Genomic DNA, 144,179 nt, shown 5'->3' on the forward strand with positions numbered 1-144,179 from the left:
GTCTGTTGAATAAAATTTTGATATCTTATCAAGTTATATGCATATAAGTTAAGCAGTTTTCATTGTTCAACTTAGAAATAAACTACATTAACATCTTTAATTATAAACTAGTTTATGGTACTAGAATATCTTGTTAGAAGCTTTAGTAATTATTTTTGTTGTATTTGTTTTTTACTTGTTCTTAGCAGGGTTTAAAAAAAAAAGTATTCAGAATAGTTAATAAAAATTTGTTTTTTTAAACTCGTGTGTCATCTCGCGTGCTTTTCTTTATATTTATATTTAATGTTAAATTAAATGGCTGTTAATTTCTTTTAATTTATAGAATTAAAATACAATGTACACTTAAAAAATACATCATTTTTTGAAAAACTTTGGGAGTTAAATTCAATGTTTAATAATTAAGATACTAATACATGTGATCAAATAGAATTTATCATTGTTTTTGAAATGTTTATTGTGGTAGCAAAACGAAACCAAATGGTAGTTAACGAACAGTTGATAATTTATTAGCAATGCTAATTATCAAAAAAATAATGAAGTACAATGGTTGCTTAGAAATTGTAACTTTGAACTTATGATGTGTTAATGAAGTCATCAAGTATAAAAAAAAAACTTGTATATGAAATTTGCACGCTAAAAAAGCTAAAAATTTTAATGGTACTAAAGCTTTTTGAAAGTGCATAGAAATTTTCTTAGCTATTGAGTAATAAATAATAAAGAAAAAATTATAAAGAAATTTGCACACTAAATAGCTAAAATTTTTTATGGAACTGTAGCTTTTTGAAAGGGTATAAAATCAAAGCCAATTAAGTGTAAGTACGAGTATCTGGCACAATCAAACGAAATAAATAAGCAGCTTGCCAGTTTCCGCGATTTTCAGTGGAAATCACTTCAGACATCTTAGATTGACGGCTTTCAACTGGTCGAGGACTTCAGTTTTAGTGGCAAGTTTGGTTAGTTGGTCGGCATCGAGGACTTTACCTTCGCATTTTGCCTTTTCCAGCTGCCTCAACTGAAACGAAAATTCGTTTTCACATAAATAAAACTATATCTGTTTTATACTAAGAAAAAAAAATTGATTAAATTAGTAACTTTATGCTGGTTTGTATAAAAGGTATGTGTAAACCTCTCTCAGTTTTTTTTCCAACTTCTTTCTGAGCTTCCAAGGATCTTCCGCTACACTTTCTTCTTTTTCTTCTTCAGCATCAGAGAATTTGAAATCTTCAAGCTTTTGCACGGCTTGAATAACGTATTTATTTAATTAAAACATCTAGCTGAATTAGTTACAGGGTTGCCAAATATTTGTTAGTCAATTTCTTACAGCTTTTTAAAAAACAAGTTCTTTGGTCAATTTTTGGTATAAAATTTAACTTAGGTGAAAAAAATCCTAAAATCGATAACAACATTAAAAAGATATTGTAACGCATCTTTAAATGTGTTTTTTAATGATTTTTTTTAATGCCCTTGAAAAATGTACAAAAAAATATATTTTTATGATAAATTTTTCATATATAATCAATTTTTTACTTCACATGTAAAAACAGTTTTAAAATTTCAAGTTTTTCCAGGATTTTATTTGATTTTTGTCCGAAATTTCATGTTTTTTTTTTCTAAAATTTTTTAAACGATTTTTATGCATCAATTGTCAAACTCCAAGTTTTTTAGCAACCCTATAACTACTTAATAATCGAGTTCAATATCAAACAAAATTTACGACTTCTAAGCTAAATTTTTTCAATTAAATCTAATCAAAATAGCAAATCTTTATCTAATTTTCATATTTAAAGACTAACTTTTGCTAAGAAGTAAGTTTGAAGATTGATTATCAAAAGGTTCTCCTCTACCATACGAACTGTAAAACAAATTTGTGAAGTTTATCAAATATCTAAACTTGTAAAGACAATAATTAACAAAAGCTTTTTTTTGTCACCTCACTGTGATAGTAAATATAAAAATTAAAATATATATGCTATAATGACAGACTAAAGCTAAAAATATATTTAGATTAGAACAATTGCACACTAAAGAACAAAAATTTACTTTTAGTTACAATACAATATGAGACACTAAAAACTGCAAATAAACCATTTAAAATAAACTAACATTTTGCGAACGTTGGTGTCAGGCTGCACAACTCTGTTTATTCCACGTCCTCTCATAGCTGATCTTGGTTTATTAATAGGCCTTCGTTGCGTTGTGATGCCAGGTTTTATGCTAGAGATTTATTCTTATAAACAAAATTACACATATATATTGACAAACACAGTAATACTTAAAGCATTTTAAAAACTACTAACGAATTCAACATTTGTCTTTTGAAGTTTTCAGGAGCATCTTCCGGTCTGAAGCCTGATACTATTTCAGATCTTGGCATCTGCTGTACAGGGAATGAACTTGCCTGAAATAAATTAAATATATACTTCAATAAATTAAATTAAACTTAATATTTAAATATATCAATACCAAAACAATAAAACATACAAACTAAAATTATGAGTTAAAGACCATTTTAAATAACCAATCCATGTTAAATTTTAAAATAATGATATAACTAAAACAAACTATAAGTAAAAAGTGCTAAAAATATATAAAAATAGAAACAAACGGGCTTGTCCCAATCTTCACCGTCGCTCATAGTGAAGGCAGCATTGTCAGTGACAGGCATTGAAACATCACCGGTGATAACTGGGTTGCTGGGTGCTTGCATTTGGCATTCCAGCCAGGCTTTGTCAGGGCAGTTTTCCAAGTGAGCGGTGTACATCTCGTCAGGAATTATGTGAGTGGCGTTGAACGGACATTTTTGCTATGAGTGTTAAAGTGCATTTTAAAATAAATTGTTGTTTAGCAACACAGTTGTAGAATAAATCGTCTACAAAAGGCTTGACAAATTACCTTTTTTCTGTCAAAGTTAGTTTTTTTTTTCAAACAAATAAAAAAAATACTTGAAAATGACAACTAATTTAGATTTCGTAAGCCGCAAAAAGTACTTGAAGTAAATAGACAAAAGGGTTGATCATGCCAATTCGATCATCAGACCACAAGTTTCGGTAGACTGAGACCGGTTTCGTCCTTATTAGGACTCATCAGTCAGTCACAACCGAAAAACTTGTAGTCGTCAATCTACAAGTTTTTCGGTTGTGACTGACTGATGAGTCCTAATAAGGACGAAACCAGTCTCAGTCTACCGAAACTTGTGGTCTGATGATCGAATTGGCATGATCAACCCTTTTGTTAAATTTGAGCTTGTCTCACGGCAAACGAAAGTCCGGACTTGTTCTGCAGACTTTCGCCGATTTTGTTGATTGAAGTAAATAGAATAAAACAAACCATTTTAGCATTGGGGTAGTTTTTCTGACACTTCATTAAGTGTCTGAGAAATCTTTTGGCATGTACACGATGACTGGGGTCATACGGGCATGTCTTTATCTCTTGGTAGTCATCTGACATTGTTTCAGGCGCAACATATATTTGTCTTGGCATTTTTTGAAATTTAGCTGGCAGCAAACTTAAAAAATATATACTAACTAATTGATCTAATGAAAGAAATCAATAAGAAAAGTCAGTTATGTTATTAAACGAAATGATAGCCTTATTTGTTACACTTATCAAGTTTTAAATTTTAGATGTAGCTGCTACTAAAAACAATGTTTCAAGTTTTTATCTAAAATTGATTTAAATCTTTCATTTAGTCATTTTTATTTAAAATCCTAGGATCTTTCTATTTTGTTTAAAAATTTTTTTTTAATTCAATGCTTTTCCAGGTTTTTTGCCTAAATTGTCAAATGCCAAGTTTTTTTTGCATGTGCAGGACTATTCAAACTCAAACTATTAAAAAAAAAGTTTTTAATTAGGGCCACAACTTACAAAATATTAAATATTTCTTTTTAAAGTTTAATGAATATGTATAACGTATATCTAATTTATACCTAAAAGTAATTTTTTGTCTATGAAAGTTTCTAAATGTTCTTAGATATATGGCCTAAAAGACTTCTAAAATAGTTTTTTTTTGTTCTTTTTAATTTTTTTTTGTTTGTAGGTATGAATTAGATCTACATATTCTTCTTTCAAATATACAATACTTTTTAAATTTTGGACCTTTCTAATGTTTAAAGAATTTGAATTGTCGGAATTTGAATTGCCATGTATCCTTTTCTGACAACATTTTTATTTAAAACTGCAGTTATAAAAATAATATTTAAAAAAATTACTACAAAAAATTATTTAAATATGATTTATTTTTATACATGGTTACTCTATTAAATAAAATAGAACTTTTTTTGAGTTTCAAAATTTTTTCAACTAAAAAACAAAGTTTTTGTAAGTGTCTACTACTACAGGGTCTATTCATCATCAATACTAACAGCATTACTATTTGAACAATTTTAATATACTTTTACAGGCTTGCCATTGATACAAAATAAACTGCCCTGAGTGACCAAAAACTGGCCTAAATGACCTTAAACTACACAGAGTCATTCTGTTTTTTTTTTTTTCCTTAAAAAAAATGTTTCTCTGAGGGAAACTACTTTTACTGCATGTTCATTTTTCGTTTTAATAATTAAAAAGAAAGTCGTTTATGTATGCGTTAAATATTTGCTAAACTTATGAGACATACTGTTTTCGAATATTCAACATTAAAAGTTTAAATCAATGGAGATTAAAAAGCAAATTTGTGGATAGTTTTATGTAACCATGTTAGAGAACTTTATATATTATAGAAAAAAGTGATAGTATAGAAAATATGTTTTTTTTAATTGATTAACTTTAAATTTAACCTCATTAAGTACTCACATGAATAAACTCAAATCAAAGTTAAATAATAAATTCAGATTTAAAACAAAACTACAATGTTATTTCCAAGAATAGTGAAGACCTAGCCTTTAAATAAGCATTTTAAAATCAATAAGAATCATGGTCTTGCATAAAATTTGGTATAAAAAACAACAAAATAGTGAAACTTGATCAACTAAATGTCATTATAGATCTAGAGAAAAATATGCCTTGGGATTTAAGTCTTAACTCCTTCAAAATCTACCCTGGTCAAAATCCACTTGCGTCCAACATACACCCACATTCAAAATCCATCCAGTCAAATCTGAGAACCGCTTGCCAATAGAGGGTAAGGGTTAGGGGTAACAGTGATAGTGAAAAATAAATAAAAATTAATTAAAAATTGCAAAAAATGTATAAAATAAATTGATAAACAAAAAAAATATTTAAAAATTGCAAATTTTGAACACGGTGGATTTTGATAGTATACCTTTAAAACTACCCTTAGATTTTTTTATCAAAACTGCCCTGAGTCATCCTAAGTTTTAAAAAGGTCAAAACATCCTGAGTTACCTGAGGTTTTCTAATTTTTTAAATATCCTAAATATGTTTCCCTGAGTATCATGAGTGTGTGGCAAACCTGCATTTATTAATCAAAGACTAGCAATTATTTATCTAAAACAATATGTCACTTAAATTGACTATACAAAATCAATAAATTCTTTTACACTAATAGTACTAACAACTAATTTTTTTATTAATTTTTTATCTATAGTAAATTTTGAGAAATAAGCTATCATGATTTGAGAGTTCAATTGTTGCTTTCAAGGTGAAAACTAACTGGAAAAAAAATATCATTAAAAATCTATCTTTTTTAAGTTTTTGAGCAATAGGTTTCCATACTTTTATAGCCTATTCTTTATAAAATTACAAACAACTTGATTTAAATTTTTAAGTGATGTAATCTCTATTTTTGAATAATTTTGGTTAGCTTTTTTTTCAAAATCTACTATCTACAGGTTATTCTAAATATTGCAAAAAGTATTTCCTGAAAATTGAGGTTAACTCCTTTAAAAACATAGGAACTTTTGAATTCTCAGAAAAATGTCTATAAAAAGTTCTCCCTCTAAAACTTTGTATTGAAAACTCTTTACAAAACTTTATAAAACTGGTTGACTTAACTTTAATTATTTATCTTATAGTATATTTACTTGAATAGTTAAAATTTTCAAATTTTAAGTTTAAAACTGTTTAAAAACTTAATTATAAAATTTATTCTTGAATATAATTGTAAAAAGATACCTAGGCAAAAATATTAAATGTAATATTTTGAAAAGTTTTAAAAACTACACAAGTAATTTTTTGTTAAAAGTTTTGTTTATTTTTAGGACCATATAAAAAACTTAAGTTACTATTTTCACTTAAATTCTAAAAAACAAACTATGTTTTTACTTTAAGCTTACAAATGTAAATTCAAGAATAACTGAAAAAAAAACAAGAAAAACAGTTTAAAAATTAAGGATAACAAAATATTATCTATCCCTTGTTGTACAAATTGAGAACTATAGACTTCAACATATAAGTTCAGCATAATATTTTATATGTAGTAGATAGAATTATAGCATATTTTATTTAGAATGGATATTTTTTGTTTCAAGATTAACTGATTTTAACTTTTTAAACAATAGATTTAGGTGGAGGTTGGTAAAGATTCTAACGTCCAGAATGTGGAGAAATTTAGTGGTGGGCTGGAGAATTCCATTTTTGTTTGATTCACAACAAATATTTAATTATCTAATTCATTTTGACAAAATAATCATATTTTTCTTTACCTATATAAATAACAATGAATGTTTTTCAATAAAAGTTTTAATATATTTTCACTGCAACTCATCAGAAACTTACTGCAGACATTTGAAGTAAAACAATAGTTTTTTAACTAAAACCAATAAACTTTAGAAAACTACTCAAATGATTAATCAGATTGCTGTAAAAAACCAATCAACAAAAATCAATTTTTAAATTATTTTAGATTAACGTAAAATAGTAATTAATGCAAAATAAACATTTTAAATTACAAAACAAAATGTTTTGAACAAAAAAGACACTTTTAAGTAAACAAAATAACCATAGAATTTTTTTAATAAATTAACCAAAGACACCTCTAAACAAATAACCTTATAGTCAAACTCTTTCTGCTTGTATAGTTCAGGTTTATTTAAAATACTCTCGCTAATATCTTTATGGGATACCTAGAATCTAAATTGGTTGATGAGTTATCATCCCAAGTTCTTTACATAAGGCACATGGACGATTGTCTAGTTATTTCACAAACAAAGAAAGTTAATGAGACTTTGTTTTGTAACTTAAACATGTTAAATGAAAAAATTTCATTCATTAAGGAAATAGAAATCAATAACCAAATTCACTTTTTGGATATTTTAATTACAAACAGTAAAGCGAAATTCTTTACCAGTGTGTATAGAAAGCCTTCTTTTACAAGGCAATAATTGCATTTTCAATCTTTTTGTATTAAAAAAAGGAAAATTAAACCTGATACAAGCCTTATACCAACGGGTTTGTATGATTTGTTCTCCTGAACTGCTTCATACAGAAACAGAGAAGATTAAGGAAATTCTAGTTGGAAATGGTTATCCATCAGAGCTGATAAAAATAGTCATAAAATCACACAATGACAACCGTAGGAATCCTAAATTGTTTGGACCTAAGAAATTTTCTGCAGTTTTAAACTACCATATTTGTATAACGTATTAAGTTTACTTGAGAAGAAGATGCAAGAACTAACACAGTCGACTTGTAACCAAGTCAAGCCTAGCGTAAAATTTGTTTCTAAACCAGTTCTTAGACTGGAACTGAAAGACCCAATATCCTACCTTGATAAAAATTGTACTATTTACAAATTTAATTGCTTCTTCAAAAGAAGTTTTTTTGGACAAACATCTAGGCATCTAAAAAAGAGAGTGAATGAACATATACATAAATATGTATTAAACTTTATAAAAGAAAAGACAAATAATAAGACAAAAGCTGTTATAAATGCAACAAAAAGATCTTTGATAGCAGAATATCTGATTAACAAATTTGATTGTGCAAATCAAATCGGTTAACTAAAACATTTTTAAAAGAAACTTATGACTCTATTTTTTCTTTTTCAATTTAATTAATTTAATTTAAAAACTGAACAATAAAAAAATTATTTGATCTTTGAAATAGGACTTCAAAATTTTGGAAACATTACTTAATAGATAGTTCAAAAAAAATAGTGCTGTTATTTTTAAAACAATATATAATGATAACTTTATATTTAAACAGTTAAAAAATAACTGCTTTTTAATTTATAAAATACTTTTTGACTAAACTTTAGAAAATTTCTTCAATAGAATCATATAGGCTTATTGCAAAACTTGAAAAGACTGATTGAATTAAAAGATGATAAAATTTTAGGAAAAAAGCTTTTTATTGTTAGTTAAACATTGAATTCACAAAACTTATATTCATTATATCTCAAAAGTTACTTTGAGTTAAGTTAATTGGTAGCAATAGGCTACTAGCTAAAATAAAATTGTACAACTTGAGATTAATTGTAAAAACAAGGTGATCCCTCTATTTTAAAAGAACCTTAAGTATTTTTTTTTTAAATTAAATTTATTTAATTCTATGAAAGTATAGTTTTTGAACAAAATTAGTTATAAAATGTTAAATATTTTATTTCAATATTAAAACTGGAACAACTAAACATTTAGTTTTGTATATGTGTCAGCCATGTGTTTAAACCTTGCAACTTTCAACTCAAAATTTTAAAGATGTTATTACAACCCCTTAGCCATCAGGCCACAAGATCTAGAAAAAACTAGACTGTGATTTTCAAACAATCTTAAAACTATTAGAGTTTTTTCTAAAAAAAATATGAGATTTTCAAAAATTTGAAACTGTCTTGTGGTATTTTGAGTGTGGAAATCCTTGAGTTTTAATAGTTATATATATGTGCAGTAGATTTGCCAAAATTAAGATTATTAGCTGAAAACTTTTTTTCTGATGTCATAATTACTAAATGGATTAATATAAAAATAAGAATTACTTTTGAAAAAGGTCTTCAATAGTACTTATACAAAATTTAAAAACTTTATATGCAGGAAATTTGTCAAATGAAAGTTCTTTTTCAGAACTGCACTCTAAGTATTATTAGAAAAAGGTTTAAAATATAGTAGTCATTGATTTTTTAGAAATTTCTTCAAGATTTGTCGATTTTCTTCCAGGTTTTAGAAGTACAAACTTTACTGTCTCTTTTTAGTATAAAATAAAATTTAATATTTATAACAATTTAAATATAATATAATTACTGAATGCTACCTCAAATGTGTCTTATAATACATAAAACTCTAAATAAAATGCTTTAAAATTCTGATCTTAACTTTTACAACTATAGTATTTTAATATTTTCTTATACTGTTTATTGAATGACAAAAAAAGCACTCTAAATAATTGATCCTTGGACCTAGTTTACAAAAACTTTTTTGGTTATAAAGTTATACACCACTTAGATACAATTTAACGTCTTATCCAGGACACACAAGTATCAAACTCCAGGTTTTTCCAGTTTTTTACTTTAGCCTAATTTTTTTTAACTCCTGGTTAAACAACCGCCCTGATCAACAAAAACCGTATTAATTCTTACTTTAGTAAGAGTAGCAATAAAGATGAAATAACATAAATTTTAACTTAGAGTGAGTAGTTTTAATAAGAAGTTGAAATTTACAAATATTAAAACATTAACAAAGGGTTGTCAAAATTTTTAGAAAATTTTTTGAGGTTTTCTAAAATTCTACCATGTTTTTGAAAGTACAACTTTCAAGTCCATTTTTAGTATAAAATCAAATTTAAGGTCTAAAATGGTATATAGATACTTAAAAGATACTGTTCTGCTAATTAAATTGTGATTATAATAAAAAAATCTAAATAATACTAAAAAACTTTGTGTGTGATAACATGATAGATTTTTCATATTTAGTCTTAAGAATTCTTATTCTACATGTAAAAACTGTATTAAGGCCATAGGGGGGGGGGGGGTAGGCCATGTTTTTTACAAGTTGATCTTATTTTATAGAGTTTTTACTAAGCTTCAAGTTGCTTTTTACCGTTTTTAAAAATTCGAATTAGTTTTTGAGATAGGACCGGCCAAAGTTGGGCCGCATAACAGGTTCCTTATGGGGAAGGAAAAACTAAAACCGCGAAAAAAGACTAATGCATTCAAAATCTATCTCCTCCTTCATTTTTTAAGCAATCTTCTTCAAACTTTCACAGTCTATTCTTTATACAATAACAAAAAAACGTTATTTGTGACTTTAAAAAATTTCAAGTAAAAATACCTTTTTTATGAAAAAAAAAAAAAAATTTGATAAAAAATCACTTTTTTTCTTTTTTTTTGTCATAAAATTTTTATTTTTTAAAATTATTAAAATTCACAAATAACGTTTTTTTCTCATAATGTAAGGAACATTTCCTGAAAAATTGCAGAAGATTGCTTGAAAAATGAGGGAGAAGATAGATTTTAAAGCCCGTTTTTAAAAACTCAAGAAAAACGGTTTAAAGTTACCCTTTATAAAGACAACCCTTTATATAACCGGTCATAAAAAAAAAGTTACTTAATATTTTTAAAATCTAAAAAAAGCATCTGAAAGATTATGAAATTTACTATAATATAAGTCTATATGTTATTTTTGGTCAAAAAATGGCTTCTACCCCCCCCCCCCCCCTGTGGCTTTAATTCCAGGTTTTTTAGTGTTTTTTGTTCAAACTTTCTGGTTTTTTACAAATTTTTTTTCAAAATTTCTCAAATTTTAGGTCTTTTGAGGTTATTTTTTCCTAAATTTTCAAATTCAGTATATTTCCAGGTTTTATGGCAACACTGCTAACAGTCAAGTAAACATGATTAGTTTCTAACAAACAAGAAAGAAAAAATGTTCAAATTTAAATACTAAAATACTCGTATACAGGGTTGTCAAAGGTTTTTAAGAACTTTCTTCCAGGTTTTTTGATAGAAGTTTTTGGGTCTATTTAGTATAAAATAATTTTAAGGTAAATAAGTGTTTTAAAAAGTGTAACATCATTGAAAAGATATTGTATAACTACTTTAAATGTGTTTATAATTTCAAGTAATCCTCCTTATAAGAGGGTTGCCAAATGTTTTAGGCAAATTTTTTCCAGGTTTTCAAAATTTCTTCCAAGTTTTTAAAATTACACGTTTTAAGGTCTATTTTTGTTAAAAAATTAAGTTCAAGGTAGAAACTGAGTTAAGTAGTATAACAACATTGAAAAAATACTGTAAAGCTACTTTAAATGTGTTTTTAATGAAAAAAAATTAACTGATACAATATAGTTTTCATTGCTATGATAGGATTTTAGTATACAATCAAAATTTCATCTCTTTACATGTAAATATAGCTTAAATAGCAAATATGTGTATTTGCAGTTTTTTTTTAGGGTTGCCACTCATTTTTTCAAAAAAATTTTCAGGTTTTCCAAATTTTTTCCAGGTTTTTAAAAGTACACACTTTTAGGTCTATTTATAGTTAAGTTAAAGGTAAGAAACTGTGTTAAATAGTATAAAAACATTGAAAAGATACTGGAAAACTACTTTAAATATGTTTTTTAACAAAAAAAAATTTGATGATGAAAATTGTTAAAATTTCAGATTTTTCTAGTTTTTTTCAAAATTTCTCAAATTCCTGGTTTTTTTTTTTGCCTAAATTGTCAAATTCCAGGTTTTCAAGGTTTTTCCAGGTTTCCAGGTAAAGTGGCAACCCTGTTTTTTATTATATATGCTTTAAATCTAAGGTTTTTTTCTAAATTTAAATTCAAGGTTTCTTTTTCCTAAATTGTCAAATTCCAGATTTCTCCAGGACACAGGGGTTTCAGGCAACCCTAAATTAGACATTAAGATGTGTGTTTAAAACCAAATGGGTTTAAAGATGTAGGAAAATATGTGGTCTTATGCTGTATGTGTGCTTGACAGTACTGAAAACACTCTAAAATTAACATTGAAAGATCAAAACTCAATGGTCAACACATATACACAAGAAAACAATTTTTATACTTAATATACAATACATACATAGATTTTTTGTGTCAAATCAAAACTTTACTACATACAGGGTTGCCACTCCTTTTTTCAAAATATTTTCCAGGTATTCCAAATGTCTTCCAGGTTTTTAAAAGTACACATTTTTAGGTCTAATCTTAGTTTTAAGTTATTTTCAAGGTAAGAAACTGCATTAGATAGTATAAAAACATTGAAATGATACAGTAAAGCTACTTAAAATATGGTAAAAAAAATTTTTGATTATGACAAAAAATTTTTATTTATATGATAGACTTTTTGAGTCAAATCAAAATTTTACTACTGAACATGTGAAGATTGTTAAAATTCCAGGTTTTCTATGTTTTTGTAGTGATATTTGGTCAAAATTCCAGGTTTTTTCAGATTTTTTTGCCTAAATTGAAAAGTTCCAGGTTTTTCCAGGATTCCAGGTAAAGTGGCAACCCTGTACATGTAAAAGTTGTTTAAAATTCCAGGTTTTTAAGTGATTTTTGTTTTTTTTCAAATTTTCTCAAATTCAAGGTTTTTTAGCCTAAATTGTCAAAATTCATGTTTTACCAGGACTCCAGGTTTTTTGGCAACCCTGAAAATATCAAAACATTCAGAAAATGTTAGAGTTTACAAGAAATGTTTGGGACTAACAGACAAGCTTTAACAATTCACATATTTAGAAAAAAAAAAATTCTAATTTTATTAGTTGTAGTTATAAACAATATAACATATACTTTACTTAGTACTTGAAAATAAATCAGTGACTTAAATATACAGCTGCTGAAATGTTAATGTATTAATTATTTTTAAGTCTAAAATTATTTTTGATGTGGTAGACATACCATTAACTTGAATTTAACTCATAATCTTTTGGAATCAATATTTCAAAGTGATGTGGTATCATAGATATAGTGAATTTTAATTCGAGTGACTTACCTTTGTTTGCCTATCTTGACTTGTATACAACTAATGCAGAAGTTTTAGCTTATGTTACCAAATATTTAAATTAACTTTTATTAAGACTTTCGATGTTCACCTTTGTCTTTGTGTTTTGTAATTTTGTAGCACGTTTTTATCTAAATATTGAACTTTATTTCAAGAAAGGTTTACAACGCATAAATAATTTAATATTTTTTTAGTTTTTCTACTAAACTCTTCGTTCAACTCTAGTATTCAAAAACTATAAAAACAAAGCTTAGAGTAACATTATTGTTCATTGAACGACAAAAAAAACGCTCAAAAATATTTGGTCCTAGGACCTGGTGCACGAAAAAACCTTTCGGCTAACGAGTCGCACAACACTCGGATACCTTTTAATGTTTTCTCAAGTACAGTATAAGTTTTTGTTGTTTAATTTGCGTAACAGAGTGGGACTTTTACAAGAGTAGCAAAAAAAAGTTGAAACTTTTTTAAATTGATCTGAATTAAAAACTATGGTTGCTAATAGTCAAACTGGTTGTTACAAGTTAGTCTTGCTTAATTAAGTACAATAAACTTTTTTTTAGAGCAGTCATAGATTTAGAGAAGCTTCATTTAGTTTTACGACTATGTTTATAAACTTATATCCAAAATTATTAGGATTTAACGACTAATTTTTGTGATTCAAAATAAAACAAAAACTTTGAGTGCTTAGCACAAATGAAAATTTAATACACTTAACACTATTGATTATATACTTTTCTTAGAACTAAAAGAACTTTCTATTTAGTTAACTTGTTTTTTTAATATACTAAAAACAGTAAAAACTTTTGACGAAGCTATTTAGTTTATAAAAGTTTATATGAAAGAATAATTTACACAGTTAAACTTTGGTGTACGGTTAAAATGCATATGTCTAACTTTATTACGCTGAACTAAACTCTGAACTAAAGTTAAGCATAACTTATATTAAGTATGATAAAAATTACTATATTTATGTGATCAGTTCGCAAAAATCACTAGAACATGACATTAGCAGTTCAACGTTGTTTAGAATTCAAAAAACTTTGTTCTAGAATTCTAGCAACCTTAAGCATAATAAACAAAAATAATAAAAACTAGCATTCCTTTATCACAATAACTAGAATGTATAGTTAAACAGTTAAATTAAAAAAAACAGTTCTTATATACTGTTTTTTAATTCAGGTTAAAGAAATTTATGATGCATCTCAGTTTTCATTAGTTTTTGTAATTGGTTGGTAAAATCAAAACAAAAAACTTATTTGGTAAAAATTACTTATTTAATCTTATCAATTTAGTAAAACGTTACGTAAACTAATATTTACAAATAAGTCAGGTCAGGTACTTATTTGTTAATGCTTAAATCAAAGAATAAAGATAACTTTTCATGGATTTCTAATATTTCTTATTTTAACTGAGAATTATTAAGCTTCAAAAGTTTGAAGTGAAACGTATTATTAAAAAATACTTTAAATATATAAATTCTCGTAGTTTTTTTAGATGAAGTCTACTGGTATAATAACAAAAACATATAAATCTAATTTAAAAAGTATAACTGCTGTGATAGCTTTTTTTTTGTTCTCGTATGCTTTTTACTTTGTTCATCTTTTTTAGAGTGTGTTTGGTTATATAATCAATGATCATAAAGTAATTAAGTTATTTATAAAAAATTTTAACACACTCAGATTAGTTTGAAGTTTTATGAGTTTTACGACACAGCTAGTTTTATGTACAATGGCATATTTGAAAATTTTAGACTATTTTATGTAGAAGTGAACGAGATTGAACTTATGAAACTTAAAAGATCTTATTATGTTTAAGTCCACTTTTGTTTTAGTACTTGTTTGTATTAAATTATTTGTGTTGATTTCTATTTTGATATAATGTTAACAATATATTTCTATATTATTAGTCTTCACTATGATACAACTCTTTATGTATGCTGAGGCTAAAATTTTTTAGTTATTGTATAAATAGTTAGATTTTAAAAACAAATTTTCTATTTTTGATTTTTCCTATGAATATGTATAAAAGGTTCCAAATATACTAGACTTCACTGGATAATTGCATTTTAAAAAATTCTGATAAAATTGATTAGATTATAGAAAACATTGGTTTTTAGTTTGTTGCATAGTGTTTGACCAACTGTTAAGTACAAGAAAAAATATTTATTTTATTCAATACTAATCTAAATTTATAATAAAAACAAATAGGATTCTTGACTTGTATAATATTGAAGCGATAGTTAACAAAAGTTCTTTGAGTTTAAAATAGAATCAAGTTAGTTTTATTGAAAAGGCTCAACAACTATTAGAGTTCAAATTTGAACATAACATGATTTACCATATTGTTGAGATGGATGAAAAACTCAGTAAATCAATACATAAAGATCTAAAACTTGATAGTGTAACAAATTAAGCACTCCGAAATTAATAGTTGTTAAATAAGTAAAACTTTATTAAACAACTTATTTAAACTTTATTATCGTTTATAAGTAGATAAACAAGTTACTAAATATTTTTAAAGTTTGCAGCCACTTAAGTTTTTAAAAATGCCAAAACAAATATATGTTGCGCCTGAAACAATGACAGATGACTACCAAGAGATTAAGACATGCCCCTTTGACCCCAGTCATCGTGTCTTTGCCAAAAAGTATATTTTTCACATAACGAGGTGTGAGAAAAACCATCCCAATGCTAAAATGGTTAGTTTCTGCTATTTCTTCATTAAGTTTTAATAGCTTATACTGTATGTGATTAAATTTAAACAAAGCTTTTATAATTTTTTTTTTGATAGTAAGTTTTTTGTTAACTAGTTAAACAGTTTTTTGCAGCTTAATTACTTTTATATAGACTTATAATTACTTTAATTTATTTATATATTACTCAAAATTTGCTATGCAGAGATCATGTGAGTACAACGCGTATCACATTATTCCCAAAGATAAGTACGAAGAGCACTTGGAAATATGCCCAGACAAAGTCTCGTGGGATCGTAAAATGCAAGCACAGATGAACACCGTTATAACTGATGATAGTTCAACTGACAACACTGCCTTCCCTATGAGCGATGAAGAAGACTGGGGAGAACAGGTTTATTCTTACTACTATAACGTTTTTATTTAAAGTATAATATTACAATGTTTAATATTATACTTTATTGAATATTATGTTTGTATGAAAATGCTTATACTTTGACAAACGATTATTAATATTCATTTAAAACTAATTAAGCAATTTGTAGTTTTAGTGTTTTCGTATAGTTGGGGTTTAATGTCAGTTTAATATTTATGTTCTAAGGCGAACTCGTTCCCTGAACAACGGCAGCCAAGATCTGAAACAGTATCAAGTTTTAGACCGGAGGATGCTACTGAAAACTTCAAAAGACTAACGTTGAACCCGTTAGTTTTTTCAATGTATTAGTAAATATATATATATATATATAGTATTTATTGTTTATAATAAATCTTTAGCTCTAAACCTGACATCCCAACGCAGCGAAGACCCAACGTTAAACCGAAACCTGTGATGAGGGGACGTGGAAAAAACAGGGTTGTTCAGTCTGATGCCAACGTTGGCAAAATGTTAGTTTATTTCAAAATGTCTTATTTTCACCTTTTTACTTGTTGACTGTGCATTATTTATATGTCTTATTCTATTATACAATGAAACTAAATGATAAATTTGTATTTATGTGGGCTTCTGTTGTGGATTAAACATATTTTTAAATCAATAATTTATCAAGTTCCGTCTTGAATGAGATACAGATTGTAAATTATGTATATGTTACTTCAAGGTTATAATATCAATATTTTACCTACAAGTTTGTTTTACAGTTCTTATGGTAGAGGAAAGGCTGTTGATAATCAATCTTCAAACTTAGTTCATAGCAAAAGTTAGTCCTGAATATGAGAAAACTAAATAAAGTTTTTTATTTATTACGTCTCCAGAGATTTATTTGAAATTAGTTATCTGCGAAAAAATCCTTTTGGTTTTAAAATACGACTTCAGCGATAAAACTTGTTAAATAAACAAAATAAATTTATCTTTCTAGCTGCAAAAAAACTTGAAACTTTCAAATTTTCTGACGCTGAAGAGGAAAAGAATAAAAAGCAGCTGGAGTTCCAAGGAAGCTTGCAAGGAAAATGGAGAAACAAATTGACCGAGGTTTTCATCATGCCTTTTTGTTAACACAGTTACTAGTCTAACATTTTTTCTAAATAAAGAAAGATTCAGTTATACATCATTAAAATTTATTGTTTTTAGGTAGAAAAAGGCAAAAGACAAAAGTAACGCCCTCTATGTAGACCCACAAACCACGCCTGCCACTAAAAATCCACGATCAGTTGAAAGCAGTCAACCTCAGATGTCTGAAGTAGTTTCTATAGAAAATTTCGTTCGATTGTGCTAGAATATCGTACCTAATCTGGAATAACTTTAATTCCATTCACTTACAATAATCTACAAAATTTAGCTATCTTTATTTAAGTGTACAAATTTGATTATAAGTTTTTTTCCTACTACATGACATCATTTTACTAAATTATAAGTTATTGTTTCTCGAATTTCGCATACAATATCAAGAGTTCTTTTTTTTCAAATTAGCGTAAGAAGTGAAAATTTTATCAATATGTTTTACTTTACCATTGTTTTTATAATTGTGTATTTTTTAATGTAAAGTTATTAACATTGCTTGAAAAATTAAAAACTATTTTTCAATTCTACTTTGTCTTTGTTTTGCTTGTCCAATAAAAAAAAATGTAAATTGATGAAAATAGTTATATATATATCAATTGCCTTGGATTTTCTAAAAGCATTTTAAAGATTCTAATAAGTTTCGTTTTAAAAAACTAAACTTCACAACGATTTCAGACAAGTTAATTTTTGGTAAGATAACTCCTATTTCAGAAAAATAGATTTTAGATAAAAATCTAGTACAAGGTAGGTTCAAGAAATATTCGACTCTTTAACCGATTATAACCTGCTGATTAGTTAATTTCTAATCGTTATTAACAAAAAGGTTAAATCGAAATGTAATTTTTGCCTAAAAAAGTAAAAAATAAATGACTTTTACCAATTCATAAAAAAAAAAGAATGAAAATTGTATGATATAACTTAAAAGTATTTCATTGATCAACTTAGTGTTTTAAACCATCATTAAACCTTTCTTGCATAAACTTGGAACAATACAGTAGTTTGTTTTATGACTAAAATATTTAATGATTTTTATTAGGGTTGGGCAATGTACAAGCTCGATCCGGCCCGTGAAAGGTAAAACTGCGACTCGCGAGTAATCTGGCCTGCTAAACTATGTTTAAATTTCTATATATTCTGGGATTTAAATTAACTAGCCAAAAAAAAGTAAATTTTAATTAAGCTAGACATAGATAAAAAATAGTATGTTTACAAAATTATTTGAATTAGATTAATATTTGTGAGTTGATCGAAACGCTCTGGCCCACCTTTAGTATATGGTATAATAAAATTATGTCTGTAGTTTTTCTTCGATGAAAACTTTAGTTTTTCTTCAATGTTTATACCTAATGTATTTTTAACTTCGGCAAATAGCAAAATAGATATTCTTTTTGTTCATTAGAAGGTTTGATAAGTAGTGACTCTAACTGAGCTTGTAATTGCTTAGTTTTTAATGTTTAATTTTAATAAATAATTATTGATTAAAATGTTCTAATGATTTGTTTATTGTTTGTGGTTAAGTATTCTTAGTGACTAGTTTTGACACTACTGATACAAAAAATATTAGTCAAAAAAAAAATTAAATAAAAGATGATTTGTTTCCGTACTAATATGTTTTAAATTTAAGTTAGTTCATATGCAGTTTAACTAAGTTGATTTATTTTTTAATCAAAAACAAAGATTACTGCTACTTCGAAAAAAAAACTTGGTTTAATTCTTAATTTAACAAAAGAAAGTTTTCTTCAATTTATTCTTTTACTTATTAACAAAAGGATAAGTTCAATGAGGATTTTCTGAAAAGAACAATAAGATAATCTCATTTTTATTAGCGTTTAAACAAAAAGTGAGTTAGATTTAGATTGAATAACAATATTAAGTACAATCTCTGCTAAATAGTAACATAAAAAGAGACTTTTAATAGAAGTTATTTTGCTCTTCTTTAATTAAAAGTGAATTCGTTTTGTATAATTTGAAAAATGTTTTGAACATATACCGCTGAGTAAATAGTGTTGTTGACCCTTGTACCTATTTGCTTTACGTCTATTTCTTTTTTTTTTATCTATTGAGCTTTTTCTCAAAAGAATTTTTTTGTCTAATAAATTATCACAATAGCAAAAACGTACAGTTTTTCAAAAGTATTTGTATTTTTTACAAGTAATCAAAAAATTATTCAAAAGTACTTTTTAAGAACTGGAGGAAACAAACAAATTAACTATTTTAAACAAGGATTTCTTAAAAAAAGTTTTTTTTTCAAAAGTTAAATACTTTGCTTAATTAAATAACATAACTGATATATTTTAAAAGAAGTACAAAAAATAGTTAAGGTTGTTTGATTATTTTAAAATATTAAATTAAAGTTCTTGTACTAAAAACTATTAACAAAAATTATTATTTATTTAATATAGATTTATCAAAAGTATTTATTTTGAGTAGTAAAAACGTGCATAGATAAAAAAAACAACAAAAAAAACTAATGGCGTAATTATTTTATAAGATATTTCAAGCTGATTTAGATGTTTAAGTAAAACAATTAAAAGTAAAAGCTACCATAGATCTTGGCTTAAGAGTATCTTAAAATTATTAACGAACAATCTTTCAATTTGCAAACAAAGTCTGGTCTAACTTTGCGTATCGATAAAAAGCTGCGACAAATATTTGCTGTAAGGTACATAATAATTAAATTTTCTTTTATGCTTCTGCCTCGTCTGAACTGTGTTCTGATGCGAGTGGTAAATTCATTAACGTCGGAATTCCTACTGCTTGAGGATACCCAGTATTGTACCTTTTAAGAATTACTTAAGTAAATTTATGATACATTTCATAAAAAAGGTGTCTGAAGCTTAGAAATAATGTAGTTTTTATAATAAAAAAAAAGCGTTTACTGTTGGTTTTGGGTAACATATTTCTTGGCAGTACAAAATTTTATAGCCTTTTATAAAATTGACTAAATAAATATTAATAGAAAACTTATATTTAAAACTAATTTTATATATAGAATACAAAACAAGTGTTTTCAGTACTTTTCGGCTTTGTTTTTGTGGTTAATGAAAGTTAAAAATTTTTGAGACTCTTGCTTTTTCATTTCTTTAGGTTTCAAAATATTATCATTTATTTCTAGTACATAATTTATGTAATAAGTAGGATTTATGTAATTTATTGTTGAGTGATATATAAAAATATTTTTTGTAATATCCGTAATAAATTATAAAATTTAAAAATTTTATTTTTCGGATTTAAAAAAAGCTTAATTAACTACAAGACAGGTAAAACATTATGTAAAAGTGTTAGCTAAAATAAGTTATAAATTTGATAGATTTCTCAAAAAGAATGCTCATACTGATCTTTTATGTGCTACTTAAGCTTATTTTTGCTACTGATTGAAATCAAACAGATCAGGTTAAACAAAAACGGGTACCCACAAGAGTTAGTTAACATAACAAATCATTTACATTTGAAAAATTTGGTTAGAATAAAGACATTAGGACCTAAAAAATGTGTAGTGATTATAAAAAATCCATTGATTAATAAAGGCACAGAAATATTAGAAAATAAAATTAGATAATTAATAAGAAATACTTATTATGCAGCAAACCCTAGAATCGTCTTCACTTCTAAACCACTATTAATACCAGGTGGTAAGGATCCAATATCAAAATTAAACAAAAATATGGTAATTTACCAACACAGCTGCTGTTGTAAAGCAAGCTATATTGGATTAAAAACTAAACATTTAAGGAAAAGGATAAAAGAGCATGTACCAAAGAGTGTAGAGAATTTTTGCTTTTCGTTAAAGAAAAATGATATACCGGTCAAGATTTTAAATGCATCTAAACGTTTATCTATTGCAGAACATTTGGTTAATAATTCAACATGTGCAAACAGTTATAATCTAAATAGAATTAAATTATTAAAACTTACAGTAATGTTTTCGATTTAATTAAATTAGAAGCTATTTTCATTTTGTTAAGGAATCCAGTTTTATGTACGCGAAAAGATTTTAACTGTACTGTTTCTTTATTTTCGTTATACTTTATAAGTATTGTTTTCATTTTATTTATGTTTAGTTTTACTGTAGATTAATTATAACGTAAAAAGCTTAAATGGTTTTAATTGTTAATATTTACTTTAGTCTTTAATTAATCTCTTGATTACTTGGTTATTATATAAGTTTGTAAAATCTTATCTCTTGTTAGCTTTTTATTCTACTGATGAGAATTGCTCGAAATATGTCTAGTTTTATTGAAATTATGTGTCTTGTAATTTTATTGAATAATTAATGGTGACTTATGTTCCAACATTACTTTTAATATTCATAAAAGTATTTTATTTTCAATTCAAAAAATAGTATTTTCTCTTAAAAAGGTTGACTTTGTGTTAAATTAAGTATGTAAAAAAAGTTTATTTGACTAAAATCAAGTTAACTGTGTATTAACTATTGAAGTGCATTACTTTTCATAAATTTGCTGAAGGTCAATTAAAGCAGTTATATTCAAATATTTAGTTTACATATATTAAAAAAGTGTTTTATTAATGTATTGTATTAAAGATTACTGTACTATCTTCAAAACTTAAAAACTTACAAAACTTTAATAACATTTAAGAAAATATCAGAAATTAACAACGATTAACTAAAACGTAAAACCTATCAAACCTGTTAGTTCTAAATGTTGGGTCGCTGTTACTGCCGACCTTATAAACTTTTGTAATGTCATAATGCCTTGTGGACCATGCTCTCCAAATCTTCTTTATTCCGATATGATAAAGCTCAACAAGATTGAGTATAATCATCAAAATCCCAGTGCCTTTAAAAGTTTTTGGCAATCACAAAACAGTGTGAAACTAAGTATTGCAATTAATTCTTTAACTTTAAAGAATATACAAAATACTTTAAACTAAAACCGTTTTAGTAATTTTGTTTTAACAAAACAATATTCTTATAAATCACAATTAGTTTACTAAATATATTTGAAGTGTAATTATACCCTTTGTTAGAAAAAATTGATAAATTTTATCAAAAAGTTTTGCAGATAATAAAATTATTTTAACAAAGAACTTGTTATAGATACAGTAGATATCTTTATTTGCCTAATGCCAATGGATTTATTAATCATCAGTAGTTTTACAGCATAACTTTGCGAGGATGGAGAATAGCAAATATTTATCTTTCTTATAACTTATGATGTTTTTTAAAGGCGGGCATTAAAAAATATCTGTGTATGCTTATTGAAGTCAACAAATTTTATTAATTACAATGACATAAATTAAAAACAAACTTTTTGTTATTTAATTATCCATTAGTTTGTTTATTTTGAATTCGTTTTTAGTACTCTGGTTGTGTTTTTAAAAATTTATAAATTGGTAAGTAGAAATAATTTTTCAATCTTTATTATAAGATAAATTATTCTTTCTTTTTTACTTTAAGTTCACTTGAAAAATTAAATTTTTTGACTATTGTATGAGTGAAAATAAAACTATTAGAATGGTAATTCAAGCTTTTTTTATAACTACTTATTACATATCAGGGTTATAAGTTCAATCAAAGTGTAAAATATATAATTTTATTATTTTTTTAAAGTACTCACTAGAAAAAAAATCAATATCAACAATTCGAAAAAAATTGTTCTAGCTATTTCATTAAAACTGAAATTGATAACTATTAATGAAATATAATTGAAATAGCTAATAAAAGTATTTCTACCTTAACATTGCAATAAAATTAAATTTAAAAGTTTTACGTGTTTTTAAAACAATTTAGACTTAGCTAAAATGCTTTTACTTAACGACATTTATAAAGTAAATATTAACATAACAATTTTATGCTCTTAATAAAAAATATTTCTGTAACATGATATTGGGAAAACAAAATTGCTCAAAAAACATTTCTTTTTAAAAGCAATTTTTTTGCTAGCTTTTAATTATTTTCTTTTTATGATAAAAAATTTGAAGAAAATTATTTCTGAGTAAAAAACATACTTTAGATTCCAAAACTTATTTTTTTAAACTTATTACCCTATAAATTTACAAACTATTTAAAATTATTAAATCTAACTATTTTTAACTCTTGTTTTAGTTTTTGGTGAAACAAAACATTCCATTGCTTTTAAAATGTTTATAACGTCTAATTGAAAATAAGGTGCTTTAGAAGTGCTTCTGAAATGGGGTTCCGCGGAACCCTAGGGTTCCGCGAAGCCTTTCTAAATTTAAAAAAGATCATTTATTTAATTAAACATTTTATGTAAAATTAAAATTAGGGGTTCCGCGAAAAAGTTGAACTTTTGAAAAGGGTTCCGCCACTAGAAAAAGGTTCAGAAGCACTGCTTTATACTATGACGAATTATCAAAATTATTTTATTATGTTTAATTTTATAATAAGCTATTTCGTATTTAAAATAAATATAAGTTTGCTTAACATATAAAAAACATTAAAAAAAAGCTTGTTGATTGATTTGTCAGTGAGTTAAATACAAAATTATACATGTCTTACTTGTTCAGAATCTTATGACAAAATTTTTGTTTAATATTAGATTAATTAAACTTACAGAACATAATCCAAATTATAATTGTTTTTTCCTTTGGTCTTGACACGAAACAATCTACGACATTTTTGCAAGGATACCTGGCACATTTGTAGATCTCAGGCACCCAAAATTTATATACGTACGTATTGTACTGGAGCCACATAAAGAAAATTTCAGATGCACATCTGAATAATACCTGAAAGTTTATTTTTAAAGTTTGATTACTTTTAGCTTAAAGTGACATAGCTTTGTTGTATCTAACTAAACTATTATAGCTGACTTATTGTAATAAATTTCTAAAGTCTTTTAGATTTATCAAATAAGCATGTTTTATAACGTATCAGTATATATCTTAAATGTACAATGCTTATTGATAAGCGAAAACTTACCTATACACTAAATAATTGTGTTTTTTTCATTTAATTAATCAAAAGATAAGGCATTTAGGAAGTGATGATTTACTTTTTTTTTTTTCAAACTCGTAATCATATCAAACATTAACTTTTCTAGCTTGCAGGTTACAAACATTATACTTTTATAACTTTATCATTTCTAAATATTTTACTATATTTTACTTAGTATATTATTAACTTGAACAGTTTAAACTCGACTTGTTTATAACTTTTATTATTTTAGCTTAGTATACTTCTAACTTTTTTATTTCAAACGTGTTAATTCAAAGCAAAATTTCATTTCAAGTATAACTTAGCTTTAGTTTAACTTTGTGTTCATTTTCATTTAATTTTTATTTTTAACAAATGCTAACTTTTAACTAATTCGTTTTTATCTTATTTAGTTTTTCTTTTCTAGTCTCATTCAAGGTTTATTGTTTAATTAAAAATTAAACAATTATTTAAATTAAATAAATTTCGCGTTTAAGTGTAAAAGATTTTACCATACTAATCTAAGAAAATTCAAGTTAAAACCCGCTAATTTAGAATTGGAAAAATCAGAAACTTAAAATTTTAGAACAAAAAATTAAGAAAATTGATAAGTTAACAAAGATCAATTAGAAGCAAATTGAATTATAAAAACTATAAAATGTATCGAGTAAGAAAAGTAAAACTTATAAAACGTGACGAGTTGAAATATATAAAGTAAAAACGTATTGTGTTAGATAAATAAATTTAAAATAACGCGAGTTTGAAATAAAAAAGTTTAGACGTAAATGTTAAAAACGACTATAAACTTTTTTTATTATACTACGTTTTGTAAAAATAACCGGTTAACTAAATTTTACAATGCATTCGCTCATGATTTTATGTAGACTGAAAGTTTTGTTAATTCAGTTTAATGAAAAAATTAGTTTCTAACAATCTGTTTCAACCAAGTTCAAACCTGTCCAACATATGCCAGCAACAAAACACCAGGCTGGTCCTCATCTGGTTTTGTGACCCTAGTTTTTCCGTCTTCATCCTAACATAAGTTATTGAACATTAGAATTCTGAAACAAACTATATATATATTTATTAAAACTAACTTTCTTTTCTTCCTCCTCCTCCTTGTAAGCTGAATAAAAAATATATTTTTAAACTTTTGTGCAGCAATTTTATTTAAAAGCTTTAAATAAAAATCTAACACCTTGATTTGTTTTAAAACACGAAAAATTTATTTAAATAACTCCACTCGAAATATCTTAAAAACTGATCTTGTATTTTTTTTACGTTTTTGTTTACGAATTTGTTACCTGGCAACGGAGGGGAATCCGCGGAGATGATTCCCTCCTCTATCTGCCTCTTCCTGATCTTCTCCTTCAGCTTCCTTCTCTCCTCCCTCTTCTTCTTCTTCTCCTTCAGAAACTCCGCCTTCTTCTTCTTGGCCTGAGCGATCTTGTCGAGCTTGTGAACGGTGAAGACGATGAAGATTATCGCGGGCACCGCCACTGACAAGAGCTTTAAAAAAAATTAAGAAGAATTTTTTGTTTAATAATAGCTAAATTTAAACTGGTAAAAATCGTGTTTGACTCTAGATTACTTATAACTAAAAGCAGAAAAAGTTTTATTACTCATCAATTTTTTAAATATTTTTTTTTTACTTCGGATTATAAGTTTTTTTTTAATGTTACAGTGTTGTAAAACAATAAAAAGCTATTTTACCTCTTAAGGCGATACTAAACTTTTTTGATTTTATGTTTTTTTAAGAATTTTATACCATCATATAAAAAGTGTTTGCTAAGTAGTTTTCTTATTAAGTGTAATGTCACAGTGACTTTATTTTAATTATGTGTTTAATTTTAATTTTTAATCAGATTGTTATTTTAAGTTTTATTTTTCTATTAATACAATTAAATTAGGCTATTCATCTTAATGATTTTTATAAAAAGAAGAAACATTAAGTAATTGTCCTAACTCAATTTTTATAAAAACATTTAGACTTATATAATATTTCAACAAGTATAAAGTCAACTAACATTTAAACATTTGTGTAAAGTATTTTTAAGGAGCAAATTACTGAAAAGAACTTGGAAATTAGAAAGTGGCTTACTTTTTAGAAATAAAAACTGTTTCAAAATTATAGATAGAGCTTTAATAATGTTTTTTTACCTTTTTTTCAACAAATTTTTCTGAAATTATAAACTAAATTATTAAGTTACCGAAAAAATGATTCAAAATCTTTCACAAAGAGCAACATAACATAGTATATTTAGTATTTCAAAAAACACAAAATTTTTTTTAATCTTAACTCATATAAAAAAAAATATTTTAGTCTAAAATTCCTAAACCTAAATAATTACCTACAAATTGTTATCATTAGAATTTTTTTGGACTTACTCAATTAAAGTTTTACAATAATTTTTTTATTTTTCAAGTTATAAATTTTGTTTTTATTACAAAAACTCACCGGTCACGTTTACTAAAGTTAGCATTTAACATGGTTTAAGTAAACAAGTATGGTTATAAAATTGTGATAACGCCTAAAACTAAGGTAGTAAAACTTGTTCAAACGTTTTAGAATATTTTATTTTAAACATACTTCAATGTTTTTTTAAACTTATGAACTCATTTTAGAAAAAAATCTTATGTAAAGTGCTTTTTTAAACTTTTTTTTTTAACACAGATTAAACTTGCTTCTATATAATACTTCGTCATGTAAAACAAGTTTTAACTAACTATGTGCGACTTTGTGGCGATCTTTTATTAAATACTATTTATTCATACAATAAAATGATCTCTGAAAAATATTATAAAACAATAAGTTCCAGATACATGTCGTTCTTATTCTTTAAATAAAATTAATTAAACTTAAAAAAGAAAATACTTTAAAAACTACCAAAGAACAATTTATTAGATTAGTTGTGATTTTATCAAAAGATTTTATAGTTGAAACCAAAAGTCGTCAAATTTTGCATATAATAAGTTTATTTATGCATATAAAGTTTACATTAATTAGACAATTTCAGATTGAGAGTTTTATTCAACACGGTGATTCATGCAAACGCATTGATCACGATTAAAAACTCTATAAAGTAAGATAGACAAAGCTATATATACTTAATTGGCCATTAAGCATTTTGGAATCTTGTTGTTAATTAAGCAAGCTCATTTAATGTAATCAGTTGTAATAAGAATATAATTAGTGTTGCTTAGTAGCATCTAATAGTAGTATATATAGCTTTGTCTATCTTACTTTATAGAGTTTTTAATCGTGATCAATGCGTTTGCATGAATCATCGTGTTGAATAAAACTCTCAATCTGAAATTGTCTAATTAATGTTTATTTGCTCTTTTCTAGTTGAGTTCTTTATTGGAACTATAACTCACCATAAAGTTAATATAATTATAAAGTTTACTGCAGTTTGATACAATAAAAAAATTTTAAAGCTTAAAAAAAAACGAATTTTAAGTATATAAAATAGTTGTAAAAAGTACCGTAAGTAACCATTCAAATTCTTTAGAAGAATTTAATAAATTTTACGATATCAGTAGGCACTTCTAGTACGTATTCAAAAAGTCAAATTTGAATTATGTAACAAATTAGAGTCTTCAGATATATTTTAAGCTAACTCACCTGAAATGACCATAGTCTTATCATTGAGATTGGACTGAAATCGTTGAAACATATATTAGGACATCCCGGAGTCAGTGTGTTGCATTTAAAATTTCCAAACTCATCACCAAAAGTTTGACTGGCAATTGAAATAACAATCAAGAAACGCAGAACGTAAAAAAATGTCGTCCAAAATTTTCCTGCTAGAGACGAATGAGCAGCAGCTTGCTCCAAGAGTTTCTCAACATTGTGCCAACCCATAAGTTTTTGTCGAAAATATACAAATGCTATAAAATCTAGTTTATTTTTATGTTTAACTAGAATTGTTTTAGTATAAACTAATGCGCTACTAATAAATTTCATAAAACATCGGAGATTAGTACCAATAATTGAATAAAAAAGTATAAAACAAAATAGTAAAAAAAACCGTTACCGTTTAATATAAGGTAAAATAAAGTGTTCTGTGTTTAAAAAAGTTATAGTATGCATATAATAAATTTTATCGAAGCTGTAGTGAGTTTAAACATTCTAACATTTTTACTAAAAAGACGTTTTTTTACATGCTTGATTTTTTAATATAAGGTGCTGCGGCCTAACTCTAACATGGAGTATTGATCAAATTTCAAAGATATAATTTTTAATGAAAAAGTGTTTTAAAATTCAAAATTAAAGGTTTCCAAACCTATTTCATAATTGTCACCTTGGCAGAAATTCAAAATAAATCAACCAACTTTGTTAGTACTATATATATATATATATATATATACAGTATACTGAACGACAAAAAATGCTCAAAATAAATTTGGTTCAGGGATCTAGTAAACAACAAAAAAAAAAACATTGGTTACCGAGTCTTACATCTTACTAGTTTACCAACTTAATTAGTTAGAACTTAAGCCCCTGCTATTGCCCACTTTGAAAAGCCTGAATTAAGTTTACCTCAGGGAAAGATTAATATGTACCTAATTATCATAAACAAACTAAAAAGTACAAAACTTATGACTACCTAAAATTTCAAATTTGTACCTTTTAAAAGTTTTTTCCCACTGACTTACAAAAATTGTCTTGAAAGAGGGGCGATATCGCTCCCATAGAAAACCCTGTTCTAAGCTACAAAATAAGACTTGATAGAGTTAGTCAGGCAATGTATTTGACTAAAATGTAGGTATAACTTAAGTTTAATTTGAGACGTAAGTAATATAAAAAGATTTAAAAAAAATATTTTTTTACAAAGTTATGTCTTCAATAAACAAATAGCAATTATTTTAAATAAGCTGCTAAAAAATATATATTTCTAATTTTCAATATTCTAAACAAGGTCCAAAACACTTTAGTTTATTTATCATCAATATGATTTTAAAAAATCTTTTACAGTAAGTTCTAATTAACACATTTTTGTTTAAAAAACAATTACATAAAACAGTTTATAAATTACTTTTTTTAACATTATCGATATCTATTATTTTCGCTATTTGTTTGTTTCAGAACGTTTATCAAAACTGATTTTCAACTATAAAAAGTTTTAAGTTTTATGAAAGCATTTACCGAGAAGATAAAGATTAAAACCAGGCAGTGTTAAAACCAGTACCAAATACTTGTCTTTTTAGTTTGAATTTATTTAGATTACTAAAAATCTTTAAATATGTAGTAAACCTAGCTATAAACATGATTGGTATTTTACTGAATTTCTAAAAGGGTGCTTCGCACATCTTTATTTAAAGAAGTGCTTACAAAAAATTTTAAATTAAAAACTTAGCTTAACTTTTAGTACTTAAACATAAAACTTACTATTAAATCAAGTATTCATCACATGCATAAAATTCACTATTTTATTTAAATAAAAGTTTATATAAATAAAACTTATAACGTATAAAATTTACAAACTGAAATTTAATTTAAATGTTGTGTTACATAAAAAACTTTTGGCTTAGTTTCTCATAAAACTTTTTTTTACTTAAATTTTAAGTATCTTTTTGATTTAATAACTTTAGAAATCCATAGTTTTTAAAACATAAAAATAATCTTATAGAATTTGAAATAACTTACAAAAAACAAGGAACACTTGCGTCTCATAAAAACAACATCTAAAATATTTACTTTAGATAATATACTTTCATTAAGATAACAGTAAAACTTGCTAACTTTTTGATGTAGACATAAAAAGGCTTTACACTATGCTGAAGTTTTAATTGTGTTTAAATGTTTATTAAAATGTTTCAAAATAGATTGTAAAATTAAAAACTGTCATTATAAATAAGCTCCTTAATTCAACACATATTTTCTACTTATTACCACGTTAAATACTTTATTCTTGATTATACATAAATTTAAAAAATTCATTGCAATATACTTTAATGTTTTTTTTATTTATCTGTCTGTTAAACCATGAATTAAAAAACAACAGTCGAGAATAAAGACAGAGTGCAGTTTTTTAATTTAACTTCTAAACAAATGAAAGTCAAGCACTGTTTTTGTGTCAACGAATTTCTAACCTCAACAAACTTTGAACAAATTTTGCTCACGTAGCACTAAGTTTCTGGTAAATTATTGCCGAAAAGTAGCTGGAAAACTTGTCATCTAAACATTTGTTTGCACAACTTCTACTAGCTTTTTTCGTTTACCCATAGCTAAGTCTGTTTGCTTTTAGATTTTTTAAATGGCGTATAAAAGCTAGATAAGTCTTAACTAAAGCACTTATGGTAAAAATTATAAAATACCAGTAAACCTGGTATATGCAGTTTAATATTAATATTAGTTCTTGTATTTTAAAAATATAATGCAATCAATTTATGTATAGCTAGTGTTCATTGAAAATCGTATACTATAAAAGAAGCCTGACTATGAAAAGATAAAAAAGTTTTCAACTTTTACAGAGTGTTATAATTTATAAACTTTAATTTTGATGCAATTTTTTAGTAATATAAATTTAAAATTAACGATAAGATTATTTCGCTGTTTTTTGTGGGATTTTATAATTTAAATTAAACGCAGCTTGTTTAAATGAAGATTAATGTAAAGTTGTTGCACTTGAAATCGTTTTGTATAAAAGGTATGAGGAAAAACATTTACTGGAAATGATTTAACCAAGCTGTTTCTCTTTTATTAGTTGTGTTTGAATTTCTCAAATGAAAATTTAGTAGTTTTAAACACATAAAGGGACAAATATGCAAATAGTAGTCGCCTTTAAAAGAGTTTAAAATTGTTTGACATAACTAGTGAAATGTTTAAAATTATTAACTTTTAAATTAAAGAAGTTATTTGGATAAAACCAGTTATTAGACTTTTATTAAATATTATAAACTTGAAAACTTTTAAAGATCTGTTACTTGTTAGAACTAAGATGTAGATCAAGGTCAACAAATCAAACAACTCAAGTATTTTATTTTGAAAAAACATAAATCGAAGTCAAAATAAAAATTTGAAATTAACTTGTAGTCTTGAAACAATTTAAGTTAACATTATTGAAAAGAACCTTAAAGTAGGTTTATATGAAACTTAATTAACAATCAGCAGTTAAAAAACTCGTTGCTTAGTAAATAAATATATTGTTTGCTGCTTTAAGTAGTGTAAACATTTTAGAAAAAAAGTTTTTGTTTGTTTACAAGGTTTTACAATCAGTAAACTTAAAAATTTAAATCCACTATGTTGTAAAAACTTTGATTTTTTACAACTATATTTAGTATTTTTCTAATATATTTTAGATCATTACTTTTTAGAAAATATTTTAATCGAAGTTTAATAATTTATCATTTGAGTTTGCTTTTAGAAACGCGAACTTAACAGCTTCGTAATTTTCCTAAAAACCTAATTTTATAGAAATATTAATAAATTACAGCAAAAAGAATTTAATCAGTTTTTATCGTATTTAATGTGAAATAGCAATTAAACGATGGTTCATTGTTTTTTTTTTTTAATTGAAATTTATCTTACTATAAATATACAAGTTCGTAACAATTCAGTATTTTCTTGGTACGAAAAATAAGGTTCTAAACTTTACAGATGACACATTACTATACACGTACTTTCTACAAGACAGTGTCAACCTTAATTCGGAACTAAACAAAATTTCAGACCGGCTTACTGTAAACAAATTTGAGTTAAATGTCCATAAAACAAGATGCATGCTTTTTAATTCGGAAAGAAAAATAATTTAAAACACATTATTAATACAAAATAACAAAAATTATTATAAAAATAGTTATCACTTACAAATACTTGGGTGTTTTAATGGAAGTTATCAAAGTTATCAAACTTATCAAAAACAGTCGGTGTTCTGTATAAAACGAGATACTTCTTGAATGAAAAATCTATGTTTTTAATATTTAACCCACTCTTGTTTAGTCAAATAAGATACGGTCTGTTATGATGGGGCAGAGCAAAAAAAAAAGATTCAACGACGTCAATGTACTTATGAATAATACTTTAGGTGTATTCATTACAAAAAGTATGATGAAAGTGTAAAAGAATTAAAAACAACTGAAAGAACATTTAATGCTGAATACTTATATAGATATGAACTAGGTGTTTTTATGTATAAATTTATACCTGACTTTTTACCATTTAACTTCAAGTGTTATTTTTTAACTGTAGATAAAGTACATAACCATTTGACAAAAGTTTCACAAAAAAAACTTCTTCTTACCAAACAGTAATAGACATTTAATAAATCTCTAGCATATCGTAATAAACTGTGGACTATTATGCCAAATGACTCAAAAGATCAAGTTAATTTTATAAGATGTTATAGTTAATTGAACATTCAAAAAATACGCTCAAAATATTTGGTCTTAGGACCTGATGCACGAAGAACCTTTCACAGTTATCCGCACACCACGGATATTATTTAACGTTTTTTTGAGGATACCAACTCGTTCTAAAAGACTTTTTACTAAAAGGACAAAAGAATGGTTAAAATATAAATAGCTTATCATGCAATAATACGATTATAACTCTTAAGATTGTACCGATAATCACTACACCTAGACATAGTCTTTGCTAAGCATACTAATTGGGTTCAGATGACAATGATCCAGTCTAAACAGTAGCAAGTATTGCTGCATTTTACTAAAAATTCAATTTAGTAAAATGTTATTTCTTTTTTATATAAGTAGATTTACAAATTCATTGATATAATGTCTTGGAAATTATTTAATTTATTAATTAAGTTAGTGTAAAAAAAAAATATTAGCTAGTTTTGTATCTATCTTCTCCTTAAAAAATTTTATTTTAGAATTTTTTTTAGTGTATTAATTTATAATACACTATAAGTTATAAGCAAATTACAAAAAGTCAATAAGCCAAAGCTGTTGTTCAAAGAAAGATTTATTTTACAACTAAAATACCATTTATTGTTTACTTTTTCATAACAAGCTATTCTGAGTAAAGTTTTATATCGTGTCTAGTTTCTTTTAAGATTGTCTATATGTTTATTTTTGTTTTGTAAAATTACAAACATTTAATGCTCAAAATTGTAGCTTTTTGTTTGTTTTATAACAAAAAAAGATTCTGTTCTAGACAAGACGTTAAAAGGTATCCGTTGTGTGCGACTCGATAACCGAAAAATCTTTGTGCACCAGGTCCTAGAACAAAATATTTTGAGCGTTTGTTTTTCGTTCAATAACCTTGTAGTTAGTATTAAAAAAGAAAACTTTTCAATTTAAAACATAAATTTGATGTTTTAGAACATGTCGAAGCACTCAATGCTTGTAGTAATAAATTGTCTAACTTAGAGGTTTGGTTTGAAACTAAAAGAAACAAGCATACCAATGTCTGAAATAAAAGCCCTTCGTTTTATAAAGCCTTTTTCAATTAGCTTAGTGTAGTACTTGTTATGTATCATGTTTATTTGCTTGTCTTTAAATAAATCACAAGTTCCTATAGAAACGAAATGTTTTCCATCTGAATGCAGAGTTAGGAAAATAACAAAAGAATACTTAATAACATTTTGTTTACTAAAAGAAAAATACGAACGACCTTTAATAAATTAAGACATAAAATTATTTCTATACCTTGTTAATCATAATTTATAAACACGTTACATGCCATTAAAATCATATTTTAAGTTTAGACACATTCAAAATTAAAATGTCAATGAAGCTTTTGGTTGTTATCACTTAAAAATTATAGTGTAATATTTTATTTTTTCATAACTTATTATTTCTTCTGACAATTTAGAATCAACTACCTATATAAACGGACCAAATGCTTTTTGTGGACTAAGAACCGATTTTAATTTTATTTGAAGCTTTGAAGTAAGTCGTATCTGAGAAAACTCCTATGGATTTATAAAATAAATTTTTTATGAAAACTATTTATTTATTTTTTGAATTTTTTTCAGCTTAGTCTTCAAAATTTTATGTAATTCTCCCATGACAGTTTTCTGTAATCAGTACTTCTTTTTTAACTTTTTCAATGCCTTTGTTCGGTCTTTATAGTACTTTTGTTTTCATGATACTTATTAAAACAATAAAATAAACTAAAAGTTATTAAAGAAGTATAAAAACTGTTAGGTAATAGCAAAGTTAAGCAAAAATTGTTTCTTAAACTATAACTATATAAAAGCTGTTTGATATTTTTTGTATTACATTTTATAAATATTGCTCGATCTATATAACATTTTTACATTTACAAGTACTTTATTTATAATCGTAATTAGCTCATACTAATGATCATCACATTTTCTGTATTTTTTCTCTTAACATTTCATAAAACATTTTTAAAAATAAATCTATTACAAACAACTTGCAAAAGTCTAACTATTATTTTTATTATTGAAAAGAAAGCAGATTTATTAACTTTAAATTAATAGAGTTTAAAACTGCTTTCTTTCTTTTATCAGATCAAAGTAAAAATAATACTTTATGCTGATTAATATACTTAACGTCAAAATATTTTTTTCACTACTTCCTTGAGCTAGATAAGTGTAAAAAAAAAACTAATTGAGATTAAAATATTTTACAACTAAACTTATAGCTAACAATCATTATAAATGTTCTCGATTTATAAAACTAAAAATATATGACTAAACTAAAATAGTTTTAGTTTGTTGATAAGTAGTTTACATAACAAGACCTTCAACTTTTTAACAGCATATTTCAAGCTAAAACAGACTGCGAAGTGTATTTATAACCTTTTTACTATGAATCAAGATATAAACTTGTAATGTCCTGGACAAGACGTTTAAAGTTATCCTTAGTGTGCGACTCAATAACCAAAGGTTCTTTGTGCACCAGGTTTACGACCAAATATTTTGAGCATGTATTTTGTATGTGATCTAAAAGTGCTAATTTCAATTAAACCATTACATATATAAAGACTTACTATATTTTGTTTAAGTTTCTTAAACACTAAACTTTACTTATTTAAAAGTTTAATATTTTAAGATTATTTTGAATTTTTACAGGAGTTATTTAAGTATTTTTATCTAAATTATTGGATCTATCTCATTTGTTAATAAATAATTTACTCAAACCTATTTCATAAATTTCTGCATTTTTTTATTAGTCATATAAAAGTACGAATGGATAACTTGCATATAACTAAAGAGTATAAAAAATTTTTGAAGTAAAAAGATAAGACAAAATAAATTATTGAACACTAATGGACATTTATAAAATCTGAAAAGACTTTTAAAGATAACAGTTAAACGATAACAAAACTTTAAAGTAAAAGTATTAGAGTGCTTGGTATTTATAAATGATTTTGTGTAATATTTTTAATACAGATCATTATACTTAAAAATTGTAGGTTAAAAAACCTTACATACGAACTATAATCTCTCGACGTTTTTTATTTTAGTTTTTATGTTATAATTTTTGTACCAATTAGCTTTATATGATACATCATTCAATTATTACATTTCTTGTTTCTCAGTAGGATTTCTACGACAAAGAGCCGCTGTACCCTAAACTATGAAGAAAGAGTAAGATGTTTTTTGATTTTTTTTAATTATTTGATTAGACTAGTTGTTTGATTCGTTTAAACTATAATTGTACATAAGGAGTCCTAAATAAACTAAAAATTTTAAAAGAAAACTTGTGATACTATTTTAGTAATTTAAGACTCTTTTTAATAACTTTAATTGCAAGCTTGGTAATTGTCAGCTGTTTATTTAATATTCTTGCTCAACATTAGTATTTGAGCAATATAATATTTTTCCTAGTCACCTTTATAGTCTTATCTCTAAATATATGTATATTTGTTTTGTAGGTGAATTTTTTTAGCAATATCTCAAATTTTTTCTTTTTATTCAATTATGTGACATTTGTACTACGTAAAATAATTATATTCTGGTTAGGTATTTTTATTTTGGTAACCACTGCACTAAATACAAATCCAGATATTAAAACTGAATATAGCTTTAAAAATTTTGTTTTGTGGTAAAATAAAAGACCAGTTCACAATTTATAAAACTGCTTCGTTATAAAATGTAATTTTGAATTGACTTAAAAATTTTGACTACCATAGTCTTACTTTATGCTTTAAATACTCATGGATTTTATCAAAAATAAAACTAACATTGCAAATGATAGGATTCCCACTCATAATTCCCCCTTATTTCGCCACAATAGTTATTTGAAAATATAGCCTAACAGTCAAAAAATATTTCTTAGGAACAACACTGTTTCTTCGGAAAAATTCAATATAAATTGAGGAATGCCTTGCTAGTTAAGAAAATGTTACGCTCATTCCCTGAATATACCTGCCTAATATTATATTTGAAGAACTAAAAATTTCATTACACCAGATTTCCTTAAATTCTAGTTAAGTTGAAAAACACCTTAATTACTGTACAGTATAACCAATTAAAAACTAGAAGAAATCTTTAATATAAGACTTAAATTGGTATCATACAATTTAAGACACTACTTAGTTATTATATAATTCTTACCAATACGAACCACATTGTAATAATGCTGGACTAATCAATGAGTTATGTTTTTAAATAATTCGTTTTTTTAATAGATTAAACGATTCTGAAATGAAATGTTAATTAACGAAACTTAACTTTTAGTCGAAGTTTACCAAAAGTAAATAAGTAAAACTGAGATTAAAAATGTTTTAATGTTTATTATATTAAAACTGTTCCGCAAGTTACTAAAAATTAAAATCGTAGATTTTTTATTTATTTTTTGTCATGCATTTAAATAAACACACATTCACGTAAATAAATTGTCTAAATTTTATTTGTTAAAAACGATCTCATTTTAAAATTTTTGAAATTGTTTCTTGGCAGATGCACCTTGTGCTTTGGTGATCTTGAGCATGTTGAATCTGACAGTCTTGCTAAGAGGTCTGCACTCACCGATGGTGGCGGTATCTCCAACCTTGGCATCACTGTAACATTATATATATTAGTTAACAACTTTAAATGAGTAGGAAAATAAAAACTTTAAAGTATGACTTGTGATACAGACTTAAAATAAGTTCAAGTTTGTCCAATGGTCTTACTAACTATATATGAATGACATTAAAAAAGCAAAACATTACAAGTTAAAAAACTGACTTTTCATATTAGACAGTTTATAATTGAAGAGTTCGTGTTGAGGAAAAATGTTATTATTTTTTTTACGTCCAGGGTTGCCACTCGTTTTTTCAAAAAAATTTCCAGGTTTTTTAAATTTCATCCAGGCTTTTAAAAGTATACATTTTTGCGTCTATTTATAGTTTAGAGCCAAGTTAAAGGTAAGAGATTATGTTAATTAGTATAAAAACATTAAAAAGATACTGTAAAGCTACTTAAAATATGTTTTTTGTTAAATATTTTTGATGATGGTAAAAATTTTTTATTTCTATGAAAGACTTTTTGAGTCAATTCAAAATTTTACTACTGAAAATGTGAAAACTATTAAAATTCCAGGTTTTAATTTTTTTTTTTGTTTGAAATTCCAGGAATTTTTTTAATTTCTTAAACTCCAGGTTTTTTTTTTTTGCCTAAATTGTCAAATTCCAGGTTTTTCAAGGTTTCCAGGTAAAGTGGCAACCCTGTTACATAAATTTTAGAATTTAAAAGGGATTTATGCTATATTGACGAATATTTTATTTTATCTGAGAAAAATCACGTGAATTTACATGCTGAATTACAAAAAAAAAGTTAAAACATTAATGATTTAGTTTTAATGGGAAGAATTGTGTGTTTAAAAAAATTATATACTCTCATGAATTAATACTTAGATAAGCTTTATAAGTAATACAAATTTTGGCAGTAAAATAGTTTAGAAACTTAGAATTTTGCAAAAACCACTAAAAAGTGTTGGAAAACATGTTTGATGATAGTTTTTCCATACATATATAATTTTATCAAATATCACAGCACATAAATTAACATCAAATTATATTCGATTAAACTTATAGTTTATTATTTAAACGAAAACAAGACTTGAAAAATAACAATAACTGATTTTGTGCTAAAAATTAGGTTCACTCATTTACTAGTCAGAAACTTGAAAATTTATTTGAAGAATATTTTGATGAGTAGTTCTTTTATTGTTTATTTTAGGGATGTATCAATTTATACAATTTGTGAAGGTCAGGGATAAAAATGTAAATACAAATATAACGTATAATATAAGTTATGTAAAATCTTATACAAAGCATAGTAATTAATTATGTTATAGGAAAATTAGTATATAACTTTTGGTACTACTGAACAGTTTAATTCTATGGCAAGTTTGTATAACATCATGATGAATATATGGTATTCATTTATTTGTTTAGAAAGTTATCAATTATGTATTCATAAATTGAAGAAATTAACAAATATAAAAAACTATTTACTTTGATAATTTGAATATACATATACATATTTACTTGTACTAATATTAAAAGACTCATCTTATTTATATTATATTAATGAAAAACATATTAATGTTTCATTAACTGAAAACTTAAAATTAAATTGTTAGTGGAAACCAACCATTATAAGTTCATATTTTTAGAATAGAGCAGGGTCTCCTAAACTTTATTTCATAATCCCCCTTTAAAAAAATAAAACACCCCTTTAATAAGATCTCTCAATTGATTAAGTTCTTTTTTTGCTCTAATCATCAACTCCAGAATATTTAGTGTTTGATTCAAATTATCACCCTTACTAGTCATCCCCTCCCCCTTGCAGCTTCTGACCTCCTAGTTTTTTTAAATGACCCATTTTGGGAAACCCTAGTATAACATAAGACTTTTTTAATGAAATAATGTTAATAGGTTAATAAAATCTTTAAAAAAAACATTTTCTCAAATACATAATTCCGTTTTGACCTCATGAAATTCAACTCAACTTGCATGTAGAAAATATACTAATCATGAATACTATCAATTTTGATCTGATACAAACTACAATAAAAAAGGTCACTTTTAATAACTTTTTACTCAATTCAATTTTTTGATTTTTAGAAAACATGAATGAAATTTCAAGATATGATTAAAAAATAAAATATATTATAATTAATTATTTTTGACTGTTCTAGGTTAGAAAACTATTATTTGGTAAAAGTTACCTTTAAGATAAATCTGCTTAACAGATCCAACAATAGCTTTATTATTCTATACTAAGGAATATATATCTAAATATTTTTACATAACTGAACTCATTAAACAATTAAATAGTTGATTACTTAAATTTGTTTATAAATTTTAAATAAATTTAGATTTCTATTAAATGAAACTAACCGGAAAGCAGGGCTGATGTGGACAGAGATGGTCTTGTGGCGCTTCTCGTATCTGTTATACTTGCGGATGTAGTGAAGGTAATCCCTACGTACAACACAAGTTCTCTGCATTTTCATCTTGGTGATTACTCCAGTCAAGATACGACCTCTAATTGAGACGTTTCCAGTGAATGGGCATTTTTTGTCAATGTAGTTACCAACAATTGCCTGAAAAGTGTATTTTATACTAAATACTGTTTTAATAAAGTTTTATTGTATTTTTTATTCTTGTTTCATTTGTGTTTGACTAGGTTATATTATGTAAAACAGGCAAAAAATTTATTTGAACTAGTATCTAAAAAAGATTCGTTTATGAAATGTTACATCAACTAATTTGTAAAAAACTTGAAACATCAAGTATTAAGATTCTGGCATACAAATGAGGAATGTACATTTTGGGAATAAAAACTTATACTTTGTTCTAAAAACATGCCTTTTTTGAGGTGAGTAATAATTGAAATACAAATTTAAAATGCTATCTTTAAGGAAAACTAAAACAAAACAGTATATTAATTATCATTAAAATGTTTAAAAAGAATCCTCAGCTTATTGTAGAAAACTTTTACTAATAGGTTTAATAAATATGTGCATCTATTAGCATAAAGTTAAAGATATAGGTTTTATAATTTAATTATTACTTTTTATCATCAGAGGCATGACAATAAATTCAAGTTATAAGCTATCTTTAATTAATCAATTACTACTTGTATGCTATCTTTCATTCTGTATGATTACTTACTTCTCTTGGTGTTTTGAATCCAAGACCAACTGTTTTGGTGTGTCTCAGTTCCTTCTTTTTGGATCCAAGAGCCCTCTTGGAGTTAAGGAAGACAGTTGGTTGCTTTTGAAAAGCTCTTTCAGTCTAAAATGAAATATTTAAAACTGTTATTACAACATAAAGCCAAAAAATATTAAATTTAGGTATTTGCTGCCATTGGTTGCAGTTACTTAGTCAGAAAAACATTTCCTAGTCACTAAAAAATATTTTAACACTCATGTTCAAGTAGTAAACATATTTTACATTTTTATGTTGCAATATCAATTTGTCACATTTGAAAGAAAAAATTTTCCTTTCTCAAAAATGATCAGGAAAAATTCTACTAGTAAGCAACAAAATACTACAACACTGTATGATTTAAATTAGTTAGTATTCTTAACTTTTACATTTATCATTTTTAAGTTCAACAAAAATTGTTTTTTAATTAAAATATTATTAACTTGAGTTAAGCTTATTCAATTGTGAAACATATAAAATGTTAAACCACCAAATTTGTCTAATCTAACCCGACAACACTAAAAACCCTTTGAAATATCACACATTCACCAAAACCTTTTTTTTAAGATATCTTAGCACTTTTTATTAATTATTTCTTTATTCTCAAATGTTGTTTGTTAAATGAATTTAATAAATGTTAAAAAACCTTGATTATATTTAAATGGTTTGTAGCAATAATAAATAAAAAATTAAGAAATCTTGGTAATAGGTTTGTCAAAAAAATTACTAAGTAATACCAACTACTGGTTCTAAAAACTACTACTTCAAAAACAATTTATAAAATTATAAATTGGTGCAAATCACTAAAAATTATTAGAAGAGATACCTGTTGCATCTGAAAATAATATAGATGATTATTTGGCATATTTCAAAATACTTTATTTAATATACATTATTATCACATCACACTTAATATGTTGGTATAATTAACCCCAATTGTGTAATTATTAAAGTCTTTTTTTCAGTATAAATTTAAACAATACAATCATTAATTTATATAGATTTGGTAAAATTATATTTTAAAATATTAAAAAGAATAAGTTATTAAACTATGAGAACTTATTGAAATATTAATGGTTAAAACTAGACAAATTAAACATTATAAAAAAAAAATTTTTAATACATTAAATTTTGTTCCAAAAACTTTCTGGGTTGTCACTCTTAGCTATAAAACCAACCTGAGTTATATCACAGCAAGCCTGAGTCTTTTAGATAATTTAAAACATAATAATCAAGGTTTACACCTATAAATGTAAAAGACACAAAACTTTTTTTTTACAAATTTAAAGCTAAAACATATATCCAGAGATTATGAAAGTATTCAAGCCTCAGTTTATTTAAGTCGTATAGAGAAAAATTAATATGTTTAAGGCTAAAACTGGTATCCTAGTAAAATTGTAAAGTTTAAAATAGAACAAAGAGATGCTATATGCATATTCATCAGATTTGCCACTCTTTTACAAAACTTTACAATAAGTCATCCAAATTTCTTCCAGGTTTTAAAAAGTACACATTTTTGGGTCTACTTTTAGTTTTAAGTTAAGTTTAAGGTAAAAACTGTGTTAAATAGTATAAAAACATTGAAAAGATACTGTAAAGCTACTATAATTAGTTTTTTTTTTGATGATGATGATGACAAAATTTTTTTATTTATATCATAGAATTTAAGAATCAATTCAAAATTTTACTACTGAAAATGTGAAAATTGTTAAAATTCTAGGTTTATCCTGGTTTTATTAGTGGTTTGTAATAAAAATTTTAAGTTTTTTCAAAATTACTTAAATTCTAGACTTTTCCAGGTTTTTTGGCCTAGATTGTCAATTTCCAGGTAAAGTGTAAACCCTATCAACTGAAAAGATTGATTGCATTCAATTTTCCTGTGGCTAAGTTAAACTTAGTTTAACTTTTCTTGTGGATACTTTATTAATGTTGCTATTATATGAAGTTTTTCCTGTCGCTCAAAAATAAAGTTTAATAACATATTAACTTTTAGAGATCATTATTATCCTCAAATAAAATAGGTTAGTAATATACCATTGTTAGTATATTCCCAACAAAGTCTTTTTAAAATTAAAGCAAAATTGTATGTTATTATGTGTTGGGGTGAACTAAAAATAGGTTAAAGCTATACAAAAAATTTAATTTGAAAATTGCAGGCCTGCTCAAATTCTAACAACCTTGTTTAACATACATAAAATAAGGAAAACTAAAGTCTTAACTAATATAAAAATACATTCTACAAGCTTACCAACCTGGTCAGCCATATTTCACTGCTTTAAGAATAGGAAAAACCAGTAAGGATGTAAATATAATATTTTGACTAAATGAATTCTAAAACAATTTGGCTTTTTATTCAAAATTCACAAAAGTAAAATTTTATTCAGCGTACAGTAACTTATGCATATGAAACAATAAATTGAAAAACATTTTTCTGTATAGTAATAGAAAGTCTAAATAAAAAAAGAGGAAAATTCTTCATGAAATTAAAACAAAATACAGTAAAAAAATTCTTATAAAATTTTCAAAATAAAGCTTGGTAGTGTTTGAACAGTTTACAAAACCAAGTTTCATTTTATTGAAATAAAAATGCTAAAACATTAAAAACGAACAAGATTGAATTATAAAAATTTATAGCTCATAAAAAATAAAAAATAAAAATTTTAATTTTAAGTTTATTAAATAGATTGGGTTAAAAAACATTCTAATAAAAATGATTTAGTATACTTATATATGTATATACAATTTTAAGTAATCTTAACATTTTATAAAACAGATTTTTTAACGTTGATTATTAAAATTCCAAAGTTTTTTACAAAAAAAAAATATCATTGTCATCTAAACCGATAATCATTAAATGTGTGCATTGTACATAGGATTCTAGAAATAAAGAGTTCTGAATGCTGAAAAAACTTTTGTTTGTTTTAACTTTGTTAGCCATGCTCTAGTAATTTGTGTCAATTTACCAGACATTTATAAATATTGTTTTAAACAAAACAATTTTTAATTAATGTTTACAACCTTTTTTAAGTTCTAATAATTATTTACTTTTAAAGTATAGTACTTAAATATAAGTAAACCAAAAAATAACTTTAACTTTAATAAAAGTACTTTAGATAGAAAAGTGTATTCAAAGATCAGTTCGAGCTAGAAAAAGCTGAAAAAAGCTGAGTTATAATTTTTTTCAACTTTTTTTTAAAATTATTATTCATGCCCTTATCTCTAACCCACCTTACCATAACATACTTAAAAATAATTAAAAAGCTAGGGTTTGATAATTAAAATTAAAAAATGATGTAAAACAGCTTTTTTTGCTGACTCATCATTTTTCAACGTAGACTGACCTTTTTGTATAGCAGCCCTTTATAAACTAAAATTTAGCCGAAAAACAGGTGACAAACTTAGTTTTAGTACAATAGCTAGTTTCAACTTTTGGCAAATCTTTGCAACAAAAACTTAAGAAATCTCTAAAAACCAAGACAAAAGTTTACATTGTTTTATAAATTTAGTTATTCGTTTAATTTTATCTCAAATATTTAACAAGTTAGTAATTTTATATTTATTAGGTTGTTTAATATACTTTAAGATACTTTTTATACCGTAAGGATTTTCGTTATGTATTATACATTTAAACTAACTACTGAATAATTAACTAAGATACTACATATTTATAGTATGTATGAGTATGTTGTTATTATTTTCTTATTTTTAGAAACCTTCACCGAGCTTTATCTCTGTTAACAAGCAGCAATAGAATAAAGAGAAACTGTGTTTATCGAGAACATTTATTATTTTGCTTGTTACAACAAAAAAACTTTAAAAATTTGTAACGATAAATATAGCCTAAACTAAAAAAAAGTTGTATAAATCTTCTTTAAATTACTGTCATAAGAAGCGCTAAGCTTAAATTTGTTCCGCAGTGCTATAATATTTGCTAGTAAGTATGCTCAAAGGGCAAGGAAATTTCGAATAACTACTAAGTAAAGTAATTTTGGCAGACTGCAATAAGAGCTTTAAACTGTCAGCACAGTTAAACACTTGAAAAAAAAAAAATAAAAGATGCGTCTGCTAAGCAGTAGTCAAAATAGAATTTATTCACGATTAAGTATATGTTTCACTTTATCAACTGATAAAACTACCTTTTTTAGATATAAAATTTTCCCTTAACATTATTTAATTTAAAGCTAAAATACCTTATCAAAAAATCTAAATTGTTTTGATTCCAAACATTAGCTGCATAGAAAACATTTTTTAAAACTTTAGCTAGGTACCGTTATGTCACACGAAAAAATACTACCTTTTAAAATTAATTGCACTGTCTGAAGAGTTATCTAGTAGTTACGGTGAAATAGATATATCAAAAAGTGTATTAGACCTCTTATAAAACTTTATAGAAGTAGACAATTATAAGCTTCAGAAACTGCATGAAACAATCATTCCTTATATTTTTATAAAATGTTACATCGAGCAAACAGGAATTTATTCCTTCTAACTTCACAACAACGTTCCAAGTAGTTTGATAATTTTTTGTAAGAAAAAAAAAATGAAGCAATATTGCCAGAAAATGTACTTTATCTCAATTAGTATCTCATTAAAAATTTCTATTTAATTACTTTTTATATTTTAAACTATCAGGTGCAGTTTATTGGCTGTATTTATTTTTCAATACAAATAGTGTACTTGCTACTGTTGGTACAAAAATTATTTTACTTCAAAAATAAAAAAGTACAAGTTGCTATTTTTCTTTTGTTATGCAATTATTTTAAAACCTTTAGTTTGGAAAATTTTTTGTTTTTGAGATTTTTTTCCTTTAAAAATTCTAAAATTAAGCGAAAAAAAAACTCGTATAGATAAGCAAAAATGTAGGTTTAGCTTTTGTAGAAAACAGTTATTTGTTTTCACAATTTAAACAGTATTCTTTCTTTATTACACTAACACATGTTTATAAACACATTTATATATCTACTTTAGCTTCTATTCTTTCCTTACAGTATCTAATTTATACAGAGCTCCGTTGAAGTGTGTTAATCCATAACACACAGAAACGTGTGTTAGTGTAATAAAAAAAGGAATATCGTTTAATTTGTTGTTATTAAATATTCCCGTGAACTTGAATCGCTCGGATCTTTGTTAACAAACGCTTAGACTTATATCGAATAGTTGTTTGTTTTCATAATTTTTACTCGATTGCAGTATGCTTTTTTTTTCTATGATATCTTGGTTATTCTTGTAAATTCTTGTAATCTCAATAAATTAAGACATTTTTAATATTACTATACTTCGCATGCATTAAAATATAAATTGTTTTTAAAATAAGCCCTCTTAAAAAAAAAAACTTAACGTAAAATCCTTTTTCAAGAGCAGATATATATATATATGTTGCTTTCAAATGATGCTCTGATCGATTCATGGCTTCTTTTAAAGAGTGAACTATGCACTTTGTCTGGAATATTTTTTTAAAACTAAAAATTATTAAGTGAAATTTTTAGACACACAGGAATAAAGTAGTCAAGTACTTAGTCTACATACAATTTAGTTCAATTGACATTTTTTTGAGATGCTTTCTAAATTTACAGCCACATAAATTTTCTGACTTAGTTTGATTTCAAATAAATTTAATTTAATATATTTAATAAGTGACTTTATTTTAATAAACATCTAATAAATTTTATTTTCTGTTTATAGTGTTTTTTTTTCATACTTGTTGGTGGAAAGTGTTTTAAATCAATCATCATAATTGGATTTAGGCGCTAGTTTTTTATTAGTTTTAAATTATCATACTTAATATAAACAATGTATTTTAAAACATTACAACGGTAAATTTAGGCTCCTTGAAAGCTTTAAACAAAGTTGTAGGACTGCTCCATATATTCAGTTTTATACCGATACCGTATAATTTATGTATATACGTAAATAACTAAGTAAATATTTGTAAAGATGTATTATTGAATCTGCTTCCTTTTAGTAATCTTTTTTTGAGATAGTCTTTTTGTTTGTTTGCTGAATGAAATTTTGATAAAATAAAATGCAAATTGTTTGTAATACTTCTGTAAAGTCAATCACCACTATTGTATTTAAGCACCAGTTTTGTTATAGGATTATAGGATTATGTTTAACAAAAAGATGAAGAGACAGTTTTTTAAACTACTAAAATAAACATGCTCATAATTACTATTAAGCCTTGACTGATAGCATACATATGAAAGTTTATTGAATAATTTTTTTTTTGAAAACACTTTATCAAATTATTTTTTGCAGAAAAAAAGACATTTTTTAAGCCTGGAGACGTTTGATAATCCAAGTTTTAAACTAAAAACCAATAAAAGTTGTAATAGTGTTAATCTATCATTGTTTTATTAAGCCACTAAACAAAAAAAAAGTTGTTTAATACAAATAGGTTTTATTATTACATTAAACAATTTTTATTTAAAACATGATAAAATTATAGTCTGCGTAGGAAAAACTATAAGGCAGCTTGTTTACAAAACTGAATTCAGAAACTTAAGAGCTGATCTTGTATAGTAAAAAAATTGTTATTTTAGAATTCACATACTTTAAACTTTGATATTCTTATAAACACTATTGTAAACAGATTTTTCAAAGTCAATTGTTTATACTTGATTGATACCATAGTTCACCTGCTTTAAAAGTTTTTTGTATAACCGGTATTAAAAATAAATAAATTCAAAAACGATTCCTTTTTGTATAGCTTAATACATTTTTTCGTAGCAAAAAATAAAACGTTGCAGAATCTTAGATACAACGTTAAAGATAACCTTGCTTATACATTTAGTTTTCAAATTAAATTAATTAAATAATATTAGTTAACAATGAATTTGTTCATACTTTGTTAAAGATATTTAATTAATAAATTTTGAAAACCCTGTGTCAATTTCACATTTTTTTTTAGTTTACTTAAAATGTATACCTTAAACTGGGAGTTTTTAGATAGATTAAAGATGCAAAACATCAGTTTTAATTAAAGATAAAAAGAAAAAAAACTAAACTAAACACAAACAATAAAATAAAAATAAACCATTTAATTTGTTATGTACTAACTTTTATTGCTATACTTTTTAACTTTCAAAACTTTTAATAATTTTTGAAATTTAAAACAATATTTCATTTCTAAAACAAACTTTATAAAAATTATATTAGTAAAAAATTTAATAAGTTTAAAAAAAAGTATTTCCGATGGGCTGAAATTAAACAGAAACTTTAAATATTTTATTATAGCTTTCAGTCTATAAAATATTTAACACTCAAAAAAAGAGTATTAACAACTTTTTTTAGTAACGCATTATTTATTTAAACTGTTTTTTATATCTTTTAATAAAAATTAAATGATAAAGTATATGCTACATAAATATATCATAACAATCATTTCAAAATTCCAAATAAAATGTGTACTAAGTTATTAGTGTAGTGTTTGTATGTTGTAAAACTTAATTCAATTTTTATGATCTTTTTTAAGTTATAAATTTGTTCAAAAACTTTTTTTCATTTGTGAGTTTTTTACAACACGTAAACAACAGGACTTCTCTAACACACGTTGTTATAAGTTTGTTATGAAGTGAGATTACTGTAGCTAATCTCTTCTTTAGAAAAGTACTTTTGATGTGAAGCTAATACACACACACACCACCAAATATGAAGTTTGGGAGTGAGCTTAGTTATGAGTTTAAACGATTATATTTAGCAAACGATGAATAGAACATCTTATAAAGACCTACAACATTTAAACTTGTTTTTTCTATTAGCTAGCCAAGACTTTCAGGAAAAGCAATAGAGATCTTAAATGTAATCTTTAGTACAATGTTTACTCAATTATTATTTTGCATAAAAGATCTTTTTTTTTGCTCGTGCATAGGTGTTTAACAAAAAAAAAATATATATATTATACATAATAACTTTGGAACTTTTATATCAAGCAAAAAGACAATCAAAAATAGTAACATATATATATATTTTCGTTATGACGACGAAATTAAAGTTTTTTTATTATACTAATCGATGAAAACCAATCAATAAACAAAATCAAATCTATTTCTTTAAGTTTGTAAAAAATTTGTTAAAAAAATTTTTTTGTCACGTATTTACAGGAATAAAATTAAAAAAATAGTCCAGGACAAAGAAAACCATTGATACTCCGCTCCATAAAAGTTTAAACAAGTTTAGTTCGAAGCTGCTTGCTCACTACTTATGAAAACTAGTATACGTTTCAAAAACGACTACAAGGCCTGTAGGAGGAAAATTCAAGTTGATCCTTTGAGTTAGCATGACGTCAGACCCACAAAACGAAATACTACAACTCAGCTTTTTTTTTAAACTGCTTGCTTTATAGCAGGGGTTGGCAATCTTTCACAAATCGCTAGTAAATTTTCATTATAAAAAAGTTTTCAGGCCGTACTTTATTGAAAAGTACATTTGCAGGCCGTAGTTGTTTTGAAATAACTGTAGTTATAATTTTTATATTAATATTTTAAACTAAAGTTTTCAAAAAAAAGTAGTAATAGATCACTAGTAATGAGTATACATTAAATTTAAAGCCTAACTGCAAGTTTTTCCAAAAACCTTTTTTTTTGTTGTTCTAAGCAAGTAATTTTTGGCTAAAAGGTACGTCGTGTGCCTTGAGATTTTGGTTTTACGGGCCAGGGGTTGCCGACCCATGTTATATAAATATAATTCACAGTAATGCGATTAATAATTTAACGAGTTTAAATCAATGGCATCGCGTAGAAATCTTGTTACGGGGTGCGGAGAATATTAAAGTATCCTAAAACTGAAAATTTCTCTTTTAAACTAATACAAGAACTTTTTATATTAAAACTAAAACTTCTTATAAATGTATCAAAATATGATTTTTTTTAAAATCTTAAGTTACTGTAAAAATATATTCAATGAAAAAGTTTAAAATTTGTTAAAAATTTTAAGTATTTTTTTACAAAATAAAAACTATTCTGGTCCTGTTCAAGTTGCACCTGTTTGAGCTACTTATGCTTGAGCTGCTCCTTCTTGAATTGTCTTTGCTCGAGTTACTCAAGATCGATGAGGCCTTGCTCGAGTTGCCTTTGCTTGAGCTCAATGAACTTTCAATAATCATGATTTTTGATTCACATAGTGCAGAAATTGATGCAGCTTTAGCATTAAGCTATTCAACAACTCTCTTGTATTGTAAATTTGCATACGTTTTAGATGCAGCTGACACAGATTGAGCTTGCAGCTACAATATTACGAAAATTTTGAATATGAAGTATAAACTTAGCTGGAAAACTTACGGCGGTTCTGTATACATTTGTATTTGGCTATTTTTTGTAAAATTTCATGACTACATAACTTCCTTTTTTAAAGGTAACATAATAAATGTTATACCGTTTTAAAACTCAATTCTTTAGCTTTAAAATAAAGCTATTTAAATTTAGTTTTGGGTGGCACAGATGAAGCAGGGCCCCATTTAAAGCAGCGTTTTTAAAAGCTTAAATTATAAAACTAACACTTTTGTAAATTTTCTTTAGATTTTTTTTTCTAGGTGGAACAACAGCTCCATCATTCTATCCCACGCGACGCCCCTTGAATTATATATACTTTAAGTGACATTTTTTTAATTAAGAAAATGTTAAATATGTTTTTAAAAAAGATGTTAAATTATAAAACTCTTTGTTTCGCGCTGTATGTTTTCTTAGGTAAAACTTGGTGTTAAATATACTTATTTGGTTTATATAATATAACTTAATAAGTTATAAGGACTTCTTATTTCTTGTCAAATTCAAAGTTCCATTCGTTACAATTAGTTAAGACTGGTAATTTTAATAACCTAAGTACTTAATTTATCTATATTCTGTAGAGCCTTATAATAATTTAATTTATATTGTAAATAAATTTTTATGTTGTAATGTGCTCTTCAAGAAACATTGGTTTACAAAAACAAAAAGGAAGTATATATCCTAAAAAAAATTTCAAATTTTAATTGTAAGACAACATTAGCTATAAACTTTACAAATTTCAACTGTAAAAATTTATTTTTGTACATATGGTTTGTGATCAGAAAATTCGAAGTGTTATAACGTGGTTTGAATAGATGATAATAAACAAAAACAAAAGAAATATCAAAATATTAATATTAATACATAATTAAAAAAAGATAACTTAAAAGTTGAAACTTGGCTTTTCAGTTTAGATTTAATTGTAAAAACGAGTTATAAAAAAATATTTTTTAGATAAATGTATTAAAATTTAAAATTTATATTTAAATAAAATTAAAAATTAATTTTATTTTCTACTTTTATTTGTTTAACAATATACCTTATAATAAAAATTTTTCAAATTAAATTTTTATCTAATTAGTGATCAAGTTTTGATGATGTTTTTTAAACTTGAAATTATCAAAACAAATTTATTGAAAGTAAAGTTTTATAAGAATTATAATACTTAATTGTTTCATTACAGTTTTTGTTTTGTTGCAACTCTTATTTTTGATTTCTAGAAAAATGTTGCTAATGTTGAACTATAAATCAATCTTTTTCATTTATGTCACGCTATGATTGCTCAATTAAGTACAAATAATGAAATTTTAACTACCATTCAATTTCGGTTTAATTTAGTTACATATAAACTAAAAGCTTGTTATAACTTTTATGCTAATAATTTGATTATACATACTATTTCAATTAAAACAACACTAAAAAATGGTCAATAAAAATATTAGCTAAAAAAATAGGAATATTAAGTTTTTATATTTAAAAATAACAGTTTTAAACATATGCTTTTTTTAAAAGATTAAAATGTATTGCAAGTTGTTACTTAACATTTTCTTTCAAAGTAAAAATCAAATTTATAGTTAAATTCATCAGTAAGGTTTTAACAAAATATCTATACTTATGAAGATTTGATTAAGAAAACAAACAGGTTTTCAGTTAACTAAATAAACAGTTATTGTTTCAACTAGGTTCTGTTTGTTAAAAGCTCATCATTATGTCAGTTGAAAAGCAGCAAGTTTATCAAAACTTGTTTAATAGCATACTGCAACAAGAGCGTGGCCCTGAAGGTTTTCTCAATGCCGTGTTTTCATTCCTCAACGTGAATACTGATTTCTTCATAGAAAGAAGCGAAAATGTTGAGTTTGGGCTTCCTACCGGCGAGGCGAAAACCATGGTTGAAAGAATTTTCAAAAAACACCAGAAAAACTGGTCCAAGGGAGCAGCTATCCATCTTCTTAAAAAGAAAAAGCCCAGCTCTGAAGAAAAATCGCAGAAGAAGATTGAAAAGAAGGCACCAGCCAAAGAAGAAAAGAAGCTGACGACCCAAGAGGAGTTTCAAGCGAATTCCGAGAGCTACAACGGAGCGATGAGGGAGAAGTACACTTGGTCGCAGAGCTACGATGAAGTCGACGTGAAGATCAATTTACCCGGCCACATAAAAAAGCCCCACCAAGTCAACGTCGTGATCAAGGCGAAGCACCTGCTCGTGGAAATCGACCAGGAAGATCTGAGCCTGCCGAGATCGAAAGTGATCGATTGCGATCTGAAGCACGAAGTCAATCCGTTCGAAGACTCCGTCACTTCTTGGTACATTGAAGCTGGAAAGTCTTTGAATGTGAGTTAAATAAAATGTAACAAAGTTGAACTAATGAAAAATAATAAAATATTAACAACATAGTTTAATTATTTATACTGTTTTAGCTAAGCTTTATTTTTAAAAAACTAAGTCTTTTAAATGTTAACACAACTCAAGTTTAACAAGTTAAGAAGGTAGAAATAAGGTGCTAGTTTTTTTTTGTAAATTTGGAGCAGGTTTAAAATAACTTTTTTATTTTTACGTTTAATTTTTATTTTAAGCTTTTATAAACTGCAATCAAACAGATAAGCTTGGAGAAGCGAAAGATCGAAGACTGCAACTTGTGGTGGGAGGCGCTAATAACCGACGAGGAGGAAATTGACACCGACAAGATTTGGAGGGAGAGGAGCATGGAGGGATTGCGCGAGGAGGAGCAGGACCTGATTAGGAGAGAGCAGCAGGACCAGCACCTGAAGAAGATCGGGCGACCGACTAGCAAGGATTTCCAGAACGGCAAGTGCCTGGAAATGCTCAAGCAGGGATGGAACGCCGAGTCGAGTCCGTTCAGAGGCCAGGAATTCGATCCGACTATGTTCAAATGCAGTTGATTTTCGTCGCGGACTTTTTCGAAATTGTTTGGCTACACATATTTTTGTTGAAATTACTTGCTCTGTTTTTAATTTAGTTTTTGGTTTGAATTAGTTTTTTTATGTGAACTACGTTAGTATAAAATAAATTTTGTTAAGAAATATTATAAGTGTATATTTACATAAAAGTAGTGACAAATCTACATCAGTTAGTTAAAACCAGTCAAAAAAGTAGCAAAGAAAAGAAATAAAAAAACTTGATTGTATAAATATGAAGTACATTTCATCCAATAAAAGGTTAATAAATCAATAACAATAAAACATAAACACTTCGAAATCAAAAGATAAATACTTCTTCTATATATTTAATTAACTTTTACTTAAATTTTTCAAGGTATCGAGTATATCTCTGATCTGAGACTTAAAGACATTAAAATACGCAACAATTATAACTTCAACTCTAAAACGGAGGTCGGCAGGCAGTTCGATTAATGATTCAAGCCGTTCAAGATTTTGAGGCTGCGTTAGCTATTCTTTTTTACATTTTAATATATTTTGTTGTTAAATAAAATTTTATCACCATAGTTTTCGATACTTAACAGATTACAGTGATATTTTTCTTCTAATTTTTAATTAGCGGCAAAGATAGTTTTTTACCTGACGAAATGTTTTCAAAAACTGTGTCTGAAAAACAGATACTAGTTTTTTAGCTGTTAAAAATTTAAGAAATAATTATTATGGTCTTTAATCATTTATTAGTCAGGAAGACTTACATTTCATCGTCATTAAGATGATGTATATAAACTAAGTTTTGGTAACTACAATTTCTACAAAATTAATTTTGTTTGTTTGTCTTAAAATTATTATGAAACATTTCCGAGTAACATAACTACATTAAAAGAAAAGTTTTACATCGCTAAAGATCTTTGACTAGAAAAAACAATTAAATAATTATTGTACTAAAGGTTAAAACAGGGTTTCCCAAAGTGGGCGATATCGCCCCCCTGGGGGCGATTTTAGTAAGTCGGAGGGCGATAATTAGTAAGGGGGCGAAAGGGTGGGCGATAACTAGTAAGGGGGCGAAAAGGGGGCGATTTTAAAATTTTGGGCTGTCATAAAATTTTTACTTTTTATCTTGCTATGTTACTAATTTTAGCTGGCTATCAAATATTTGACCTGAGATAAAACTTAAACAAAAAAGTTTTTATTTTTTTATGCAAAATATAGAGAAAAAAGTCAAGTACTTATGACTCCTACTTTCAAGTAAATTACATATTTTCGTTTATATGTTTTCTTATTTGACAATTACATAGATCATAGACGATCGGAATCCCTTTCACCACTTTATAAGCTGAAATATATGTTATTTGGGATCATAAATGGTTTGTAAAAATCTATGTTATCTATTATATCACATCGTGACATTTTCAATTGTTTTTTGAAAAGTCTTTAAGTTAGACTAAAAAATAAAACTATACAGGGCTACCAATTTACCTAAAAACCTGAAATTTGACAATTTAAGCAAAAAAAAAAACCTAAAAAATCTGGAATTTTTAACAATTTCAACATATTATATAGTAAAATTTTGATTTGACACAAAAAAGATATCATATAGATAAAAATATGGATCCCTTCGAGGCAGATCTTTTTGAAGTAAACAACTTACAGGAAACCTCCTCAGACTTACAAACTAACCTTGAACTTAAAGAAATTTTTTCCAAAGAACGATATGAAAGCTTTTGGACTCAACAAAAAATAAGGCAAAAGTATTTAATAATTTGAGAGGAATTTAGATTGTTGTTTTTAGTTTTTCCTTCTAGCTATGTTGTTGAAAAAACTTTCAGTTCATTATCAACATCATGAGCAAAAGATCTAATCTAGATATTTGTAAAGGAGGCTTTATTTTACTGATTAAGATTCAGATTAAAACAAAACTTGCAAGCAGTCATGAACCTCATCCTTCACATTGTATTAGACTTCAGTAGCAGACATTATTTTATGAAAGTTATTTTATTTTATTTGATCTTTTAAAATACTTCTTGTTTGAACTGGTTTGAAATGTATTTAAAAAGTCTTTTCATAATAAAAAAATTATTAAGTTATTTATTCTACAACAGGTTTGAATAATACCTAATAAATATTAATTACGGTAGACTTCCTCTTGATTTCGCAATTTTTACCCAAAAAAACTGCAAATTTATATTTTCTTAAATTTAACTTAAATAAAGTTTATTACTAACTAAGTATTAAAAAAACAAAAAATACATAATATTATTACTTATATAGATTTATATTTTTTTAATGAATGTTCGTTTTATGTTTTAGTTGATTTCATGTTTATTCAAACGTTATTGCATATAACATATTTATATTTATCATTTTGTAAAAAAAATGGTAATAATTTTTGAATTTGCACTTTTTTATTTTGTCCAAAGTGCGATTTCAAGCGGAAGTCTACTGTATTTATTAAATGGTTTATGTTTTAAATCTGTTAATAGTTTTATTTTGACCTGGTTAATTTTGTAGTTTATTTTTGTCGTTTTATATTAAACTAAATGTTTTTATAGCGTACTGATAAAAGTATTTGTTTGAAATAAATTTATTTGACATATTTTTGTTATTACTTGTTTAATCTGTATAAATAAAATCTTGATAACCATTAAAATTTTTATTTCAATTTTTTTTTGGTTTTAAATGAGTATAGATTTGAAGTCTCTATTTGAAATGACTTCAAATTTTTCATTTAAAAGATTCTTAAACTCAATTTTATTTTCCAACTTTATTTATTATTGTTGAAAATCTATATATTAAGGAATTTTAGACTATTAATACAACTGTTTTTTGTTTTATCTTAATTTTTAATATATTAACAATTAGATTGTGTTGTTTATTTTAATAGTTCAACACTAGCTTTTAGTTTTTCACTACTTCTGGTAAATTATTATAGGCTAAAACTAACGGCTTAATTAAGTTACTTAGTAATAACTTCTAAATGTCCGAAATTCGTTATATGAGAGATTATTAAAATGTCAGGTTTCAGTTAATATTTCAGATCGGTAGCGTACGGTTAAGATCCAGTCAAATTTCGATCCGCTAAACAACTTGAAAACTACTTGTGCACAAAAAAAAAAAAAATTGATACTTAATATTTTAAAATACACTTTCAATTTGGTTTTCAGTTCACAATAGTAGTTCCTAGATCACAATAATACTAAATCATTTTATTACTATTTTGATCGAGTTGTTTGATTTTCATATATGTTATTTTATTAAATTATGCAGCCCGCAGTTACATTTTTTTAATGAGTTGAAACTAGAAAAAAATTTTTAGTAAATATTATTTGCTCGTTACAAAAGTTGTCCACCACTATCCTAAAAGTTTCATTAGTTTCAAAACAATTCATATTTAAACAGGATCGATTACAGATTACACAAGGCTTTTTAATAATAAAGTATTTTAATACACATTACTGGGAGTATAAGAAAACAACTGTAACTTATTTTCTCAAGCCCTGTAAACTACTTTGAAAATAGCAACAAAAATGCTTGCATAAGAAATACCAGACTAAATTACATTTCAAACACAACTTTTTTGGCTCAAAAGTTTGTACTCAACTACTTTGTAAAATCGTTGGGGCGATTATTTTTCAAATTTTTGAAAAGGGGGCGATTTAGTAAATGAGTTTGGGAAACCCTGGGTTAAAATAATGAATTACTAATGATGAAAATAATAATTGAATAAGCATTGTATAAAAAATTACATTTTAAATCTCTGTTGCTTATCTTGTAAGTCTTAGCTAGCTAAAAAAAAAGTTTAAACGTTGTTTAGATCTTAATAAGATATTCTGTTTATCATTTACTTAATATAATCTTTTAAACTCATAAAAAAGTTATTACCAAACTTCATATATGTATACATATGTATATATGTATATGTGGTGTGTGTATGTACTAGCTTCACATCAAAAGTACTTTTCTAAAGAAGAGATTAGCTACAGTAATCTCATTTCACAACGAACTTATAACAACGTGTATTAGAGAAGACCTGTTGTTTACTTGTTGTAAAGACTCACAAATGAGATAAACTTATAAAAAACATTTATTTAAATAGACTTATGAACTAACAAAAAACAATTTTTTGAATTACGCTTATTAAAATATAAACCACACTACTTTATATACAATAGATTAGAAATTGTAAAATAATTGTTTTGAAAAATTTATATAGTAAATATTCTATCATTTAAGTTGTATTATAAAAAAAAAAACTTAAATAAACAATTGTAAATATTTAATATATTAGTTTTACAACATTATAAACTCGAAGCTATAATATGATATTAAAAGTTTCATTTTATTTTAAATTTATTGAAGATAAATTTTAGAATCTTTTAAAATTTTTAAATTATATAAATTTTATGAATCCTTTTTTAGATATGAATGTATTAAATTTCAAAGAATAATTAAAAAAAGTACTCGAAACTTAATACTGAATATTCAAATCTTAATTATTAAATATCTTAAAGAAAGTATGAACAAATTTACTATTAATATATTCTATATTGTTATTACATGTTATAAATACTTTTATAAGGAAGCTGATCTTTTAACTTTATATCACAGATTCTGCAACTGTTTTTTTGCTAAAAAGCAATGTAGTAAGCTATATAGAAAAGGAACCTTTTAAATTTATTTAAATTGACCACTAAATATATAATTTTTTTTTCAAGTAGGTGAAATATGTATTGATCAATTATATATACTTTACTTTCATAAATCTGTTAATAGTAATGTTGTCACAAATAACAATATAATAATAGGTTTGAAGTAATCAAATTTCAAGAAAAAAAAACTACAAAAGCTCGACAACTAAGTTTTTTAATCCAGTTTTGTAAACAACTTGAAGTTTTTCCTAAGCAGACCAAAGTTTCGTCATGTTTATATTTAAAGCTCCTTAATCCAACACTAAGACTTATTTTTTTTGAAAACATTATTAAATTTTTCTGTGTCATTGTTTAACAAAACATTGGTAAATAACACTATTAAAACTTTTACCGTTTTCGAGTCAAAAACTTAGATTATTAAACGCCTTAATCTGCGCAGGTCACGGTCAAGTTGCCGCGATGGGCAAATTGTCGGTGGTGGACGGTTTATCGTCATTCTGCGACCACTGCGAGCGGTACGACACGATCAGCGGCGAGATCAAAGAAGTAAGGGTGATGAACACGGCGAGGAGCTGCGCCGGCTGCTTCGTTTTCGGCGGGAAAATCGTCGTTTCGGGGGGGGTTTATGCCGGGGTGAGTATGACGTCACCAGAACAGTCGAAGCGTACGATCACGTCGCCGGTGATTGGTCGATGATGCCGAGCACGGTGCTTCCCCGCGCCGGTCACGGTCAAGTTGTGACGTCACTAAAGGAGAAAATTTGATGAGGTTTCCGCATGGCAAGATCAAGGCGATTTCGATTGGAAGCAAAATAGTCGTGTTTGGAAGAAGTTCGTCAAGGATCGTGTTTTACGATGCGGGCATTAACAAGTGAAGAATCGCGCGAGTTTTTAAACAGACATTGTTTCAAAACACCCCAAAAATAGTGTTTGTTGTTTCAAATTGAATTACAAAAAAAAATATACTATGAGGTTCTTATTGTTATGTGGAAGCAATAAGTTGAACGAGAAGTCAATATTTATAAAATACCTTTTTCTTAGTTAATAATTTATATTTTCTTAAACATTTTTTAGATATTTTTTTGGGGAACGGGCAAAAGAGATAGTAAAAAAAAAGAAAGAGTTTATAAAAAATCAAATATAAATTATTATAAAAAATAAAAAAAAAGAAAAAATAGATTAACAAAAAACTAAAACAGAAGAAAAAAAAGTTACCGACTGAGGTTATGGGTTAGGGGTGATCGTAAAATAAAAAACTAAATAGAAAAAAAAAAATAGTAAAAAATTAAAAAAGAAGAACATTAAAAGTTATTGAGCGAGGGTAGAGTTAGAGGTAACAGTGATAGTAAAAAAAAAAACATTTATAAAAAAAAAATAACCCATGCAAAAACATCTCAGTGCAAAAGTGACTCTTCGTACAAAAATGTCTTCGTGCAAAAGTGACTCCTCGTGAAAATTTGATGCCCTGAAAAATGCCTTTGTGCAAAAATATCTCTACGTGCAAAAGTGACCTCTCCTGCAAAAAAGTACCTTTGTGCATATTAGACACCAACCCATTTTTTTGATGACTATCAGCGCGTATATAAAGTTTATATTTTACCTCTGAGTTTCAAACTATTGTGCAGATACTTTGTATCCTAAAAATTTTTACAAAAATTTTGAAAAAAAGTTGGGTTTCAAAATTTTAATATCATTTGTTAACAGGGCGGCACGTGACGTTTTTGGGGGCAGAAAAATTTAAGTACCTTGAGTTTTGTTGTGTTTTATATTGAAGTTGCTTGTGGTTATGTTAAAACATTAAAAATATACATAAAATGGAAAATTTATGTGTGAAAAGTTCAATGCATTTTAGCTATTTTATGTTGCTCAGCACCCCTATGACGTAATCACGTGTCACCAACGGTGCTCAATAAAGTAACCTGTGAAATTGACTAATACATAACTAAACATGTTATAAAATAAGCACATCATTTACTCTGTATTTCAAAATCACGCTTTACAAAGTTTTAGCTATTAATTTGCAATTTAAATATATAGTAAAGCTATAACAAGGATTTATATATTTGAAAACTTTATATATTTAAAATCTATAAAACAATGATTGAGATTGATAAAAGTAGAAACAAGTTGTCAGTTAAGTATAAAATTAAGTTTTAACGTCATTTGCATCTTATGTAACTCTACTAGTTGTTTCATAATTTTTAGATAAAATAATACTATCCTAAAAACTTACGAATATGCAAGTTTGTTTTTGTTTGAATAAAAGTTTAAACTCTAAGTTGTAACATAAGTTGAAATAATTATAAAAATATACATTTTTATGGTTAATAAACAATTTTTAATACTTTAATGTAAAACAAAGCGTTTTTATTGTTATTGCTATTTCACGCTAGTAAGTGTTAGTTGTTTGTTTTAAAATACATAGAACACCATAATATTATTTTAAAAAAACGTTATACTTAGAAAGATAAGTAAAGTTGTTAATTTTAGATGAAGTAAGATTTGTTGTAATAAACAAATTTTTTTTAAAATATGAAAATTTATTTTGATATAAGTCATAAAAAATATTTATAGTATCTGCGTAGTTTAAACACTAACTAGCTTATGTACAATCCTATTATAATGCTCTTAGTAAATTGTTAACAGACAAAAAAAACGTTTTGTTTTAAAAGAAAGTTAACTAAATAAAACAAACTAAAAAACAATCCACCAAAATTTGTCACCAGTTGTGTTTTTGGTGCTGCAGATTAGTAAATGACAAAAAATTCCTTTAGTTTGAAACTTATGTCTTAAGCTAAACATATTTTTACGATAGTGGTCAAAACTTTGTACTGCTAAAATATTTTGTAGCAAATACCAAAAGTATATAACTCATTTAATAGTTTAAAATTTTGAAGAACAAAATAACAAATCTTCACAGCTCTTAGGTTTCTTGCGCAGTTGCAATAACTTTTACGCCTTTATATTTGTTATATTAAACAAAAATATTATATCTTTAACAAACAAGTTGTTGCAATTTACACTTTATATTGTTAATCTGAGAAACATTTTTGAGATATTGATAAAACTGAAAATACAAAAACAATTTAATATTACGGTATTAAGTATACCTTAGGCCTTATAGTAGTCTAAAAAACGATAACTATTTTTTAAGATTATAAAGCAGAAGTTAGTGCGGCCCTTAAGCATGTAATTGTGGCCCGCTGAACTAAACTATGTTGGAGTTGTTTTTTTACGCTGTAATTTTATTAATTTAGTTTAAGTTTTGAATAAAATATAAAAAATTTTTAAATATTTAACTGCTTCAGCTTAAACAATTGAATAAGCATTCTTGCAGTGTTAAAAAAAAAAAACTTAGTCAGGTTTACCCAAAGTGGATCAAATGTCCACCTAGATGGGCCGTGACTAGAAAAGAGGCCAAAGGCCATAATTTGAAATTTACAAGTGTTCATGAAGAAGAGCAATTCGGGTAGTAGCCGTATTTAAGCGTATTCTTTAAATTTACAACAGATATTGCGGCCCGCAAAGATTTATAAATTTAAATTTGGCCCGTAAGCACCAACTGCCTGCCGACCCTAGAGTTATATTTGTTGCGTATTTGAAAATATAAGTTCTATCACTTAAATAGTTTAAAATAAATTGTAGCTAGTTTGTCAAAAGTATACACGGTTGCTTTTGTTTTTACTTTAAAACTTTTGGAATTAGAGTTAATTTTGAGTTTTAAAATAGTTAAAACCCAGATTTAAATGATATGTACTTCTTATTGATACAATAAAGTTTGTCTATTTCATTTTTATGTCATTTTTAATACTGGTTATAGCTTAATTATGTAGAATTGTCACTACTTTTATGTAAATATACACTTTTAATATTTTTTAACTAAATTTATTTCAAACTAACGTAATTGACACACAAAAACTAATTCAAACCCAAAGCTTCAAAATTAAAAACATAGCAAGTAATTTCAACAAAAAAATTGAGTAGCCATACAATTTCGAAAACAGCACATCAAAAACCCGCGACGAAAATCAGTTGCACTTGAACATGGTCGGATCAAACTCCTGGCCTCTGAACGGACTCGACTCGGCGTTCCATCCCTGCCTGAGCATTTCCAGGCACTTGCCGTTCTGAAAATCCTTGCTGGTCGGCCGCCCGATCTTCTTAAGGTGCTGGTCCTGCTGCTCTCTCCTAATCAGGTCCTGCTCTTCCTCGCGCAATCCCTCCATGCTCCTCTCCCTCCAAATCTTGTCGGTGTCAATTTCCTCCTCGTCGGTTATCAGCGCCTCCCACCACAAGTTGCAGTCTTCGATCTTTCGCTTCTCCAAGCTTATCTGTTTGGATGTAGTTTAGATTGATTGCAGCTTATAAAAGCTTAAATATGATAAAAAAAATAAAATAAAAACTTTAAACCTGCTACAAGTAAGTTTTAAAATACTAGCATCTAATTTTCACCTTTTTTACTTAATAAACTAAAAATATTTTTAGAGCTAAAAAACTTAGTTTTTCGTACATAAAGCTTTGTATTATATAAGTATAAATAACTAGAACTGTGCTATTAATATTTAATTATTTTTACTAAGCGCAACTTTGTTACAGTTTATTTAACTCACATTCAAAGACTTTCCAGCTTCAATGTACCACGAAGTGACGGAGTCTTCGAACGGATTGACTTCGTGCTTCAGATCGCAATCGATCACTTTCGATCTCGGCAGGCTCAGATCTTCCTGGTCGATTTCCACGAGCAGGTGCTTCGCCTTGATCACGACGTTGACTTGGTGGGGCTTTTTTATGTGGCCGGGTAAATTGATCTTCACGTCGACTTCATCGTAGCTCTGCGACCAAGTGTACTTCTCCCTCATCGCTCCGTTGTAGCTCTCGGAATTCGCTTGAAACTCCTCCTGGGTCGTCAGCTTCTTTTCTTCTTTGGGTGGTGCCTTCTTTTCAATCTTCTTATGCGATTTTTCTTCAGAGCTGGGCTTTTTCTTTTTAAGAAGATGGATAGCTGCTCCCTTGGACCAGTTTTTCTGGTGCTTTTTGAAAATTCTTTCAACCATGCTTTTCGCCTCGCCGGTAGGAAGCCCAAACTCAACATTTTCGCTTCTTTCTATGAAGAAATCAGTGTTCACGTTGAGGAATGAAAACACGGCATTGAGAAAACCTTCAGGGCCACGCTCTTGTTGCAGTATGCTATTAAACAAGTTTTGATAAACTTGCTGCTTTTCAACTGACATAATTGATGAGCTATTGATTAACAGAACCTAGTTGAAACAATAGCTGTTTATTTAGTTAACTGAAAACCTGATTGTTTTCTTAACCAAATTTTCATAAACATAGACATTTTCTTAAAAACCTTAATAATGAATTTAACTATAAATTTTATTTTTTCTTTAAAAGAAAATGTTTAGTAACAACTAATAATACAGATTAATCTTTTTTAAAATGCATATATACAATTACTAAATATGTAAACTTAATTTTTTTTAATCCTTATCTGTTTGATTGCAGTTTATTAAAGCTTAAAATAAAAATTAAACGTAAAAATAAAAAAGTTTATTTAAACCTGCTCCAAATTTACAAAAAAAAACTAGCACCTTATTTCTACCTTCTTAACTTGTTAAACTTGAGTTGTGTTAACATTTAAAAGACTTAGTTTTTTAAAAATAAAGCTTAGCTAAAACAGTATAAATAATTAAACTATGTTGTTAATATTTTATTATTTTTCATTAGTCCAACTTTATTACATCTTATTTAACTCACATTCAAAGACTTTCCAGCTTCAATGTACCACGAAGTGACGGAGTCTTCGAACGGATTGACCTCGTGTTTCAAATCGCAATCGATCACTTTCGATCTCGGCAGGCTCAGATCTTCCTGGTCGATTTCCACGAGCAGGTGCTTCGCCTTGATCACGACGTTGACTTGGTGGGGCTTTTTTATGTGGGTGGGTAAATTGATCTTCACGTCGACTTCATCGTAGCTCTGCGACCAAGTGTACTTCTCCCTCATCGCTCCGTTGTAGCTCTCGGAATTAGCTTGAAACTCCTCTTGGGTCGTCAGCATCTTTTCTTCTTTGGCTGATGCCTTCTTTTCAATCTTCTTATGCGATTTTTCTTCAGAGCTGGGCTTTTTCTTTTTAAGAAGATGGATAGCTGCTCCCATAGACCAGTTTTTCTGGTGCTTTTTGAAAATTCTTTCAACCATACTTTTCGCCTCACCGGTAGGAAGCCCAAACTCAACATTTTCGCTTCTTTCTATGAAGAAATCAGTGTTCACGTTGAGGAATGAAAACACGGCATTGAGAAAACCTTCAGGGCCACGCTCTTGTTGCAGTATGCTATTAAACAAGTTTTGATAAACTTGCTGCTTTTCAACTGACATAACTGATGAGCTATTGATAAACAGAACCTAGTTGAAACAATAGCTGTTTATTTAATTAACTAAAAACCTGATTGTTTTCTTAACCAAATCTTCATAAAAATAGACATTTTCTTAAAAACCTTAATAATGAATTTAACTATAAATTTTATATTTTAATTAAAAGAAAATGTTTAGTAACACCTAATAATACAAATTAATCTTTTAAAAAATGCATATTTACAATTACTAAATATGTAAACTAAATTTATTTTAATCCTTATCTGTTTGATTGCAGTTTATTAAAGCTTAAAATAAAAATTAAACGTAAAAATAAAAAAGTTTATTTAAACCTGCTCCAAATTTACAAAAAAAAACTAGCACCTTATTTCTACCTTCTAAACTTGTTAAACTTGAGTTGTGTTAACATTTAAAAGACTTAGTTTTTTAAAAATAAAGCTTAGCTAAAACAGTATAAATAATTAAACTATGTTGTTAATATTTTATTATTTTTACTAAGTGCATCTTTGTCACATTTTATTAAACTCACATTCAAAGACTTTCCAGCTTCAATGTACCAAGAAGTGACGGAATCTTCGAACGGATTGACTTTGTGCTTCAGATCGCAATCGGTAGGAAGCCCAAACATCATATTTACAGATTCTCTGACAAACTCAGTGGGAAGTATACTCTTTAAAAATTTTTGAGATGAAGGAGTTGGGAGCACGTTCTGCTTCGCGCACAAGCTCTTGCTTGAGCACGTAGCAGACGAGCTTCCCGTTCTCATCCACCCCTTGAAGAAATATACTTCCACCAGTTCTGAGCTCAGCATTGAATCTGTAAATTAAATCGGCTTCCTCAGATTTGTTAACGTTCGTTATAAATTTATTTTTTGATAATTTTTTCATTAAGCTGAAAAAAAAATATACAAAGAAATGCTAACACTTTAATTTCTTATAAAATGCATATATACAATCCAAACTGTTTTTTTAAATATGTATATATACAATTACTAAATATGTAAACTTAGTTCTATTTTAATTCTACAGTTAAATTTTTATAACTACCGAGTTTTGCTTTTGTTTTATTTGGGATTAATAAGTATTACAGATAACTCTAACATTTTAACTATAACTGTTAGCTTCATTAATGGAAAGTATTGACCAAAATATTTAAACTGTTTTTATGAGCTTTAGTATGTATGTCACTGAACTAGACATAAATTTATTGGTAGCTATTAAAATTCTATTATTTTTACTCAACTGATCAATCATAGAATAACATAAATTGAAAAATTGATTTATAATTCAACATTAGCAAAATTTTTCTAGAAAACAAAAATAAGAGTTGCTACAAAACATAAATTGTAAATGGAAAAATTTAGTATTATAAATCTTAATAAAGTTATAACAAATTTGTTTCGATAAATTTAAATTCAAAAATTATCTTGTAAACTTGAGCACTATTTATAGAAAGAATAAAAACGCAAAAAAATATGTTTTATAAGGTTTAATGTTTAATAAATAAACATATAAAATAAGAACATTTCTGTACTTAACTCAGTTTTATTTAAAACAATTTTTCTATTTATTTAAATGTAACTGTGACTTTCGTAGTTTATTCAAATATATATTTTTATAGCTCTTTTTTGCAGTTAAATATTAACTGATAATCTAAATTTTATCTATTTAGTTATCTTTTTAAAACTGTATTATTACTGTATGTATAGTAAGTTGATATTTCTTTAGTTTTTTGTTTGTTATCAGGTATTCAAAGCACGTTATAACACTTAAAATTTTCTTATCACAAACCATATGTACTTATTTTAATTTTTACAGTTCAAATTCAAAAAGTTATAGCTAATGTTGTCTTAAAAGTAAAGTGTGGAAATTTTCTTAAAGTATTTATTTACCTTTTTTTCTATAAACCAATCTTTTTAACTTACAATTTATAACGTAAATAAGTTTTATTTACAATAGAAATTTTAATTAATATAAGGCTCTATTAAGTATAGATAAACTAAGTAAGTAGCTTAATAATGTTACCAGTCTTAGCAAATTGTAAAAATGGCTTTTTTATTTTTTTATTGTTTTAAGCTTGTCACAGTAGCATCAATTTCTTGTCATTTTTATAAAATAAATTATCTTGATATGAAGAACAAAAGGTTCTGACAAACTTAAATTTCAAAGGAAAATTAAGCTTTTCAAAGTGATAATTGAAAAAATTATAATTGCGTTAAATAAAAAAACAACTTTCCTAAGTCGAGGTACCTTCAAAAATCTTTTACAGCCAAATGTCTAATTTTGAATTAAACAGGACATAAAAAATCCTTATAATTTGATAATAAAACTGATTTTTAGAGGATTTTCAAAACCTTAGAAATATAAAACGCAAAACAAAGCATTTTATATAATACTCTTTTTTTTAATATCTGTTTAACTTAATAAAGTTAAATTTTTTTTTAGGTCGAAAAATAATATGACTAAATAAGCTCGACATTTAAGTTTTGTAAACAAATTTCCTTACAATTTTTCTTAAGCAGACTGAAATTTCGTCACGTTTTTATTCAAAGTCATTATATCTATTATTAAATCTATTATTTTTTCTAAACTAGTTAATTTGTTTTTGTTTTCTCTTTTAATAACACAATGATAAAATAACATTATAAAAGCTTTTATCGGTTTTCAGTCAAAATTTCGGATTATTAAACGTCTACAGGCTTTAAATATCTGTTTTTTTCTGCGAGAGATAATCAAACAACAGTGATTTAAAAAAAAACTTGTTCAATAAACTTTTTTATGTATGCTATCATTCAAGGCTTAATAGTAATTATGAGTATGTTTATTGTAGTAGTTTAAAAAAAACTGTCTCTTGGTCTTTTTTTAACATAATCTTATAATCTTATAACAAAACTGGTGCTTAAATAAAATAGTGGTGCTTGACTTAACAGATTTATTACAAACAATTTGCATTTTGTTTTATCAAAAGTTCATTCAGCAAACAAAAATAAATATCTTAAAAAGATATTACTAAAAGGAAACAGACATAAAAACATATCTTAACAAATTTTTACTCAGTTATTTGCGTATACAGATAAATTATACGGTATCGGTATAAAACTGCATGTATATGGAGCAGTCCTACAAGTTTGTCCAACACAAAAAGCCGCTTAACTTTACCAGAATTTTAGTGTTTTAAAAATGTACTGTTTGTATTTAGGTTAATTATAATAATTGAAAAGTAATAAAGATTTGCGCCTTAATCCTATTATGATGATTGATTTAAAATACTTACCCATACAAAGTGCTTTATGTAAAGAAAATACAAGTCTATTAATATTTTTTTAAATCAAATCATTTATCTAATATCTTACATTAAGTTTATTTGAACCTCTAACCCTTACCCTCGGTCGGTAGATTTTTTTAAAAATTAATTAATTTTTTTTTTAATTTTTCTTGTTTTTTAATAATAGTTTTTTTTGTGCAGAATAACTAAAAGTTAGTGTTAAAACAACTAAATATACAAGATAAATTAAGTAATAATATATATATATATATAAAGAAGGAGAAGAAATATTTTATATTTCAATGCTCCATTCTGCAAAAGTGTGGCAACACGGGTTGGGAAGCGCTTCCTAGAGATTGTGGACAAAAACTTTACTGAAGACCATCGATATTGTAAAGTTTTTAACAGGAAGACACTAAAAGTGTCCTATTCCTGCATGCCAAACATGAAACAACTTATAATGGCACACAATCGAAAGATGTTAGACACGCAGGACAACGAGAGGCGAATGTGTGACTGCAAAAAACAAGAATGCCCGGTAAATGGAACTTGCCTAATGGAAAATATTATATATAAAGCGACAGTCATAACTAAAAATCAGACTAAGTTTTATGTCGGCTCGACTGGACTATCGTTCAAGAATCGCTACACAAAGCACAAGTACAGCTTCAAACACGAAAAACATAAAAATACGACAACATTATCGCAGTATATTTGGAAACTAAAAAATTACAGGGTCAATTTTAAAATTCACTGGGAAATATTAACAAGAACGAAAAATAAGTATAATTTAAAAAACGGATGTAAATTGTGCAATGCGGAAAAAATCGAAATTTTAAAAGTTAAAAAATATGAATCTCTAAACAAAAGAAACGAATTACAAACTGGCTTCATACATTATAGAAAACAATTTATCTAAAAACTCTGTTAATAATTTTGTCAAAAATTAACTATCTATTCTATTATTACGTAATACCTAATTTTGTATAATTTTATTGCTGTACTTACAAGTTTGTTTTTCATTGAATAAAACTTGGCTGAAGACGCGTATTAAACGCAGAAACAGCTGTCCCAAGCAAAAGTTTATTTTGTGTATTTTAGTTCTATATGTATATATATATATAATCAGTTGTATATTAAAATTACAAATTAGAATAAACTATAAACAATTTATAAACATTAATGTAAATTGTAATTTTACTGTAGTTTATAATTTTAGTATATATATTATTGTTTAAATTATCTTGTATACTTAGTTGGTTTAACTTTAATTTTAATTCGTTATTTTTAAAAAAATTTTTACTATCACTGTTACCCCTAACCCTTACCCTCGGTCAGTATTCATGAAACTTAGTACACTCAGGAAAACTTGGGACATAATAAAATTTAGAAAATCCCTAGAAAAAATTCAAAGACACCAGCGGCTAGTTTAAAGCTTATACTTATTATACAAGCTTGGTTATTTTATTTAAAACTGAGGTTAGTTTTAAGATTTCTTGAAAGTCTAAAAATTATTTCTCTCTAAATCTTGTATGAGACTTAGTTGTTCTACTTTCAATACTTTGTTATTTTATAACCTAATTTGTTCAAAAACTTGATTTATGTTGTTTTAAAAAGTTTGTTTATTAATTTATTTATTTATTCATTTTAGATTTAAAAAGGTTAAAAAAAAAGTAAATGACTGAGGACAATTTTTGGCCACTAAAAGTAGTTTTTTTTTTCAATTTAAGATTGGCAACCCTGTAACATTTTTAAATAACAAAATAAAGCAACGAAGGGTAAGACCAGTGTCTGAAAAACAATACTAAACACTAATAAAACCAATTTCTTGTTGTCATACTTAAAAATAAAAAATAAATAATAAATTATAGTAATAGATTTAGTTCAAAGATAAATCAACAAACATGAAAGTAAAGTTAATAGTTTATTGTGAATTTTACACTACAGTATTAGTTTTACATCTTTAGTAATTATATGAAAATTAAAATAAAAACAGGTTGCAATTTTTTTAATCAATTACTTCCAGATTTTTAAAAGTACATGTGTTGAAGTCTGTTTAAAGTTGAAAGTTAAACTTAAACTTAAAAATTGTACTAAATAATATAACAACATTCAAAAGATACTTTAAAGCTAATTTAAACGTAATTTTGAATAAAAAACTTTTGAAAATAACAAAAAACTTTTATGTATATCATAGATTTTTCGTGTCAAATCAAAATTTCACTACTTAACATGTTAGATTTATTTAAGTTTAAAAATTGTTATTTTTCAAAATTTCTCAAATTCCAGTTTTTTTTAGCCTAAATTGTCAAATTCTAGCTTTTGTGGCAACCCTGTAAAAAACAATAAATTTATAAAACTTTAAGCATTTTTTTATAGGTACTTTATTTAACAGGTAAGCTACTATTTTATAATGCATTGCTTTCCAACACAACATTAAAAGAAATTATTACAAATAATGCATAAAAATATCTAAAATACTATTGTGAAATTTAAGACATTTATCAACACTAGTCTATGTTTTATAAAAAAAATTAAACAAGCCAATGTCAGCCTTATTTTTTTAAAAATATTCAAACTAGCCTTAATCATTCTGATAGTGTGACAAACCTATTTGGTAAATAAAATAAATGTCTTTACCAACTTCAAACATAATTTAATTAGTATTTGAAAGTTCTTAAATTAATACTCAGCAGTAGAAAAGTTGTGCTTAAGTTTAGTTAGAGTTATCTTTCTAGCTATACTTTTTATTAAATAACTTTATTTAATATTAGCATATTTTATTTACAGTAGACTACCGCTTAAGTACGCAAATTGAACCCGACCAAAAAGTGCGTACTTAGCACGGGTAGTGCGTACTTTTTGACGATATATATAATATATAATATGAAATTTACTTATTTGTTTTCTTTCTTACAACTAGCCACATATTTTGTTTTGTTAGAGGAAAAGTACCAAACTACATTGTGTTTACCAAACATTTTCAAAACATCAATGTGTGTACATTTAGATTAAATTATGACTTAACTATGTTGTTTTTGTAAGTTTTTTTTTAACTTTGTCATCTAGATTTATTTATTTTATAGCATTACAGCCCAAATATCATTATTCTTTTCACTTTTCTGCAACCACTACATAAGTATTTAGTCTATTAACATTCAATAACAGAACTGTCACAATCTCAGGCCACTTAGACTACTCAGGATTACTCACCCTAGTTTAAAAGTTGTGAAAGTCTGAGGCTAATTCAGCAGGTTAGTCATTCTACCTGGAAACATAAAATAATCTGGAAAAACTTGATGATTGAAAATTAGGCAAAAAAACTGGAATTTTTTAGAAGTTCTAATGTAACATCCTTTATTTTAATAAATAAATTGTACATATAACGGCACAGTTAAAAATGTAGATTGAACTGTATTTTAAAAACTTTTATTTTTCTTGTTTCGGTAACATAGTTATTAAAATTTGCTCTACAATGTTAATTAGTTCAACATCAAGCAACTCACAGTGACACTAAATCTTTTAAATGCTGTAATGTCCAGAAGGTAGATTTTTCAAAATTAGTTCTTTAATTTTAATTTTACGTAAAAAAAAAGTAAATTATTTTTTGTTTTTCTGGATAAGTGCGTACTTAAGGCGGGGTGCGTACCAAAAATAGTGCGTACTTAAGCGGTAGTCTACTGTATCTAACTTTTACTAGGGCAAGGTTGTTTAATTTTTAAATATCATTTAAACCAGAAATAGTATAAAATGTAATTATTATTTGGAAAAATACTTTTTAAGTAAGTGATTAAAATATTTTCAACTAATGTTTGATATCTTATATCTGCATCAGAATGATTTGTAAAGAAATTTAAGTAACGTTTTAGACATCCCTCAGGTTTCTCTCGTGTTTATAGCTGATTATCGAAAACTCCTCATCAATGCGTACAACATAGTTAAGATATTTCTGTTTTTTTGTTTAATTTTCATTGTAGCTGCTTTGCTTATTCAAGAGAAGAATGTTTATAATAATTTAGTTTCAGCCTTGAGAAGAATACTAAATTATATATAGTTTGTTGACCGACAAAAAAAAAAGAAGGAGAACGGGCCACAATTACATGGGAATACTAAATTGCACAAGGGGACTAAATTTTTGTTGTTTAGTATTTAGGAACTTTGAAAAATAAAATGTAAACATATTCTTAACAACAGTCAGTGGTAAGGTCCAATTTTTCACAGAGCAATGAAAAAGTGGAACAAGTTATCATAGGATGTGGTATCGTATAGGAGGGTGAAACATTTTTGTCTAAACATAATATATTTAATATAAATACAATGAATTTCAGTAAACTTCAATAACTTTCCATTAGAAACAAATATAGATAAATAAAATTTTTATAATATTTCACCTAAATTAACTACTGACCCTTGTATTTTTCTATTAATAACTTTAATTACTTTTGTTTCTTACGCCTTCCCCCTAACAGACTATTAATTTACTTTAATTAATTTTGTTCAAATGTGTTATGTCTTATAAACAAGGCCTCTGAAAGGTCATCTATTTGGTTGTACTTTCTTAATGTTGATTTACTACTTTTTTTTATGTACTAAATTATCGCTTTTGAATTAAACAAATAAATGTAAACTTATTAATTAGTTCTTTATAGATTTAACTTCGTTTATATTTTGTTTATGTTTTTTTTATATTGTACTGTTTAAAATAAGTTTATTTTGTTTTTCTTCTTGTGTGTCCTCTTTAATTGGCTTAGGTTTTGATGCCCGAGTTGAACATTGTTCAATAAACAATATAATACTAAATAAATAAATGAGACTACATTTTTCAATAATAAAACAAATGTCAAAATAAATTTTATTATAACTTTATCAAAAATTAAAAGCGAGGCACTTTGGCAAAGAGAAAACTATCAAAACCATCTGTGAGTTCACAATTTTCTTTAGACCACTCATTTCGTTCTGCGTCGTACCAGAACGCAGCCTTTTTATCGCAGCTGATCGCAACCAGCTTGCTTCCTAGCGATAAAGCATCATTGATTTCAAAAGACAGCGGTTTTAAAACTGCAAAATTTTTACTTGTTTTGTCGTACACTTGAAGTGCAGCATGCCTTGGGACGTCTGCTAACACGTACAATTTGTTTTTGATGGCAACTGATTCGTGGTCGTACACCGGCATGACCATGTCAGGCATCATAAACCACTTATCAGCAACATGATCGTACATCTCAACTGTTTTTAAATACTCACGATCAGCGTCAAAACCACCTGTGACTGTTACTCTTCCGTCAAAGGCAGTGCAGGCCGAATTGGTCCTTTTAAAGTTCATGTCGGCTGCCTCCTCACATTTGTTTTCTTTCGGATCGAACATCACGCAAGAGTCGGTCACGTTCGGAGGATCATCGTCTACATAATATTTATCGTAGCCTCCGATTATGTACACCTTGCCCATGAACGCACAGCAGCAGTGCCATGTGCGAACATCGATCAGTCCATCCACTTTCTCAAACTTATTTGCCAGTATTGAGTATTTGAAAACCGAACCTAACCCATTACCTTTTTCGTCGCAGCAATAAAAGTAGTAAACCTCGCCATTGACATAAACTGCAATGTTACAATGACGCTTCTCTGGCAGCATGGTAATAAGGTTTATATTGTTAAAATTTGCACCGTCAATTCTTTTCAAACTAGTGTCGAGTTTGGGGTCGGAACCTTCAACCCACAAATAGCCGTAAGTAAACAAAAGGTCAAACTCGCGCTGGTCGCAATACCTGTTGGTGTGGTAGGATTGCGTTTTGGTTTGAAAAAAGCTGTTTTTCTTGTTTAAAATTTCGTCTATTGCAATGAGACAGAGGTCGTTTTCGCGGAAAGATGAGTCCTTGCTCAGAACAAATTGCAAAGCATAATCAGACAATAAAGGAAGACGTACTGTAAACAGTAGATCTTTTGCGTGGATGCTCCTTTCTTCTTGGTTGTGTCTTATCCATTCGTCTGCTGCGTCAAACACTTCAAGCTCCGATGTGATCTCCAAACAGCCACTTGAAAGTATCCTTCTCACTAAATCATAGTCCATTTCCAAAAACGTTTTTGATTTTACCACCATTGTAAAACATCGCTCTATGTATGATAGTAACGCTTTAGCAATTCTAGGCAGATGAAAAATAGAAGCCAGTTTAAAATAAATCGTCACGTTTTGAAAATTTATCATTTTCATAAAGTGTTTGCAAGGTTTGGTTTTCAGATCTTCATTTATCGAAATCATGTTTGATTTTAGATCTCGTAGAGTTTTGCCTAAATTAAATAATTTTATTCAAAAAAGAATCTCACTGAAAGTGCTTCTTTAATAAGAAAGTATACTAGTTTATCATGCAAACGTATTTTAAAAAATATTTAAACCATTGCTAGCTTTATAACAAGTTTTATAATAAAAAGTAGCGATATTGTAATCATTTTGATGATTTAATATTCAAAGTAATACTAGTTCTACATATCAAAGTTTTTAAAACTTACTAATAAAATCAGTTTTTAAAAATAGATACCTTGTTTTAACAACTAACTAGGTGATATAAAACTACTTTAGCTTAAAAACAACCGGCAAAACATTAGTCATTAAAATTTTTTTATCAACAATATACCTGTACGGCCAAGAATTTGCAGACCATTCTTTCTAATTCGTTTTAAAGCATTTTCCTGAAACACTTTTACAGAACTTTTGTCTTTGGAAGTTTTAGTGTAAGCTTTTAGCGAATGTTGAACATTCTCGCAGTCAGTGTTACTACTTGAATTACATCTAGCTGATACCAAGTTGCTGTTTTCTAAATCTTTTTCATTCATTATTAATTAGTTTTTTATAGTTTCAATTTTACCTGGAAATATAAAGTTGTATTAATTATTTATATTTTAAAATTTAAGGTGGTATTTAGATAATATTATAATAATATTAAGTATATAAAAACTAAATATAAAGTTTCACATTGCTTATTTCAATTAGTTTTTCTTATGAAAATTAAAGTTTTATATATAATAATCTTAGTGTTAACTATGCAGTTTAAACTAAGGAAAGAAATAAAAATATTACTTTGCACTTGTAACAAAAAAGTTACAAAAAAAAAAAAAACAGGTGGGGATACTGGAGTTTTTAAATACCAATTCAGTAAGAAACACATTCTACGTTTAAAATTTATTCGCATGACGACGTTTCGACTTTCAATAAGTCATTATCAACAAATTACTGTGCAAAAATAAATAAAATTAGTGATAAACAACTAAGTATACAAAAAAAAATTCTAAGTGATACATTATATAAAAATTTTATAAATTAAGATTATAAACTCTAATACAAAAAAACATTTTACATAAGTACTAACAAATTGTTACACTAATATATATCAAACTAATCAAAAATTCTTAATGTATGGGTAATACCCGGTTTAATTAATTGTTTATTTAAAATTGGATTATAGCGTTTAATTAGTAGAGCTTCACTTATTAGGGTCTCAAATTTATTTCTACATTCTTTCAAAATTCCAAAATTATTAGCAGTTATTTTTTCATTTTTACAAACATTACAATTGCTAATATGGTCCGATACCGATGTTTTGCCCTTTAAATGTTCTTTAATTCTTTCTACTAATGGTCGTGAAGTGAATCCAATATATTGGATACTCTTATCATAAGAGCATTTGTACTCATAGACCACGTTTGATTTTAATTCATGGGGTGTCTTTTCTTTATTACTAAAGTAATTGCTTACTTTTGTTGTGGTAAAAATTACTTTGAATTCTTCGATGTAGTTGTTTAGAAGCTTTTCTAGTTTCTTTTTATACTCGATACTAGGTTTTCCAATATAAGGTACCTTTACAACATTTTTGAAGTCTGAGTTACTTAGTTTTTGTTTAGTGCAGTCTTTATTAATATCAAGAGATCTTTCAATTATGTCATCAACAAATTTCTTTGGATATCCATTCTTAAAGAACTTTTCTTTTAAGTTTGTGATTTCTTGTTTGTAAATGTTATGCGTAGAAGCTATAACTCTCGCTCTGTTTACAAACCACAGTATTAGAGCTCTTTTCCATTTAATTGGTGCCACTGCACTAAAATTTAAAATGACATCTGTATCAATTTCTTTTTTATGTACCTTTGTTGTTATTTCCTCTCTCTTTAGTTTGATATTAATGTCCAAAAATGGGAGTTCGTTTCCACCTAATTCATATGTGAAGCTGATAGACTTGTGTAGTTTATTTAACTTTTTGTGGAATTTTTCGAATGAGACATCTTTTCGGAAGATACAGAATATGTCGTCGACATATCGAAGGTATAAAACTGGATTATTTTCATCTTCGGTGTTAAAGAGACTTTTTTCCAATGTTCCCATAAAATAATTTGCTATAGTAGGCGCTAATGGGTTTCCCATGCTTACGCCATCTATTTGTGTATATAATTGCTTATTATATTGGAACAAACCTCCAGTAACAGACTTTAAAAGATTTAACATATTTGATTGTGGTATGGTACTATCACGTACTCCATTTGCAATCATCTGTAGAGTTTCATTTAGTGGTACATTAGTAAATAGTGAGACTACGTCAAAGCTTATGCAGTAATCACCGTCTTTTCGTTCATATTTAGAAAGTTTTTCTAGAAACTCTTTGTTGTTTTCCACACAATATTGTTTTGGGATATGATGTTTGATTGTTACATCCAGATATTTAGCTAATTTATATGACGGTGTGTTTAGCATTGATACGATAGGTCTCAATGGGTAATCTGTTTTATGGACTTTACACGTGCCATATAACTTGCCCGTCGAGTTGCCACCTGTAATTAGGTTGTTGTATGTCTTTTTATTTATAAAAGGTTTAAGGTTTTGTTTTATCATTTCTCTTATATGTTCTATTCTTCTTACTAGGGGGTGTCTGGAGTTTTTCCTTTTGTCCTTTTCTACTAATTTGAATTTAGTTTTATCTTCAACAATAGAATTGAGTTTATTCAGATAATCATCTTTAGACATTAAGCAAATTCCGTTACCTTTGTCATATTTTACGATTTTAATATTTGTTTTATTTTTTAGATTTAAAAGAGTTTTGTGAAACGCTTGATTTTTCCTTGTTTGACAGATTTGTTTACTTTTATTGAGAAATGTTCTTGTTAGTCCGTTAATTTCATATTTTAGGTTATGTGGTAAATTTTCTTTTTCATTAAAGCATTTTTTAATTAGCCGTTCAATTTCTATTTTTATTTTATCTGCATCTATCTTTTTTGGTAAAATGTGATGCTTTAATCCTCTATACAGACAATTCTTTTCCTCAATTGTTAGATTATGACTAGTCAAATTTAGTAGACAGTTTGGGCTTCTTGGTCTTTGTCTAAACCACATTTTTTCTAATTTAGAGTTATGTTTCATTCTTATTCCATTTTCTTTTTTGTTAACCACTTTACTAATAATCATATTTAATTTACAATATTCAAAAACTGATAACTTTTTACCCAATATACTTTTTATTTCAGAAGCTTCTGACTTAATTCCAATTAGTTCATTTTCTGTTGTCTTCAGTGCTTTATTTACGACAAAACTATGGAGGTCACTACTATACTCAAAAAATTTATTTTTAGGTGGTTTCAATTTTAAAAAATCAGGGCAGAGTCCAATATTCAAACATTTTTTCCAAAAAATTATGTCAAGTTTCCTTTTATTTGATTTGATCATTAGATTCTCATATCTTCTGATCAGGTTTTTTGAATTTTTTTTTGTATACTTAGTTGTTTATCACTAATTTTATTTATTTTTGCACAGTAATTTGTTGATAATGACTTATTGAAAGTCGAAACGTCGTCATGCGAATAAATTTTAAACGTAGAATGTGTTTCTTACTGAATTGGTATTTAAAAGTGTTACAATTTTTTTTACAGAAAAATATGAAGTGAACACAAAACTCTTCAAATATTTTTAACAAAAGATATAGTAAACTAAACAATGCACATTTTGTATGTTGTCATTCTTCTATTTTAGCGAAAGATGAGTTTAATATACTTCAGACAAATAATTTTTCTCTTAAAATTAAAAAAATTTTTTTATAAAACTTTAAAAGTACTATTATTTATTATTTATTTATTTTATTGTTATTATTTTATTTTTATGTTATCTTTAACTACAACTTAGGTTTTGTTGTAACCCTATGGCCTGTATAAGTGATTAAACACATTTAATTATATAATTTATATTATTAAACACAAGTGTTTCAGAATGACAAATAGTTTATTCTCTTTTATTTTAAATTAATAAGAGCAATGATCGAACAGTTAATAAGAATATGTACAAAATTAATCCAAGTTACATCAACAAGTACAACTTTATAAACAATAAAAACATTAACAGCCAACACCAGTACTTTTGTTGACGTGACCAAAATCTTCCATTACTTGCTGAGTCAGCAGAAAAAATTATAAAATTTATGTTTTAATTAGTTTTTAATATGTTTAGGTAAGATGGGTTAGAGTTAAGAGTACAAATGTTTGATAAAAAATATAATTGATGATTTAGGAAATATAAGGGGAAACACCTTTGCTTTAAAATCAATTCCCCACCAACACACAAATAAAATGTCCGAAACCTAAAATTTAATTTAATAGCAGGGCAAACACTGTTGATAACTTTTTCATAAGTTTTATTAGTAATATCTAGACAGTATAAATTATTAAAAAAAAAGTTTTTAAATTCATACATAAAGTAAATTATAACAAGTTTTAGTTCTGCATACTTCTTAAATTTTATTTCAGTTCTAGCACTTACTTCTAGGATATAGTTCTTGTTTATAAATGAATAACATTTTTACTAATTATTGCAACTTTTAAAATATGAAACAATCATTTAACAAAATAGTTTAAAATGAATTAATAAAATATAACACGTTCAAACTAAGAAAAAAATAATTAGACTTTTAGCTATTTGTATTAAACCAACATAATGGCTTTTATACCACCATCTTAGATTAATTTAGTACAGGTTCCACAACATATAGAAAATTTTTGAACAGCAGTTTTTTAACTAAAAGATAACTTACTACTAAAAATAATCAAAAAGATTGTGCTTTTAAAAACCTTGAAGAAAATTTGAAAAACCTAGAATAAATTTAGAAAACCTGGAAAAAATTTTTGAAACAAGTGGCAACACTGACTAAGCCAAGAAAAGCGTACACAGTAGGAAATTGGTACCTAATAATATATTTAAGTTTTTTTTGTTGTTGCATTGTTCTTTGTATATTACTATAATAAAAACAAAAAAAGATGATGTATGAACTTAAATTTTATTATTAGAATTAGATTAAACATTTGACAAAAGGAATTGTTTATACAACAAAAACTTGAAAATTAAATGAATCTTAAAACAGAATTGTTTTGTTTTTTACAAAATTTTATATAGTTTCCAATAACTATACACTTCACTTTTTTTTTGTATTATATGATATAGTTTATACACTCTTTATCAGGTTTTTTTTTAGAATTTTAAGGGGCTAAAAGGAGGACCGTGAGTAGTAAAGGGACTATAGGTGGGCCATGGAACCATAGTTTGAAACTTACACCAGATATTCTTAAGTTGAAGATGAAGAGCAAAGAAAAGTTCTTAGAAAGTGTAGTTTTTTTGAGAAATAGTGTCAGAGGGGGTGATAGTTTTTTCTTCAAAAGGGACCTTATGAAAAAACATTTTGGGAACTCTGCTCTACATAACTGTTGTAGGGTTGTAATGTAGTTAACAACCACACTAAAAACCTTTTATACTCAATTTATATATTTTATACTTAAGTTATACTAAATGCTGGTATTAAATAAGGCTACTCTATATAAGCTAGGCATGACAAGAACAATTGCAAACACTAACAAATATATAAATAATATCATACTTTAGAAAATACTTGAAATGTGGTCAAAACTTTCACACAAGATTTAATCTAGCAGTTGTATACTCTAAGAATGAAAAGAATAAAATAAGACTTAACTACTTAGAATTTAAATAGAAAATGCTTATAAAAAGTAAGTTAACTAAAAAAATAATCTATATAAAACAAGAAAACAATATAAATGTCTATTTTGGAATATCATGTTTACTACAGCAGGCTGTGGCTAGAATGTCTCCTGCTCCAACTGTTGAGAGCTTATATGTGGCTGTAATATAATAATGCAAACTTGCATCAGTAAACTGTGACTGGTTTTTATTTTCTCCTTATCTTAACTTGTATAAGCATAACACTTGACCTTAAGAGCTTTCTCTTAAACGCTTGGATGAACAAGAACTTTAGCTCAAAACTTTCCATTAAATTTAAACAGTTATCAAGCGCAATTTGATATCCTGTTACACTTCTTCTTTTCTATTTTTGAAAAAGAATCGTTGCTATATTTCTCCTCTGTCTTTGTTTTTGAAAATAAAAACTACCCTTTCTTCATAAACAAAAAGAAAACTATCATATAAAAACTTAAATTGATTTTAGAAAAACTATTATTGTTTTTCAAAAAAAGATTAAGGTAAAAAATAAAATAGAATAACTAAAAAATTTATAACAAATGTTTTCTATAAAATAGAAAATAATGTGTTTACCAAGCTTCAACAATTTCAGGGTTGCCACACACTCAGGGAACTCAGGGAATCTCAGGGAATTTTCAAACTGTAGAAAATCTCAGGGAAACTCAGGGAAACTCAGGGAATTTTGGCATTTTTCTTTTAACTCAGGGAAACTCAGGGAAGTTTTGATTTTTTCTCTAAATTTCAGGGAAGTTTTTGAAAATCTCAGGGAAATTTTTTTCTAGATCTAGAATGAGGTTTAGTTAATCCAGTTTCAATATTTTGTTCAAAAGTAGTAATATTTATTATTTAAGTGGTTATTTAGAATTTTTTTTAGCCTTGCGGCTAGTTCTTCAATATTCTTAGTATTAACATTGTAGTTTTTTTTAAGTTTTAAATTTATATTTACTTAAGTAAAATCAAACAGTTTAGAGAAATGAAAGTTGTTGTTAACTATTCATTGAAAAGTTCTAATAAACTTTTTATTTTTAGTTCTTTATGTAGTTTAAAAAACACTATGTTGTACTATTAGTTCTTATTTTTTAAATAATAAAGTTGTTTGTTATTTGTTTACAACTACATGTTTTCAGTAAAAAAAATTAAAATGAATACAGATTAGTGTTGTATTACTTTTGTTAAAAAATAGAGGTTAAATTTTTGTTTATAAATAATAATTTCAAAAGTAGTAGCAGTAATGGTAATTAATTTTTTAGTGTGAATGTTTTAATATACTTTACAACTTTTTTGCAGATTTAATTTAAAAGCTTTTTTAAGTATTATGAGTAAAGTACAGTTTAAAACCTTGTTTAAAAAAAGTTGGCTTAACCATGAAGACTTCAAAGATTGGTTACTTGAGGATGTAGACAAAGAGAAGTTTAAATGTAAGTGGTGTGGTGATGATACACCAATGGCCTTATCCAACATGGGTATAAGGGCATTGAAATAGCACAGTATGTCGAAAAAACATAAATCAGCATTAATCAATACATTGATTTGTTAAGTTCTTCTAACACTCAAATACTTTTTGAAAAATGGCCAGGCAAGTGTTGAACGGGGCTTTAGCTTAAATAAGGAAGTAATATCAACTAATATGGGAGAGATGACAATAAGATCCCGAAGAATGATCAAAGATCATCTATATGCAAACAGTCTAGAACCAAGCACAGTTGAACTAAGTTCTGAATCGTTAAAATTTGTAAAATCTTCTAGGGCCCAATATTTGGCATATCTGTTCCAAATAAAGGTGATGCTTTGAACAAGTTAGGAGAACAAAAAAGTAAACTTACAAAGCAACTCAAATGTTTGAATGAAGACTATGAAAAATATACTGCAGATGCCAACAAACAGTCTGATTTAGAAGCAATGGAAGAATTATTAGCAAGAGGAATAGCTGCTAAGGACAACGCAAATAAAATAGATTGTGTATGAACATCTAAAAGACATAAAAAAAAAATTAATTTTAGATTATTTTGCATCAGTTGTTAGGTATTAAGTTGTACTTTGATATGAGATATTTCTTTAGCTATTTCTTTAAACTTTCTTTTTGCAGGTTTTTTTTACAATAATGTTAAGCTTTAAAGTTTTATTTACTGCATTCAGAACAGTTGCTAGGAAAGACATACAAGTCATAATGAAGTTATTATGTATGCATTTAAGTAAGTTCTTCATGTGAAATTATTATTATAGTATAATTAATTTTGTTTGTTTGTCTTAAAATTATTATGAAAAATTTCTGAGTGACATAACAAAATTAAAAGAAAAGTTTTAAATTGTCAAAGACCTTTGCACCATAAAAAAGCAATTGAATAAGCATTGTGTAAAAAATTTCATTTTAAATCTTTGTTGCTTATCCTGTAAGTCTTAGCTAGCTAGTAAAAAAAAAATAGTTTAAACGTTGTAGGTATTTTGTTCATTATTTGCTAAATACAATCTTTTAAGCTCAAAAAAAAAACTGCTAATTCATATGTGATGGTGTGTGTATTAATTAGCTTCACATCAAAAGAACTTTTCTAAAGAAGATATTAGCTGCAGTAATCTCACTTCATAACAAACTTATAACAATGTGTATTAGAGAAGATCTGTTGTTTACGTGTTGTAAAAAACTCACAAATAAGAAAAAAAAAACATTTGTTTAAATAAATTTATGACTTGAAAAAAACCGGTTTATTGAATTACGCTTAACAATATATACATCACACTACTTACTTGAAATACATTTAATTAGAAGTTGTAAAATAATTGTTTTGATAAAGTTTTACAGTATTTATTTTATCTTTTAAGTTATATTAGCCAGTATTTTTTTCGGCCATCGTCAACAAGTTGAGATGTTTTATGCCATCGAATATAAACAATGAACTTCACCGCACAATCAACAGCATCCGAGACAATCCTAAGAAACCGGTCGTAGGATTGTCTCGGATGTTGTTGTTGTTGATCGTGCGGTGAAGTTCATTGTTTATATTAAGTTATATTAGAAAAAAACAACTTAAATAAATAATATGTTACCTAAAAAAACCAAATGTAAATGCTTAATCAATTAGTGGTACAACATCATAAACTCAAAGCTACAATAAAATATTAAAAGTTTCTTTTTAATTTTGTTTTGTTGAAGACAAATTTTAGATATTTTTGAAATTTTTTACTAATATAATTTTTATAAATTCTTTTTTAGATTTGAAACTTTGTTTTAAATTTCAAAAATTAACCAAAAAGTACACGAAATTTTATACTGAGTCTTCAAAACTCAATTATTAAATATCTTAAAGAAAGTATGAACAAATTTACTATTAACTTGTTCTATATTGCTTTTACATGTTAAAATAGTTTTATAAAGAAGCTGATTTTTAAACTTCATATCACGGATTCTGCAACTTTTTTTTTGCTAAGAATGCGTGTAATGCTATATAGAAAAGGAAAAGTTTTTGAATTAATTTAAATTGATTACCAATTATATAAATTTTTTTCAAGTAAGAGTAAACTATATCAATCAAGTATGTATAATTTAGTTTCATAAATTTGTTAATAGTAATGTTGTCACAAATATCAAAGCTTGAAGTAATCAAATTTGAATAAAAAAAATTGTCGGTGGTGGACTGCATATCGTCATTCTGCGACCACTGCGAGCGGTATGACTCGATCAGCGGTAAGATCAAAGAAGTAAGGGTGATGAACACGGCTAGGAGCTGCGCCGGCTGCTGCGTTTTCGGCGGGAAAATCGTCGTTTCGGGCGTGGTTTAGGCCGGGGGTGGATATGACGTCACCAGAACAGTCGAAGCGTACGATCACGTCGCCAGTGATTGGTCGATGATGTCGAGCATGGTGCTTCCCCGCGCCGGTCACGGTCAAGTTGTGACGTCACCAAAGGAGAAAATTTGATGAGGTTTCCGCATGGCAAGATCAAGGCGATTTCGATTGGAAGAAAAATAGCCATGTTTGGGAGAAGTTCGTCAACGATCGTGTTTTACGATGCGGGCATTAACAAGTGGCGTGAAGAATCGCGCGAGTTTATAAACGGTCATTGTTACACTTGTTGTTTCAAAACACCCCAACAATAGTGCTGGCTTTTTCGAATTGAATTACAAAAAAGTATACTATGAGGTTCTTATTATTATGTGCAAGCAATAAGTTAAAGGAAAAGTCAATATTTATAAAATACCTTTTTCTTAGTTAATAATTTATATTTTCTTAAAAATTTTCTAGATATTTTTTTGAGGAACGGGTAAAATAAGCATGAAGAGAGATTTTTGCACGAAGATATTTTTGCACGAAGACACTTTTGCACGTAGGCACACTTTTGCACGAGGGGTCAATTTTGCTCGAAGGTTAATTTTTGCACAAGAGTAAAATAAAATAAATGAATAAGTTAAATAAAAAGATAGAAAAAATAAATTAGTTAAAAAAAGAATATAATAATTTAACGACCGAGGGTAAGGGTTAAGGCCAACAGAGATAGTAAAAAAAAAAGAGTTTATAAAGAATCAAGTATAATTTGTTAAAAAGAAACGTAATAATAAATCAATAAAACACTAAAACAGAAGAAAAAAAAGTTACCGACTGAGGTTATGGGTTAGGGGTAACAGTGATCGTAAAATAAAAAACAAAATATTAAAAAAAATTTGTAAAAAATTAAAAAAAAAGAACATAAAAAGTTATTGAGCGAGGGTAGGGTTAGAGGTCACAGTGATAGTAAAAAAAAAGAAGGAAAAACATTTATAAAAAAAAAATAACCCATGCAAAAACATCTCTGTGCAATAGTAACCCTTCGTACAAAAATGTCTTCGTGCAAAAGTGACCCCTCGTGAAAATTTGACGCCCTGAAAAAATGCCTTTGTGCAAAAATATCTCTACGTGCAAAAGTGACCTCTCGTGCAAAAAGTACTTTCGTGCATATTAGACACCAACCCATCTTTTTGATGACTATCAGTGCGTATATAAAGTTTATATTTTTCCTCTGAGTTTTAAATTATTGTGCAGATACTTTGTATCCTAATACTTATTACAAAAATTTCAAAAAATAGCGTGTTTAAAAAAAAAAAAACTAATATCATTTGGTAACAGGGCGGCACGTGACGTTTGTGGGGCAAAAAAAAATTTAAGTACCTTGAGTTTTGTTGCATTTATATTGAAGTTTGTGCTTATGTTAATACATTAAAAATATACATAAATTGGAAAATTTATGTGTGACATGTTTAACTGCATTTTAGCTATTTTATGTTGCTCAGCACCCCTATGACGTAATCACGTGTCACCAACGGTGCTCAATAAGGTACACACCTGTGAAATTAACTAATACTTATATAAACATGTTAAAAAATAAGCCCATAATTTACTTTGCATTTCAAAATCGTGCTTTACAAAGTTTTATCTATCAATTTGCAGTTTTAATATATAGTAAGGGCTATTATATATTTTTGAAATATAATAAAGGATTTATATATTTAAAAACTTCATATATTCAAAATCTATAAAACAATGATTGAGATTGATCAAAGTAGAAACAAGTTGTCAGTTAAGTATAAAATTAAGTGTTTACGTCATTTGCATATTATATAACTCACTAATTTGTTTCATAACTTTTAGATAAAAAAGTACTACCCTTAAAATTTACGATTATATAAGTTTGTTTTTGATTGAATAAAAGTTTAAACTCCAAGTTGTAACATCAGTTGAAATAATTAGAAAAATATACATTTTTATGGGTAATAAACAGTTTTTAATACTTTAATTTTAAACAAAGCGTTTTTATTGTTATTACTATTTCACGTTAGTTAGTGTTAGTTGTTAGTTTTAAAATACATAGAACATCATAATATTATTTTAAAGAAACGTTATACTTTTCTAATAAAAAAAGATAAGTAAAATTGTTAATTTTAGATGAAGTAAGATTTGTTGTAATAAACAAATTTTTCTAATTTATGAAAATTTATTATGGTATAAGTCATGAAAAATATTTATAGTATCTGCGTAGTTTAAACACTAACTAGCTGAAGTACAATCCTATTATAACGCTTATAGTAAATTGTTAACAGACAAGATAAACTTAATGTTTTAAAAGAAAGTTAACTAAATAAAACAAACTAAAAAAAATCCACCAAAATTTGTCACCAGTTGTGTTTTTTGTGCTGCAGATTAGTAACTGACAAAAAATTCCTTTAGTTTGAAACTTATGTCTTAAGCTAGAAATATTTTTACAATTGTGGTCAAAACTTTGTAAATATTTTGTAGCAAATACCAAAAGTATAGAACTCATTTAATAGTTTATAATTTTGAAGAACAAAATGACAAATCTTCACAGCTTTTAGGTTTCTTGCGCAGTTGCCATAACTTTTACGCCTTTATATTTGTTATATTAAACAAAAATATATACCTTTAACAAACAAGTTAATGCAATTTACACTTTATATTGTTAATCTGAGAAACATTTTTGAGATATTGATAACACTAAAAATACAAAAACGATTTGATATTACGGTATTAAGTATACCTTAGGCCTTATAGTAGTCTAAAAAACGTTAACTATTTTTAAAGATTATAAAGCAGAAGTTGGGATAACTGCGGCCCGCAAGCATGTAATTGTGGCCCGCTGAACTAAACTATGTTGGAGTTGTTTTTTTACGCTGTAATTTTATTAATTTCGTTTAAGTTGTGAATAACATATCAAATTTTTTTAAATATTTAACTGCTTCAGCTTAAACAATTGAATAAGCATTCTTGCAGTGTTAAAATAAACCTAGATCAGGTTTACCCAAAGTGGATCAAATGTCCACATAGATGGGCCGTGACTAGAAATAAGAGGCCAAAGGCCATGATTTGAAATTTACATAAATGTTCATGAAGAAGAGCAATTCGGGTCGTAGCCGTATTTAAGAGTATTTTTTAAATTTACAACAGATATTGCGGCCCGTAAAGATTTTAAAATTTAAATTTAGCCCGCAAGCACCAACTGCCTGCCGACCCTAGAGTTATATTTGTTGCGTATTTGTAAATATAAGTTCTATCACTTAATAGTTTAAAATAAATTGTAGCTAGTTTGTCAAAAGTATACACGGTTGCTTTTGTTTTTACTTTGAAACTTTTGGAATTAGAGTTAATTTTGAGTTTTAAAACAATTAAAACCCAGATTTAAATGATATGTACTTCTTATTGATACAATAAAGTTTGTCTATTTCGATTTTATGCTATTTTTAATACTGGTTATAGCTTAATTATGTAGAATTGTCGCTACTTTTATGTAAATATACACTTTTAATATTTTTTAACTAAATTTATTTCAAACTAACGTAATTGACAAACTAAAACTAATTCAAACCAAAAGCTTCAAAATTAAAAACATAGCGAGTAATTTCAACAAAAAATCGATTACAATTTCGAAAACAGCATATCATAAATCCTCGACGAAAATCAATTGCACTTGAACATGGTCGGATCGAACTCCTGGCCTCTGAACGGACTCGAGTCGGCGTTCCATCCCTGTTTGAGCATTTCCAGGCACTTGCCGTTCTGAAAATCCTTGCTGGTCGGCTGCCCGATCTTCTTCAGGTGCTGGTCCTGCTGCTCTCTCCTAATCAGGTCCTGCTCCTCCTCGCGCAATCCCTCCATGCTCCTCTCCCTCCAAATCTTGTCGGTGTCAATTTCCTCCTCGTCGGTTATCAGCGCCTCCCACCACAAGTTGCAGTCTTCGATCTTTCGCTTCTCCAAGCTTATCTGTTTGGATGTAGTTTAGATTGATTGCAGCTTATAAAAGCTTAAATATAAACGCAAAAATAAAAATAAAAACTTTTAACCTGCTACAAGTAAGTTTTAAAATACTTGCATCTAATTTTCACCTTTTTTACTTATTAAACTAGAGAGCTAAAAAACTTAGTATATATAAATATTATATAAGCTTAGCAATATAAAAGTATAACTAACTAGAACTGTGCTATATTTAATTATTTTTACTAAGTGCATCTTTGTCACATTTTATTAAACTCACATTCAAAGACTTTCCAGCTTCAATGTACCACGAAGTGACGGAGTCTTCGAACGGATTGTCCTCGTGTTTCAGATCGCAATCGATCACTTTCGATCTCGGCAGGCTCAGATCTTCCTGGTCGATTTCCACGAGCAGGTGCTTCGCCTTGATCACGACGTTGACTTGGTGGGGCTTTTTTATGTGGGTGGGTAAATTGATCTTCACGTCGACTTCATCGTAGCTCTGCGACCAAGTGTACTTCTCCCTCATCGCTCCGTTGTAGCTATCGGAATTCGCTTGAAACTCCTCTTGGGTCGTCAGCTTCTTTTCTTCTTTGGCTGGGGTTTTCTTTTCAATCTTCTTCTGCGATTTTTCTTCAGAGCTGGGCTTTTTCTTTTTAAGAAGATGGATAGCTGCTCCCTTGGACCAGTTTTTCTGGTGCTTTTTGAAAATTCTTTCAACCATGGTTTTCGCCTCGCCGGTAGGAAGCCCAAACTCAACATTTTCGCTTCTTTCTATGAAGAAATCAGTATTCACGTTGAGGAATGAAAACACGGCATTGAGAAAACCTTCAGGGCCACGCTCTTGTTGCAGTATGCTATTAAACAAGTTTTGATAAACTTGCTGCTTTTCAACTGACATAACTGATGAGCTATTGATAAACAGAACCTAGTTGAAACAATAGCTGTTTATTTAGTTAACTAAAAACCTGATTGTTTTCTTAACCAAATCTTCATAAAAAATAGACATTTTCTTAAAAACCTTAATAATGAATTTAACTATAAATTTTATATTCTCATTAAAAGAAAATGTTTAGTAACAACTAATACAAATTAATCTTTTAAAAAATGCATATTTACAATCCAAACTGTTTTTTTAAATATGTATATATACATTTACTAAATATGTAAACTTAGTTTTTTTTAAATTCTACAGTAAATTTTTTATAATTACCGAGTTTTACTTTTGTTTTATTTTGGATTAATAATTATTACAGATAACTCTAACATTTTAACTATAACTGTTAGCTTCATTAATGGAAAGTATTGACCAAAATATTTAAACTGATGTTATGAGCTTTAGTATGTATGTCACTGAACTAGACATAAATTGATTTGTATCTACTAAAATTCTATTATCTATACTTAACTGATCAATCATAGAATAACATAAATTGAAAAATTGATTTATAATTCAACATTAGTAAATTTTTTCTAGAAAACAAAAATAAGAGTTGCTACAAAACATAAATTTTAAATGGAAAAATTTAGTATAATAAATCTTAATAAAGTTATAACAAATTTGTTTCGATAATTTTAAATTTAAAAATTATCTTGTAAACTTGAGCACTATTTATAGAAAGAATTAAAATGCAAAAAATTATGTTTTAAAAGGTTTAATGTTTAATAAATGAAAATATAAAATAAAAACATTTCTGTACTTAACTCAGTTTTATTTAAAACAATTTTTCTTTTATTTAAATGTAACTGTGACTTTCGTAGTTTATTCAAATAAATATTTTTAAAGCTCTTTTTTGCAGTTAAATATTAACTGATAATCTAAATTTTATCTTTTTAGTTATCTTTTTAAAACTGTACTATTACTGTATGTATAGTAAGTTGATATTTCTTTAGTTATTTGTTTGTTATCAGGTATTCAAACCACGTTATAACACTTAAAATTTTCTTATCACAAACCATATGTACTTATTTTAATTTTTAAAGTTGAAATTCTAAAAATTATAGCTAATGTTATCTTAAAAGTAAAATGTGGAAATTTTCTTAAAGTATTTATTAACTTTTTTTTCTGTAAACCAATCTTTTTAACCTACAATTTATAACGTAAACGAGTTTTATTTACAATAGAAATTTCAATTAGAATAAGGCTCTATAAAATATAGATAAACTAAGTACGTAGCTTAATAATGTTACCAGTCTTAGCAAATTGTAACAGATGGCTTTTTTATTCTTTTTATTGTTTTAAGCTTGTCGTAGTAGCATCGATTTCTTGTCATTTTTATAAAATAAATTATCTTGATATGAAGAACAGAAGGTTCTGACAAACTTAAAGTTCAAAGGAAATTTAAGCTTTTCAAAGTGATACTTGAAAAAATAATAATTGCGTTAAATAAAAAAACGACTTTCCTAAGTCGAGGTACCTTCAAAAACTTTTTACAGCCAAATGTCTAATTTTGAATTAGACAGGACATAAGAAGTCCTTATAATTTGATAAGAAAACTGATTTTTAGAGGATTTTCAGAACCTTAGAATATATAAAACACAAAACAAAGCATTTTATTAAATACTCTTTTTTTTTTTGATATCTATTTAACTTAATTAAGTTAATTTTTTTTTTTAATTTGTTGGATTAAATGCAGTAACTTAGTAATATACATACTTTGTAAAAAATATGTTTACGTATGCAACTTAATTTATATGATTCAATTCCAACTTATAAAATTATCAATCACACTACTGTGAACTATATTTATAAAACATGAGTCGGAAATCTGCGGCAGGTAAAGCCAAAATATGTGGCCCGCGAGGTACATTTTAGCCAAAAAGTTACTTTCTTAAAAAAAATGTTTGTTCTAACAAAAACTTGCAACTAGTTTTTTTTAATATTTACTCATTAGTAGTGCTCTAATAAAACATTGCTTATTTCTATAGTTTTATAATTTTAAATAGTATTTTTATAATTATCACAACAATTATTTTAAAACAACTATGGCCTGCAAAGGTGTTTTTCAATAAAGTAAGGTCCGCAATTTTTTTTTCGAGGTAAATTTGCCCGCGACTTGTGAAAGATTGCTGATCCCTGCTCTAATGTAAGCAGTTTAAAAAAAAAGTTTAATTGTAGTATTTCGTTTTGTGGGTCTGACGTCATGCTAACTCCATGGATCAACTTGAATTTTCCTCCTACAGGCCTTGTAGTCGTTTTTGAGACGTATACTAGTTTTCATGAATAGTAAGCAAGCAACTTCGAAATATTTTTATTTGTAGTTTATGGAGCGTAGTACCAATTGTTTTTCTTTATTCTCGACTGTTTTTTTAAACTTTGTTCCTGTAAATACATAAGTATTCCGTCTATTACAAATGCGATGTTTTTAAGAAAACTAGAAAACTATTTTTTTTGAATAAACAAATTTTTATAAAATTAAGGAAATAAATTTTATGTTTACTTAACAGATTGGTTTTAAATGATTGATATAGTCAGAAAACTTTAACTTCATCTTCATTTAGAGAATGTACATTAACTAAACTTATAAACTATATTTCAATAAAATTCCTTTTTTGTTTGTGTTCTTACCTAATGTAAAAATTTTAAAGTAACACAAATAGCCGATGGTAATAACCCTGTGTGTAGGCTCTGCTTAAAAAAACTAACTGTAGTTTTGTATGCGCTGAAACAAAACGGTTGCTTAAAAGAGAAGCGAATTCATATTTTTTTGCTGACATATCAAAAACTTCCTCTTAATATTTAATACATTTTAATATAATTAATTTTATAATCTTTTATTTGCAGTTTTGTGATTTTTAGTTACTTGTTTAGAGGAAAGTTTAATTTTTGCACTGAAATTTGTCCTTGACAAAGTTTTATAATTACGACATACTGTTTTTTATTTTCTTGTGTAGTTTGTGTATAAATATAATGCAATTAAAACAGTGCAATTCAATTCGAACTTGAACAGTTAAAGATTACAAGCAATAGATTGTTTAAAACAATTGTACTGTTTTTTGTTAATTCGACATTTGTAGTAAATTATTTAAAAACTTTTTGAGTTGGCTCTGTAAAAGTTGATTTACTTTACTTAATTCTATGGTTTTCTACATACATATATATATATATATATATATATATATATATATATATATATAAGATGTAACGTTATAAGGCGTTAAATCCTGGAGATCCTGATAAGCTAAGCTTATCGGAATGTATATCACAGATGTTCTTGTGCTAAAACTTTATTTCAACTAACGGCGTTTCACTGCTCTCAAATTAATTTAAGAACAAATGAAAACTTAGATCTGTTCTTAAATTTATTTGAGAGCAGTGAAACGCCGTTAGTTGAAATAAAGTTTTAGCACAAGAACATCTGTGATATATATATATATATGTTAATAATTCTAAAAACTATGTTAATAATTTTGTCTCAAATCAACTATCTATTATTACGTTATACCTAATTTTGTATAATTTTATTGCTGTACTTACAAGTTTGCTTTTCATTGAATAAAACTTGGCTGAAGACGCGTATTAAACGCAGAAACAGCTGTCCCAAGCAAAAGTTTATTTTGTGTTTTTAATTTTATATTTGGCATCCACGAAAAGTGGAGAGCCTCTCTCACCATCAACAGACTTCAAAAAACAAGTAAGAAGTTTCTCGCTTTTTTAATTAAGCTGAGTCTCTAAAGTTTTAAAGATGATTAAAAGTATACACGACTTAAGACCTATAAACTTCAATTATTCATTAAAGAGCATACCAATAAGTAGTAATATCAAAGAATTCAAAATTAAAATGTACGAAAAAGTAGATAAACTGATAACTAAAATGAGATGGAAAGCATTCCATTTAAGGGATGAAAACACAGAAGCTAAAGTTTCAGATTATGACGGCTTATTTCCAAAAAAAAACGAGCTCCCGAGGATAAACTTTTAACAAATTTTGAAAACGACCTTTACGAGTTAATAAATAATTTAAAATTCCGAAAATACCAAAATTCTTTTACCCGCAAACTTAACAAAGACTTAAAGGAAATAAGGTTCACCAAAATTTTTTTTTGTTTTTGCAGATAAATCTCACAGCCTATACAAAATTAGTCCGGATAAATATACGAAATTAATTACAGAAGACATCACATCTACATACAAAAAATCGGAAAACAGTCTCATCGAAAAAACTAATAATGAAGCAAAGAAAATAATTTTGAAAAAGAAAATAAAAGGTAAAATTCCCAAACTTTTTCAACAACAATGTTACATTACTTTAAAAGATCATAAACCAAACTTCCCAAATAAACTAAATTGTAGAATAATTAACCCGGAAAAAACTTTTATTGGCAAACCTGCAAAAACAAATTTAGATAAGATCAACAATTTTATAAGAACAAAAAGTAATTTAATACAATGGAAAAATACTTATGAGGTATTGAACTGGTTCAATAACTTAAGCAATAAATTAACTTCAAAGTTTATCAAATTTGATATAGTGAGCCTTTTTTCAGCCATCTTAGCAACAATTTTGGAAAACTCCTTCAAATTTGCTGCAGGCCTAACTAAAATCACGGAAAATGAAAAAGAGCTAATCAGACATTGCTGTAAATCAGTACTGTTCCACGAGGGTGAACCATGGTCGAAAAAGCATAACAAGAACAGCTTTGATGTACCAATGGGAAGCTTTCATGGCGCAGAAATTTGCGAACTGGTTGGCCTATATATTTTAGGTATATTGAAGAAGGAAAAGATCTTTAGAGATGGTAACTTTGGTATATACCGTGTCGATGGTTTAGCAGTGGTGGACATTCTACCGGGACCAGATATGGAGAGAAAAGTCAAACATCTAAGAAAAGTCATTAAAAACATTGGTTTTGATGTCACCATCGAAGCCAATCTGTTTGTAACAGACTTCTTAGATGTTACTTTAGATCTTCAAAATAAAAGTCATAAGCCGTATAGAAAACCAAATGCGCATACGGTTTATGTGAATAGCAAGTAAAACACATACCGGTGAATAACCGCCTCCAGGAGATTTCTAGCAGTCAAAGCATTTTTAAGGAAACAACCCAACAATACCAGGAAGCTATAAGAGAAAGTGGGTACGATCACGAGTTAGCCTATAGCCAAAAAAGAGAGAAGGGTAAGAACAAGAAAAGAAGGAGAAGAAATTTTTTATATTTCAACGCTCCATTCTGCAAAAGTGTGGCAACACGGGTTGGGAAGCGCTTCCTAGAGATTGTGGACAATAACTTTACTGAAAACCATCCATATTGTAAAGTTTTTAACAGGAAGACACTAAAAGTGTCCTACTCCTGCATGCCAAACATGAAACAACTTATAATGGAACACAATCGAAAGATGTTAGACACGCAGGACAAAGAGAGGCGAATGTGTGACTGCAAAAAACAAGAATGCCCGGTAAATGGAAGTTGCTTAATGGAAAATATTATAGATAAAGCAACAGTCATAACTGAAAACCAGACCAAGTTTTATGTTGGCTCGACTGGACTATCGTTCAAGAATCGCTACACAAAGCACAAGTACAGCTTCAAACACGAAAAGCATAAAAACACGACAACTTTATCGCAGTACATTTGGAAACTAAAAAATAACGAAGTTAATTTTAAAACTCAGTGGGAAATATTAACAAGAACGAAAAGTAAATATAGTTTAAAAACGGATGTAAATTGTGTAATGCGGAAAAAATCGAAATTTTAAAAGTTAATAAATCAGAATCTTTAAACAAAAGAAACGAATTATAAACTGGCTGCATACATTATCGTAAACAATTTATCTAAAAACTATGTAAATAATTTTGTCTAAAATCAACTATCTATTATTACATAATAACTAATTTTGTATAATTTTATTGCTGTACTTACAAGTTTGCTTTTCATTGAATAAAACTTGGCTGAAGACGCGTATTAAACGCAGAAACAGCTGTCCCAAGCAAAAGTTTATTTTGTGTATTTTAATTATATATATATTTATACTTATACAGCTCTAAAGTAATTATACACTCTTTTGTGCTAAAAAGTAATTGAACAAGCATTAAAAAAAGTTGCATTCAAAATCTCATTTACTTATACTGTAAGTCTTAGCTTGGTAATAGAAAAAAAAAAGTTTAAACGTTGTGTAGGTTTAAAAAATATTCTTTTTATTATTTGCTAAATGTAATCTCTTAAACTCATAACTAAGCCCACTACCAAACTTCATGTGTGATGGTGCGTGTATTTACTAGCTTCATCTCAAAAGTACTTTTCTAAAGAAGAGATTAGCTACAGTAATCTCACTTTATAACAAACTTATAACAACGTGTGTTAGAGAAGTCCTGTTGTTTACGTGTTGTAAAAATTCACAAATGGGAAAAAAACATTAGAAATATTTGTTTAAATAAATTTATAACTTTATGAAAATTTCCTGAAAATTTAACAACTTATTGAATGACAATTTTCAATATACACACATCACACTACTTACTTGATACACATGAGTTATAAAATAATTCCTTTGATTAATGTATAAACTATATATTTTATATTTTAGTTTTTATAAGTATAAAAAATAACTTAAATAGATATTATGTTACTAAAACAGATTTTTGTAAATATTTATTTTTTGAGTGTTGCTGCTATATAATCTCGACGATATAATAAAATATTAAAAATTTCTTGTAAGTTTAATTTATTGAAGACATTTTTAATGATTTTTAAATGTTTTACCTATATATTATTTTAAAAGTTTATTTTAGAAATAAAATTTTGTGCATTTAAATACCACTTGCAACATGTTTTTCATTTTCAAAAAATTTATAAGACTTAAAGCTTTTCGAATCAACGTGATTCTTTATCAAAAGCTAAATGAATTGTAAAACAGTTTTACAGATTGAATTTAAACTAATTCTGATCTGACGTAGTTGAAGCTTTGTACAACTGCGTCGTGATTAGTTTTAATTTTATATCAATTATTAAAAAATTAAGTTGTAAGTGGTGTTTAAATACAACAAAATTCCTTCCGACAACAAAAAGTTGTTCAAAATTTCAGAAACTACTAAATTTATGGAAATTAAAAATAGAAAGCTAAAATAGAAAGGAAAACATTTAATACATAAAAAATGAAGTGATATTTCTTACTTTATTGTTTGTGTTTAATTTAGTTTATAAACAAAACTTTTTATTAAATACAATTGATGTTTTGCATGTTAAACCAATTGAAAAAACTTTACTTTAAGTTGTAAATTTTATATAAATTATTAAAACGTACTAAAAATTTCATACCGAATCTTCAAAACTTATTTAATAAATATTTTAAAGAAGTATGAACAAATTAGTTGTTAACCGATTTTATATTATTATCACATTTGAAAACTAAATGTATAAGCAAACTGATCTTTAAACTTTATATCAGTGATTCTGCAACGTTTTTTATTTGCTATGAAAAGTAGTACTAAAATACTAAAAAAAGAATGGTTTTTGATTTATTTATATTGATTACAGATTACATGAAAATGTTTTAGCAAGTGAACTATGGTACAATCAAGTTTATATAGTTGACTTTCTTAAATCTGTTTAGAGTATTGTTAATAAGAATATTATAGTTTGAAGTAAGTTAATTTTAAGAAAAAATAAATTTAATTAATAAAGTCGAAAAATAATTTTACTAAATAAGCTCGACACTTCCTTACAACTTTTTTTAAGTTGACTGAAATTTCGTCATGTTTTTTTATTCAAAGTCATTAAATCCATTATTAAAACCTGTTTTTTGTTTTTAAAACTAGTTAATTTGTTTTTGTTTTCTCGATTAATAACACAATGTTAAAATCGGGTTTCAGTCAAAATTTCGGATTATTAAATCTCTACAGGCTTTAAATATCTGTTTTTTTTCTGAGAGAGATAATTAAACAACAAGGATTTTGATAAAAAACTTGTTCAATAAGTTTTCTTATGTATGCTATCAGCCAAGGCTTAATAGTAATTATGAGCATGTTTATTGTAGTAGTTTAAAAAAACTGTCTCTTTGTCTCCTGTTTTTTTTTTAAACTAGTTAATTTGTTTTTGTTTTCTCGATTAATAACAGAATGATAAAATAACATTATAAAAGCTATTATCGGTTTTCAGTCAAAAATTATTAAACGTCTACAGGCTTTAAATATCTTTTTTTTCTGCGAGAGATAATTAAACAACAAAGATTTTAATATAGAACTTGTTCAATAAACTTTTTTATGTATGCTATCAGTCAAGGCTTAATAGTAATTATGAGCATGTTTATTATAGTAGTTTGAAAAAACTGTCTCTTTGTCTTTTTTTTAAACATAATCCTATAATCTTATAACAAAACTGGTACTTAACTACAATAGTGGTGCTTGACTTAATAGATTTATTACAAACAATTTGCATTTTATTATATCAAATTTTCATTAGGCAAACAGAAAAAAACATCTCAAAAAGAGATTACTAAAAGGAAGTAGACATAACATCTTAACATCTTAACAAATTTTTACTTAGTTATTTGCGTATACAGATAAATTATACGGTATCGGTATAAAACTGCATGTATATGGAGCAGTCCTACAAGTTTGTCCGACACAAAAAGCCGCTTAAATTTACCCGAATTGTAGTTTTTTAAAAATGCACTGTTTATAGTTAGGTTAATTATAATAATTGAAAACTAATAAAGATTTGCGCCTTAATCATATTATGATGATTGATTTAAGATACTTACCCATACAAAGTGCTTTATGAAAAGAAAATACAAGCATTTTAATATTTTTTTAAATCAGATCATTTATTTAATATCTTACATTGAGTTTATTTGAACTCAAACTAAGCAAGAAAATTTAAAGTGACTGTTAAGTTAATAAGTATCTCAAAAAAAGTAAACTGAATAAAATTTTATGTAAACTAAATACTTGACTCCCGTGTGTCAAACTCTAGAATTTTTACATAATGAATTTTATTGTTTTTAAATTGGAGACAAAGCACATAGTTAACTCTTTAACAGAAGCCATGAATTGATCCGCGCTTTTTTTGATGTTTCAATTTTATATCTGCATTTGAAAGTGAACTTTACATCAAGTTGCTTTTAATTTTTACTTTAAGAACTTAACTTTAAAAAAATGCTTTAAACTTGATTTGTATGCGAAGCACAGTAGTATTTTTGAAAGTATCGTAACAAATAGACTTTACAAACAAAGTTAGACTAAGGTATCACAGAAAAAAAAAACATTCTGCAATAGAGTAAAATTTATGAAAACAAATAACTGTTTATTACAAAAGCTAAACCTACATTTTTGCTTATGTACACAAGTGTTTCTTTTTTGTATGTTTTAAAGAAAATTCTTCAATTAAAAAAAGGAAATAATTTGTAAAGAAAATTTTTGTAAGCTTGCAATTAAAAATATCGAACTTGTTGGTATGAATGTAAAAACATTACATAAATTCACCTCTCGCAAATCTACATACATTGTGTCCACAGTAAAAGTGCGTAACTAAACGAGAGATAGCAAATATACCTACTATATTGCCTGTTTTCTTATATAACATTTGATTAAATACAGTTCGGGAAGTTTTCTACTTTTTTTTTTTACAAAAATAGTTTTCAATAAAGTTGTATATATAGTTAAAAAGCTTTTTAATAAGTACTATATATGTGTATACAAAGTATTTTTTTTTTCAACTTCGTTCCTTGACTTGAACCTAAGACTAAATTTGTCTAATACCATGCAAGACAAGTTTAATCTTAAGTGGGCAAGGAACAAATGAGCTAAAAATAAAGATTTATTGAGTTGAATTAAAACTTTATGTTATAAATATTGTGAGCAGTTGAACATTATACCTTGTTTGATATAAAGGTAGAAAAGGGGGCTAAGACACCTAAAATATAAAGAGCATAGCCATAGAGTTCAATACACTGAGGCACAATTAAAAGTTTATCCACCGCCAAGGAACATAATTTTACAAAGTCTAAACAAGTATAAAGGGAATTTACCATCTAAAGTTATATACAATAAATTTAACATATTAAAATTAATGGTTAACGCAATACAAACAATAAATTTACAGTATAGAAAATCTTAAATTTATTTGTGTATTCTTTAACAATTATAAAATGCGTAACTAAACGAAAGTGCATAACCAAACGAGTATGTAGATTGGCAAAGGTAATTATACTGATATTTTATCAATCGTTCTATCTGTAAACTGTGTGTTTACTTTATTAGTTTTAAGGAATGTTTAATTTTGTAGGAAACATTCTAATACAAAATTTGCGTTTCATCTTCAATATGTGCTTGAAACTGCAGGTTTATAACATACTGATTTCTAACGCAAGTATGTACTTTGTTATTTTCAATAACAAATTGATTTTTGTACCAACAGTAGCATATAAAATTTTTACTTATTTTTAAAATTAAATAAAGCTAATAAATTACATCTAACAATTGAAAACATAAAAAGTAATCTACTTAAGATAAAGTACACTACCTGACAATATTGCTTAAGTTTTTTTTTTACAAAAAATGATCAAATTGCTTAGAACTTTGTTGTGAAATAAAAGTTGATACGTTATATTTGTTGGTTCGATAAAAAAAAAAGCTATCTGTTTGACCTTTTGAGTTTATTTTCCAGCCATACTGTTAAGGTTTTTCCGATGAATACAGCTAATCCATAACGACAAATTTTGAAAGTCTAATTTAAGCATTAGTACTAAGCCAGTTACTTGTTTGAAATTTTTACAAACCGTATGTTTGTAAAATAAAAAGTTGCAATTTTTTTTTGGCATTTGTATCACTTTAATTACTATATATATATGTATGGTATAGTAGTAATTATCAAAGATAGATTAAATAAAAAAATTAGTTCAAAAAAATTATTATTGTAAACAATTTGATAATTAAAATTTACTAGGTAATAAACACCAAAAATAAGTACTAGTTAGAAAATATATTACATATAACTAGATGATATTTATTATATCAAAACAAAGTATTGTTTCAAAGGTTATAATAATAAAAATGTTTGTTTTTTTACATGTTCTTAAAGTTTTGACTAAACTACGTCCTAGTATAATTTTGATATATGTAGGACGAATTAACAAACTTAAGGAGAATAATAATTGTTCTAATGCTTGTTGCTTACCAGTTTTATTCTTTTTCAGCGCTTTGCAGAACGTGTAGCAGAAATAAAAAAGTATTAAAATAAAAATTAAGTCAATCAATGCAAAATTATTCGATCAACCTGACCTTAGAAAAAAAAGCGGTTTGCACCAGAACTAAAGGAAATAAATTTTTAAACAACTTAACTCCTACAACTGTGTAATATCCTCAGATTGCTTGACGTCAAATTTTGACTCGGTAATCTGTGATTTTGGCAGGTTTTACTACAGAATCTTAGTAATAAAAGCAATATAATCTAAGGTTTAAAGTTAATAACAATTTTAAAAGCTTTCCAGGGATCTAAGTGCATTAGTTTGTTAGACTTTCTTAAAGTAAAGCTTTAATATATCTAATAATACGTTTATGATGTACTAACAGAACCTATAGAAAGTTAGTTTACAAATTAAAAAGTTGTTTTAAGTGTCTCAGAACTTTTTTATTATTAAAAAAATTGTGACTATATAATTTTATATTTGCTGACTAATTATGATAAGGTGAAAAAGGGTGATTTGTTTTCTAACTAATGAAGTGATTTGTTTTCCGTTTTTTTTAAGCTACATTTGTTAATAAAAACAGCTCATTTCAGGTAAAATAAACTGTAAAGAAAACATTAGTCATACAAGCACAATACTAAACTAATGTTTTCAAGACTGTGAAGTGTTTCAACATTTGGTTCTAACACACAACTGATGATTTGTACGCCATTCAAGTTGAAAAGCTGCCTGTAAAAAAAAAGCTTTTTTGCTTATCGTGAATAACTTTTTATTACACTATACTTATTATTCAAAAAACCATTAAAATGTTGTCTTAAACGATGCATTTAAATAACTTTTTATCGTTTGTTTTATATTTAAAGTTATACTCATAAAATATTACTTTATGGCAATTTAAACTGTTTTCTTTTTCTTTAGTTTATAATATTTTTTTTGTTTAAAAAAAACTAAACTACTCATTAAAAAAATAATGAAAACGCATCAGAGTAAAAACAAATAAGAAACCAAACGACATACAAATAAAGCTGTGTACCTCTTAAAAAATACCCCAAGTGCAAAAAGTAAATAAAATCCTTTACACAAAAAACGCACTTGCAATTTTTGCGAAATCTCAAAAGACTAATAAAGTTATTAAGAATTTATTGGAAAATACTGTTACTAGTTATGGTACAGGTATTCAATATAAAAATGTTGCCATTTAAAATAACCTTTCTCTCTCTTGCTCCTTTAATAGCAAATTGGCTTCTTACTGATCTAGTTGCAGATTTACATAAAAAGTATCAAAAATTAAAATTGTTTTGCAAGTACGTAGATGATATACTCTGTATTTTTGTAAGAAAATTTTGGAAAAAAAACTTTATTAACGATTAAGTATTCTTTATAAAAGCTTGATTTTTTCTATCTAAACTAGTAAAACATTAAAACTACTGTGTATGGATATAAAACTTTAAATACAAAAGATAAAAACCTGAAGCATCAATATACAACAAATCATCAAATGCTTTTTTTATATTGAATAGAACTTTTACTCATGTACAAGTTCTGCTAGAGAAACATGATAAAACATAAGAGGCGTAAGATCTTGCTTGTAAGGAATTACAATGAAATTGATCAATAAAAAAAAAGAACAAATAGTAAAGCATTCTAATCCGTTCAAATTTATAGAACATGAGACCCAAAATTGCAATAACTAGAACTAAATTTAAATGTAAAAGTATTCGAAATATACTGAAGGTTAAAAACGTTTAGTAGAACATTCCTAAAATATTAAATGATTAGAATAAAAAATATTTAAGGTATAAAAACAATGAAAGTACGCAATTATCATTTATTTTTTTATCTTTAAAAGTTTAAACTAACACTACATAAGCTGTTTATTCTATAGTCAAGTAATTTAGACAACCATTAAGTCAAATACGATTCAAAATATTACGCAACAATACTTTGAACAAACTCAGCTACTATTTTATAAATTTGTTCAATTTTTTCCCTTTTTTAGGGTTGGAATATACTTCAGAAATATAGTCTAGCTCTTGAGGTACCAAAACCAACTTAATATTAGTATATAATATATAAAGAAAATATTATAAAAGAAAAAAACGTCATTATATAGTATGAAATTAGTAAAATATATCTTCAGATGATATAATCATAACGCAAAAATATTAAGAACACCTATTTTTTTACAATAAATAGTTGTAATCATTTATAGTTTTTAAACCTATTTGATATAGATTTGATATTTATCCTGTTAGTCAAGGCTTATTCTTAAACATTATTATACATATATATCGTAACAGTGTTTGAAATAATACTTTATTAATCTCGTGTTTAAACACAATGGTATAGTATTATCAAACAACTAGCGCCTTTATGCATTGATTTAACAAACTTACAACAAGCGAACTATCAAAAAAAAGCTGGTCAAATGGAAGCAAAAGTCATTTTACATTACATTTAGTAGTTTCCATTGAGTTTATTTAAACTTAAACTCAACCAGAAAACTTAAAATGACACTTTGCAAAGTTAGTAAGTATCTCAAAAGATATCCATGCCCACTGTCCAGTGAATGAAATTTTTTCAAACAAAGTACAAAATACTTGAGTACGTTACTTCTATATGTAAACCTTAAAAATTATTGATTAATCGTTTTAAAGAAGTTTTAACAAGCAAATTAAGACAAAAACATAATTAGTTCATTTAAATATACCATGAATTGATCAGGCTTGTATTTAAGGCTACTGTGCTAAATCTGGATTTGAAAATTAATATTATACCAAGTTGCTCTCGTTTTCTTTAAAGGTTTAACTTTGAAAAGTTTTTGAATACGGTATATATATAAAATGCATAGGTAAACTACAGTTTAAAGCAAGACTTCATATCTTAAAAAGTTAAAACTAAAAACTTACTTCAATAAAGTAAAAAGTATGAAAAATAAGTAACTGTATACTTTAAACACTAAACTTAAATTAAATTATCTATAAAATTATTCTTTAATATGTATTTCTTAATAAAAGTATTAAAGTTTCAAAATAAAGTCTAAACGTAACAAAGCATATTAAAAAATGTTTTGAATATTTGATTGAAGATGAAGACAAAAAAAGCTACTATCACTAAAACTATCAAGTTTGCACAAGTTTAAAATGAAAAAATTGCAAGTATTAAAGTTTTAATTTTTATCAGTAAAATGTATGTTTAATTTGGTAATCGTGATGACTTATTAACTGTTTTTACTGTTACAATTCTGTTATTTTGTTTGATTTCAGTTTTATTAACTTTAACTGACAATTGATATTTCAATTAGTTTTTACATAACCAAAATATTTTGTATTTTAATTTATTAAATCTTATTATAATCAATATTCATTATACTAATGATTTAGCATATATTTCATAAAACATGTCCTACTAGTAATTAAACAAAGCGTTGTAAAAATAGACACTTGGAGTCCTATAAGGTTAGATGTATAAATTTTTGTTTATTTTTAACCACTATTACTTGTAATGACTTCTAAATAGATGTATTTTTTAACGATAGCACTGAAATAATACAAGAAGTATTTAATTTAAAATACAGTTGAGTAATATCAAAAACATGTTATCATTGTTATTCATAGGTCGTATCATTTAAAAAAAGTATAAATTTGGCAATTTTTTTCTTGACTTTCTTTGATTCAGTTTTACTTTAGTTATATCTTTTTTGTGTTTATATAAATATCTTTATAACTTAAAGCAAAATTTTTTATTTTGATTAACGTACTAAAGTTAGATTAACTTACTTTTGTATTAAAACATTATTATAAATATTTGTTAATCAAAATATTGAGCATATTAAGTCTAGCATAAAGTATGTTGTATATATTTTTTTGATTTTTAGTGTTACTTTAACATACTATGCTTAAATTTAATATATCTAGAATAGAATAAATTAATAAGCACAAAAGTAAGGCTTAGTGCTGGACAAGACGTTAAAAGGTATCCAAGTGGTGTGCGACTTGATAACCTAAAGGGTTTTTTTGTGCAGCAGGTCCTAGGACCAAATATTTAGAGCGTTTTTTGTCGTTCTATAAATATTTATGACTCAAGATAATAGTACGCTTTGATTTGTTTTAATTTAAAGAAATGATTGCTATTTCAAAGTACAAGTATTGTAAAAAGCAATTATTCTTATATCTACGTTCAGCTTAGATTTATTTATGTAATACATAAAATGAATACCTTTTGAGGCTCAGAAAAAACTATTTTAACGGTTTTGAAATATTTAAAGTACACCGCATGATACAAAGTTGCATCTGTGAAAATTTAAAACTAGATAAAAAGACATTCAAAACTTGTTTTCTGTTTCTAGTCGTAAGAAAAAATTCTTTTCTGTAACAGATAATTAATGTCTATTGATTTTTCCTAAAACTAATAAAAAAACTTGGTGCATAATTTTTTTTATAAAATAAATGTTTTACAACTTACTTAAATAGTGAAATTGTTGTATTTAAATTTAGCAAAATCTTATATACAAGCATAAGCGTTTATTTTTAAATAATTATAGTTACTTAAAAATATGTATAGTAATTTTGTTCTCTTTGTAATAGGTTTCTTAACTTTTCTCAATCTGTGCACTTTTAGTTATTGTTTTAAAATTTTTTATGTCCACAAGCTATTTTTCGTGTACATGAAATTTAAAAACATTACTTTTTCACAAACACACTCATAAAAGATCAATTTCACTTATGAGAGTAGAAAATACTAAATTATATCAATTTTACTAAAAACAAATATTGAAATAAAAACTAGATATAATACGTAAAAATTTTTAATATAACTTTACTTTTCATCAAAATTTATGTGCGCAGTAAATTAATATTCATGTACACAGGTAAACTTTGGAAGATGTGCACGAACTAACAAAAAAAAAAAAAAGTTTATTTTAAATGCTTAACTTACTAAAGACAAAGGTTTAACAAAAATTCAAATGCAGGTATAGATTTTTGGAAGTTTCGTTAAGTAGGTATGTAAAAAAAACGTTTAGATATGTTTTTGAATCACACTTTATATATAGTATTTTCTAATCAGGTCGCTTTAAAAGCATTAGGGCAGTGTCGTTTAACACAATAATTTTTTTTTGTTAACAGCAGATTTATGTTATATTGCAATTTTTATTAGACATTTATTTATAAATAACTTTCTGAGTAAGTAAAAAATCTCATTGTGGTCGTTAACAAACGACAAAAAATATAAGTTGGTCAGTTTTAATAAATTATGTTGAAAATGACTATTGCACCTTTGGTTCGTTTGTCAATTATGAATTTATATATAATTATTTATATTAAAGCTACAACAAAAATATTTAATTTTTTTTTGTTAAAGTAATCAAAACATTTCTAAACTACTTTTGTTTTCTTTAAAAAACTTATAAAAAGTAAAAATTTTATACTAACTATAGATTGAAGTATTTTTTTACTCATTTGACTTAATCATTTCGTTTTCGTAAATGAAATTATGAAAAATTATATTGTATATACTAACGCTTGAATTAAACAAGCATATTTTTGGTTAGAAATGAGGTTTTAAAGTTATGGTTTTTTTTTCGTTGTAAATTATCAAAGGTTTGCATTGCAGCACGAACCGCGTTGTTGTTAACAATGAACTTTTTTTTTTCTTTTTTTTCTTTTACCTCTCTCCGACAGTGCGTTTTTCATTATTTTAGCTGTGCAAAGTCATTGTTTTTTTGCAGATACTCACATATAAAATAATTTTTTCTGACTGATAGCAGTTGTTTTAATTTACAACAGTTTTTGATATTTTTTTTGTCAAAAGAGTTGAGGTATATTTATCAAATGTTTTAAAACTGTTATAAAATAAATGTTAGTTTTTTTATGTTTTCTAAGAGCTTTTTGATTGGCTCTGCTCTTAATGAAAAAATATTATGTTCTAATTATCTTTGCTCATTATTTTACTGCGTAAAAGGTTTGAAAATGTTTTAAAATACATTAAACATTCATTTTCATTTTTTAATGATATCGATGTAAAAATAATGCAAGTAACTAACTATTACAGTAACTACCAAAACGAGATTTCTATAAAAAATAGTTTTTAATATTAAAAAGTAAGCTAGATATCTACACTTAGTCTATAAAAGTATCAACTTTGAAATATTTTCTTGCACAAATTTTATACTAAAACAGGCAATTACATTTGTTTATTTTACATTACTTAACTACAATTAGTTCGAAGTTATATATTTAGGATGAACTAAAAATCATTCAAATATAACCATGCGTTTTGTTTATTTTTTTTAAACAAAGTTGTCTTACAATTACTTAATTTTCAACAAACTTACGTAACTTCATTAGTTTATACGTAAATATTGACTCACGAAAACTTACTTAAAATCAAACAAGTTTCGATTTTTTTAATAAATTTTATAAGCATGTAAAGTGAGATTCTGCTTTTTATCTATAGTAGGAGTGCTTTTTTCCAATAGTCGTTGAAATTAAATTTATTACTATAGAAACTTTAGAACGTGTTTTAAGCAGGCATTATTTACAATTTATACTACCATTTTCGCTTATTTTTTTTAGAAAAAGAAACTGTAAATTCTAAAACATCTGTATGCACAAACAGGTTACGAAGTAAAAAGATTATATAAATATATTAACACAAATTTTTACTGTTTATAAACAAAAACTTTTTTTAGATTTATTTTTAATCTAGTTAATGAAAACGCTCAAAATAGTTAGGTAGCAATGTAAACAAGCTATTTGTAAAAACTTTTATTTTAAAGTTTTTTTAACTTTTCTACAATGGTATATCGTTACAGATTGTTTAAAAAGTTTGTTATTGACAATTAAATTTGTTTAGTATTTACTTTTCAGTTATGTAAAATAAATACTTTACACTTTTGTATAATTTATTAAAAAATCAACTGATTCATATAACTTTATTATAATTAAAATAAAATGCAAGCTTCGATTAAAAAATAGAATTGTTGGTTAAAATTTTAACTTTTTCAAAAATTTATGGAATTATTGATTACAAAAAAAGAAAAAGAGAACTTAAGAAACATATTGTTGAAATTGTTTAAACTATTCTTAAAAGTTAATAAATGCTGTTTCTAAAGTAAGACTAATAACAATGTTCTTAACTAAAATAACAATATTTTTAGATTTTTTACTGAAAAGTTTTAGCTAAAAATGCTTTGTGTTTTGTTTTTTGAATGATTTAGTAAACTAAGTTTTGTAAATGATTACTACAGCAACTTAGTTAAGTTTGTTGTAATACAAGCTCATTTTTGCTCTATCCTGTTACTAACTAGAGTACTAGACTAAAAAAAAATTCAAATGGTTTTACTTGTTTTTCTTTAAACGAAATTTTGCTTAAACGTGCGTTAAAAAAATATATTTAGTTGTTTAAATTTTTGTAAAGCATACATTCTTCCAAACTTAATTGTTTAGAATTTATTTAAACAAACGTTTTATTTCTTCATAGGTATACTCACAGGTTTACTTTATTAATAAAACAAACTGATATAGTCTGACTTTTTTTTGTTTTACTTAGAACTGTCATAACTTAACAAAAGCGAGAAAAAATAATGTTTAGCTTTGGCTAAGATTATATAGTTGAACAGTTTTAGTAAAGATTTCTAAATAACGAGCGTTAACTTGACACAATTAGCATTAAAAAAATGTCTAAACTTTAGATCCAATTATTTTCCTTATCTTCAAAGCTGACTAATAATTATTTTTATTCTAGAGAACGCCTTTAAATAAAAGAAATATCCACTGGACTGGGGTTTGAATTATTGAGTGGGGACCCTCAGAAAAATTTTTTTTTTTAAAGAATTTTTACTTTAACAGGTGTTTTATTCCGAAAAGAAGTATTTTTTTAAAACTTTTTTATTTTGCTGTGTTCTCAATGGTCATTGTTTTTTTTTCCAAATTTATAATATTTTATTAATATATACAAATATGCTCGATTGTAAATTTCAAAAACTTTCAATTTTCTAACGGTCACGGTAGCAAGAAAAAATAAAATACTAAATTTATTTTAATACACTTAATTATGATTATTCTAAATCTCTCACGCTTTTTAAAATCTGAACTGGTTTTGTGTAAGACATGACCCATGTGCGTTTTACTAAAATTATTATTGTTTGAACATGAAATCCCTCATAAAAGAAAATTTAATAAGGCTTTGTTGTTTCTAAAAAAATATTTATTTTGCAGTTAAAGAATTTTAATTTAGTTTTTTATGGTTTTTAAGTTCGGCATTTTTTTCTTACCATTTTATTTTGGAGAAGATAACTTTTCAAACATTTTTCCTAATCTGAAATTAACTTATTTTTACGTCTATTGTATTGATTTGAATTTTTTAAATAAAGCAAATAAAATCAAATACAATTAAAGTATAAGGAAACACAAAACTAACTAAATTTTAGATTCGGAAAAACCTGTTAAGAGTTTTTATAATAAAATTTGAGTATCTAAATAGTAAACAAAAGAGTATAAGAAGTCTTTTCATATGTTTATTATTGCAAATAAAGAATTATTGTAGAAGTGTAATCGTATTCGTCAGAAGCATGTTACTTTAAAAAGGAAAAACAAGTTGTTTTTAGCTTAAGTTTAGGTTGAAAAAAGCTGTTAAAGACATTATAATGTAATGAGTATCTAATTAGTAAACTATAGACCATAAAGAGTGTTTTCATATGTTTTATTGCAAATAAACAATAACTTTAAAAGTACAATCGGTCTTGTAACGACGATTGTTGTTACAAGCGTGTACTACAAAATTTTAACTACATTGTGTCTATATAAATTAAGTAATTACTTAAGCATAACATAATATGCTAGTTTTTTAATATGTTAGCCTAAAAATTCTTAGCCCAAATAGACCACAATATAAAATGTAATGATTAATATAGTTATTGGGTGCAAGACTATTCAAATTGGGATATTTCAAGTTCTTAAAAAGAAGTTGGAAGGACCAAAAGCAAAATAGTAATAAATATTTATCAAACATAAAAAAATATATGCAGGTTCTTTTATTATCTACAAACCATTTTTCTTTTTGCATAACTTTAAATATTTTTTGAGATATGGATTAAATAAAGTAAAATACATAGTAATTTTTAGTATATTTAAAATATCTTAAAAAATGTTTGAAATGTAGCAAAGAATAGAAAGTGGATTGTTGATTTTATTAAGATCTACATGCATATTTTTTATTTTTATTAAATTTATTTTACTTTTTGAGATATAGTCTTTTAATTATTTTTTAAGAATTTGAATTGTTGGAATTTGAGTTGTCCGATTTTGAATTGTCATGTAACCTAATTTTTATAGGTTTTGAAGTATTAAAATTATAATTTATTAGTTTTACTGCTTAAATCTGTTCTTTTCTTTATACAAATCAACTTATTGCAATCACAACTAAAACACTATGTATTTTTCATAGCTCAAAATTAAGGATCAGAAACCTTTTATAAATAGCAGGTCAATTTTCCTAGAATACTTGCTTTAGGGCTGCACTGTATAAAAAAGTTATTGCGTTTTTTATGAAATAATTGTAATTAATTGACATAAAAATACTAATTTAAACTGAAAATGTGATAATATAACCACTAGTTGAGCACTGTTATTTATCAACTTAAGAGCTTAATTGTAAGCTTTTACCACAAAGTTTTGTTATAACTGCTTCTTGAATTGAAAAGTACCCTAGACCTGGGGGCCACATATTTTGGATATGAGTGCCGCAGTTTGCCAACCCCTACTCTTAGTGCAGCTTTAAAACCACATTGGCTACAATTATATGTAATTTACATAATAGAGTATCAATTACACAAGTATTATTATTTATAATGCTAAACACTTGTTAAGGGCATTGGGGGGGGGGGGGGGTAACAGTTTTTAATTTTTTTTTTATCTTATTCTATATAGTTTTTACTAGATACAAGATAATTTTTACAGAATTAAAATATTCAAAATATTTTTTGAGATATAGCCTGTCAAAGTCAGAGGCAACAATAGGATCCTTATGGGAGGCGCAAACTAAAACGGCAAATAACTAGAAACCACTAAAAATTTATCTCCTACATTTTTTGAGATAACTACCTCTAATATTAAGGAAATGTTCCTTGCAATATTTAGAAAATTTTGTTACAACAAAATTTAAAAAATTTGAAAATAAAAATCTTATTGATTCCCACAGAATTTTCTAAATATTATAAAAAACATTTTCTGAAAGTTTGAGGTAGTTATCTTAGAAAATGTAGAAGAAGATAGATTTTTAGTGAAATAGTCTATTTTTGCCTTTTTAGTTTTAATAAATTCTAATTTTTGCTAATAGAAAAAAAGTTCAATAAAAGTTACCTGTTACAAATAATTACTATAGTGAAAAATATATAAATTATTACTATACACATAACAAATTATATTTATGATTTGAAATTGTTTTAATAATTGTTAAGTGTTTGTTTTGTATACTTAGATCAGGGTTTAGCATACTGCAGCCTACAAGGTTGCCACACACTCAGGGAACTCAGGGAAACTCAAGGAGACTGAGGGAAACTTAGGGAATTTCGATTCTTTTTTTAAACTCAGGGAAACTCAGGGCAGTTTTGATTTTTTCTAAAAATATCAGGAATTTTTTTTTCTAGATCTAGAATGAGATTTAATTAATCCAGTTTCAAAATTTTGGTCAAAACAGTTAATTTTATTTAATTTTAAGTGCTTTTTTAGAAATGTTTAAGCCTTGGCGGCTAGTTCTTCAATATTCTTAGAATTAACATTGTAATTTTTTAATAAATAATAAAAATTTCAAGAATTTAAAAAAACTCCAGAAACTCAGCAAAGTTTAAGGTTACTCAGGAAAGTTTCTCGTCACTCAGGGAAGGTTTTTTGACCCAAAGAGTGGCAACAATGAGCCTAGGGGTCACATGCAGCCCATGAAAGCTTTTACTTATTGGGACACATTCAAAATCCACCCAGTCAAATTCGAGAACCGCTTATCAAACGAGGGTAAGTGTTAGGGGTAACAGTGACAGTAAAAAAAAAAAAAAAATAGTAAATAGAAAAAATGAAAAAAAATAATAGGGTGGATTTTGAACGCAAGTGGATTTTGTTAGTATACCTGCTTATTAGACTGTAGCCCAAGAAAGGTAAAACTTGGCACCTGCAAACACACAAATGTAGCCTGAATTTTTTTTTTTTTAATTACACTAGCAGGGTTGTTCACAAGGTCAGGGAGAGTCAGAAAAAACTAAAAAAATGACAAAAGTCAGGAAATTTGACAAAAAAAAAAGTCTGATTTTGTCAGTTTAAATTTACAAAATTCCTTATTTTCCGAAGCTTTTAAATGTTAAAAATATACTAAATATCCTTTAAAGTCAGATTAAAATTGCAAAGTTCTCCTAGAAATTTACAAAACTATTTATTTTCCAATGCCTTCATCTGGTATGAAATATCCTTTATAAAACAGCAAAATTTTTCTATTAACATTTTGAACAACTACCCTACTTGAACAAACAGTTTTTGTAAGCTTTTTAGTATTGATGATCTGAAGCAAGGACACTTCCATAGTGATAGTTGACTCAAACTGTGATCTATACACTAATATCAATAAACTAATACCTAACATATCTGGCATAATTTTAGAATCAAAGTGTTTTTTGTTTAGGTAAATAATTGAGGCAGCAAATTTGGAGGTAAAAATAAATGAGTGCAAAAAGAAAAGAAATGAAGCCCGCAAATTGTGGCTAAGTTTAGAGAAAAGATTCTCTTTGACAAGTGTAAGGGCAGCAGATGAGAACGATATAAATAAAATGAGGCAAATGGTTTTATTTTCCAAGAAAATGAAGCAGGATGCAGACCAGATGAAGGAAACCATATCTTCATTAGATGAAGAGGTTTAAGTGCTAATAAAGAAACGGAGAAAATAAATTTTAGTACTCATAAAAAAAATGGTGTTTGATTAATTTCTTTGTTATATAAAGTTTTTAATTGTAAAAGTCTGTTATTGTTTCAAGGTTTTAGTTGTGAAAGTTTGTTATTAGTTTAATGTTTTAATCGTAAAAGTTCCTTATATATTGTTCCGTTTATTTAGATGCAATTATGTTGGGAAATGCTAAAAATTTGTGTCTTTTTTCAGACAAGCTGTGTTAATAAGATAATAATACCAGTACTTTGCTGATAGAGCTGTTTGTTGCAAATACGTCAATCATACACAGATGGTTCAAGTGATGTATTGAATTTAGATGATTGAATTCAGCAAAAAAACTGTTGTTTTAACCTGTATTAAAATTAGATTGAAAGCTTTATATAGTTTCAAGTGTTAGATTATGTATTTTAGAATAAGTTTAAATTAAGAGTTTGATTTAGAAAAGTCAGAGAATTTAAGTAAAAAGTCAGGAAAAGTCAAGAGTTTTTCTCAGCTTGATCTGTGGCAACCCTGCACTAGATATTTTGGGTTTCAAAGTAAAGAGCAAAAAAAAATTTATGTAAATTTTACAGAAAATTTAAAATTTACACTATATGTTTCAGGCCTGTTAAGCAGAGTAAAGGGTAAAACTACAACTAGGACCCACAAATACTTATATGTTCCAAATTTGGTCCAAGACCAACAAGTGCCTGCGGACCCCTGACTTAGATTATAATTAATAAAAAAGTATTCAAATTTTTTAAAGTTATGTTTATAATTTGAATATCTTTTAATATTTTTGTTGAAATCTTTAAAAATTACTTAAAAACAAGATATATAATAGTAATTACAGTATATAACTACATGTACACCAAAGTCTATCAAAAGTTAACAAGTTTAATTTTTAGATTTTTTGAAAATTTAGCTGAGTTTATGAAAAAGTCCCCATGAAACTTCACAAGAATGGCAATATGTATTCTGTATTGTTTGCAAAAAATCTTATGTGGTTTCTAACTTTAATTGGATGTGTATCAAGTAATCCAATCAAGTATTCAAATGATACTAGTATAGTAAAATGCTCGATGATACATAATTCCTCAGCTTGTTTTATTGAAAGTGAGTATAAAAATTAGTACAAAAATTGAGAAGTTGTTTTAAGAAAATAGTTATTTAACTACATCTGTATGTTGTATTGTATTAAATTTGGTAGTTTACATATTTACAAGTATCTAACTGAAATTTACTATTATTAAGATATGAGTTATGAGGGTGGCTAAAACAGTTGTTAAAGATAAAAGCTTTTTATTTATTAACTAAATTTATATATATATAACAATGAATTTTAAAATATTACTATCAAATATATTAGAACTGTGTTATTAAGTTAACATAGGGAAACATCATTTGCATAAATTTATTGCTTTGCAAGTTGTTGCTATTGTTATTATTAAAACAACAATTTTTTGATATTTTTAATTGTTCAGGTCAACTTGAAGTTTAAAAAAAAAAGTTATTGTTTAAGCTAAGACTGATATCAAGTGCATTTTAAATCAGCTCCAACTTGATTTTTACAAGTTGATCATATTTTATAGAGTTTTATCTGAGCTATCAGAAATTTTTAACCGCTTGAAAAGAATCAAAGTAATTTTTGAGATATTAGCATTTAAGTTGGTGACCTCAATAGGTTCCTAATAAAATGCAAAAACTAAAAACTTGAAAAAGACCATTTCACAAAAATATATCTCCTATTTAATTTTTTAAATGATCGTATTCAAATTTTTACAGAAAGTAAATTATTAAAATTTTAAAAGATTGAATGCAGAAATTTTTTCTAACATTTTAAAAATCCCAACATTTAAAGTCTTTTAAACTATAAAAGGAACGTTTTCAAAAAGTTTGAAGTCTCTAGCTCAAAAAATGAAGGAGAAGATAGTTTTTTAGTGAATTTTTATATTTCCAAGAAAATTGGCCTTGAAAAATTTGCGGTTCATACCTTTGTATTGGAAACTTTTTATAAAAATTACAATGTCTCAAAAGTTAAATAGTATTTTTTAATTCTATAAAAACTGGCTTGTAGTTTCTACGTTAGCTTTCATATAAGATCCCATGTTATTTTTAGTAAAAAAAAAATGTTGACCCTTCTATGCCCTTAATTAATAAGACCAAGTTCTAAGAAAACATTACTCTCCCTTTATTAAAAGTTGTGTTAAGATTAAGGGCATAAGGGGGGGGGGGGGGTAAACACCCTTTTTTGGTTTTTGATTTTATTTTGTATAGTTTTTACAAAGCTTAAAGATGCTTTTTACAGATTTAAAAAATTTAAAATAACTTTTGAGATATAGCCGGTCGAAGTCGGAGGCAACAATAGGATCCTTATGGGAGGCGCAAACTAAAACGGCAAATAACTAGAAATCACTAAAAATCTATCTCCTCCTACGTTTTTTGAGATAACTACCTCAAATTTCTAGGAAATGCTTCTTACAATATTTAGAAAATTCTGTTGAAACCGAATTTAAAAAAAATAAAAAATAAAAATTTCATAACAACAAAACTAAAAAAAAATGTTTTTTTTGTTTATTTTTTATATAAAAATTTAATTTTTTAGTTTTTTAAAAATTCCTTTCGACAGAATTTTCTAAATATATCAAGGAACACTTCCTAAAAATTTGAGGTAGTTATCTCAAAAAACGTAGGAGAAGATAGATTTTTAGTGAAATAGTCTATTTTTGTTGTTTTAGTTTGCGCCTCCCATAAGAAACCTATTGTTGCCTCCTACTTTGACCGGCTATAACTCAAAAATTATTTAAAATTTTTAAATCTTTAAAAAGCATTTTGTAGCTTAGTAAAAACTATATAAAATAAGATCAAAAACTAAAAAAGGGTGTTTACCCCCCTATGCCCTTAAAGACTGTTTGGATATAGAATACTACCACTTTTTTTAGTATAAAAAGTTTGCATACCCTATATAAACCTTACAAAAATATTGCCTAAGTTTTATAAATTAGATTAGTTTTAAGGGGTGCACAACAATTCAAATTAAAATCATTTAAAGTTCTGATATTTTTGAGTAATTGTTTTCTTTCTCACTTTTTTATAGTCATAGGCTTTATCAATAAGACCATCTCGTAAGTTTTAATTTTTTTAATAAATTTAATTGTTTAAAACTATTCTCAATAATTTTTTGAAAACTGCAAAAGTATGGATATTAAAAAAAAAATATCGTTTTATCTATTTTTTGGACTTGTTTTAATCATCGTAATTTTCAATAGTTAGACCTTGTGTTAATTTTATTTAAATTCAAATTATACTTTGAGATATAGCTCTTAAAAATCTTTTTTTTTTAAAATAGTCTTGTAACTGTTTACTATTAATTTCATAGAGATGTTTAACATATTTTTTTACAAAAATAAACATTGGGTTTTAATTAGAAGCATAGAGTACATACCATAAGATAATTTTCAGAAATTTCAATTAACTTATGAGACATAACCAGTTGCTTTTTTTCATAAGAAAACACATTAAAAAAAATTAAAAGTCTGTTTCTTATAAGCTGTTTAAAACTTATTAAAGATTAGACTAAAAAAGTTTTTTAAATAATGCTCATAAACTTATATTTTTTTAAAAGAGAAGATATATTTTTACCAAAATAGTCAGTTTTTGCCTTTTAAGTTTGTGCCTCCCATAAAGAACCTATTGAACTCTTAACTTTTATTGCTTATATCTCAAAAGTTACTTTGATTTTTTTTAAACTGTAAAAAACAACTGGTAGCTTAGCTTTATTATCATAAGAAATGAACACCTCCCAATATCCTTAAATTATAATGTTGAAATTTGAGTTTAAAGAATAAGATCAGGTGCTTAGAGATCAAGTTAACTTGGGAACACATCAAATATGCACAAAAACACTTATCACAAAGGGTCACTTTTGCACAAAGACACTTATGCACGAGTTGATTTTTTTAAATTAGTTTAATGTTTTCATTAATTTTTATTAATTTTAGTATTTTTAGTGATTTAAATTTTTTATTTGTGTTATTTTTACTACCACTGTTACCGCTAACTCTTACCCTCGGCCGGTAACTTTATTTTCTTTTTTTAATAAATTTTATTACAATAATAATAAATTTTTTATATTAGTAGTTTTTATTAGTTATATTATTTTTCTGTTGTTAATATCATTGCTACCTCTAACCCTTACCCTTGGTCAATAACTTTTTTTAATGAATAATTTGTTTTTATTTATTTATTTTTCTCGTTTTTTTTTGTTAATAATTTTTATTAGTTATTTTTTTAATCGTTATTTTTACTATCACTGTTACCCCTAACCCTTACTTTTGATCGTTAACTTATTATTTTTTAGTTTTTTTATAATGTTTTTAATTTTTTTATTTACTCTTATGCAAAAATGACCCTCTGTGCAAAAGTGTGTTCGTGCAAAAGTGACCCTTTGTACAAGAGTATCTTTGTGCAAAATGTCCCTTTGTGCAAAAGTATCTTCGTGCATATTTGACCTGTTATCATCTAAAGTATCTTAGTAACATATTTATTGTAACTTACTCATTTTTAATTAAAGTTTTTATTAGACTTTTAATGTATTCTTACTTTAATGACTGTAAAACTAAATCAGTCAAGACTAATTGTTTATACTCCTTATTTTCTATTACAGTCCTTTTTCGATAAGTTTTCTAATTATAAATATTAATTTTGTACTTAAAAAAGTTTTTTAATAAGCAGTGCGTAATTTAAAACTTATTAAAGTTGTAAATTAAAAAAATTAATTCAGTATTTTAAATAAAATTTAAAGACAAATCATTTTAGCTTATTTTATTTTATCCAGGTTCTGACAAATCTCCAGTAAATAAAACGGATGGAATTACCACAATGCAGCCAAAGATTGAAAAAATTGAATTTTATTTAGTAGAAAAAAAACATATGAACAGAATTTATTTGAAAGCAGAATGGTCACAAAAAAGTAAGAGATATAAATTCATTTTTCTTGCTGTTGTGTTTCCAAGTTATGTAGCATTATATTTTCACAAAATAAGTTAGCTTTGCTAAAATATAAATAATTTAAATTTAGAAGACAGCATCTCTAAATGAAAGTATGAAAATTCTGTTTTATTCTTTAAAATAAAAAATATTGTTAAGGCAATGTAGAGGTGTTAAGGTTTTTCTTTGTCAAAAATTAACATTAAATATTATATAAAACTTAATTGTTTGAACTGTAACTCACCATCTCAGAAATTAAAGCTTCATTTGGTTTTTGAAATGTAGTCATTTATCTAAAAATTTCATACACAAATGCACATAAAATTTGTTAAAGCAAAAGCTTAAAAAAAAAAGATTTTCTTAAATTTACTAAAACTATGAATGTAATTTAAAAACAAACTAGTAAAGAATAATCTGTAAAAAGTTGAAGTAGATTTGTTAAAAATTGAAAAATTTACAAAAATGTACATGTACATACTTTAGCTTCCATTTTTTTTCTGTCAGTATTTATTTTTTACAGAGCTCCGTTGAAGTGTGTAAACTTGTTAACACAAAGACATACGTTAGCTTAATAAAGAAAGAGTAGTGTTAAAATTGGTTCTTATATTTAATCTGGTATTTTTTTTACCTTTTTAGCTTATACCTTACATAAGGGATTTGTTTAACTTACTAACTTTGGTCCGTTATATGTCAAAAAGTACTTTAAACTTTGTTAAAAATGAATAGTGATTGGTGGTAGTTAATATAAAAATCTGCAAAATAAAACAAACTTGTAAAATACAAGTTAGACCGCTTTTTAGCCTTAAATACTTTTTACTTTGTAGTTTGTTTGTAAGTCTATTTAAGTTTAGTTACTATTGCTTTTATTAGATTATACTATTGTCTGTTTTAATAGTGTCACTAATTATTTGTGTTATACGTTGATTTTAAATAGTCCATATTACTTGTTTTATTAAACTGATCATGCTACTTGTTAGATAGATTGCCTAATTAAGAGTATGATTAACTTTGTTCATGATTTACTAGTTTTCTACTAGTATGAAAGAAAGTTTAAAAAAATTAAAAAAATAATACCTAAAAATTTCTAATGAAAGCACCATTTTTGTGTTTAGGAAATGTAAATAAAATACTCTGTGTAAAGTATTCATTTTTATATTTCCTCATGAGATTGTTTTCTATATTGTTTTGAACTTTTAGAATAATTGTTTTTTTTGTGTCCTGTTTTTTGAAAACATAAAGTTTTTAATATTTGTATTATAATTTATATTAATACGTTACTTAAAAAAGATAGTTTAATTTAAACATATTGTAATGAACTTTTAAATTTTTTAAATGGGGGTTTGCAACTCCTTAAAGTTTTTTAGGTCAAGAAGGGTAAACCTTGTTTTTTACAAGTAATCTTATTTTATAAAGTTTTATCCCCATCAGATACTTTTTACTGCTTGACAAAGTAGTTTTTGAGATAAAAGCGGGTAAGTTTAATAGGTTTATTGAAGAAGGCTCAAACTAAGAAGGTGAAAAATACTAGAAAAAATCTACTTTTTCTTTACTTTTTTTACCAAAGCATTTTTATTGAAAAACCACCTTTTTATTTCTCATATTAAAGTCTCGGTTTTTCTAAAAGCTCCCACATCATAAATCTTTTGAACTTTTTAAGGAATGCTTTTTGGAATTTTGAGGTCTTCTCTGGCACAAAAAATATAGATTTTAGTGACCTTAAAAATAACTGAAAAATTTCTTTAAGAAAAATAAAATGAAGTTTTTTTATTTAATAAAAAACTATCTTGTAGATTTTCCTTTATGGATCAATGTTAATTTTTGTAACAATAATTGCTTTACCTACTATGGCCTTAAGACTAAAATAAAGCAGATTACAAATACTGAAAAACTCTCAGTATTTATTTTTTCAAGTAGTTGTTTTTAGTAATTTGAAAAACTGCCTTTCTTATACAAAGTGCTTAAAATTTGTAATAAAATTTAGTTATGAAGTAAACTTAAATTGTTTTGTTTTGCCTATATTCTTTAACTGACTCAATCAAATAAAGATTTATATAAAGATGTAAATTAGTTTTGGAATTTTAGACTATTTTGTATTACTTTATTTAACGTCCTGTAAAGAAAACTTTTAAAGTTGATTTAATAAGATAAAACACATAGTTTTTTTTTATAGCAAGCTACATCAAGAAATATGTGACTGGATACTTCATAAATATTGGTTACTATGGTCAAGCTGTTGATCAAGGATTTAAAGTGAATTTAGACTTTGAAAAATTACCAATGCTTTCCAAAAAAGTAAATTTATTTATAACTTTGTTAAGTTTAGATTATTAATGACAAAGTTGTATATATTTTTTAGTCTGTAGAGATACTTTAATTTTAAGTTTAATTTCTATAAGTATTTAATAAAAAGGTTAGTATAGTTTTAAACTATTAATTGTTCTAAATTTAATTTATTATTGTTTTTAAATTTATTGAAAATAATAAGACAAAACTTCTTTATAATAAAATATTTTAGCTTTGCAACTTAAAATAATAAATTTAAAACTAATCTAAATTTAACAGGATGGCAACTAAACCTAGAATCCTGGAAAAGCCTGCAATTTTACAATTTAGGCTAAAAAACTTAGATAAACTTGGAATTAAAAAAAAACAGTTAAATAAGAGAATTTCGATTTTATACAAAAAATCTATCATATAGACCAGAATATTTTTGATCATTACTCACCATCAATTTATTTAATAATTTTATTATAGTTTTCTACTTTAAACTTGGTTTTAAGGGCATAGGGGGGGGGGGGGAAACACTTTTTTCGAAATTTGATCTTGTTTTAAATTGTTTTTACTAAGATGCTTTTTACACATTTTTAAAACTCAAAATATTTTTTGAGATATTGCTGGTCAAAGTCGGAGTCAACAATAGGCTCCTTATGGGAGGCGCAAACTAAAACGGGAAAGATAGACTATTTCAATAAAAATATATCTCCTCCTAGGTGTTTTTTTTTTGTTATAAAATTTTAATTTCTTAAGTTTTTTAAATTTATTTTTGATAGAATTTTTTAAATATTGCAAGGAACATTTCCTGAAAATTTGAGGCAGTTATTTCAAAAAACGTAAGAGGAGCTAGATTTTTAGTGAAATATTCTATTTTTGCCTTTTTAGTTTTGCGCCTCCCATAAGGAACCTATTGTTGACTCCGACTTTGACCGGCTATATCTCAAAAATTATTTTGAGTTTTAAAAATCTGTAAAAAGCATCTTGTAGTTTAGTAAAAACTATATATAATAAGATCTAATTAAAAAAAAAGTGTTTTACCCCCCCCTATGTCTTAAACTAAAAATAGACCCAAATACGTGTACTTTCTAAAACCTGAAAGAAATTTCTAAAAAACTAGTTACCACCCTGAATTAAAGACGTTGTTACTATTTAAATGATTGGGTTTTAAGTTTCACCAAAATTGCTTAATAAAGAATAAACAATAACTTGATTTGTAAAAAATATTATTATATATATTTGTAATTTATTAGTTGTACAAACTAAAGTATTTTCTAAATAAATGTTGTAAATAGTTTTAATTTTACCTTTAAAGTCAAATTTTTCTATATTTAAATAAACTTGTAAATTGTTTTTTTTAAATTTAAAAGCCTGCTATAATTACTAAAATTAAATAAATTGTCAGATTCACTTTGTGTTCGATGAGTATGGTAAACTGTTTCAACATCTTATTCACCCAAGTGTAAAGTACCATGTCATTATGAAAGCCCTTCCTATCTTTGAAGTAAAAGATCATCACGAATGGGATCCTCATCAGTCAGTTTGGAATATTACGTCACCAAGTTTGTTTTAAAATACTATTTGTTATTGGTTAGTTTGTGTTATATTTAGGTTTATTATTATCTAAATTTAAAAAAACTAAGTTATGGATAATGCAGGGTTGCCACAAAGTCGGGAAAATCAGAAAAAGTCAGGAAAAACAAAAAAAGATAAAAGTCAGGAAAAAATGGGCGTTTTCGAAAAAAGTTAAGAAATTTGGTACAAATATGCTCATAGTAAGGAAGTTTATCATTATGTACTAAAAACTGAATTTTGCTAATGTTATTTCCTAAATAATTTTGCTTTTACAATTTATATTTTTTCAGGGTTTAATTGAATTTTTGGAATAGAATAAAATCTTTTAAGTTTTTGATTATGTATTTTTGAATTGATTTTAATTAAGAGTTTGATTTGGAAAACTCAGGATTTTTTTTCAGCTTGATCCGTGGCAACCCTGATGGTGTTTAATAGTAAGATATAATTAAACTGTTAGCTTTATAGGCATAGGAAGGGGGTCTATTATATTTTTATGGAAAATTAGCATTGAATTTAATTTTAAGTTTAAGAGTATATACTACTAGATAGTTTTTTATCGAACAAATTAAATTCAATTAACTTTTGAGATATAACCAGTTTTGTAAAAAAATCAGTACAACTGTATTGAATCAAAAAATTTCAAAGCCAATTTTCTCAAAGTTTTGAACAATTCAATAAACTATCTTCTCCTTCATTTTTGAAGCATTTTATTTAGAAATTTTAAGGAAATGTTCTTTTTGATACTACTAACAAAGGAAGTAGAACTTAAAAAAAGCCATAAAAAGTAAAAAAAAAAGTTATAAAAAAAAAAATTCTGCAAGTTGTGTAATATTTTTTATAGATTATTTTTAAAAAGTTTTGAAACAGATGATTAAAAATAAAAAGGAGATAGATTTTTATTTAAATAATATAATCTGGCATATTTAGTTTGCAACTCCCGTTGAGAACCTACAAAACTCTCTAACTTTGATCGCTTATATCTCAAAAGCTATTTTGTGCTTCAAAAAGCAGTAAAGAGTAACTGGTAGTTTTGTAATATAATAAAGCTAAATTTAAATTTTTATTTAAATAAGTTTTAGATCCCCTCTCCCCCATATACCTTTAATATTACAAAAAAATCTATGGCGTTCTTAAATTAACGATTTTAACTATCTGACCATACAGTATTTTAAACAAACATAAAGTGATTATCCTACCACTGCTGTTAACATATATTAAAGAAAAAACTAACAATTTTATCCTGTTATTTAAAAAAAATATGTTTCACTAAAAAATTAAGCAGCTTTTTGTTGTTCGACTTATATGTTAGAATTTTGTACAGTTTGTTTACCATATCTGGGTGTAATTATTTTTTACATGTATATAATTTATGAATGATTGAGAACAATTGTAGTATGTCTCCTTAATTTTAACAAGTATTAAAATAATATTTTCAGTGTCTAATTCTTTAGATTTACACCCTATTTATTAATTTAAAAATATATTTACCAGTGTCCGAATGTTAGAGCCTTATTACATTAGAAAATCTAAAAGTATTTACTATTAGAGTTTTAAGATGTTTCATATATTAGATTGATTAGAATTATTTGTAATATTTAAAATAAATTTTGTATTTTTCCTAATAGAGTATAAATTTAAAGAAATATTTTTTTTATTCATTTGAACTTCTCAACTGAGAGTTTTTATTTATAGTAATGTTTTAGTAGGTAACTTTTTAAATTAGAGTTCAGAGTATTTATAAATAAACAAACTTAAAATTATTCATACTATTAAAATTGTAAATCTTTTAGCGAAGTATATATAACTTTTTTTAACATAATAAACTAAAAATTTTTCCCAACTACAGTTCATTAATGTTACATGTTTTTATTTTTCAACTTTTATGTTTTAAAGTTTCAAATCTTGTTTTTTGTTTTGGTTATTTTTATTTTATTTTCCAGAATGTCCAACTTCAGCTCATTTAGACAAGTTCTGGCCTGGTTGTAATGAGGACGATAGTAAAGGTTTGTTATGGCTTTATTTTAATATCAAGGCAATAGATCCAGAATTTATTTTTAAAATCAAGATTTGCTACTACATCAGAGTCAAGTCAAAGTTACACCAGACATTCTGAGGTTTAAAATAAGGTGCAAAAAAAAAGTTTCCAAGTACATTTCACAGGTAATTCGAAACTCACACTAGATATTTCGGGTTTTTGTTGAAAAGTTGAAACTGCAGCTGCAGCCCGCGAATGAATTAATTTTTGAAATTTTGCCCGCAACCACCAATACCTTCTGACTTTTAGATATAGTATATTCAAAAAAGTATTTTCTATAAACTTATGGAAAACCATTTTTTATTGTTAGCTCATGAGTTGTTTATAAATGTTTGTTGTAGATTTTTTAAGGTATGGAATTTGAACCTTAAAGAATGTTTGTTTTTAAGAAAAACTCAGTAGTTAAAATATAACAAACAAACAGTATAATATAGTTTATTATCAATATTTATAGACTAAACGATCATTTTGTAACATATGGTGAATTATTTGAAAACTTTAAAATAAGCTAAACTTTAAGGATAAATACTCAAAAAGTAAACTCTAAAATCTATTAATTTTTTTATAATGAAATAATGAACTAAATCAGGGTTTCCTAGACACCTTTTTAAAGTTGCCCGTTTTTCAGAAAATAAAAATAATGATCGCCTCCACTCCCAGAATACCCAGTGTGAGTTTCTAATTTTCTGTGAAATGTACTTAAGACATTTTTTTCGTCTTCATTTTAAACCTACTTAGTTGTGCAGTCAACAGTGAAATATTTTTTTTTGAACATAATTTAAGATAAAAAGTAAATCTTAAAAAGTGTACTGCAGAGGAAATTTAATTAAATAAGTTGTTTAGTACAAAGTAAGATAACAATTTTTTTTGATAAAACAGCTGATGTGACCTAGTTTTTGAAGAGGCCTACTCTGAAAAATAAAATCTAATACATGTATTTTTTATGTTAAAGGTAGGAAGTATAAACCATAAATAGATTATTGTTTTTGCTAAAATAAAACTAAGAAAGATTTTTTATGTTGAAGTTGGGTAATTTTTAAAAGTTCTAAAACACTTTTATTAGTAAGTAACTTGATTGTCCGAAAAATTATATATTTTTAGAACTTTTTGAGTTAAAATAAAATAGTAGCTTTTTATAAATATTTTTTGCATTATTTTTACACCGAGAAAGAATAAGTTGTTTATAAATTGTAAGAGAACCATAATAAAGTGAACTAGTTTTTTTTCGCCTTTTTTAGTTGTACCTTGCTCCACATGAACCTATGTAAAACTTGACTCTCTATATATAATAGAACATTTCAAACTCAATTTATTTTACATAAAAAACTACTTCGAGTTGTGTTTATGTAAGAGTTTTGCATTTTGAATCTTTTTCTTTGAAATAGCAAAGAAGGCGTAGCTTAAAAAGATTTAGCTAACTCAAAACTCAAGCGCTTGTTTTAAAAGCAATCATGTATACACACCTCAACCTTAATACTTATGTATTAATGAGAGTTTACACAGTAAAAAAGTTAGTACTAAAAGACAGTAACAAGAAAAACTACTTATTTTTTTATAATATGACTTAAACCTAATTTTTTGTTCATTACAAAGATGTTATTTTTATTATTGCTAAATAATTATTTATATTGAAGAAACCACTTTTGATTTAGGAAAAAAAACATAATATTAAAAAATATCTTGCGTTTATTGTTATCAAAACTATTTAAAAAATTAGATACTCAATACTCATATAAAATTAACTTATTCAAATAAAATTTATAAGTTATATAAAAAAGATAAATTTCTGTAAATAATTCTATTATAAAAATTACTTTTTTGTTATGAGTTTGTTAACAAAAGATCTAGTAATTTAGTTGATACTATTATCTTTTAGTTTTTTTTTTACCAATAGTTAAGTTGACTAAGAATAATAATTTTAGGAAAAAATATCAATAAGCATTTATGTTAAGCTTAATATAAATTGATTTTAATTCGTAAAGTTACACTGTGTCAATAATTAACAGCTGTGTTATCGTTCTGTTATTATTAATTTAGGTAACACTTCTTAAAATAATGCTTTTAATCTTTTAGTGTGTGATTTTTTTTATTAAACCAATTAGTGTTTTTAATGATATTTTTAAATATTTATAATTTATTATTATATTATAGTATATTTAACAGAAGTTCGCCATTTATTCGAGGAATATTATGACACAAAAGACTGTGAGTTTTTTTATTTTATTTATTGATAGTATTTTTATTGATCATACTAAAAATATTAGTTATTGACATTTCCTAAATGCTAAAAAAATATTAAGACAATAAGTGAAAATATGTAGACTTCTAATATGAAATTAATGAGTAGGTGTAAGAATAGCACAGCGTCACTTTTGCACGGTGGGCCACTTCAGCATGGCGTCATTTTACTACAGTGGGTCAATTAAGCACGTTGGGTCACTTTTGCACGCTGTAGAAAAGTGTCGCATCGTGCTAAAGTGACGCGCCATGCACCCGCTCCCAAAAAAAAAAGTTTATAAATTAAAATTTAATGTTAGTTATTCACGTAAGTAACTTAAACCTTGTAATATCTTAATGAAAAACAAATTCTAGTTTTTCTATAAATTAAAAAAAAATTGTTGTTCATTCTTTAAATTATTAAATACAAAAAGAGCAACGAACTGATAATTTTTGAGTTTATTTGACGACGTTTTGGTAATTCGTCAGGGTTGCAAAAAAACCTGGAATCCTGGAATATGAGAAATTTTGAAAAAAACTGGGAATTTTAAACAAAAGTCAAACTAAAACCCGAAATTTAGAACGAAAATCACTAATAACATAGAATTTTAAGCAACTTTTACAATGTTAAGTAGTAAAAGTTCGATTTGACACAAAAAATCTTTTGTATAGATAGAAGTTTTTGTCATCCTCAAAAATTTTATTTTGTTAAAAAACACTTTTAAAGAAGCTTTAAAATATCTTTTCAATGTCGTCATACTATTTAACACACTTTTTTACCTTAAACTTAATTTTAAACAAAAAATAGACCCTAAAACGTGTAACTTAAAACACCTTGAAGAAATTTTGAAAACCTGAAGAAAACTTGCCAAAAACATTTGGCAACCCTGATTTATTGACTATTTTCACTATTCAGAAAAAATATAACAAAGTGCCTTAGTAAATCAAAGCAAATTTTATTTTGATTTGAAACATATAGAAAATAACCTGTTTTTAACTGTAGCTTTTACTTTACAAGTAAAGTTAAGTTTTATTGCATACAATTGTGAGATATGTTTTTTCTCAATAAAAGTTGGAATTTTCTGTTAACTTTGTCGTATGTAACAAAAATGAATTTATAATGCAAGCTAATAATGATTTTAAATAATAAAAAAAACATATTTGATAAAATGATACTTCATCCCAAAATTTAAATTTTGTTAAGATGTAGTTTTTTTAAGAATTTAATTGGCAAACTAGTTTTGTTAAAATATTTTAGGATTGTTATGAAAATTTACTTTGTTTTAGTACTTTGGGTCAAAAACTTCCACTTCATTTTTAATTTTGTCTTTCCCATTACCATAAAAAGAACTATATCATAAAACTCGTTAGCAAAGCCAACTGCCATTTTTAACTAAAAACACGTTAAATGTGTAGACGATACACTACTAGACGATAACGTTTTTGACGAAACCCCTAGTGGATCCAACTTGGGCAATGAAGACTACCCTGACACGGAAGGATCTGATTATACTCAAGAAATGAATGCGTCTTACAACAACACAAGTTTGTTTTGTCGCAAAGTAGTTGTATCTCTTTGGTAGTTCGAAAAAAGTAAGTTGTATGATTTTAAAAAGTAAATTTGAAAAATTTATCAACGGATAAAAAAGGCCTTAAAATTAAAAAAATAGCTTTCGGATTTAAAAATTATTGATTTAGAATATGCAATTAATATTTAAAGAAGAATATTCAAAAAGGTCAAAAAAACAAATTAGTAGTTATTTTTCACCTCTCCAGTTTGCTCGTTCTTTAAATCTTAATCTTTTAACTCATTTATTTTGATTTGTTGTGTATTTTTTCTTTTTGAAAATTTATGTGTCTAAGATGAAAGTTTACGGCACAGAATCAAATTTAGAATACCGTGGTGGACTTTTTTATTATACCTTTTTAGTTTATAATTTGAATAAAAATTGAGAGTTAATTAATGATGAAGAAAACCTGTTAATTGGAAAAAATTCGGGTTAGAAAACTATTATTTAAATAGTTAAAATTTACACAAAAAAAATTTTGCCACTTATTATAACAAATTAAGTTGTTCATGAACGATCAAATAAGATAGTAAAACTGTTCCATAGTCAACGATAAATAAAATACTCATATTTAACGTATAATTCAATTTAAATTAAATGGCATTCAACAGTTATTAAGTTTTATCTGCCTACTTAAAAAAAGTTGAGATATAAGATGTACTCAATTTAAATTAAATTTTTAAGTTTTTAAACAATGGCTGGATAAGAGTTGAATTTATAAATAATATTGCTTTTATTTTTTGTTAGTACAAAAAAATTCGCAAGTAGTTATAAAATATTGAAATAAAAGAATTTATTATCCAGTCGCAACGTTCAAAGCTGGTATGAACAAAAATATGTGAATGTGAGTTTATGAAATTTTAAGATTTGGGATTAAAAAATAATCCACTGTGAAAATGACAATTTTTTTATCAATTATCAATTTGCATCTACGTTGAAATTAGTTGTTAAGCTCAGGGTTGCCAAAAAACATGAGCACCTAGAATAATCTGGAATTTGACAATTTAGGCTAAAAAATCTGGAAAAACCTGGAAATTGAGAAATTTTGAAAAAAAAAACTGGAAAAACCTGGAATTTTTAACGAAATAAACATGTTAAGTAGTAAAATTTCGATTTTACACAAAAAATCTATCCTAAAGATAATTTTTTTTGTCATCATCAATTTTTTTTTTTTAAACACATTTAACGTAGCTTTACAGTATCTTTTCAATTTTTGTTTACTTTCTACTTAACCCAGTTTCTTACCTTAAACTTAACTTTAAACTAAAATTAGACCCAAAAATGTGTACTTTTAAAAAACCTGGAGGAAGTTTGTCAAAAACATTTGGCAACCCTGTAATCTTGTAAAAATGCCTTATATTTTGTTGTAAAGTTTTTCTTTTGCCTGTGGTTGTTGAATTTAATTGAGTTTGAGTTTGTTCTTTTGTGTTGGAAAAATGGTGCCAAACTTAATTAAGTACAGGTGAATAAAATTGAATTAGTTGCTTGCAGGTATTGGCCGCAATTTATATAATGAATATAACTTAGATTAATTAAAGTTATGTTGGGTTTAATTTTTAAATTGTAGTTAATTAAACTCTGAATCCACTTGCAATTAAAAATGTATTTACACTATATAAATTGCAAGCTTTATTGTTGAACTTTAATATGTCGTTTTGATTTTACAAAACAAAAATTAGATTAATATTTCTTGGAATTCATAGAGCTATGTATTTAAATAGTTTGATTCATAAGGACAAAAATGTTAGAAATTTTAAAATTTTCCTTGTTAAAGTGTCAATAAAAACTAAAAAAATACCTAAAAACTTATAATGATATATAATAAGTACATTTGAAATTACTTTTTGTTTTTAATGGATTGAATTTTTTGGGTACAATTTTTTCTATATGGTTTTAAACGTGTAAATTCAAATTAAGCCGTATCCGAGGTCAAAACAAAGTCCAGTTATCTATTATAATCAAGTATCAATTCAAAATTGCTACTTGTGCTCAAAACAAAGCTGTCCAATGAAAAACTAAAAAGTACTACAAATATAAACGTACATTACAGTAGCAAGTTTATATACATCTTAAACAAAAAGAAAACCATTGTATCACTTACTAAATTGTACTTTTACAATTCTACTTTTTTATAGATAGCTGTTAAGTGTTTCAAATAAGTTTATATTTGGTTTGAGTTTATCCATCCAAATAAGTTTTTTGTAGTCTAGATTCTGGAAATTAAGTTGTTTTTGGAAAGCGACTTTAATGTATGCTTATATTTGTATTACTTTTTATAAATTGAACATTTATTTTTCTAAAAATACTATCCAAGTTTTGATTATGCCCTAAATGTCTTTTGAGATCTTTGTTTGTTTTAATATTACATATTTTGTTTTAATTTTAGTTTAACTGTTAGATTTTCACTTATGTTTTATATGTATTTTTTTTAAATGTTGTGTTCTTTTTTTTACAGCCGTTTGAATCATTTAAAATTTTAATAAATGATGAAAGTTCTCAACACTAGTTTGGTTTGTTGTTCCATTGTACAGCTTTGTTTTGATCTCTAGTAGCAATTTTGGATTTATCTATAACACGTGTTCGAGCTTATTCAAGAGAATAATAATCAAGTTTAGGATGCAAATAACATCAATTTAAATATAATTTGTGCGTATAAGGTGTCACCTGTTTCTTTATATATAAAATGTAAATATATTTATTTGTTTATCAGTACTTTAATGTTGTTTTATAAATAGAATATAATAATAGATATCACATTTTTATGCCAATAAATTTAAACGGCGTTTTAATTTTGTCAAGTGATTTTATAGATTGTTAGCTTAACAACAAATTAATCAAATATTGCGTTCATGTCGTTTATGGTTTATTTCAAGTTGGTTCGAGAAACAAAAAAACATAAGTAAACAAATATAAATGTCAAAAAGGTCGATACCGCGCGATGGAATTTAATTAATTTATTATGTTCAATTAAAAAATGCTAAATTGTGTGTTAAAAATAAAGATTAAAATTAAAAAACAAAAGCTCTATAATTGATTTATCAATATCACTTGTTGTTCTGTAAAAATTTGAATATTTATCATTTCCTATTTTTCAACTCAATCGGTGTTATGTAACTTTAAGTTCGATCACAAAGCGATTCTGAGCTAATATAGAGAAAAATTAATTTTATTGTGCATTATAAATCATAAAAATATTATTTCCTGCCAATATTGTTATTGAACTTTATTTATTAAGTAATTTTATACCCATGCTTTCTGACTGTTAAGTTTTTGTTAATAAATCAAACCTTTAGAATTTAGTCTGTAAACAAAAATTAAATGCTCCGTTGCTCAAAGTAATTTTTTTTGTGTAACTTGAGAATCTAAAAAGACTAATTGAAGTTGATGAGTTTGGGTGAAATAAGGAAAACGGTCAAGTTAATAGCTGGAAGATAGCATTGTGTAAAGTCATCCATTGAAATTTAATATATGGTTGATTAATGATGACTAGTAATTATTATTTTCTTTTTTGACATCCGTTTGATAGTTTATTTTATGAACACGTTACGCTATGGGTAGGTTGTTAAAGTGAAAAATTAACTAAGGTTAAAATATTGCTTTATTAGTCGGAAAAGTATATTTCTGATTGCACGAGCGTAATTACATCCACATTTTCAAAAATTAACAGTCCACTAATGAGGACAAATCAATAAAAAATTCTGTATAGTACAAAACATTTAACAACTATCGAACATAATCACAAAGCTTATTTGTTTTAAGCTAAATATATATTTTATATTTTATTATCAACGAAACACTACGGTTTTTTCTGATACAACTGTTTTACTATTATGCTAAACAGAATAGTCATACCACCAGTCAGTTTACTGAAAATATAAAAAATAAAGCACCACCCAAAATGCACATGTAATCAATAAGTTCAACAATTGTTTAAAGCAGCCAGAAAAATGTTATGTAAATTTCAATTCACCTTTCTCATCGTTGTTTCAGCAGCTCTCGTAGTGGTCGGCATAATGCTGGTGACCGTGTCCGTGGTCGCAGTCAACGTCTACATAAAGAGAGAGTTCATAAAGAGTTCGATCGCTTCCGCGTGCTTCCACTCCGAACAGAACACCGGTTAGTTGAACTTGTTTCAGAGTTTGAGTTGTGTTTGAAGAAGTGAGGTTGTACTAATTTCACAATTTTAGTTTCGTATGCGCTCACGAGCGGTTCGAGCAGAACAAAGTTTGCGGAATAAACTCTGTGAAAAGTAAATAGTATGTAGTTTAAAAAGTTAGTACATGTAGTTGAATTTTTTTTTTTTATATAACAAAGTTTTGTAGCGCAAGCATCAGAATTTTATATAACTGCTTGTTTTAATCACAAACTGGATATTGCGCCTGGTTTTCACAATAGGTAAATGGGTAAAAGTATACTAAATTTTTTTATTAGTTTTTATATAAAAATTTTTAAATTTTATTGGTTTTATGAGTTTATTTTGTACATTGCTTAGAGCACTTTATTCTTTAACCGTTTCAAAACCATAAAGTAAGCAGAGGGGTTTTAAATTGAATGATGGTTTTTGATTTAGTTTTGTATAAATTTACATTAGTCTCATTTGAATTATATTGTTATAATAATTGTTTTAAGATTAACGTCGGTTTGAAATTATAAATGTATAGTTATTAAACTAAAAAAAAATCTTAAGATGTGGTTTTGTTCAAAGTTTATTTTTGTATTGAACTACTTTAAGTTTAAATATATTAGATTTTTAAATTTGATATAAAAATAATTTGTATTTATTACGGTTACTAATTTATTTTCAAGGGTTTACTGAAAACATTAAAACGTCAGTATGTTTCCAGCTAGTAGCTCTTTCAAAATAGTGTTGTTTAGTCTATGTGCGTGCTATAATTTTTGAATAGTACATTATCTAACACAATAGTTTTAGTAATTTAAATTTGAACTTATTTCCATATTCTGTTTTTTTATAATTTACAATTTATCTACAGGTTGTATGATATTTTCAATTTTATTTAGGAAACTTTCTTGAATAGCTTTTATTAGTTTTTAGGTAATTTTTAAACCATCAATTTGATAAGATTGTGCAGAAAATTTAAAGTCGTTAATCAGTGTATCATATAAGTTATATATGCTTCTGCAAGTTTTACTTCTAGCCAGCTTTGAATTTAAACTCTGTTTTGTACAGGAGTTTTTCAAAAACGTTTAGCAAATTATTTTTCACTGTTTAATAAAAAAGTATAGTAAGTTTGAAGTGCCTTTAATTTTTATATTAATTTAGTACCAAGAAAACACTTAAAAATAAGTGTGAAACCTACCTATAAAATTTAATTTTAGTTTACAAAAAAAAATTCTATAAGATTACTTAACATATCTTATATTTCAAATATAAATAATCTATGAACTAAGTGTTTATAAATTAGTAAAAACTATTTTATTTTTGTATACATTGTAATCTTTTTAAAAACTTCGTTAAGTATTGAAACAAACTTTAGTTAGATTGTAAAAACAATTATGTTTGTACAATTGTAATGTATTCATGTTTATAGCTTTCATACTTATTTTAATATGAATTATTTAATCAGCTTTAAGAGTTTAAGGAAATTAAAAATTTATAGCTTGAAATAAACATGTTCAATACTTTTGTCCTTTTACGTGACATTAAAATTTCAAAAATTCGAGTTTATAAAAATAAAATTTATGGGTCCAACAACTGATAAAACAACTTGAAATTTAGAAAAATTCAAAATTATTCGAAAGTATAATTACCACAATAATAATCATAAAAATTTGAAAACAATTTATGACTTTTTTTTTGTATTTTTATACTATTAAGCTTTAGTAAAGTAGTTTTCAACTGTTGAGTGTAATTATAAAGATTTTTTATTTAAGTCATAAAGACTTCTTAAGGTCATTAAAACTTTAATACCAAACTAAAAAACAATTTAGTGTTTCAAACTTGGTTTAGTGGTTAAAGTATTGTAAAACCAACTTTAAAGATAACCAATAATCTTTAAGCTGTGTTTCAAAGTATAGATTTTTTCTAGAGAAACAAAAATATAGCAAATATCTAAAAAAAAGCTCATTTAAAAGTTATATTTAGTGCTTTTTGAGGTTCAAGATCATATAATTACAAATTAAAACCGTGAAAAAGGATTTTAGAATGTGTTTTTTTTGTAACTGCATACTTTATACAAGTATATGAATATCAGCAGTATGCTCATGACTTTTCCAAACGAAATGAAAATAATCGATAAATGTCTAAAAACATTTCAAACAGCTCTGTGAACTCTTGATTTAAAACAAGTTATATTTTCATTGATGCATTTATATCTTATCAGTACTAAGCGCATGTCATAATTTATACTTCTGAATTTTTTTTTTCAGAATCTAGTTCGCAGAAGCAGCTGCTGGAGGACGGAAGCGAGCAGATAATAGTGATGACTTGTTCGGATAATCGAGAGGACAAGCAGGTCCACTTCACTCAGTACCTGGCGAGCAGCATGGCCGCACAGGTGACCGGCTCGCAGGACGTGTGGGTTGATTGCAACCTGTGGGCGCTCAACACAAGCAAGGTGAATGTTGTTTGGATTTTTTTTTTAATAATTACTGATATCTATTGTTTTCATCTGAAAATTTTACTAAAACAAGTTTCGTAGATAAGGTTAAAGTTGTTTAAACAATAAAAAAATTAAGTTTAAAAAAAAAATAACAATTGATGCTTAATGCTGTGGGTGGTCTTTAACCTTTTCAAAAACACCGCGATGCTGAGTTACCGGAAAATAAATTCTGTGCACACCTGACATTATGTTTTGGTAGTCAAGTAACGTTTCAAAAATTGTTACTTTTATTACAGTTAGCCTTTTATAGTTGGCACAGGTGCACACCGTGAAGACCACTGACCTAGTTTTTGCATCATTGACTTTTAGTTGAATAGAAATAATAGTTTTGTAGAAAGTTCTTCAATCATTTTGTGAGTATTTGAAAGTTAAGTCTGTAGTAGTATTCTTTTATCTCATGGCAAATGATTATAGCGCTACCTTTCACGGATAATAGCTTATCTAATGAATTTGTTACAAATTAGTTGAAACATTACACAATACGTGTTGACGTATGAAATCATTATTTAAAGAATTTCTTTGAAAGTTAACTTTCTAAAAATAGTAGCTATTTTTAGACTTCCATTTGCTTCAGATCGAACTAACCATAGACCCATTAGAATATGGTAAATGACTTTTTTTTTGTTATCCCACTGTAATGTTATGAACATAGTTTCTAAAAGTTCAAGTAGTTATGTTTTGATACTAAAAGTAAGTATACAGCTTAAATAAAGAAACTAATGTTTAAAGTCAACATATGGCTTAGCATTAAGCTTCTACATTTACAAATGCGTTTAGAAAAAAATGAGAATTAATTGTAACATTTTTATTTCATATACTTTATTATACTTTATTTAGTATTGATCTCGAACATGAGTTATTTCCTTAATTAAGTTTTAAAGACATTTTTGACTAAAATATAGTTCTAACCCCTATTTTTACTTTTTGCATTTGTAGTTGTTTTTTTTGTGGCATAATGGTGATTAATTAAAGTTATAATTAGTTATTTATTGTTATTGATATGGTTAGATTAAAAGAATAACGTAAAGGTAATAAGTTTAAATTATTTGATGTTTTTTGGTTAGTTATTTTTTTAAGTTTATAAATCGTAAAACTTTATTTAACAACCCATGAATTGACCAAGAAAACTTTGAATTTGCTCGTAATTACATTTTTATAAAACAATTTAAGGGCTAGGTAAATTTAAACCTATAGTATATGATTTTTTTTTATATCTCTCTTAAGATAATATGTTGTTTTGTTTAAATTAGGTTTTTAGTTCTCAATACATTATATAAACAAAGTAGATCAAATAAAATTAACACTGGGTTTATATATGTTTCGTATTCTTTATGCTTCTCTTAATATCTATTTATATATTCTAGACTTTTAGTATAATAAAACGCGTTAACCTGAAAACATTTAAAATCTATTAAACTTCATTAATTTATCATACCGAAAATCGTGATTTGAAACTGTGTCGTGCAACTGTTGCGTTGGCCTTGGTTTCATACAGGCACACTGTTGCTGAAAGAAAAACAACGTTCTACTCGATTTCGCCCTTTTGGTTGTTCGACACGCGAAAGCTCGTGAAAAGCAAATGTGAACGTTTTGTTTTTATTTTATTCTTTATACAATACAGCTTGATGCTCAGCTTCCCTTTTGCAGCTCACCTCCGAGTTTTTAATCGCGGTAACTTCAACAGGACACCAAGCTGTGGCTGTGCGACGCGATAGAGAAGCGCAACTCCGACTCGGTTTCCCTGCTGCTGATCGGCTCGGACGACGAGAAGCTGCTGGAGTACCGGAACGTCGCCCGCAAGTGCTGCGACGTGACGAAGATTCGAAGTTGCAGGCAGGTCGCGTTCGCCGGCAAGGCGCCGAAGCGGTCGTTCAAGATGAGCCGCTCCGACAAATGGTGAGTGGAAGTTTACGTATTTTGATGAGCAAATTTCAGTTTTATATAAAAGCGTTTGTTCGTTTACAATTTGAATTGCGCAAAGCTTCGGCGAATAGGCTGTACAACGTGATGATTGATCAAACGGTTATGTAAGATAAACTTTCTATGAAAATGCCACGCTTGAAAAATAGTATTTTATGTAACTTTTTAGTACTACAGACAGGGTTGCCACACACTCAGGGAACTCAGGGAATCTCAGGGAATTTTGAAACTGTAGAAAATCTCAGGGAAACTCAGGGAATTTTGGCATTTTTCTTTTAACTCAGGGAAGTTTTGATTTTTTCTCTAAATTTCAGGGAAGTTTTTGAAAATCTCAGGGAAATTTTTTTCTAGATCTAGAATGAGGTTTAGTTAATCCAGTTTCAATAGTTTGTTCAAAAGTAGTAATTTTTATTATTTAAGTGGTTATTTAGAATTTTTTTTAGCCTTGCGGCTAGTTCTTCAATATTCTTAGTATTAACATTGTAGTTTTTTTAAGTTTTAAATTTATATTTACTTAAGTAAAATCAAACAGTTTAGAGAAATGAAAGTTGTTGTTAACTATTCATTGAAAAGTTCTAATAAACTTTTTATTTTTAGTTACTTATGTAGTTTAAAAAACACTATATTGTACTATTAGTTCTTATTTTTTAAATAATAAAGTTATTTGTTATTTGTTTACAACTACTTGTTTTCAGTAAAAAAAAAATTAAAATGAATACAGATTAGTGTTGTATTACTTTTGTTAAAAAATAGAGGTTAAGTTTTTGTTTATAAATAATAATTTCAAAAGTAGTAGCAGTAATGGTAATTAATTTTTTAGTGTGAATGTTTTAATTACAACTTTTTTGCAGATTTAATTTAAAAGCTTTTTTAAGTATTATGAGTAAAGTACAGTTTAAAACCTTGTTTAATAAAAGTTGGCTTAACCATGAAGACTTCAAAGATTGGTTACTTGAGGATGTAGACAAAGAGAAGTTTAAATGTAAGTGGTGATGATACACCAATGGCCATATCCAACATGGGTACAAGGGCATTGAAATCGCACAGTATGTCGAAAAAACATCTTAAATTGAAAGCCTCTAAGAGTAAAAATAATGCAATTACTTCTTATTTTGGTGGGACTAATAGTTCAACTAGTATATCAGCTGCAACTTCTTCAACAGCTGCTGAAATTTATTGGGCTCTCAAGTGTACCAAAGAAAACTGGTCAGGAAACTCTTGCGATAATAATAACACTTTATTCACTACCATGTTTCCTGATAGTGAAATTGCAAAAAAGTTCTGCATGAATAGAACCAAATGTTCATATATAACAAACTTTGGTATAGCCCCTTTTTTTAAAGATGTCTTAAAAAAAACAGTTTTGTGCTCGTCTTTTTATTTCATTTCATTTGATGAATGTTTCAATAAAGTCTTGCAAAAAACTCAACTAGATTTGGTGGTGAGATGCATGAATAAAAAAAAAGTACACTGTCAATATTTTACTTCAGCATTTTTAGGTCACTGTACTGCAGATAATTAAAAAAAGCCCTATTGACCAATCATAGTTCAATCAAGTTTTTTTCATAAATTTAATGCAGAAGCATACACATACAACCTTCCTTTTATTATTAAAGAAGAAAAATGAGAATGAGGTATTAATAATTTGTGTTAGAAGATAAATTTTTTTTTAAGATTTGAAAAATACTCAGGGAAATTTAAGGTTACTCAGGGAAGTTTTTGGTCACTCAGGGAAGATTTTTTGGCTCAAAGAGTGGCAACCCTGTACAGATCTTAAACAAAAGTTTAAGACATGATTCGTTCAAAAACATTTTTATTTAGCAAACAAGTAAAATATATTTCAGCTAAGCCTTATCAACTACTTTTGTTAGCAAATAATTTTAAAATAATTTTTGAGTGAGTAAACAGTTATAGGTTTCATCTGAAAATACTTAATTAATAAAATTAACCAAAATTAATTAGAGATAGATTAACAGTTTATACTAACATGATTATAAATTAATTATTAGTTTAACTAAAATAAGCAAACGTAAAAAATATAAGTAAAACTAACAATAAATAAAATGAAATAAGCGACAAACGGTTTTTATAACAACTTATAAAGATTATATTTAGTTAAATTACTAGTTAATTTATAATTATGTTATTATAAACTATTAATCTATTTCTTATTGATTTTGCTTAATTTATTAATTGAGTATTTTCTGATGAAACCTATAACTGTTTACTTACTCAAAATTTATTTCAAAATTAGTTGCTAACAAAAGTATTTGATTAGGGTTAGCCGAAACGTATTTTACTTGTTTGCTTAATAAAAATGCATTTGAATAAATCATGTCTCAAATTTCTTTTTAATTGTTTTTTAGGGTTATAACTAGTTGTGAAAGAACCAGTAATAGTTTGTTTTTATTTATAAAATTAAAACTTTAAATAATTAAACTACTTTTTTACAGTTGTTGGTAATATTTTTTTTAAGCGGTTGACGTTATATAAACTAATACTTTAAAACGTAGCATTAGATTAAACATTGAGCAAATTAACCTATAAATAGTTCTTGTCGTTTTTTTAACTCAACAGTTATAAATAAATTTAAGTATCAAAGTATCACACCTATCTTTTTTAAAGAATAAAGTCTGTTTACTTTTTATGATAAGCAACAAACGTTTAAATTTTTATTTATGTTTATTTGTTACGTAACGAAGCACATTTTCATTATGTAAGTAAAAATGTTGTGAGTTGGTTTAATTTTGTTAAACTATTTATTTATTTTTAATAAAAAGTTGTCTTTCTATGTTCTTCTTAACAATTGTTTAGATAATATACAAGTCTATATCTTATCCGAAATATTTTACATAATAACGATTTTCAAAGTTTTTAATATTGATTAATTTTGTAAAATATAATTTCTCAGCAATATTTTTACTAAATATAGTTGAATTGAATTTCATTGTATTAAAGCACTTTAATTTTTTGAATTTACGTACTTTAACTTCAAGCAAGTAATAAAATCTATTACCTTTGTATTAAGATAAATTTAGTTTGAAACTAAACTATAAGTCAAACAAACCTAATACAAAATTTCATTTTGTCAGTTCAATTGAAAATTGCTTACTTTTATTCTGATATTTGTTTAAATCTAGCAGATCATGCTACATTTGAAAAATGATACGTTTAAGAACATTAAGTTCATTATTTTTGTGGTTAAAATATAAATATTTTGTTGCAATTGTATGTTGCTACATTAGCGTTTATGGACTGTAACTTTATTTAGAACGTGAATTAAAAGTTTGCGTTTTTGATTGAATTAAAAATGCTTTATAAACAAGTGTTTTTATGCTGGTTTTATTGTAAGGTAAGGATGTAGGTACACTTAATTTATTGGTACTACTCATCATAACTAATTCCTAATTTATTTAATTACTATCTTACAAATACTAGATTTTTTTTGAGACTACTTTATATAAATCAGACAAGACAGTTTGAACAATGTATCTATTATAAAAAAGAACCACAAAATACTTTTACAAAACATAAGTTACTTTTGTAAAAAACTGGGAATAATAAAACCTAATAACAATTTAAGTTTAAGTGAAAAATACTTTAAATTCAGGGTTGTCAAAAATCCTGGAAAAATCTGGAGAAAAACAATTTAGACTAAAAAAACCTGGAATTTTAATCAATTTTTATATTTAAGTAGTAAAATTTTATCTGACACAAAGAATTTACTGTATAAACAAAATAACTTTGTCATCATCAAACATGTTTTGATTAAAAAAAAACATTTTAAGAAGCTTTGAGATATCTTTTCAATGTCGTTATATTATTTAACATAATTTTTACCTTAAGCTAAATTTTTAACTAAAAATAGACCCTGAAACTTGTAATATTAAAATTTGCCAAAAGCATTTGGAATCCTGAATAATGTGAACTATAAAATATTCAAAGAACTCTAAAATAATTAAATATTGTTTAATCAATAACTCTTTATATTTACACCATAACAATGCAATTAAAATACAACACAGTTCTACAAATAAGTCTATTTACAAATTTTAACGAGATCTCAATACCTGTTCTATATCACTATATTACCAGTCACTCTCTTTGTTATGTTTTTAGTGCAATTAGCATTTACATGCTTCATCGGTCGGGCTGGTTTTGTTAAACTCAACATATTAAACAATGGATCAGCGTATTAAAGATGCATTCCATTACAGTATAACTTTTTGATGGTTTGTGTAACCATGAGTAAGTTCCAAGCTAACTAAATAAAACAAGTAAGGCTGCGATGTGTGCTTTCATATTCAAAGTCCTAAAAAATAATTTTCAATTTGTTATTTGTTAGACCGAGTGCTGACTAACATATTATTATGGCAAAACCAGCATTGCTTTTTCTCTCTTTACTCAAAGTAAAAATAAAAACCCTCTAACTTTACAGCTACGAGCTGCCTCGGGACTTGGAGGAGATGCTGGACAACTTGGCGATGACGTCGCTCAGCTCCAAAGTGACGTTGCAGCTGAAAAAGATGGCGCAAGAGATCATCGACTCGAAGGAGGCCGGGTGTTGAAAGGGGGTTGATGGACGACCTTGTTCGCGCGCAAGATCAAGTGTTGATGGTGATTTTCAGTGTGAGATCGACTCGGCGGTTTCTTCAAGTTCGCCGTCGAAGTAACAGATTATTTTCGTTTTGATTAGGAACAGAAATAAAAAAGAAAGTGCGCCGGCTCAAAAAGAACATACGTTTTTTTTTCTTGTCGACGTATATATCTGTACTGTGTTTTAAGTTGGCTTTTCAGCTGTTGTGTGAAAAACCTAATCTCTAATTCGAAAAAGTTGCTAGTGCTCTGAATTAATCAAACCTGCCAAAATAGCATCATTCGTTTGTTGATTAGGTTTTATGCATAATTTAGTCTCAAATGTCTGTTTTGTCAAAAGATTTCTACCTCAAGAGGTTCCGTAAAGATATCAAAATATTTTATAAACATATTTTTTTCCAAACCTTACTCACTTTTTTGATTTTTCAGAAGTTTTATGCAATTTTATCCCATTCAATTAAACTCACTACTTTGTTAGAAAATTTAGGTGATACTCTGCTTAAAATAGCAGTACGTACATGATATTTTGAACAATGAAAATTCTTTTTATACTGCGTATAAACACATAAGTTCTTCATATCGTTTTAGTTGTAAGATCTTGTCAAAAATAAATTTTAATGTATAATTTTGCACAGATTTGTTTTAGAATTTTTTGTATGGTTTTACATAAAAGTTATATTGGTGTAAAAGTTACTGTAGTGTAGTAGAAAATTTGTTGTGGTCTCATGTAATTTTTAAATCATTTTTTTTATAAAAAAATCAGTTTTAAATGTTATCTTTCTGTAGTTTTGAAACAACTCATCCTTAAAACTATTAAACTTTTTGAGTTTTATAGTTGTATAACTTGTTTCCAATATGCCTGTTTTTGGCTATGAGTTTTAATTAAAAAATAAACGTATATTATGTTTTAGATTTTTAGTTAATTTTTCCTACTTATGTAAGCATTTATTTGTTTCACCTGCTTTTTAAGCTATAAAACTTAATCAATTGTTGAAATACTGAAACAACACCAGAAAATTAAATTCGACACAAAATGCAATAAAGTTGAATTCTTGATCAAAATTTCAGCCACATTTTTGAACGTATTTACTTTAAGCTTTATGAAAAAGTTTACTTTGAGTGTTTGAACAACTGAAATGTTCTGCAAACGCTTGTTTTGAAGAATGCAGATTATATTTGCGGTAGTTTTACATGAACTTGCTCGATTTTAAATAGCTCGATTAAGTTGTTTTCTACTTAAATTTGAATTTTTCGTGATCTTTTTGTACTTTTCAATAAATAGTTTTTTTTAATTTTTGTTAAAATGTGTTTTTTCACCAGTTTAAAAAGTTACCTTGAAAAATATTACTTATCTTTAATTTGTCTCCAAAATGTTTCTTCTTTCATAAGCATTTGTGTATTCAAACGATCAAGTTCAAATAAAAATAAATATATTGAAAAATTGATTTATCTTTAATAATGTAATTAATCAAAAGATTAGCGGGTAAGGCACTTAGCATATAAACTTGATCTGTAGACCTAATAAGAAGTTTTAGATGTGATTAATATTGCGGGTAAATTTAAATTAACCAAAATAGTTTTTAGTTTATAAGTATATTATTATGTATTTTTGCAATGCGTACATCTAATTTTTTTAATATACATGATGATTACAAATATAATTAATTTTACTATATTAAAAAAGACTATTCTAACGCTGATTTTTTATAGGCTGTGATTCTTGTTTTTACTATAAAAGACTGTTTAGCTGTGACTGCAGTATTTTGTGTTAGAAATTTGAAAATAACTTTTAAATTGGAGTTTGTAATGCACATGTAGGTTACTTTTGTAAGTGTGCAAAACAAAACATATTCTGTAAGTTTACAACCGCTAGTAAATAGAGCTTGGAATTTTATTTAGTAAAATTTTGGTCCTTTCTGTTTAAAATACAATATTTAATAAATACGTAAAAAAAAGTTTCAAATTAAGGTTCTTATTTTATAAATATTTACATAAGCAGCAGAAGTTATGTCAATTTTATACAAAATTTATCTTTTTTATAAATATGTTTGGAACTAAAAACTATGCAAAGAATAATTACTGATAAAAGACATTTTATACTCAGTTTATGATAAAAAGTTTGATCATTATTGTCTCACTGCATACGAAATTCCAGGCCTCTGCTCTGCAGAATTTCGCCGATGTTTTCGTTAATTTTTAATAAAAAGCTTATACATTTCTTAAATAGTGTCAAAAATCAAACTATTATAATTCTTATCCTTACTTAAGATTAGTATACAATAGTTACTCAAACTCATGCAAACATTTAAAAAATTGTATCGCCTTTTTATTTAAAATTGCTGATACATAGTTATTTTAATTATGACAATCGCTGGTGTTTTGGGAAAATTACACATAAGGTTCATCCAAGTTTTGTTCAAACTTTTTGTTAGTACTTTTGTGCTAAACACTCATGTTAATTGTTTCAACCTTCATTTCAGCTAATTATTATTGTTTTTTAATTGCCAAGTTAAGTAAGCTATTTGAATTAATTAAAAAAAATTGAGGTTAATGAAACATATCCAATAGTTTATAGATTCTGTAAATTTAGCATTACCGCAATTTACTATGAAACAAGTTCTTAACTATCGTAAACGAAATTTACTTTTGTTTTATTAAAGGTACTTCAAATGTACTTGAAAAAATACAACTCCCCACTATTCAAAGTATAAACGTTTTAACAAAATTTTGTGTAGTTTAAGCGCTTAATTATTAATACATAGTAAAATGAAGCAAAGTTGTAAAAGCTTAAAATAAAGCTTATAAACCCAAATTAAAATTGTTAAGAAATTAAAACAAGTAGCCTTTCATTATTAGTTTAAGTATTGAAAGCAATAGTTTTTTTTTAGTTTGTTTTTTGCATGAATGAAATAATAAAGTATTTATAATGGACAAAGTGGTTCACAGATATTCTGTACTTATGTTTGTAATTTTAATTATACTTTTAGACGACAACGATTTTTCTTAAAGCGTCACATTCTTTCTGTGATATCAAAATAACTTTTATTTTTTAAAAAGCTCTGAATTAAAAAGCACTTGAAGGTTACAAATTTCATAATTTTAAAGCGTTTATAAATATTCTGCGCCTCTTAATGAAATAGAAAAAAAAGAGACAAAAACAAAGTAAACTTCAAAATACAGATTGTATAACGCATCACACGTAAATATACACTTAAATTTTCATTTGTTACCGCATAAGAATTTTTTCTAGCGGAAACGTCTTAGGTAATACAAAAACTCCCATTTAGTGCAGTATAAGCTCGTCACGTTTTATATATAACGTGTACTTAATCAAAGACACTTAAGCGCTGAAATAGCCTTGTGAAGTTGGTGAGTAAAATTATTTTTGCTTAAACGAGTAAAGTTTCATATAGACATAAGTCTACACAATCTAATAATTGTAAACTTTATTCTGCTGAGATATTATGTGGTACTATAAGTAAGTTTAAAAAGTCAGAATAATTTTAAAACTAACAGTTTTAATTAACTTGAAAACAAGCTTAAAAAAGGATGATGTTTCAATCTAGTCTAAATCTTTTGCTGTTATATTTTATTTGTACAAATTTGTATGTAAAAAAAAGATCTTAGTGTTTTATTATTTAAACTAATAAACATATTGGTTTTTACAATATAGTAAATACTTTGTTATATTTTTATTAAATGTAAAACAAACAATTTTGTAAAAATAATTTAAAAGTTTACTAAGAATATACAAATAAAAAGGAACAAAACACATGTTTTAACAAAAAATAAGTGTTATAAATTTTACTCTATTCTAACAATTTTTTTGAAGGATAATTTATTTATTTATTTTAGCTAAATATATTTTTATCTTTTAATAGTAAAATCTTAATAATGTAAAAACTACTTTTTTAAATTAGCTAACACTTATGCTCCAACAATAGTTTATGAATTGAGTTTTAAATAAAATAAATATTAAGTTAACAAGTTTAGGTTAATGAAAAAAGAAATAAATCATATTCTAAAGCACACCTTATGATTCAACTATTCAACTGATAAGTTATGTATATAAACTACAAATATATATATATAAATCAGACACTTTAATACAAAATTAGTGTAAGAAGGTAGTTTAAACCTATTTTTGAAAAGATTGACTTAACAAAAATGAGGTTGCTAATAAAATTGATATCAATTAATAAACGAGCTACCTTTATTAAATTCAAATGATTCAAATTCTATTCAACGTATTTTTTTTAATCAAAATTTGTTGAAATATTTAAACATATAACCTTTTTTTTTTCTAATGAAAATACATTTTAGTTAAAACTAAAAATGTAAAAACAACGAATGTTTATTAAAAAAAACAGTACTATAAATAATTTAATTTAAAATAATTGATCGTAGAAAATTCCCGTTCTGTATTTTATTTAAACTTCTGTATTCAATTTGCAAACTTCGTTAGATTGAATAAAGTTATTTTTTTTCGGCTTTGTTACGTAAAGTTTTAATTGTAGCTTTTTTTTTAAATTGTTAATTACATAACCAAAAATACCAAAAAAAAAATGTTTTAACCGAATATTTGTAAGATATTTAATTATATAAATATAATTTGTGGTTATTTTAGTTAGTACACTTAAAAGTCATTTACAAAAAAAAATCAGTGGTTACAGTTAGAAAAAGTCAAAAAAGAATTGAATTACTAGTAATAAGAATAAAAATTTTAGCTAAAATGATAACAGAAAAGTGTATATACGACAACACTATGTTTCTGAAAATTTATTCTCCACTTACTATTTTATTAAAAAATTTCATAACTTGATTTACACATTAATCATTCTTAACAAAATCTCAGGTGAAAAAAATGATACTAACAAATTTATCAAAAGAATATAAACAGGGTAATTTGTAATTATTGAATAAGCATTTAAACTTATTTTATATTATGCCTGAGTGTAAAAAAAAAATTATGAAAAAAAAAAAGTTTTACTATCTTAAAATTCAAACCTTTAACATGACGTTACTAAATAGTTTCTTATGTAAGAAATAATTAAGGTTTATCAGTAGTTGTTTGGTATTAAAAAGTTATATTAAAAATTAAGTTCTGATAACTTTATCGATTTTATATAACTTAATATTCAACCTGATAATAGATTTAAAGTACATCGAATAAAAAAAGCTAACACTATACTAAAAAAATATTTTATTTAAATTTAATAGGAGATATAGCTAATACCAAGAGATTATTTTCATCGATTTTCACGACTTGCGCTATAAACTGAAATATTCTAAAACATGTTGAATCATATTTTAGAATTTATAGGTCCATAAATAAATTAGTCATTAAAACAAACTCGATAGTTTACAGTAGACTACCGCTTAAGTACGCACTTTTTTTGGTACGCACCCCGCCTTAAGTACGCACTTATCAAAAAAGACATAAAAAATTCTAAATTTTTTATATAAGTTCTTTATAAATTTGTTATATATTTATACCAAATTCAAATAAACAAATAACCTGAATAATTACTTTCACAGATTTTTTGTGAGAAAACAGTCCTGAAACGTTTTTCTTTCAAATAAAAAAAATCAAACACTTTTTAGCTAATGGAAAATTATAATAACTTTATTAGTTTCTAAATTAAATATTTAATAAAAATCTCAACTATAAAAAACAAAACTAGGTTTATTCTAAACCGAAACAATTTAGCAAAAAACAGAAATATGGTTTTAAGAATAAATAAAACTAAACTTAGCTTGACTAGCAAACTATTCAGAATAAAAAAAATCTTGGCTCTATTTCATCATGTCAAAAAGTGTGAGCTACTTAGTTTTCTTTCTGTGCGAGCCCTGCTCAGATAAGGCTGCTTTGTTTAGCAAACGTTAATATTTTTCATGGGTGCTTTTTAGCTTGTGATAGAGCTCGGAATTTAAAATAAAAAGACTTGTTTATTTGGCTTAATTATTTGGTGGCTTGTTGTAAGAAAGAAAACAAACAACTAAATTTAATATTATACTATGTCGTCAAAAAGTACGCACTACCCGTGCTAAGTACGCACTTTTTGGTCAGGTTCAATTTGCGTACTTAAGCGGTAGTCTACTGTACTGAGTTTTTTTTAAGAGCTTTTTTACAAAGATTGTTTTTTAAATGCTACAAAGAGTTTACAAAATCCGACAAGAAAATA

The 144,179-nt window shown here is 26.2% G+C and overlaps 6 protein-coding genes across 8 annotated transcripts; 2 read left to right on the forward strand and 4 right to left on the reverse strand.

The window, feature by feature from the left end:
* Positions 1-19,698: 19,698 nt before the first annotated feature.
* Positions 19,699-27,776, reverse strand: LOC145836485 (gap junction delta-2 protein-like). Its single transcript, XM_082944286.1, has 7 exons — positions 27,537-27,776; positions 25,193-25,420; positions 25,009-25,029; positions 24,867-24,944; positions 23,550-23,724; positions 21,653-21,812; positions 19,699-19,792 (listed from the first exon to the last, which is right to left on the reverse strand). Exons 1-7 carry the CDS (start codon positions 27,774-27,776, stop codon positions 19,699-19,701), a joined length of 996 nt encoding a protein of 331 aa, XP_082800412.1.
* Positions 27,777-36,682: 8,906 nt separating this feature from the next.
* LOC145849209 (small ribosomal subunit protein uS17-like) lies at positions 36,683-42,300 on the reverse strand. Its single transcript, XM_082954333.1, has 4 exons — positions 42,245-42,300; positions 39,957-40,079; positions 39,180-39,385; positions 36,683-36,851 (listed from the first exon to the last, which is right to left on the reverse strand). The coding sequence occupies exons 1-4, from the start codon at positions 42,254-42,256 to the stop codon at positions 36,722-36,724; spliced, it is 471 nt and encodes a 156-aa protein (XP_082810459.1). The 5' UTR covers positions 42,257-42,300; the 3' UTR covers positions 36,683-36,721.
* An 8,660-nt stretch (positions 42,301-50,960) lies between these two features.
* LOC145836496 (uncharacterized) lies at positions 50,961-57,489 on the forward strand. The gene is made up of 3 exons (XM_082944297.1): positions 50,961-51,581; positions 51,848-52,145; positions 57,233-57,489. The coding sequence occupies exons 1-3, from the start codon at positions 50,961-50,963 to the stop codon at positions 57,487-57,489; spliced, it is 1,176 nt and encodes a 391-aa protein (XP_082800423.1).
* A 13,815-nt stretch (positions 57,490-71,304) lies between these two features.
* On the reverse strand, positions 71,305-72,528 carry LOC145836509 (ectoderm-neural cortex protein 1-like). The gene has a single exon (XM_082944308.1). The coding sequence runs from the start codon at positions 72,526-72,528 to the stop codon at positions 71,305-71,307; it is 1,224 nt and encodes a 407-aa protein (XP_082800434.1).
* Positions 72,529-85,878: 13,350 nt separating this feature from the next.
* LOC145836520 (nudC domain-containing protein 3-like) lies at positions 85,879-87,073 on the reverse strand. The gene is made up of 2 exons (XM_082944319.1): positions 86,453-87,073; positions 85,879-86,181 (listed from the first exon to the last, which is right to left on the reverse strand). Exons 1-2 carry the CDS (start codon positions 87,071-87,073, stop codon positions 85,879-85,881), a joined length of 924 nt encoding a protein of 307 aa, XP_082800445.1.
* A 24,043-nt stretch (positions 87,074-111,116) lies between these two features.
* LOC145831916 (uncharacterized) lies at positions 111,117-139,398 on the forward strand. 3 transcript variants are annotated; one of them, XM_082939273.1, is made up of 11 exons: positions 111,117-111,319; positions 115,041-115,175; positions 117,363-117,484; positions 118,869-119,025; positions 120,979-121,041; positions 123,225-123,278; positions 124,707-124,835; positions 128,849-128,974; positions 131,246-131,433; positions 133,163-133,374; positions 137,837-139,398. In XM_082939273.1, exons 1-11 carry the CDS (start codon positions 111,151-111,153, stop codon positions 137,964-137,966), a joined length of 1,485 nt encoding a protein of 494 aa, XP_082795399.1. In that variant the 5' UTR covers positions 111,117-111,150; the 3' UTR covers positions 137,967-139,398. The 3 variants fall into 3 exon arrangements, with proteins under 3 accessions (XP_082795399.1, XP_082795405.1, XP_082795413.1); XM_082939279.1 differs by having other exon boundaries at positions 128,852-128,974; XM_082939287.1 differs by having other exon boundaries at positions 123,237-123,278.
* Positions 139,399-144,179: the final 4,781 nt, after the last annotated feature.

The sequence above is a fragment of the Thalia democratica genome, chromosome 1, assembly GCF_965202585.1.
Source record: "Thalia democratica chromosome 1, ktThaDemo2.hap1.1, whole genome shotgun sequence".
Classification (NCBI taxonomy): domain Eukaryota; kingdom Metazoa; phylum Chordata; class Thaliacea; order Salpida; family Salpidae; genus Thalia; species Thalia democratica.

Bases quoted from the DNA above. Each gene is read 5' to 3' on its own strand.
- LOC145836520 (XM_082944319.1), bottom strand. From the start codon at position 87,073: ATGTCAGTTGAAAAGCAGCAAGTTTATCAAAACTTGTTTAATAGCATA. The intron at 86,182-86,452 runs GTGAGTTTAATA...ACATCCAAACAG, and splicing joins AAGCTGGAAAGTCTTTGAAT to ATAAGCTTGGAGAAGCGAAA.
- LOC145836485 (XM_082944286.1), bottom strand. From the start codon at position 27,776: ATGGGTTGGCACAATGTTGAGAAACTCTTGGAGCAAGCTGCTGCTCAT. The intron at 25,421-27,536 runs GTGAGTTAGCTT...TTTTTTTTAAAG, and splicing joins TAAGACTATGGTCATTTCAG to CTCTTGTCAGTGGCGGTGCC. The intron at 23,725-24,866 runs GTTTGAACTTGG...ATAAACTTTCAG, and splicing joins TGCTGGCATATGTTGGACAG to GTATTATTCAGATGTGCATC.
- LOC145831916 (XM_082939273.1), top strand. From the start codon at position 111,151: ATGAAACTTCACAAGAATGGCAATATGTATTCTGTATTGTTTGCAAAA. The intron at 117,485-118,868 runs GTAAATTTATTT...ATAAATTGTCAG, and splicing joins TACCAATGCTTTCCAAAAAA to ATTCACTTTGTGTTCGATGA. The intron at 119,026-120,978 runs GTTTGTTTTAAA...TTTATTTTCCAG, and splicing joins TTGGAATATTACGTCACCAA to AATGTCCAACTTCAGCTCAT.
- LOC145849209 (XM_082954333.1), bottom strand. The intron at 39,386-39,956 runs GTAAGTAATCAT...TACACTTTTCAG, and splicing joins GATTCAAAACACCAAGAGAA to GCAATTGTTGGTAACTACAT. The intron at 36,852-39,179 runs GTTAGTTTCATT...ATAATGTTACAG, and splicing joins CACATCAGCCCTGCTTTCCG to TGATGCCAAGGTTGGAGATA.
- LOC145836496 (XM_082944297.1), top strand. From the start codon at position 50,961: ATGTCAGTTGAAAAGCAGCAAGTTTATCAAAACTTGTTTAATAGCATA. The intron at 51,582-51,847 runs GTGAGTTAAATA...GCAATCAAACAG, and splicing joins AAGCTGGAAAGTCTTTGAAT to ATAAGCTTGGAGAAGCGAAA. The intron at 52,146-57,232 runs GTTGATTTTCGT...TAATCTGCGCAG, and splicing joins TCCGACTATGTTCAAATGCA to GTCACGGTCAAGTTGCCGCG.
- LOC145836509 (XM_082944308.1), bottom strand. From the start codon at position 72,528: ATGGTGGTAAAATCAAAAACGTTTTTGGAAATGGACTATGATTTAGTG.